This window comes from Salvelinus sp. IW2-2015, linkage group LG13, assembly GCF_002910315.2.
Source record: "Salvelinus sp. IW2-2015 linkage group LG13, ASM291031v2, whole genome shotgun sequence".
NCBI lineage: Eukaryota > Metazoa > Chordata > Actinopteri > Salmoniformes > Salmonidae > Salvelinus > Salvelinus sp. IW2-2015.
Window position 1 is genome coordinate 26,737,966 of NC_036853.1, and position 144,179 is coordinate 26,882,144.

The 144,179-nt window shown below is 42.3% G+C and overlaps 3 protein-coding genes across 12 annotated transcripts in view; 2 read left to right on the forward strand and 1 right to left on the reverse strand.

The window, feature by feature from the left end:
- Positions 1-16,944: 16,944 nt before the first annotated feature.
- On the forward strand, positions 16,945-107,437 carry pbx1b (pre-B-cell leukemia homeobox 1b). 5 transcript variants are annotated; one of them, XM_023999413.3, is made up of 10 exons: positions 16,945-17,639; positions 18,976-19,049; positions 92,708-92,955; positions 94,648-94,710; positions 96,654-96,844; positions 98,040-98,175; positions 99,361-99,520; positions 100,375-100,487; positions 100,936-101,025; positions 103,891-107,437. In XM_023999413.3, the coding sequence occupies exons 1-10, from the start codon at positions 17,455-17,457 to the stop codon at positions 103,981-103,983; spliced, it is 1,353 nt and encodes a 450-aa protein (XP_023855181.1). In that variant the 5' UTR covers positions 16,945-17,454; the 3' UTR covers positions 103,984-107,437. The 5 variants fall into 5 exon arrangements, with proteins under 5 accessions (XP_023855181.1, XP_023855183.1, XP_023855182.1 ...); XM_023999415.3 differs by lacking the exon at positions 100,375-100,487 and having other exon boundaries at positions 103,891-103,981; XM_023999414.3 differs by lacking the exon at positions 94,648-94,710 and having other exon boundaries at positions 16,946-17,639.
- Positions 107,438-114,617: 7,180 nt separating this feature from the next.
- Positions 114,618-117,564, reverse strand: med8 (mediator complex subunit 8). Its single transcript, XM_023999425.3, has 7 exons — positions 117,230-117,564; positions 116,895-117,016; positions 116,416-116,560; positions 116,098-116,238; positions 115,476-115,563; positions 115,079-115,315; positions 114,618-114,812 (listed from the first exon to the last, which is right to left on the reverse strand). Exons 1-7 carry the CDS (start codon positions 117,233-117,235, stop codon positions 114,745-114,747), a joined length of 807 nt encoding a protein of 268 aa, XP_023855193.1. The 5' UTR covers positions 117,236-117,564; the 3' UTR covers positions 114,618-114,744.
- Positions 117,565-117,607: 43 nt separating this feature from the next.
- Positions 117,608-144,179, forward strand: part of szt2 (SZT2 subunit of KICSTOR complex) — a 114,128-nt gene continuing 87,556 nt past the window's right edge. For all 6 annotated transcript variants that reach the window (XM_023999423.3, XM_024147406.2, XM_024147409.2 and 3 more), the window contains exons 1-19: positions 117,608-117,768; positions 118,417-118,542; positions 118,846-119,019; positions 123,011-123,181; positions 123,418-123,561; positions 124,551-124,716; positions 124,970-125,076; positions 130,065-130,275; positions 137,276-137,446; positions 138,017-138,248; positions 138,821-138,950; positions 139,233-139,378; positions 139,622-139,774; positions 140,002-140,116; positions 140,420-140,625; positions 140,806-141,042; positions 141,227-141,305; positions 141,575-141,663; positions 141,902-142,070. In XM_023999423.3, coding sequence (XP_023855191.1) covers positions 117,745-117,768; positions 118,417-118,542; positions 118,846-119,019; positions 123,011-123,181; positions 123,418-123,561; positions 124,551-124,716; positions 124,970-125,076; positions 130,065-130,275; positions 137,276-137,446; positions 138,017-138,248; positions 138,821-138,950; positions 139,233-139,378; positions 139,622-139,774; positions 140,002-140,116; positions 140,420-140,625; positions 140,806-141,042; positions 141,227-141,305; positions 141,575-141,663; positions 141,902-142,070 — 2,850 coding nt within the window. In that variant the 5' untranslated portion in view covers positions 117,608-117,744. The remainder of the gene's footprint in view (positions 117,769-118,416; positions 118,543-118,845; positions 119,020-123,010; positions 123,182-123,417; positions 123,562-124,550; positions 124,717-124,969; positions 125,077-130,064; positions 130,276-137,275; positions 137,447-138,016; positions 138,249-138,820; positions 138,951-139,232; positions 139,379-139,621; positions 139,775-140,001; positions 140,117-140,419; positions 140,626-140,805; positions 141,043-141,226; positions 141,306-141,574; positions 141,664-141,901; positions 142,071-144,179) is intronic.

The following is a 144,179-nucleotide window of genomic DNA, read 5'->3' on the forward strand; positions in this document are numbered from 1 at the left end:
GAGGAGAGGGATCGCCCAGGGATTGTGTGAGCCGGATAAAACACATTCCGACAAGGAACAGCCTCTTCATTAATGCAAATGAGACCAGAAAAATGCTGGCTACTCCAGCTCCTGCAACAGTTACTTGGCTGCACACTCCTGGATCCGTCTCTGTTATTTTGGGTGGGTATGGAGAGTGGCTCTGGGTATGTAAGGGCCTAGAGCTGTGACACTCAAACACTCTGCAGCTGTGACACTCAAACACAGAAATGGACATCAGGACAAACTTCTGGATCTCTTACTTCACTTTTACTAGTCCTTTCCAGGTAGGCTAGTGTTATTTGCGTATTTAGGAAAATATGACACGAAAAACCTCTGTTCTTTCGTGAGATTTAAAAAAAAAATGAATATTAGAAAAAAGCTCACAGAGACATGCCAACTCCACAATATAACACCTAAGAGTATGCACACATTTTCTCATGTCTCCCCATTCTCCCTAACTGGATACAGACCCATTTCAATTGACGGGTTCCTCTTGATCCTTGTTTACACTGTGATTGAATATCATATATTGTGTAACATGTCAAGGGTTTTCATGTTGCTGTGACTGTGTCTCCATTTTAAAAAAGGGCAGGGGACTCAGAGGCTGTGGTTGCGTGGTGCCTCGCTGTAAAGGGCTGGATGAGCAGAGAGCAGGACGAGTTGTATTTTATTTTGCCGAGAGTCCTTTGACATTTATCTCTCTCCACCTGCTCTGTGACGCTGATTCCAAGTGACAGGCTCTCCTTTCTCACCCTCTCTGTCTTTCTCTCCATCCTCTCTGTCTCTCTGTCCTGCTGTCTCTCTTCCTCTCTGTTTCTCTCCATCCATCCTCTCTCTCGCCCTCTCTTACTGTCTTTCTCTCTATCATCTCTGTCTTTCATTCTCTCGCTCTCTTTTTCTCTCCATCCTCTGCTTGTCCTCCCTGTCTTCAGTATCTCTCATTGCCCCTCTTCCGCATCACTTTTTCTCTACCCCCCGCCCCCCATGGCTCAGGTAGTTTGTACTTCTCAACCCCCTCATGCCCCCTCCACTCCAACTAGCCACTCAAATCACAATAACATAAATATAACCCAGTGGGGATGTGGGAGGATAGTTAAAAATAAATAGCTGTCAATCAAATATCATGTGACAGGAGAAAGAGAAAGTCTGCATCCCGAACGGCATTCTATTCCCTATATAGTGCACTACTTTGGGTCAAAAGTAGTGCACTTTATAGGGAATAGGGTGTCATTTAGGACACATCCTCAGAGAAAGTTGGGGATGGTCATGGCGAAGACATGCGTGATGGGATTGCTTGCTCCTCTCCATTCCTAAGGTTTAAAGTGGGATAGCTTTTCCAATCCTTCAATTATCTAAATGGAGGAGATGGGGATAGAGCAGGCCTTGCCACTGTAGCTATCCTATAATGCTCAGATTGGTTAATTGGTTATCTGCTGAAACAAGGGCTGAGTCCCAAATGGCACCTTATTCCCTATATAGTGCACTACTTTTGACCAGAGAGCTTGGTCGAAAGTAGTGCACTACATATGGAATAGGGTGCCATTTGGGGCACAATCGAGGTAGCAGCAGTATTTCACTCAGAGGCCTCTCCTTGTCAATAACACAGACAGGAGGAGAGTGCAGGGGGCCTCTCAACACAATCTCTCTGTATCTCTGGGTGACCTGTATGTACAGTTGGTTTCATAAGTATTCACCACAATCTGATTTATTTTTACCTGTTGTTGCATTAAAAAGTGGGATTGAAATAGATTTAAAGGTTTTTGTTTTTTTGTCATTGATCTACACAAGATACTCCATAATGTCAGAGTGAAAATAAAATTATACACATTTTTACACATTAATACAAATGCAATAACTCAAATATAGTTGTTGCATAAGTATTCAACCATTTTGTTTAGGCAAGGAGTAAAATGTGGCTTAACAAATCACATAATAAGTTAGATGTAAAAGGGGTGACAATAATAGGGTTTGACATGATTTTTTAATAACTACCTCTTCCTTTGTCCCCCATACATACAACATCTGTAAGGTCCCTAAAGACCAGGGAGCTTTTCGAAAGCCTAATAAAGAAAAGCAGTGTGTCACGCCCTGACCTTAGAGAGCCTTTTTTATGTCTCTTTTTGGTTTGGTCAGGGTGTGATTTAGGTGGGCATTCTATGTCCTTTACTTCTATGATTTTGTGTTTCTATGTTTTGGCCGGGTATGGTTCTCAATCAGGGACAGCTGTCTATTGTTGTCTCTGATTGGGAACCATACTTAGGTAGCCCTTTTTCCCTCCTTTCGAGGTGGGTAGTTGTCTTTGTTTGTGGCACTATAGCCCTTAAGCTTCACGGTCGTTTTTGTATTGTTTTTGTTGGTGTCATACCAAAATAAAAGGAATATGTACGCTGACCACGCTGCACCTTGGTCCGCTTCTTACGYCGGCCGTGACACAGTGATTGGTAGTTGGGTTACAATAACAAATCAGACATTGAATATCTCTTTAAGCACGGTCACGTTAATTATGCTGCGGATTATGTATAAATTGAGGTTTTACGGTAATCAAAATCATGGACAATATCATGTCTGCTGGGGTTATTTTTTCTACAATGATTCACAGTGGGTATGTACAGTGGGTATCATAAGTGTTCACCCCCTTGGATTTCTTCACATTTTATTGTTACAAAGTGGGATTAAAAGTTATTTAATTGTCATTTTATGTCGACGATCTACACACAAAATATTCCAATGTCAAAGTGGAAGACACTAATATATCTTGATTAGATAATTATTCACCCCCTGAGTCAAAACACCTTTGGAAGCTATTACAGACGTGAGTCTTCTTGGGTCTCTACGAGCTTTGCACACCTGAATTGTACAATATTTGCGTATTATTATTTTCAAAATTCTTCAAGGTCTCTGAAAATGTGAAGTTATCATAGCTAGACAGCAATGTTCAAGTCTTGCCAAAGAAATTCAAGCAGATTTAAGTCAAAACTGAAACTTGGGCACTCAGGAACATTCACTATGTACTTGGTAAGCAACTCCAGTGTAGATTTGGCTTTGTAGGTTATTGTCCTGCTGAAAGGTGAATTCCTCTCCCAGTTTCTGATGTAAACCAGACTGAAGCAGGTTTTCCTCTAGGATTTGGCTGTGCTTAGCTCCATCCCATTTATTTTTATCCTAAAKACTTCTCAGTCTTTGCCAATGTCAATCATACCCATACCATGATGCAGCCACCACCATGCTTTAAAATGAGGCAGTTACTCAGTGATGTGTTTTGTTGGATTTGCCCCAGTTATTAGGTTTCGTATATAGGTGTATTTCTTTGCTGTCTTTTTTTGCAGTATTACTTTAGTGCCTTGTTGCATACAGATGCATGTTTTGGAAAATTTTTATTCTGTATATTTGTATTCTTGTTTTTACTATGTAATTTATTGTGTAATCACCACAATTTTGTCGATCCATCCTCAGTTTTCTCCATCACAGCCCTTGAATTTAAAATCACCAATGGCCTTATGGTGACATCCTTGAGCAGTTTCATTTCTTTCCCGCAGCTCCGTTCAGAAGGACGACTGTATCTTTGATGTGTCTGGGTGTCCCGCAAGATGATCAGGGTGAACGCGAAAGGAGATCTACTCCACCGTGAGTGACAGTGGGGCCTCTGTAACGGCAGCCTTCCTCCTCTTCGTCCGAAGAGGAGGTGTAGCAAGGATCGGACCAAGACGCAGCGTAGTTCGTGTTCAACATGTTTAATAAAAGATGATAAACGTGAACACTACACAAATACAAAATAACAAACGTGGCAAAACCGAAACAGTCCTATCTGGTGCAGAGAACACAAAGACAGAAGACAACCACCCACAAACCCCAACACAAAACAAGCTACCTAAATATGGTTCCCAATCAGAGACAATGACTAACACCTGCCTCTGATTGAGAACCATATCAGGCCATACATAGTAACGGACAAACTAGACACACAACATAGAATGCCCACCCAGCTCACGTCCTGACCAACACTAAAACAAAGAAAACACAAAAGAACTATGGTCAGAACGTGACAGCCTCTGACTTTGCTGCTAGCGCAGGCTGGCTTGACAAATTCCTAGAGCGCAATGGGTTTTCAGTATGATGGCACACTACTGTTAGAAATAGACACTGGCTCAAATTGAAGCCTGTTTCTAATAAGCGCCAGTTGTGTTCAGTGATCGAAGCAAATAAACGGCAGGCTATTAATTGAAGTTTTACGGTGTGTCAACATTTTGTTCAGATACCTTTTTCAATACAGCGGCCGTATGAACATCCTGTGCACACAGTACACCTAGGTTACATGCCAATGTCCAAAAATGTATCAACATGTGCAAATTATTAAAACACGTGAAATTAAACATATTTTCCAACAGGGTGTGTTTCACCCTGTGTTCATTGTGATTTGAACGTAGCTACCTTGAAGAGTCATCTTAATTGCAAAGGCTTCAACACTTGACCCTCCCCATCAGTTCATTAACCTGACAATAAAATAAGTTCTCATGCTCCCAAAACGGCATCCAGTCTGCCCATTCAAAAACCATCTAATACCCTCCTCCTCCTCCTTACACATTCCCCTATTGAGCAAATGACTCCACCGGCCACTTACTTCATCAATTGCCTTCATAATTTTAAAAGCCTTTTTTATGTTGTTGTTTTTCCTCTCGTATAGTAAATGGTGCCATAATTTAACATTTTTAACGCATGTTAATGTGTTGTTTAACCTTCTAGCAACAATCAGGCGTCTCTAAAAGGTTAACCTTGAACGTGAGCCAGTGCAGGCAGCGGTACAATAACGCGTCAATCTTTGAAAAACATCTCTGTCTAATGGATTGGTGGTTGATTGCCCGGCCCCATCTCGAGGTAGATGCCGTATATATTGGATAGGCATTAAAACCAGCATTTCTCAATTTTCTCCCTGCCACCCCTCAGGGTCAATGGATCGCTGGGGAGACGAAAGGCTGAGTCAGCTGTACTGTTCTGTTGCCTCTGAATTTATCTCCGGGTTAGATTAGAGCTTCATTTAAGGCTCCACCACTCTACTACCACCACAGGCGGGAAATGAAAGAAGATTTGTTTTTGAACCAAGAGACATTTTGCAATGTTTGGGATGCATGCAAGCAGCGTTAAGATGTGCGTCAAATGGAGCTCAAGTCGACATATTATTTCATTAAAGGTCTTTCTACAGGGAAAGGGAAAGGGGGATACCTAGTCAGTTGTACAACTGAATACATTCAACTGAAATGTGTCTTCCGCATTTAACCCAACCCCTTTGTGATATAGATTACTTTCTATTGCTTAAGTCAACAACAAAAATAGTAGCTACCATACAAGAAAATATATCCTTTGTGTCTATCAGCAACATGAATGCTATGTGTTGCTGGAAGCTACAGAATGTGAATGGACGCTATGTCACACACACTTTGTGCAAAGCCTTCTCTGCAACTGGGGAAACACTATCAACACTGCAAATAAACAACGTCATGATGTATGTCACAGGCAGCTTGTACAGACACCCTCAGACTTCAATGGCTAAACGAAAGAAAGTAAAGGCTCTCCCTGTGTATAACTGGTTTCTAATGGTACATAACAACACATACAGTATCTGACAGAGAATGTCGCTCAATGGTTAAGCTATTAGAAGTCACAATGATGCCCCATTTCAGCTACGTTAACAACCTTTAACCACCAAGCCACAGCATCAATCGTCCATCCCCAGGTTTCCTGGTGTGTTCCACAGCTCGTTCACTCATACAGTTGTCTGTCTTCATCCTAGACTATTTACTGAGACCCAAATGACACCATAAAGTGCACTTTATATAGAATAGGGTGCCATTTGGGACACAGGTTGTGTGTAACAGGGGCCTCTAAGCTGTGAAAGGTACATGTGAGATGCCTGTGATACACTACTGTGACAGTGGTTGAGCTGGTTGAGAAATGGGGCCTGTCGTGTTCTGGAGCCCCTGTCCAAATACAGTTCCCTTTTGTTCCATGATGTATCGATCCTTTCAGACCTCCCTTCCGCAATGTACTCCACACTCTGGTTCTCTCTCTCTCTCATTCTCTCACTCTGCTCCAATACCAGCTTCTGTCGTGTCTCCCATTTTCGACCTCCCTTATATACTCCTCTCGTTCTCGCTCATTCTCTCTCTGGTTCTCTCACTCCGTTCCAACCAGTTTTTAAATTCCTCCTTCATTTTCATTCACAGTTCACACCTCAGCAGCCTTCCCCACAAAACAGACCCCACGTGGCTTAACTTCCTCAACGGGAGATCCCCTGCTTCCTTTGTTTTTCTGCTCCACTATGTGACCGATGGGCTGTATGTCCCAAGACTCCTGGCAGTATGGTTGTGGAATGGTGGGTCTTTTTGCTTTTATCAAAAGCAATTAATGCACAGAAACTATTACATAACATAAAGGTGAATCTAGTTGTCCTGATGACTCATAGGCTACAGTTTTTATATTTGTTTTGTGTGATGTCCAATATTAGTCTCTGGTGACAGACTGTTAGATTTGTTTCTGGGTTCCAGTATTTGTCCGATATCTATAGTTCTATCTTGAACATACAGTAGTTTCAGTAGCTGCAGGGATATAGATCTGTCTCCCCGATACTGACTGTAGATGACACTGTTCCTATTTCTTGTTATCATTGATGGATGAATTACTCCATTATTTGCTCATCGATTGATAGGCTCAGCCCCATCCCTGTCTTGTAAAAGAATGTACCATGTACCAATGTATATATATCTGTTACTGCCTCAGGGGAGGGTTAGGGGAGGGCAGACATCAATGTGTTCACCTCGCCATCTTTTGTTTTGAGAAATAAGGACAGTATGTTATGTTTTTCTGTAGTCAACTCCAGACAAGAAAAGTCAAACGTCAGAAAGATGAAGAAGATGACTTTGAGAGTCAGCCGTCCGTCGTCTTAGTTAACATAGAAGCAGTGAATAGATGAGGCCTCATTCTCACACTGTGTCACACGGACTCTCTCTCTCCTATCCCATGTCAATAGAAGGACCGATCAGTCTGAAGAATTGTAAAGTGACTGTTCTGCAGTGCTGTCTGATAAAATGTTCTTCCATACTTTGGGGTAGATCTCAATCCTTTTATTTCCTTTTTCACCTTACAATATCCTACATGGCATGCCACAAGAATCAAAGACAAACATGAAAATGCAGGGAAGGGAAGTCCTAAAGCCTTTCGGAGTGAGACAGAGAGATGTATCTACATAACCTCATCACATGAGTTGACCTGAAGCCAAGAGTAGAGGGGAAAGAACAGCACTGTGTCTCAGCTACTATGCACTAGGCCAGGGTTTCCCAACTGGCGGTCCGTGGGTGGTTTTATTTGCCCCACGCATAATAGAGAGACAAATGATCATATACAAATGTAAGCAAGGTTTAAAATGATTATGTTTTAGTCAAATATTATTATTACGATCAATTTGTAGTCTATATAATATTTTGTAATTATGTTCTAGCCCCTCGACCATCTGCTCCAGAATCTAGTTGATGAGCCCTGCACTAGGCACTAGCTTGGGGACCTACACTACACTAGCTTTGGGAACTACACTACACTAGCTAGGGGAACTAGGGCAGCAGGTAGCATAGTGTTTAGGGCATTGGGCTAGTAACCGAAAGGTTGCTGGTTCGAATGCCCAAGCTGACAAAGTGAAAAATCTGTCGATGTTCTCTTGAGCAACCCTAATTTGTTCCAGGAGCACTTTACTACTATGGCTGACCCTGTTAAAAAAAACACATTTCACTGCATCTATACGTTATATGTGACAATAAAATGATTGAACTTACACTGCAGCACTGTGAGCTCCCATTTGCTTCAGCCATATCTGAGCCTAACAAACAGGGGTGAGCACGGCACACACACACAATATGTGGCTGATAATGGTAGAGAGTGTGTTTGCTGTTGCATTGTGTTGTCTCCCTGGCGTGATTAACATTGAGGCTCTTTCATAGACGAGAAACGTGATATAAGGCATGTCATGAATTATTGTCTACTGAAATGCAGCGATAGTACTGTTAAAGTCAATCTTTTTCAAATGCTACCTGTCAGGTGTCTCTCTTCATGTTTTATCAGAGAGAACTGATACCACATAATACCTCATTTGTTTCATTTTATTCATTTTATATAATTTCAGCCAGTAGTTTAAAAACTGGTGGTCACGAGCATAAATGGGTCCCTGTTTTTTTGTGTTCGAATTTCTTGTGCTTATTATCCCGAAGTGCATCTTTAAGTAATCTGAGAGTGATACACTATAGGTAATGGTACAAGTCAAATAAATCTACAGAATGCGAATTAATTTCATAGAGTCTTTGGATTACACTTTCTACATAGAAAATACATTCTGTTATGTTCTTCTAAACACAATCTAGAGATAAAAAGTAAACTCTCTTGCAAAAGAGATTAAAAAAATGTATGTTATCGACAGAAGAAGCAAAGCAAAGCCACTGAAGTTCTATATGTACTTGTGAGGGGCTAGGGTTGCTGCTCCCCCCATGCTGTTATATTTGACAGGACTGTTAGAAGCTGCTGCCGTCGTAACTTATAATAACTGGGATTATATTACAAAGAATCATATTAGCCAGGGCAATATTGTCTCATGTGAAATGAACAAATACATTGCAAAGACAATCCTTATTATACAACTGATCACTGCTGCAATTAATGTCGCCATTTTGGTTTATTAGCATTTTATTTCAATTGGTTTGTGCATGAATGATCACGTGTTCTTCCTTATGGTTTCGAGATTGTGGTTTTACCTATACTACCGTTCAAAAGTTTGGGGTCACTTAGAAATGTCCTTGTTTTTTAAAGATAAGCAAATTTTTTGGTCCATTAAATTAACATTACAACACCAGTTTTAACGTCAACAGTGAAGAGGCGACTCCGGGACGCTGGCCTTCCAGGCAGAGTTGCAAAGAAAAAGCCATATCTCAGACTGGCCAATAAAAATAAAAGATTAAGATGTGCAAAAGAACACAGACACTGGACAGAGGAACTCTGCCTAGAAGGCCAGCATCCCGGAGTTGCCTCTTCACTGTTGACGTTGAGCCTGGTGTTTTGCGGGTACTATTTAATGAAGCTGCCAGTTGAGGACTTGTGAGGCGCCTGTTTCAATCAATCTAGACACTCTAATGTACTTGTCCTCTTGCTCAGTTGTGCACCGGGGCCTCCCACTCCTCTTTCTATTCTGGTTAGAGCCTGTTTGCGCTGTTCTGTGAAGGGTGTAGTACACAGTGTTGTACGAGATCTTCAGTTTCTTGGCAATTTCTCGCATGGAATAGCCTTCATTTCTCAGAACAAGAATAGATGGCCGAGTTTCGGAAGAAAGGTCTTTGTTTCTGCCCATTTTGAGCCTGTAATCGAACCCACAAATGCTGATGCTCCAGATACTCAACTAGTCTAAAGAAGGCCAGTTATATTGCTTCTTTAATCAGAACTGTCACGACTTCCACCGAAGTCGGCTTCTCTCCTTGTTCGGGCGGCGTTCGGCGATCGACGTCACCGGCTTTCTAGCCACCGCCACTCCATTTTTCATCTTTACATTTGTTTTCTCTTGTTCCATACAAACCTGGTTTTCATTCCCTATTCATACTGAATGTATTTAGTCCTCTGTTCCCCTACTTGTCTTTGTGTGTAATTGTTTATTGTTAGATGGTGTTTTTGTCTGGCGCTATGCTTTATTATTGTTTCCGTGTTATTTGCCACGTTGATTTTTCATGTATGTCATTTGTGGAACGGAATTAAAGTGCGCCTATTTATTTCACTCTGCTCTCCTGCACCTGACTTTGCCTCCCTTATACACACCTAACAAGAACAATGGTTTTCAGCTGTGCTAACATAATTGCAAAATGATTTTCTAATGATCAATTATCCTTTTAAAATTATTAACTTGGATTAGCTAACACAACGTTCCATTGGAACACAGGAGTGATGGTTGCTGATAATGGGCCTTTGGTTTGGACAACAATGGAGGCCAAAATTGGGCAGAGAGTAAGAGGGGTGAGAACTAGAGGAGGGCGAGGAGGACGAGGAGGAGGACGAAGAGGTGAAGAAATAAGAGGAGGAAGAGGTGAAGTAGGACGGGGGAGAAGGAGAGGACGGGGAAGAGGAAGAGGAAGGCGAGTCAGGAACACAATAACTGATGAAATCAGAGCTACTGTGGTTGACCATGTTGTCAACCATGGGATGAGCATGAGGGAGGCTGGCCAACGGGTTCAACCAAATCTGAGCCGCTATACTGTTGCAGGTATCAACCGGATATTTCGAAATGAGAACTGGCAAGCAACTGTAAGTGCTGTAGTCTTACTGGTACAGTAATATGTACTGTACTTTCATAATGAGAAGGATCTATCACTAAAACCACTCAAATGTTTTTACAGAACTGCAAGAAAACCAGTATCTGGTGGAAGAGGTCYACTGTTCACCCCAGAGCAGGAGACCCACATTGTAAATATGGTCATTGCAAATCATTGCATCAGACTCAGAGACCTGCAGGCCCACGCAGATAACACCATGTTCCAAAACGTCAACAGAGTGAGTCTCTCTGCACTGTGTCGTCTACTGAAACGCAAAAGAATTAGGATGAAGCAGCTGTACAGATTCCCTTTCAAAAGAAACTCAGACTGTGTAAAACAACTGAGATATGAATATGTGCAGGTAAGCTATACTATCCTATCATTGGTACTGGATCTGGAAGTGTATGGTGCTACATCATATTGACTGATCCCTGTCTTTTCGTACTGTGTTACATTGTTTTGTCTTGTCTCTTTCAGAGAGTCATGGAGCTAGATGCAGATGCAGTGCATCATGAGCTAATATATGTGGACGAGGCAGGTTTCAACCCTGCAAAAACAGCAGAAATATCATCAGACACCGTGCCATCATCAACGTCCCGGGACAACACGGTGGCAACATAACAATGTATTAGTAAAAACGGCGTCCTTCACCATCATGCCATCCTAGACCCATACAACACTGCACACATGATCACATTTCTGGACACCCTCCACAACAGACTAATCCCTAATGACCAGGGGCCAGAGCAGCCCAGCTACGTTATCATCTGAGACAATGTTAGTTTCTACCGGGCTGCTGTGGTTCGCAATTGGTTCACAGGTCACCCACTTTTCATCGCACTCAATCTCCCCCATACTCTCTGTTCTTGAATCCTATTGAAGAATTCTTCTCTGCATGGCGTTGGAAGGTGTATGATCGCCAGCCCCAAGAACGCATGCCCCTTCTACAGGCAATGGAGGAGGCTTGTGGAGACATGGATCAGGGGTCATGCCAGGCCTGGATACGGCACTCCAGGCGATACTTCCCACGCTGCCTAGCTCAAGACAACATCGCATGTGATGTGGATGAAGTATTATGGACAGACCCACAAAGAAGAAGAGATGTAGCCTCATTTTTTTCTGTTCTATTTTTTCTAGTCAAATGTTTTTGTTTTCTTCTACTGCACTGTTGTTTGAGGAGTGTTAGAACATTTTGAGAGAAAAAATATCTAACTTTTTCCCCTTATTTGTATTGACAGGGTGTGACGTTCGGTATACACATCCGTACTTTACACATTCGGATACCTTTGTGTATGTGTGTTTACTACATGTATGACAAAACCTTATTGCAAACAGCCATTCCCTGCACACAGAAAAAGCAAAAGTCACAAGTTATTAATTTATACTATCAGTATGTAGTTGGTGCTTTGTGTGCTTATTCAAATTATGGTTTGTGTGTACTGTATTGACGCAACAACACCATTTATTTAAAGAGTTTGAAGAGTTTTTCAAGAATTTTTGCTTTTGCAAGAGATGTATAATGTTTTGCTGGTTTGAGTGTGTAGAGTTTTGTAAAAATAGCCTATAGTTTCAAAGATAGTGCCTAAGCACTCAGAAAAAACTGTAAATAAGAATGTATTATTGGTTAATGTGTCTTGTGGCCATGCATAGAACAGAATAGAATAACATCAGCATATGTTTAGCTAGCTAAATGTCTTGGCTGATAAGAGAGCTCGGCAGATGTTACTTAGTGTAAGGATGTCTGGTGCTGCAACAACATACACCCCCTCAGGTATTCTCATTTTTCTCTCACTTAGCAGATGGCAGGAAAACTTGCTACACTTACCCCTTCTACATCATACATATTCTGACTTCTATTTACATAGCCACTGACTCAGAGGCAGCTGAGGCGAGTAAGAGAGAGAGGAGATGAGAAAGAGTGGGTGTTGTTAGGTGTGGTTGTCCGGGTGTCGTGTGATGTGTGTTGTGATAGACATGTGCTGTGTGGCGCTGTGTGTGGTGGTGGGTGTGTTTGTGTGTGTGTTGTGGTGTGTGGTTGTTGTGTGTGTGTGTTGGTTGTTGTTGTGTGTTGTGTGTGCACACAGCAAAGACGAACCAAGCTCAAGGATACAACCTCACTCTGCGGCTTCACCTGGGACTGTGGGAGAAGAGAGTCTGACATGTCACTGTCAGTACAGCTCAAACTTGATATGCTAAACAGCTGTATTCCAATGGGCTCAGCTCATTTGTATATTTTTGATTGTACTGTATATGTTATTCTTGTTATAAAAACAACCCCCTGACCCGATGATAGTCAAGAAAAATATTTGACACAGCACATTCAGCTTAGAACACTGTTGGGTTCTAGGGAACATGTCGGATTTGATTGAAAAATGAAGTGGTTTGTTACTCTAGACAATTTTCGCCTACCTGAGTATTCTATTCCATTCTATTCAATTCCTAAAAATCTCCCTTTTTAACCTGAGTGCAAATCTAGCTTTCTGAATAGTACAGCATTGTTCATACTTTACTTCCACACTAGAGAGCTTTGGCTCTCCCCCTAGCATCCTCCCTTAGCTGTGTATGCCCACTACAGCAGCAGGAGGAGTGGTACTAAAGGACTGAGGGCTGTGCTGTGAGTTGCGTCCCAAATGCCCCCCATTCCCCATAGGGCTCTGGTCAAAAGTAGTGTACTATATAGGGAATAGGGTGTCATTTGGGACAAAGCCCTGTGCTGTGCAGCCTGGGCCTTAAGGGCACTTTTCAGCCGGGCCAGACGCACGCGGGCCTTACTGCTTGGCTGCGCACCATGGGTCACCGGCTTACATTAGGAGCACCCAGCCAAACCCAGCCATGCGGGGCCCTCCAACATACAGACAGCACTGTAGACCTACCTACCTGAAATACTAACAAACAATGTGAGAGCAGTGTGTAGTCTCAGTGCACCAAAATGCAAGTGTAAATTTGCACAGATACAAGCATGGTTATAGGCTATTCTAAATAAAATGTTACATTGTATCAAATTAAATACGAATAACATATGGTAATGTTGTTATTAAAATGTTGCCTCCAATGTATTTCAGTGTGATCATTCTACTTAGTAGGTGGATTCTTCTTCTCTGGTGTTAATCTTTAAATAAGTAGGCCTACCTTATCTATCTAATAATTTTCCTAAATGAAGGGGATTGTCAATTGTTTTGATTCATGTAGGCTACCTTGGCAACAGGCAGGGGAAATTAAATGGACTGGTGTGGAGAGAAAATGGGGACACGTCTGTGGTCAGAGGGGGAAAATACAGCAGACCTCTTGTGTCAACCACTATTATTTATTTGTAGTTCAGGTTCTATCCATCACATGGTTGCCACTCTGAACAGCCTAGTCTCATAGACTAGACGTAACATAGCAAAATTATATCCAGGACACTCGAATTAGCATGACATGTTACATTTGGTATGGTTACATAAGACAGAAGATTACTTAAGTCAAAAACTAAAGGAGGTTGGTTGGTCGGGTGTATAACGAGAAAGTCTAGTAACCGAAAGGTTGTGTGTTGGAATCTCATCACGGAGAACTTTAGCATTTTAGAAACTTCGTAACGACTTACTACTTTTTTAGCTACTTTGCAACTACATAGCATGTTAGCTAACCCTTCCCCTAACCTTAAACGTTTCACACGTGAGTCCAAATATCTCTAACGGTCACCCCAGCGTGAGTTGTTTTATGCACGTGAAGTAAGAATGCACTCACTGTCCAAAATGTGATTGTTACGCAACAGGACAGTTAACACGGGCTACCTATTAATTATCTATAGGCTGTGTTTCAACTTGTCAATTTACAATTATTTTCAAACAAGTTGTATTTTCTAACAGTTTGAATTGAGGTGTTTTCTGCCTCCTCATTAATTCACATAGAAGTATCCCATTTCAGTGTTGAGGACAATTTATGTTTGAGGCTTTACTGAGTCAGACAAACTTCCCTCTTCTAGAAGAGTCCTTTCCCATTTTTTCTGCACATCAAGTATGCAGACATTTGCGCAGTCTTGCATGAACTGGCACATTTTCTGGCTGACGCTCGCATTGTTGCATTGTTGTTTTCTTTACAAATAAAAGCTTTGGACATGTGTGCGTTCCTATCAAAATAAGTGCCTTATTTTCTGTATATCGTGTTGTCGTTTGTACTGTAGCATACAGTATGTATGTATGTATGTATGTATGTATGTATGTATGTATGTATGTATGTATGTATGTATGTATGTATGTATGTATGTATGTATGTATGTATGAATGTATGTATGGAGCATAATGTATTTATAGTTTTATTCACATTTTCAAGTACTGGTGACAAATAATGCATTCTGAATATTGCATAGATTGGAATGGACACCTATGATCTGTGTAAAATACTTTTGGGGTATTTTGTTGCACTGATTATAATGAGCTAATGCTAAGCTATTTGCCAGCTATGTGTAGCGCCATGTTTATTGACATGATACAATGCATTCTGGGTGTCACTTAAACATATGTCAGACCAAAGATGTTATAATGAGGTGAAGGAATGGTTCACTTATCTTTTGAGTAAACTTCCGGAAGTGAATGAAGGAAAGAGAAGTATTGTAGACGACACAACCCCCTTCAACATGCATACTGCAAACTGACCAAACTCATCTTGTCTCATCTTATTATCTTTGGTTGAAGCGGGAAAAAAACATGGCGGTGCGCACAAACTACCATTGTCAGATTACTTTTGATTTTTTAGAAAGTATTTATTTAGATCAATGTTGAGCTCACCCGTGATGTTATGAATTATAAATATGAATTGCTATTAGCTATTTCATATTGTGGTTTCTGTCAGACCAGGGTTCTCTAAATATGACCGCTTATGTTACGGCAATCTTTCTTCAGTTAGCGGTAGGCCTAATGTAGACTACATTTTCCAGTTTGGATGATTGTGTATGCTGTAGCTACTTCTGTGAATGTCTGAACATTCCCAGCTAGCACAGTGGATCTGGGGCAATTCCGGCTGAGAGTCGGGGCACTCGGCTGAGTGTCAGACTCGGCCGAAGTCATGTGGCCCGAGTCTGGGCCGCCTTAGGCAGTATTACTTATGGCTAGGATGTGGGGATTGAGTTCGGGCTGATTCCGGTGTGAGTTATCTGGCCCAAATGTATTCCTTGGGGCTCGGAACAATTCCAGAGTGAGTTATCTGGCCCAAATGTATTACTAGGGTCCCGGGCTGATTTGGGCTACTCTCTGGTAGATGATTACACGGACCGCTTTATATAACATTTCATTTCCCCCCCCCACATTTTCTCATTGTTTCTGTGATAAAAAAATACAATTAACATTTAAATTCAATTCTTTAAGAGTCCTGTTAAAGTAGTATTTTAGTATTTTGATACTTCGTACAAGGCAATTGATAAACATTCAAAACTTTGTGGATGGAGCCTCCCGAGTGGCGGAGCCGTCTAAGACACTGCATCGCGGTGCAAACTGCGTTGCTACAGATGCTAGTGTGATACCCATGTCGGCAGCGACCCGGGAGAACCATGAGGCGACGCACAATTGGCCCAGCGTCATCGAGTAAGGTCAAGGTTTGGCCGGCCGGGATGTCCTTGTCCCATCGCACTGTAGCAACTCCTGTGGCGGGCCAGGAGCATTCAGGCTGACACAGTCACCAGGTGTACAGTGTTTCCATTTTTTGGGGGGGTGGATGGGTATAATTTGTATGCATAAAATGTATAATAGCAATATTTACAATTTCTAAATCTGGTAATTTTGTATACATTTATTTACATTTGCATCGGGCTGCTTCTGGGGGGATTCTGGTAAGATGCTGGCAAAGTCGACTGAATTCCTGTAGACGGAAACGGCCCGATGTACTTGGGCCGATTCTGGGCAGTCATTCATTTTGATCCCGGGCCGAGTCTGACACCCAATTCCGGGGCCGATTCAATCAATTCCGGCCCCCTGGAATAGAGCTGCTTCTGGGCCGATTCCTCATTGCTAGCTGGGTTGCATCCAAAAATAAACTGGTCATATTCAGGACATAACTTTGTAAGGACTGTGATTGTGCAAAATGTTTCTGTGTGGCTAGCTCAAATGCTCACTGCTGCGTCAATCGAAACTGGACGTTCTAAATAAGCATTTTAATCATACCCGGTTTGAGCGTAAGCTGCAGGGACCACTGTAGAATGATCACACCCGTTTGTTGGTACATGTGAAAAGGTTAACCCTTTTAGCTAACCCTTCCCCTAACCTTAACCTTTTAACCTAACTCCTAACCTTAACCCTAATCCTTAACCATAACCCCTAGCTTAGCTAACATTAGCCGGCTAGCTAACGTGTTCCACCTAGCCACCTAGCTAATGTTAGACACAACACTTTGTAGGATTTGCAATGCGTAACAAATCATACGATTTACATATCTTGGTTTAACGTACATAATAATACGAAATGCTCTGAAACCAGGTTGCTCCCAGTGCTTGCATGTGGCAACATCTGTGGCAACATCTCCTGCATCCCTCCTTCACACAGCGCTATGATTGAAGTTTCACGAGAGGCACCTCAAGGTGGGGCTAAATGGTCTCTATTCCCAATAATTTCGCGTAGGCGGAGTCTCACTTTCATACTCTAGCTATGTGCTGCCTTTCAGTGACTACCGTGTCGTACTGTAGGCTACTCAGCAAAAGCAGGCGGATGGAATAAGTCGAAATAGCTTGCACTTCAGGTTTCCAAAACCCTCCTTCGATACCGCCCAGTCTCTCGGAGAAAAAGTGATTGTGTTTCGGGAAGACACAGGCTCTGACACATGAAAGGAAGACGCATACAGATTCCAATGTTGTAGTTGAAGACAGTTTATCTTTTCCACGCACAGTCTGATCTGCTAAAGGGAGTATTTCATATCAGATTTCACGTTCAGTTCTGACCAGCTGGGAGAGCAGAGAGAGGGAGAGAGAGGGCTTGTTTCTCTTCCCCTCCGACTCTGGGTCTTGGAACCCAGGAGCGCAGGAAAGCGAACCACGGCGTGGAACCCTAAACCTGTGTAGGCAAGATAAAACGTCCGTCGGAATTTGTTAAGGATTCTCTTTTGCGAGATTGACACATAGGTGAGAGCAAATAGATCGTAAGAGATGGACGAGCAGCCGCGGTTGATGCACTCTCATGCGGGAGTAGGGATGGCAGGGCATCCCGGCTTGTCTCAACATATGGAAGGCACCGGAGGGACGGACGGCGATGGGAGAAAACAGGACATAGGAGACATTTTACAGCAAATAATGACCATCACAGATCAAAGTCTGGACGAAGCTCAAGCTAGGTAAGGTGCTCGGGACCTACCTGGTCAAAATGCACAGCGAATCGTTATGGCAAACTACTCTATGCATTCAATAACGATGGATAATAAGACATTTCAAGAAAGTCAGATTTCTAGTGAAAAATATTATATTGATGAATTGAAAATAATTCGGTTTTCGCGCCCAACAGCCTACAATAATGATACGCGGGCAAGCGGGCATTTGGAAAAAGGATGACATCCAAAGTGCACCAGTTACTAAATGTACACTTTGAAGTTCTATTATTATTAATATTTAGAAAACAGATCATTTTTCTCCTGACTTTCCAGAAATTATACACAGTAAAATTGCAGCAGTTTAGTCTACAGGCTGCAACTATAGATTCAAAGTGTTTTCACACTACTGACAAATCAATAAAGACTCGCAAATTTGACATCTCAAGTTTGTGCATGCGATTTGTCATCAAAATAACAAGCATCACATTGATTGACAACATCATCATTTTGATGAACTTTTGTGCAAACACAGCTCTCTGTGTCACTCCAGGCAAAATATAACTGATAAGGCATAGCCTTAAATCTAATATAAATCGAGACTAAACTATTAGGTTATCATTTGTTATTTACATGGTAAAAAAAATGGGCTATTGATAGTAATTGCAGAAAATTATTTGCATTCTGTTATTACATATTTTGTTGACTCAGACGCTAAAGAGAAGTGCTCAGACGGGCACGGTGCGCGTGTTTAGCCTACATCGTCGAGAACGAGGAGCAGAGAGGAATCTGTTAAAATGCTATTAAACTCTTTGGACAACCTTTTCCGCTGTCGCCTGTTTCACTGCAATATACATGACTGTAATTTATACAAAGTCAACAACAAACAAGACATATAATAATTGTTGATAAAACTTTACCTTTCTAAACAACAAAAATACATCTTCAAAGCTGTTGTATAAATTGTCGTTGGTATTGTTGCTCAATCAGTCCATAACTCAGCATGATTTTTTTTGCATGATATTTTTAGGCAGTAACAAGTAGCCATATATTCTAGTTTACTTTCTTTACTTGCGTCCAGTAATAATAATAATAGCATTATTAATAATAATAGGCCTATACATATTAACTTGTCATTTTTAAATAGTACATATGCTATTTTACTTTTGAAATTAAGCATGCATATAAAAAACACATCAGGCTATCAAAAAAAGGTTGATGCGATGCGCAATTGTATCACACAATTGCCAGTCTCCATAATTTGCGGCCCATGCTTCAATAAACCCGTTATAGCATACATATGTTTTTAAGATATAACACTTTTGTGATTTACGATCATTTTTTAATTGACTTTGTTTTGTTTTAGGAAACACGCCTTGAATTGCCACAGGATGAAGCCTGCTCTCTTCAACGTCTTGTGTGAAATCAAAGAAAAGACAGGTAGGCCCAATGCGTTTAATAAAGTTATCTACTGGTAAGATATTGATTGCACATCAAATATAGACCTAGCCTGCACAATTTGAAGGGAAACTATTTATACTATTGGCTACAGAAGCCCACGTAAAGGGGATATATTGTATGCGCTCTGATGCGCGCATAGGACTCAGAAATGTCTTCACCGAAAGCGCGTTTTTCAATTCACAGCCATTCCTATCCACAAACTTGTTGCAGGACATGCATGATCGTTTTTCGATGTGCTTTGAATTACATATGAGGTGTACAAATGGTTTATTATACTTGTGTTTTTGCCTTGTGTTGTCGTGTAATCCATTTTATGCTGTTACACACTATGTAGGCCTACAGTCAGTGCTACTACATTGGAAATCCTTATCAATTATTGTGTCAAACATCTGAGCACTAAATTACCATCTGCATCATCATTTTCCCCCCTTGTGTGTTAGCTGTCAAGTCTCTCTGCTGAGTGTGTCTCATTTAATTCACTTGTGTCTGTTTTTTCATTTGTCTGTGCTGTTGTGAGAGACCTTGTCGCTAGAATAATTTCACCAAGAGCAGATGCAGTGACATTAGGCTTAGGGAGAGGCATAACATACGTCCTCTTTCCAGAATACAATCCCCTTTTCCCTTGACATTTCTGAAATTGGCACAGATAGAATTCGGCGTTGTTTAGTGTGTATATAAAGTACGGTGCCTATAGAAAGTATACACCCTCTTGAACTTTTTTCACATTTTGTTGTGTTACAAAGTGGGATTGAAATATATTTAATTGTACATCTTTGTCATTGATCTGCACAAAATACTCCATAATGTCGAAGTGAAAATAAAATTCCACAAATGTTCACACACTTATAAACATGTAATGACTAAAATATAGTTGTTGCATAAGTATTCACCCCCTGTGTTTAGGCAAGCTGAAATTAGTTCAAAAGTCAAATTTGGCTTAACAAATTACATAATAAGGTAGATGGACTCACTCTGTGTGAAATAATAAGGGTTGACATCGGTGGCAGTCAGTGCCGTTTTAGATTAGGAGGCCAATTTTTTTACGAGCATAGTCTTATTTCTATTACATCATATTGGATCACTGTCATTCATATTCCATTCACCCAGCTCAATGTAACACCGATAGGTTTAGGTTACTATATGATACTCGAATTTGCCCTATACCCATCATGTGGTTGCTACAACCTAGCCTACAAATGGAAGTTTATAACGTAGGTGCAGAGGTCCCAAACCAAATTGGATGAGTCAAGGTGACTGACAATGGGGCCTTCTGAGTGGCGCAGCGGTCTAAGGCAATGCATCGCAGTGCTTGAGGAGACCCATGAGGCGGTGCACAATCTGCCCAGCGTCGTCCGGGTTAGGGGAGGGTTTGCCCGGAAGAGATGGCCTTGTCCCATCACGCTCTACCGACTCCTGTGGCGGGCCGTGCGCATGCACGCTGACACAGCCGCCAGTTGTACGGTGTTTCCTCCGACACATTGGTGCGGCTGGCTTCCGAGTTAAGCGAGCAGTGTGTCAAGAAGCAGTGCAACTTGGCAGGGTCGTGTTTCGGAGAACGCATGGCTCTCGACCTTCGCTTCTCCCGAGTCCGTATGGGAGTTGCAGCGATGGGACAAGACTGTACTACCAATTGGGGTGAAAAAGGGGTAAAAAAAAAAACTGCACTGACTATTTGTGATGTAAATTGAGTATATAGTATGCTTATTGGTCATAGTATGGATATAGTTTGTATGCCAAAAATTCCCGGATGTCATACATACTACATTCTCCAAAATACGAAGTATACCAACTATGGACACTATTTCAGTGCTTTTAGGGCCCATAATGCAATTCTTCAGACAATGGGCGTGGCTTCACATCGTTTTCAAATTTGAAGAAAATGGCAGAAAATATGCAGCCGAAGTATGAGTGCGGATACAAATTAATTGCTTTAACTAATTATGACAAATGTTAAGAAAATGTTGAGCAATGTAATAAAGTAATGACTTTTCAAATAAGTTACCTTACACGTTATGTTGGCTAACAATTTGTTTGCTACTCTGTCCTTACGAACCACATAATATATCATTACAGCAGTATGTACCGATATGTTAGCTAGCTACCTAACGTTATTTAGCTACTAATACATCAACTTACCAGCATATTAACTATATGCTATCTAACTACCCAATGTTTATTGACGTGATTATTCCCGTCATTCTTAGCTTAGCTGTGTGGTATAGTCGTTGTGTGTTCTCAATGGACATTCGGGTGCTTTCGTATATTCACTCTGGCTATCTACTCTGATTTCAGAGCACTCTCATTCATCTGAGTGTACCAGGGCGCAGAATAACTGATGATGACTTTACAAGCGCTCAACACCCGTTGAACATGCCCGGTGTCAGTAAACGTCGGCAAAAAAGCGTAATTAAATTGTTGCCAGCAGCACAGTTACAGTCACCAACACTCTGGATCAGTGGTGTAAAGCACTTAAGAAAAATACTTTAAAGTACTACTTATTTCGTTTTTTGGGGTATCTGTACTTTACTATTTATATTTTTGGCAACTTTTACTTTTACTCCACTACATTCCTAAAGAAAAGAATGTACTTTTTACTCCACACATTTTCCCTGACACCCAAAAGTACTAGTTACAATTTGACAGGAAAATGGTCCAATTCACACACTTATCAAGAGAACATCCCTGGTCATCCCTACTGCCTCTGATCTGGCAGACTCACTAAACACAAATGCTTCGTTTGTAAATTATGTCTGAGTGTTGGAGTGTGCCCCTGTCTATCCATCAATTTAAAAGAAACAATTAGAAAATTGTGCCGTATGGTTTGCTTTATATAAGGAATTGGAAATGATTTATACTTTTACGTTAACTTTTGATAAGTACATTTTAGCAAATTAATTTACTTTTGATACTTAAGTATATTTACAACCAAATACTTAGACTTTTACTCAAGTAGGATTTTACTGCATGACTTTCACTTTTACTTGAGTCATTTTCTATTAAGATATATTTACTTTTACTCAAGTATGACAATTTAGTACTTTTTCTACCACTGATCTGGATAACATGAAAACTGCCTTACCAGCTCTGCTAGGGCGAGTAAAATGGTCAGAGTGAGGTCATTTGTGTCTGGAAGTAGCTAGAAAGCTAGCCAACGTTAGCTTGGGTGCTTGACTGCCATTGTAAGGCCAGAATGCTCGAATCAACCCTACTGCTAGGCCCGAGCATCTAGTGTGCGCTCCGAGAGCGCACTGCTAGTGTGTTTTAATCAGTTATTTGGTGACGTGAATATATTTTGTATAGTTTTATCTAAAAAGGATAACTTTTTAAATGTTTCACTATTTATATTTTTATAAAATTCACTGAGTAGGATGGTCCCCCACTTCCTCCTCTGAGGAGCCACCCCTGGTTGATCTGATTTTTGAATGACTACCCCTTCCTCTGTTCCCAATACATATAGCATCTGTAAGGTCCCTCAGTCAAGTATTGAAATTCAAACACAGAGACAACTACAAAGACCAGGGAGCTTTTCAAAAGCCTTAAAGAAGGGCTGTGATTGGTAGATGGGTAACAATAACAAATCAGACATTGAATATATATTTAAGCATGGTCAAGTTAATTATTATGCTGTGGATGATGTATTAAACCACCAAGACACATCAAAGATGCAGTCGTACTTCTGAACTGAGCTGCAGGACAGGAAGGAAACTGCTTAGGGATGTCACCATGAGGCCATTGGTGATTTTAAAACAGCTACAGAGTTCAATGGCTGTAATGGAAGAAAAATGACGTTGTAGTGTCTCCACAATAATGACCTAAATGACAGAGGGAAAATAAGAATAAAAATATACAGAATATTCCAAAAAATGCTTATACTGGATGTATGCAACAAGGCACTAAAGTAATACTGCAAAAAACATGGCAAAATAGTGCACTTTTTGGCCTATATGCAAAGGCTTATCTTTGGGGCAAACTCAACACAACACATCACTGAGTAACTGCCTCCTTATGGTGAATGAAGCATGGTGGTGGCTGCATCATGTTATGTGTATGGTTGACATCAGCAAAGACTGGGGAGTTTTTTGGGATGAAAAGAAACAGAATGGAGCTAAGCGCAGGCAAAATCCTGGAGGAAACCCTGCTTCAGTCTGCTCTACACCAGACACTGGGAGAGGATTTGACCTTTCAGCAGGACAATAACCTACAACACAAAGCCAGACCTACACTGGAGTTGCTTACCAAGAAGACAGTGAAAGTTTCTGAGTGACCAAGTTAAAGTTTTGACTTAAATCTGCTTGACAATCTAAGGCAAGACTTGAAAATTGCTGTCTAGCCATGATCCCCAACACCTTGACAGAGCTTGAAGAATTCTGAAAAGAATAATGGGCAAATATTGCACATTCCAGGTGTGCAAGGCTCGTATGAGACTTACCCCAGAAGATTCACAGCTGTAATCGCTGCCAGAGGTGTTTCTAGCATGTACTATATTGGGGTTATATTTTTCATTAATCGTACCAACAAAAAGAAAATCACTTTGACATTACATTTTGTGTAAATCGTTGACAAAAAATTGCAATTAAATCCATTTGAATCCCACTTTGTAACACAATACAATGTTAATGAATACAAGGGGCCTTGTAGACTTTCTATAGGCACTGTGTCTTGTCCAATGTTTTCCCTTTCTAAGACATGGCGTGGAATAGGGACTCATTTCAATTTGCACTTAGATTTATTGAGATTCTATCGCTGTGTGCGTTTAATATGGAAGCATGTCCACTGTGTTTCATTGTCATTAGTGCATTAAATAAAATTGGATAGATAGATAGATAGATAGGTAGATAGATAGAGGCCACCACCTTCCACCTCCACCCTCCCACCAACCCAGTCCTTCTGCCCCATGTAGCTCACTCTCAATCTGGCCAGTGTCTCAGGAGAGCAGGGGGGCTTTTGAGGCCTGCTGGCTCTCTCTCCTTTCTCTGTTCTCTCGGTAGGGTTTTGGAGGGGGAGTGAGTGGCACAAGTTATGCATAGTGTTTTACTCCCTGGCGTTTCTCTGAGTTCATCCAAAGTTCGTCTCTGCATGGAGCACAAAGTAACTTGGATCTGGTCCTGGCTGGGAGTGCTGTGCACCCTGTGCTTATTTTCTCTCAGTCTCGCTCTAAGCCGGCTACGACCCCAACAACCCAATAGCCCAGGTTTCTGTTTCTCCTCTCAGAGGAGGTTTAGTTACACATACCCACTGTGGGTGGAGAACATTAGGGTTCATTACATCAAGTGAATATAGATATATGGATGTACAAGATAGATGGTTTTGTACATCTCTACTCTTTTATATACTGTGTGAGATACTGTGTTATATACTGTGTGCTGTATAAGGTGTTAGAATTAAATTGTCACCAGTAGTTTTGATAATATTTTGGGGAAATGTCTTCTGCTGAAACCTGGAGTATATCTCTGTCGAGTAAACCTCGACTGGGTCCTCTTGGCTGGGTGCCAAAGTATTAAAAACGTTATGATGATTCTCCATGTAAAAAGAGCCTACCTGTTTTTAAAAACATTATTACGACTCTACCTGCCACAGTACAGACTACAGACTAGCCCTAGTGAGGCTGTGTAGGGTTGAGCCGGTTTGTCGGTGAGCACGGTTACTGTTAGGTCTTAAAGTAAATAAAGCTCAGCGCAGGACCTACTGACTGCACAGACCTCTGCTGCTGCAGCTCTGGAATCTGTCTTGTTTTTAACCATTAAATATGTATGAATGCACCAGATGCATTAGAAAGGCTATTTTGTAGTCTGGTTTTTACACCACATGATTTTCACTTAGGATAACTGTGTTGTTAATATCTTATTGTAACATTTATTTATTTGTATAATTTTGTCATAGCAAAATTTGAGTGCTAAGAATTGATATAAGTGCATATAGCACATTACATTATATTTGTTTTTATTAAATGAAAAGTGGCCTAGTTTTTAGTCAGAACCTTCATTCACAGTTTTTTGATTTTGTGAATATATCAATATTCGTGGAATTTAGTTTCAGCAAATGGAAATCTTTCCCCTCAATGTCCACTACGCGTTTTACGTCTCTGACTGTCCCCAGTACAAGAGCAACTCACCTGCAGGAGTCAGGACAGGATATAATGCCATGCTCAGGGAGGCAGGACAGGCAGGCAGCGCTGATTAAGCCAGTGCCTGAACTCCTGACCGACTCTGTGTATTTGTACTTGGATATTGCGGTGTGGTGTGGTTAGCGAACGGTGCCTAGCAGAATGACTGCTCACTATAAACAAGCACAATCCTGTGCTCAGCTCACACCCCACAGGAAAGGAGAAGAAGATCGAACAGTTGATTTTTTTCCCCCCTGCCAGGCATTTTTCTTTTTCTTTTTTAAAATTCTCACAGACACTGGTTTATTTTTTCCCTCCTTGACTGCATGTTTTGGTTGTCTTTCTCTACTGAAAGGAATGCTGCTGTTCACTAAAAGGCCTACCGTGTGTGCATGTGTGGGTCTGTGTGTGTGTGTGTCTCTGTCTGTAATACGTTATAAAAAGAGACAAGAAAATGTCTAATTTACTTCCATAGATTCTTAGAACTAAACATTGTTTGACCACTTACCCCCAAGGTCACTTTGAAGTACAGTCAGACTAAGGAAGATAAGTTAAAATTAGTCTTAGGGTCTTGTCTATGACAGTAGGCTACATGTCCCAGCAATACCCACCCAGAACCATGTAATAAGAGGTTTTGGCACAGGGTACTTTCCACAAATATACCCAAACAATTTGACTCCAATGCTATTGTGCCATGAAACCTTAACCTTCTGCAAACTCAACGCATTATAACATATACAAATGTAACACAACTCAATCTAACATCAGGGTTTTTAAAAGAAATAACATATTTTAAGTGTCATTCATTTCCTATCTTAAACACAAAATTAATGAATCACAAAACCTGAATGTAGAAGATTGCAAAAATATATGTTTCAATCATGTTTGAAAAACATTTCCACAGTTTGTTTTTAGAATGATCTAAAGAACTGTCCTTCTCTTTTTGATAAGCAAACAGTTGACATCGAAAATTGTACTTTAGAACATTTTAGAAAACTAATTGACTTCTGTAAACACCTCAGCAACGTCATAAATCTCCACCAGTGTCAAACAACCTCTCTGTGACTGAGATGCTCGCTCAGTAAATCTAGTGTGTGTCCCAAATGGCACGCCCAACATTTGTTCCCGACTACTAAAAGTAGTGCACTATATATGGAGTAGGGTGCCATTTGAGACTCATCCCTACTGCTCTGACTGGCTGTTTAGTTTTTTTCCCTCTCAACCTCAACAAAAGGCTAGTTTTCTGGTGGCCCGTGTTTGAATAGTGTAAGGTTTCACGCCTGGGGGATGCTCCATTTATAAAAATGTCTAGTGGAATGATGTAATGTTATTTTTTGAAGGGTGAAAATGGGGTGTTTTACAGAGGGCAGCGGAGTAATATTTGACGTGGGTGAAATGAGCCAGAGATCTGATTATAGATAGGTGTATTGTACAGTACATTACATTGAGTTGTCAGTCCATTCAGATGGCTTGGCATCTGCCTATTTTTACTAGAGAATGTAGAGTCCATTCAGAACCCTACACACTATAGCACACCATCGTCATATAAACAATTTATGTCAGCCGTCATGATCCACAGAAGAAAATATCATATTTATTTTACCTTCGAAAACCAATGTGGTATAGAAACTCATAGGAATTAACAATTTGACTGTATATACAGTATTTTGTGTTTTTTTTAAGATTAGCACAATGGTGTATTTTGAGTCTGTATCTAAGTGTATTGCCAATGCCAAACTGATGGTAGTCGAAAGATTAATGTTGACATATCAGTTCGCTCTCTATCTAAATCCCCCTGGTGTCACTTTGGTATGGTGGTTCCTTCTATAGTGCACTACTTGACCAGGGCCCCAGCATTTGGGATGCTGACATAGGCTAAGCTGGGGCCTGTTCAGAGTTAATGTTAACTAGCAGCCTGTAACAGTTTATTTTCCTTCCTATCAATGCAGGAGGATGTAAATGTCTACTCAGAGTGTTGTGTCACGGTGATATGCATCCCCCTCCCATCACTAGCTGGGATTGTTGCTAATACAGCAGCTTTTGTCGTTCCTTTTATCCAGCCTACTCTTCTATGCTGATGCTGCAGCATTCCGTGTGTGTGTGTGTGTGTGCTTGCAGCACTCACAGGAGAAACAGAAACACAAAGCTGTACTCTCCTCCACAGCTGTTTCCCTCCTATCCCTCTGTTTAATCATCCATCCAGCTGAAGCTCTACTTCTACTGCTCACAGAGTCACAGAAACACAGGCAGTGGCAAAGTAGGAAAATGTGACATTGTGCGTTCTTTGAGAAGCCTTCAAAAAGCTTTGCTCTTCACCTCTTTTTGTTAGTAGCGTTATTATGAACACAGTATGAAGGGATTCGTCGTATTATTGAGTCCCATGCTATGTTAGGTTTGTGTTTTTTTCCTCCAATCTTACAGGATCATTTAGTTACCTTATCAATTATGGAAATGACCAGAGGCCTAACTGATACATGTTAATCACATTAAGGGGCTTAATCATAGAATTATTAGTGTGATGTGATTGGGTCATTAACAATGGCATCACAATGGTGGTGACTGTGAAATTGATCTTGCTGTTTCGCGTTGATCTGTTGTTTTTCCCCTCGTTGTTTTTTTGTGATATTATCCCAGTGATGATAACAGGGAGCAACCTTCTATGTTGTGTGTGAACGTGAGTAGCGAAGACAGAAAGACAGAGAGGCCTGAGAAAAAATAAACACAAGTGGAATGACTAACATAAGTCGAACTCCTATTTCATAGGCTGGTGACCTAGCTACTAAAAGCACTGTAATTTGTTCCTATTATAGCATCAGCGGCAATGCTAAATGCTATTCATTAAAAATGCAGATTATGTGCTTGTGATCTCCAAAATAAAGCATATTCCAGTCGGGGTGGTGAATGAAATTGATCAAATGGATAGCTGTTTGGTTGGATTTAGCCCTCATGCCTCACCAGACTGAATTAACAGACCACAGTATCCACTGCTTTTAAGATGGGGATATGGTAGCTTAAATCTGACTCTGCTTGCTTTTAAAAGAGCTCTGTTTGCAATAAGGTTTGGTCTGCCATAGCTTCCTCTAATATGTTCTGAATTTAATCAAATCTGCAAATTTGTTATGTACATTAAATTGAACATGCAATGGCACTTTCGAATGCGGTTGCCATACCAACCCCCCAGGAGTTCATTTTTCTTAATGCAGGGCTCGGAATCTCATTTCATACACTCTCCCCTGCTGCTAGGAGCTGCTCCGAGCAGGCGCTAGCTCAAGGCTTCCACGGTACCACTGACAGAGCCTCGTCTAACTATCACAGCTTACAAACACTGGAGCTGTATATGAGGAGTGGTGAGAGGGGGGGGGGAGAAAGGGGGGGTGAGAGAGGGAGAGAGATAGAGAGCAAGAGCGAGGGAGAGGGAGAGCAGAGAGAGAGAGTGACAGAGCAAAGAGAGCGAGAGAGAGAGGAAGATGTCTCTCTCACGTAGTGGAAATGACACAAATTAATATACACTACTAAACCAGACTAAGATTAATGGTTGCCTTTCGCGGCAGCTTAGTCCCACTGTCAGTTGCAGAGTGTCGTTGGACAAATCAACACTAATCAACATTTATTCCACTTTTGCCCTGGGCCTCAGGAGTCTTGCAGGCGGCAGGACTGTGTTACTCCTCTCCCCCCTCGCTTCCCCCGTCCGTCTTGCTACGCTTTTCACCTCCAATCCAGCTCCTTCATACATCACCTGCTCCCTCCCTCTTCCCGCCCGCGCCTGGCTCCTCGCAGGGGAGATCGCCCTCCATCAGGACACATTACAGTCATGATAGATTTTCTCTTTTCATTTGCCTCTGATCTTTAACACTTTAAAGCAGTTGCTCTGGCACTTTACATTGCAGGAGGTGTGTGTGTGTGTGTGTGTGTGTGTGTGTGTGTGTGTGTGTGTGTGTGTGTGTGTGTGTGTGTGTGTGTGTGTGTGTGTGTGTGTGTGTGGGTTGGGTGTGTGTGTGTGTGTGTGTGTGTGTGTGTGTGTGTGTGTGTGTGTGCATCTGAGTATATTTTGTAATCAGAGTGATCTGTGACATTATCTGTCCTCAATCTCACATTGAATTATCACTAGCAAGATGTGTGTTGTGTTGTGTGTATGCATTATGTACATATTTGAGTGGGTTTTTCTGAAAGTAACAAACATTATGTATGTGTATGGCCCATGACTAGGAAACTGAGCACCTCTTTCTCTCCCAATAGGGCTTGTATTTCCTTCAGAGTGAAAGACAAGGCAATCTCCCGTGTATATTTGTGTCCTCATTTCAAAGAAACATAATATCCATTTCTGTGAAGTCATCAGATTGCCTTGCTGTCTTTCATTCTAGTGTTGCCCCCAATTTTGTTGTACTACATATTATATACACTATGCAGACCTAGACCAACTATCTATCCGTGTTTGACTAAAATTGAATTATTGTAAGGATATGGATTTTTTTTCAGCATTCATTAGATTAAACAGACTACCTTTCACATCACTTGTGACATTGATCATTGTACAGATAACATTGCTACTGTTTCATCTGTGTTCATGCAGAGTAGGGATGTGACAAATTGAACATTTTCTTCATGTTTTAAAGTTTTTGGGTTTTCCGTTAAAACGATACAAAATATTGATAAAATTCCATGTGAATTCACAATGCATAAAAAAGTCCTATTGCGCAATCACAGATATATACCGCAGTTCTATATAGTCATAGATAGATACATTAGGCTTTCTGTAATCAGCGCTGTGATTTTCTTACGCCGTCTCTTATTGCACATAGCCTACAATGCATCATCTAAAAAGTAACATATGCCTACACATAGTGGCTCCATTTTTTTTATCCTAAAACACCAAACTAGGCCTACATTATTATAAATTAGGCCATCATCACTTCCAAACGTGAATGATAATTCTTCACGTTTTATGTGTGAAACGTTCATGCATCGGCATGCCAACCATTTGATCCCAATCAGTTTCATGGGAATATGCATTTTGATCTTATTCTGCTTGAATGATGTAAGTAGCCTAACTATTGTATAATCAACGTTTAAAGCAGAGGGAGTTAAGAAGTTACACTTCCACCTGTATTTTGTTTCAATCAAATCATAGGGTACTAGGGGGTATCTAGCCCCCCCCCCCTAAGGACTAGTTGTCTAATTGCTGACACAAAAAAGCTACATTTGGGAAAAAATTGGTATGTGGATGAAGGTCATGCTTAGGTGAATAATCTATAAAGGGAAATAAATGGTTACAGTTTACACTTTTTTAGTTATTTCATTAAATGTTGTTTTTAGAAAAGGGGAGTTTTTTTTTACCCCCGGGGGTGCCAGTTACCCCAGTAGAATATATATATATTTTTTTATTTCACCTTTATTTAACCAGGTAGGCCAGTTGAAAACAACTTCTCATTTACAACTGCGACCTGGCCAAGATAAAGCAAAGCAGTGCAACAAAAACAACAACACAGAGTAACATATGGGATAAACAATTTGCTGAGTAGAGTGTTGGAGGCTATTTTGTAAATGACACCGCCGAAGTCAAGGATCGGTAGGATAGTCAGTTTTACGAGGGTATGTTTGGCAGAAAGAGTGAAGGAGGTTTAGTTGCAAAATAGGAAGCCGATTCTGGATTTAACTTTGAATTGGAGATGCTTAATGTGAGTCTGGAAGGAGAGTTTAAAGTCTAGCCAGACACCTAGGTATTTATAGTTGTCCACATATTCTAAGTCAGAACCATCCAGAGTAGTGATACTAGTCGGGCGGGCGGGTGCAGGAAGCGATCGGTTGAAGAGCATGCATTTAGTTTTACTAGCATTTAAGAGCAGTTGGAGGCCACGGAAGGAGTGTTGTATGGCGTTGAAGCTCGTTTGGAGGTTTGTTAACACGGTGTCCAAAGAAGGGCCAGATGTATACAGAATGGTGTCGTCTGCGTAGAGGTGGATCAAAGAATCACCATCAGCAAGAGTGACATCAGTGATATATACAGAAAAAAGAGTCGGCCCGAGAATTGAACCCTGTGGCAACCCCATAGAGACTGCCAGAGGTCCGGACAACAGGCCATCCGATTTGACACACTGAACTCTATCTGAGAAGTAGTTAGTGAACCAGGCGAGGCAGTCATTAGAGAAAGCAAGGCTGTTGAGTCTGCCGGTAAAAATACGGTGATTGTCAGAGTCGAATACCTTGGCCAGTTCGATGAAGACGGCTGCACAGTACTGTCTTTTATCGATGGCGGTTATGATATCGTTTAGGACCTTGAGCGTGGCTGAGGTGCACCCGTGACCAGCTCAGAAACCAGATTGCATAGCGGAGAAGGTACGGTGGGATTCGAAATGGTCGGTGATCTGTTTGTTCACTTGGCGTTCGAAGACTTTAGAAAGGCAGGGCAGAATGGATATAGGTCTGTAACAGTTTCGGTCTAGAGTGTCTCCCCCTTTGAAGAGGGGGGTGACTGCGGTCACTTTCCAATCTTTGGGAATCTCAGACGATACGAAAGAGAGGTTGAACAGATTAGTAATAGGGGTTGCAACAATGGCGGCAGATAATTTTAGGAAGAGAGGGTCCAGATTGTCTTGCCCAGCTGATTCGTAGGGATCCAGAATTTGCAGCTCTTTCAGAACATCAGCTGTCTGGAATTGGATGAAGGAGAAGAGGGAGGCGCTTGGGCCAGTTGCTGCGGGCGGTGCAGAGCTGTTGACCGGGGTAGGGATAGCCAGGTGGAAAGCATGGCCAGCCGTAGAGAAATGCTTATTGAAATTCTCGATTATCGTCGATTTATCAGTGGTGACAGTGTTTCCTACTCTCAGTGCAGTGGGCAGCTGGGAGGAGGTGCTCTTATTCTCCATGGACTTTACAGTGTCCCAAAACCTTTTGGAATTAGTGCTGCAGGATGCAATTTTCTGTTTGAAAAAGCTAACCTTTGCTTTCTAACTGACTCTGTGTATTGGTTCCTGACTTCCCTGAAAAGTTGCATTCGCGGGGACTAATCGATGCTCGTGCAGTACGCCACAGGGTGTTTTTGTGCTGAAAGGGGCATGCTTATTGAAGATGGTGAGGAAAGCACTTTCAAAGAACAACCAGGCATCCTCTACTGACGGGATGAGGTCAATATCCTTCCAGGATACCTGGGCCAGGTCGATGCTCGCAGAAGTGTTTTTGTGGGCGTTTGACAGTGATGAGGAGTGGTCGTTTGACCGCGGACCCATAACGGACGCGGTCAGGATGATATCTATGAGAGTGCCCATGTTTACGGATTTGGGGTTGTACCTGGTAGGTTCCTTGATAATTTGTGGGAGATTGAGGGCATCTAGCTTAGATTGTAGGACGGCCGCGGTGTTAAGCATATCCCAGTTTACGTCACCTAACAGTACGAACTCTGAAAATAGATGGGGGGGAAATCAATTCACATATGGTGTCCAGGGCACAGCTGGGAGCTGAGGGGGGTCTATAACAAGCGGCAACAGTGAGGGACTTATTTCTGGAGAGATGGATCTTTAAAAGTAGAAGCTCAAACTGTTTGGGCATAGACCTGGATAGTATGACAGAACTCTGCAGGTTATCTCTACAGTAGATTGCAATTCCGCCCCCTTTAGCAATTCTGTCTTGACCAAAAATGTTGTAATTGGGGATGGAAATGTCTGAATTTTTGGTGGCCTGCCTAAGCCAGGATTCAGACACGGCTAGGACATCAGGGTTGGCGTAGTGTGCTAAAGCAGTGAATAAAGCAAATTTAGGGAGGAGGCTTCTGATGTTAACATGCATGAACCCAAGGCTTTTACAGTTGCAGAAGTCAACAAATGAGAGTGCCTTGGGACACACAGGGCCTCTACATCACCAGAGAAATAGAGGAGGAGTAGGATGAGGCTACGGCTAAAGGCTATAAGAACTGGTCGTCTAGTGCTTTGGGAACAGAGAATAAAAGGAGCAGATTTCTGGGCGTGGTAGGATAGATTCAGGGCATAGTATACAGACAAGGGTATGGTAGGGTGCAAGTACAGTGGGGGTAAACCTAGGCATTGAGTGACGATGAGAGAGGTTGCATCTCTGTTAAGCTAGCTGCAGTCTCCGCATGTGTGGGGGAGGTACAAGCGGGCTTTCTGAGGCATGTTGAGCAGGACTAAGGGCTCCGCAGTAAAATAAAACAATGAGAGCTGCCCTTAACAACAGTATTCAAGGCATATTGACATTAGAGAGAGGCATAAAGCAATCACAGGTGTTGATTGGGAGAGCTAAGACAACATTGGGTGAGACAGCAACGGGTAAACAGCTAGGACAACAACAACAGGTAAATGGCGATGAATGGGCAGAGAGGGTCAGTTTGCTACACACAGGGCCTGAGTTTGAGGCTGGGGCCGACAGATAAACACAATTAATTACTGTGTTAATGAACAGTCCAGCATGCATCAGCTGTGTAGCCGAGTGAGCATAGGGTCCAATGAGCAGCAATAGATGAAACAGGGAGCCGTTCGGTAGTCGATTACTATGATAGGCGAGCGGGAGACACGGCGTTCAGGAAGCTAGCAGGCCGGGGCTAGCAGATGGATCATCACCAACATCCACGATGCAGAGGCCGGTTGAGAGCACATCGGACGAATTATGTCAGCAGACCAGCAGGCCAGTCGTGATGGATCGGCGAGGCATTTCACACAAGTGTGTTAAAATCCATTTAATCGGTTTTATTTAGAAATTCTTTAGTAACTAATACTTAAAAGCTAAGTCTAGTTGTCTTATTTTAATTATTTAAATAAAATATGGGGGGAAATGGTGTTGCACATATCACCATTAATATCCGCACTATGAGGAGATTTGATCTAAAGTCCCGCTTTTTAACTCACCTGCACATTAATTTTATTTGTTCTTTCTTTGTTGTTCTTTTCCATATAATACATTATGTTCAATTGCACTCAATATCTTTTGAAAAATGCAACATTTTAAATCCCAGCAGTCTTTAAAATGACATTCAGGAGCAAAATGTTTTCAATAGTTTTGGTTTTGGATGACTGGCTGCGAATGCTTATTGAATTGTTTTATTTCTGCCTTTTCTATTCCAGACATTCTGAAATTCACTAAAGCATCCCATGTATGTAACTTTAGTCTTTCACTTTTCAATGTTTCTTTAAACATTTAAAACATATTAATTGGAATATATATTGGAATGGAATATAACTAATAACATTAAATAACATTGAAATATAACATTTAATAACAACAACTTAACTAATTAATTCAGTGTAACATTGATGTGGTAACTCTCTTAAGCGCTGATATTGTATGATTCTAATTTGTACATAGGTTACAAATAAAGCTATCCCCAGTACAATTGGAGCACAACTCTTGAGCCCACCTCCAGCACTGCTCGCACCTAATCCAGTCCCCACCTGTGACTGAAAACAGAGGGAGGGATGCCAATTGAAAAGCTCTCTCTTAAAAACGTAGCCAGCTATTGAGCTATATGACATAAAATGCTGTGTAAAATAGCTAAAAGGCTATAAAGTAACATTAACTGTAACGCTATCAGTCACTAGTAGAAACATTTACAACTGCATTTAAGTTACGTAAACTTTTTAAAATGTATTTTACCTCAGACGATCTGATAGTAAGGTTGCTAGCTAGCACTCCTAGCAGCTTATGCTAACTAGATAGCTAGCTAGCATTTACTGCTAGTGAAGTTGCTAGCTAGCAAGTTAGTATAATAAACTAGCACTAACTGGGCTAGTCATTGTCTTAATGGCAGGAAGAAACACATTCATAACCATAAAGGTAAACTAGCCCCCAGGGGCCAGTTACCCCCTAAACACACTCATCCAACATATTACTACTTTTCTCAAAAACTATATAACATTTTCTCTCTAAACAAGTGGATTTTTTTTAATCTTAAGGCTTTCCTACTTGTATATCTAAAAAACAATTATAGATCTAACTTCATTTAAATATATCTTCAACTTTTTCTGAATTTAACATAGTTACCCCCTACAGTATTTAGCCTAGTGGCTGTTGAGTTATGGCCACATGAGAAATAAAATGTCATAAGTAGCCTAATTGTGTGGTGTTTTTTGTTTAACAATAGAGCCTAACATTGTACTAGGTTATTTATTCTATTTGGTTTGTTATGTAGAATACTGATAAATCATTAAGTGATCTTGTAAGACATTAAACAAGCACCATTCTGAGAAGTGGCGGGGACAGAATCGGTTTGGGTCTCACGTTACGTCCTTTCAGATGGTTTTTGCATTGCGCCTGTACTACCATTACTGTACCTCAATTCCACCTCACAAAGTTTGCATTTCACCACCTTCTCATTTAACTTCTCAAAGTGTTGTCATACAGGACTTCACTGCTATTGCTTGCCTTTCCATTTCTCCAACTGTTAACGACGATAACGTGTGGAGTGCTCTATATCCGTGGCAAATAATATGAAAGATACATACAGTGTACTAACGTTAATGCATTGTTGCGTTAGGTATTTGTTTATTTAAAAATGTTCCATTTACGATGATGATCGGGACCTGTTAGTGGTAGTTTTGTGATAACTGCACTGTGGGTTAAATTTTGTGGGAAAAAACATGTTTTTCAGTCAGGGATTTTTTCTTAACGTTAACACTACCAATTTAGTATAAACGTTTAAACGTTCACACCCCTAATGCAGAGCAAAGATGAAGAGATTCCTCTGTTTCACAGAACAGCCTAAATATCCTTGGTAGAAACCACCCGTCTAACGTTATGCAAATCTTTTATAATTAGACAGTCTAATGCATGGCAGTAATCAGCTGCTGGTGCTCATTATATCTTCCTGTCTCCCCACTGTGTCACTGGGAAACATGCTCTGGAGGAACATTTTATCTCTACCTTTAAGTCTCTAAATATGCTGGATTCCCAATACAACAGAAATGAATCAAAATCATTTAAGGCTAATAGTACACCAGAGTTCCATTTTATTTTCCTACACATCCTTTGATTACAAAATAAGTTTAACAAAACAATTATATCTGCGCCGCTGAGCACAGATACCCGTGCTGGTATCTATCCTTTACATAATGTATTCCACCCACCATACACCCCACGCCCTCTCACCAAACTATCTTTATAGGATTGAATAGTCATTGTTGTGCCACCAACTGGCATCCTCGAAGCGACACCAACCAAGAGCTTTGTCAGCTCTCTATGACTGACGTCACAAATGGCAACCCTATTTGCTATATAGTGCATTACTTTTGACCAGCACCTTATGTGCCCTGGTCAGAAGTAGTGCACTACTGTATATAGGGAATAGGGTACCAATTGGGACAGGCACTATCTCAGGTGCCAATCGGAATAGATCAGCCAGCTTCATGGCATGGCCGCTTGGCAGGGGAGTGTGTGTGTCTGTGTCTGTGTGTGTGTAAATGTAGAAGGAGCGTGTTGGGCCTCGTGCCCCCTGAAAGGAAACAAATGTTCCGTAGCAGAAACGCAGCTCTGCGGTGGTTTTGGACAGTTTCCTGGTACACAGACACAAGAGACATTTCGGGTAACTTTTAGCACGGGAAGAAGGGGGGGGGGAAAGGGAGGGGGGGGGAGGAAAGGAGGGGGGGATGCTGCTGTATCAGTGGAGGACAGGGTAGTGTGGTAAAGGAGGTTGGTGAGTTAGGAGTGTGTTATGATATGTAGCTAATGTAACAATAATGTAATCAAAAGCTCACTGATGAGTGGAAGTGTTTTGGGTATTTCAGATGGCTTCACAATTTTATTTTGAATAACTTATGCATGTCATGGAAATATATACCAACACACAGAATTGTACTAAATATAAATTCTGCGTATGGATTTTATCCTAAAACCTTTTAAAATACTCTTACATTAGCTACATTACAACCCATCCAATGCTTTGTTTACTGTACCTTTCTACAGAATATTTCTCCCAGTGCTGAGAAGTAATGATTGCTTCCTAAACCGATATTGCATTTTATGTCAGAATCCCCATACATTTAATGACAAAACAAACAACAGCAAAGCAATTTTCTGCAATATAGAATTTCTCAATTTTACTTAGGGCTATGATTAGGGTTGGTGTAAACTCTGCTTAGTGTAGAAAAGCTTTTGTCGTGTTGCATTTTTCTGAGCATGAGATGTTATTATAAGCCAACCTTGGCCTTGTTAGATTAATTGACAGGTCTTTGTTATCCATAGAGGGCCTTGTACAGTAGTAGTTATTCTTACTGAAGTCCAGTTTGTGTTCTATAAATGGCTATCGTTTCCATTCTGTGATGCTGTGCAGTAATACACACCAGCACCTTTGGCTTGGAAGGAGAAAGCAAAAAAGTGGATGTATGATTCAATTGATGACTGAAGTCACATTCAGTGTTTTTCTCTATAGGCCTTGGATAAAAATAGTGCAATATAGGGAATAGGGTGCCATTTGGGAAACACGCTAGGACTTTCTTGTGGGAAGAGTTGGGATGGTGTGACTGTGACGATAGACGGGTTTATATACAGACAATTGGCACATCTCCAAATTGCGACCTTCTCGGCCTCACCTCTTTTCCCCGGGCATGTGCCCTTGAGCGTGTGATTCCTGTTAGAACTCAGTCTGCATCCCAAATAGAACATTATTCCCTATGGGCCCTGTTCATACGTAGTGCACTATATAGGGAATAGGTTGCAATTTGGGATCTATTCTCACTCCTGTGGCCCTCGCTCCTTTGTTCCAGAGCTATAGCTGGCATGGCATTTTTATGACTGGTACTGTGGTGCTGCCTGAACTAAAGGTGGAAGTGCAGGCAGAGGATCTACTCTGAAATGGAGGAAGTGTACGCTATAGCTATAACTATGCCACATGCAATGGCAGAAGGTCTAATCACACACACAATGGAAAATACTGCTCTCTGTCCTTGGGGACAGTGTGGACTGTCTAAATACTGTACTGTATGCAACTGCTGCAGAACATATGACAGAATGGGAAGTGTGTACACTAAACATTTCGTTTTACATACATGTGAACTAGAGTAGGTCAAGAATGTAGATTTGGTGTTGGTGAGTGATGTTTTTATAGGTTTTGTATGTAAGATGTTGCGGATTTTGCTGTTAGAGGTAGGATCCTTGGAATTTGATTGTATGTAAGATGTTGCGGATTTTGCTGTTAGAGGTAGGATCCTTGGAATTTGATTGTATGATACAATCACCCCTGTCCTGTTTGTATCAATGTTGTTTCACTCAATTGTATGCAAGTGTCCATTGATAACATTGTCATTGGTCGCTTGCTCCTCTGAAATTCACATCACCGCTCCAGTGTTTTCTTATTTCCCTCTGCCATGAAGAGATTGCGTTGATAGCTTTATATTCTGTCAACAGAGGCAAGATAAAGAGGGGTTTAGGAGTTTGGAGGATAGGATAACCTTGATAAAACGTTCATCTCAATGACACTGATTTTCTCCATCTATCTTCATCCATTATGAAATATGCAAATGGAACTGTGGGATGGGAACGGATGGGAGTACAATACAGTGCTGTTAAATGGGCCATTTCAAATGTTCTGTGTACCATGCTGACTTCCAAATTTACCACCATCCAATTCAGTGCATGCTCAAGTGTTTTTTTTTCTCTCTCTCTCTCTCTCTCTCTCTCTCTCTCTCTCTCTCTCTCTCTCTCTCTCTCTCTCTCTCTCTTCTCTCTTCTCTCTCCTCTCCTCTCTGCTCTCTCCTCTCTCTCTCTCTCTCTCTCTCTCTCTCTCTCTCTCTCTCTCTCTCTCTCTCTTTATCATTTATGTCCCCGCTCTCTCTCTCTCCTCCATCATCATCTCTCTATGATATTGGTCATGCTTTCTTTCCCCTTTTTTTTTCTCCCTCCTCCCCCACTCTGTCTTTCTCTTCCCTTGCTCCCTTTCTTTTTCTATCCTGCCTTGCCTTACACATTACAGATATACTGCACAGTGTCAGAGTGGCTACTTATAAAATATTAACAGCATGTAGAGAATTTTACATCGACACATTGCTTTTCATTTTTAACTACAGTACCAGTCAAAAGTTTGGACACACCTACTCATTCAAGGMTTTTTCTTTATTTTTACTATTTTCTACATTGTTGAATAATAGTGAAGACATCAAAACTATGAAATAACACATATGGAATCATGTAGTAACCCAAAAAGTGTTAAACAAATCAAAATATATTTTAGATTTTAGATTCTTCAAAGTAGCCACCCTTTGCCTTGATGATAGCTTTGCACACTCTTGGCATTCTCTCAACCAGCTTCATGAGGAATGCTTTTCAGTCTTGAAGGAGTTCGCACACATGCTGAGCACTTGTGTCATGCATAAAGTAGATGTCCTAACCGACTTGCCAAAACTATAGTTTGTTCACAAGAAATTTGTGGAGTGGTTGAAAAACGAGTTTTAATGACTCCAACCTAAGTGTATGTAAACTTCCGACTTCAACTATAGTACTGTAGTGTTTTTTTCCCCATTAAAAAAAATATATACAGTATGTAAACAAAAAAATCCAGTTTGACGTTACAGAGTATTTTGTGTATTAAATCCATTTGAATCCCACTTTGTAACACAACAAAATCTGGGAAAAAGTCAAGGGGTGTGAATACTTTCTGAAGGCACTCTAAAGGCATCTTTTTCTACATAGTATCTGCTCAGTGGTAAGACGTTGCATATTATGTATCCTTTTGTGATTTAGGATAGGTGTTTATTGGGACTTTTATCATCTCAGTTTTGAAGTTTTTATGAGAGAGGACCAGACCCTTTTAGAAACACCACTGCTCACATTTGGGATAGTGTTTAACAGATGGTATTTGACAGATTATTAATATACACATAACTTTTAATAGCCAAGATAAACAAATATATAGGCCCAATTAAAATTTGAGCGTGCGCGATAGGCAACAAGCTTATAACGAGGATCACAAAATAAAGGATGGTGGTGGTGCTCAATGCTTGTGGATTAAGAATTGTATTGTACTAAGCGTCAGTTTAAACTGAGTGTGCGTCCCAAATGACACCCTATTCCCAGACACCCTATTTATACAGTGCACTACTTCTGACTAGAGACCCTTATGGGCCCTCTGGGCCCAAATAGGGAATAGGGTGTAATTTTGTATAGGGAATATGGTGCCATTTTGGACGCACAATAGGATTTGGGAAGCCCATCATTTGATTGACAGCTCCCTCTTTATAGGAGGCCATCATCCAACAAAACAGTAGACACCAAAGGCCATCCCCTAAACCCGCCCACAGGGCCCAAAGTGCTCTGGGAGGCCAGTTGTGAACCAGAGAGATAAAATAGAGGCACTGAATCAATCATCAGCATGAGCAGATACTGTAAATCTACAAAAGTCCAACCTCCCTCACAGACACTCAGGATACATCCCAAATGGCACCCTATTCCCTATATAGTTCGCTAATTTTGACCAGGGCCTGTAGTGCACTTTGTCGGGAATAGGGTGCCATTTGGGACTCTGCCCTAAAGAGGAGCGTTGGTTTGTTCTGAGGCTGTTCTGCTATTAGAGCAGGGACTGGAACAGAACAATGACTTTTGTTGCCACAAGTGCATATCTGTATCTGTCTGCTGGCCTGGCTATATGGCCAAACCAGAGGTTGCCATCCTAATCCCATGAATGTATAATTTCAATTTGAATATACATAATATCACAAAGACAGGCACAAAGGTTGAGAGATACAGTTCTATGGATGAAGGTGATATAGTGATGCAGTTTCAGTCAGTACTGCCATCCATTTGGTTTTTCATTGATGCGTTTTGACAGAGGAAAAGGAATGATGTTTTGTTTTTAGCAAAGGTGTGGTTAAAAATTCATAATAACGCTCGATGCTTGGTAATCCACAAGTTGTGTTTGTGCCGTAAAATGGCATGAATTATGTAGCCACTCCTAGTGAATTGGATGCCTGTTAACACTTGAATGGATTGCATGGAGGACATTTGATTATGGCACACAGTATTGCAATGGGAATACACTTCTTCAGAAGTAGTGCACAATATCGGGAATATGTTTGGGTGGCGTAGAGATATCGGCAGCGCGGTGCAGAGGGGAGGCGCTGCCACTTGTCTTACTCTCTGACCGGCCACACAGAGTCACAGGAAGATGACAAAGTGGCCCAGTTTTCCTTTTAATTAATCCTAGCTTGCTGACAGCTACCTGTGCTACACATCATCATTAGCAGACAGGAGAGAGAGGAAGACCCGTCCACACATTAACGATAAGAGAGGAGGATACACCTCGTTAACTCATTTTTCTTCCTCCGTTTATTGGCTTTATTTATTGTTTTACAGCAACACAGTCATCCCACATACAATATTTCCTTGGAACACTCTGACGCTGTTGCCTTCTCCCAGACATAGAATCGGCACCCTATTTTCTACATAGTGCACTACACCTCTATGGGTCCTGGTCAAAAATAGTGCACTAAATAGGGAATTGGGTGCAATTAGGGACACATACAGAGACTGCCAGTGGAGATCAGCACTGTGGGAAAGGGCCAACAAATGACACCGGAGGCTCAGGAGGCAGTAATAGCAAAGACAGTACAGTATGAAGATATGCAGAAACTGCTTCTCCTATAGAAATCCCCGATCACGCTTGCAGGCGATGTCATGGCGACGTTGGCTAGCTATGCTCATTCACAGAAAACATAAATCGGGTCTGACGGTCATCTCGCACCGATCTTCGCTTGTGCAGACCGTCAAATCAAAGGCACTCCTTCAATATAAAGTTGTTTTTTGACGAAAATGAAAACGTGTCAGTTTGTCACTTTCACGAGGTTGTAGTAATAACATGTTCAACTACTTAAGACATTGTTTTGAATGTAGGTTGTGCCTTTAGATTTCTAGAAAATGAACAGCTAAGGAAGAATTGTTCTCTTCTCTCATTGATTTCTCAAACCCCAAACCACGGCCTGGTCTGCTTGGTCTGCTTTGCAAGCATTCCCGGAAGTCTCGCAATGTTGCGCCTCTGGGTTTAGAAATTCATCGGTAATAGATTGCAGAATCTGACAAACTCCTAGACCTAGTGCTTAGATGTAGATTATTTTATTTATTTACTTTGCCTGTGACCTGCCTTTTTGCGAGGAAGGGAAAAAACACCCCAAAAAGGGTCCAGCATTTTAGAGGCAATTTCATCCACATCTTCCTGCTGTTCCACCTGCCAGTACCTGACAAATTTATTCAAAGAAGTGACATGAAATACTGGAAGCCAAAACGACTAATGCTATTCCCCTCCTCCACCCATTTCTCACAAACTGCGTCCCAAATTGCCCCCTATTCCATATATAGCGCATCATTTACCAGAGCTATGGGATCTGGTCAAAAGTAGTACACTGTATGGGAAAAGGGTGCCATTTAGGACGCAGCCTCACATCTCCTTATTTTGTGGCTAGCTGTCCCATTACCTCTCCACGTATTATTTTTGTAGTCATTTGAATTGATCTGCGGTGAAGCCAGACAAAGATTGCTACATATTTAATGCCTTTCACCAGGTAGGCACGTTGAGGCTGTCGGTTGAATAGGAATGCTGTGACATTAATCATTTAATTGCAGCTGTGTATCTGAATGCTACTGCACTGTTAAAATGAAGTGCTTTGCAACACCAAAACTAGTGGCAACTGAGCTGCCACCAACTTGAAGGAGACAAAACCTAAACTTTTCTGGAGTATTGAAACACATCATCCTGAGATGTTTTGAAACATTACATGGTGTGTTGTAACACCACTTAATCAAGTGTTGTGCAATACCTTGCACTATCGAAAATGGTTGAAAACACTATTTTGGTGTTCCGAGTTCCGTTTATTGCAGAATTAGATACCTTCTCTTTTGGTGTCATTTCCTCTCTCTATAGCATGGGTGTCAAACTCTGGCCCGCGGGCCAAATTTGGCCCGCAGGGTAATTATATTTGGCCCGCGAGACAATACCAAATTACTACTAGAGCTGGCCCGCCGGTATTATACAGCGCATTCACCGCTAATACTACGAATCCCATAATGCTCTGCTGTTGTTTTCGCGCGCCAATCAGGACAGGACCCAGAAACGCCCTCTCCTCTGTGACAGTAGTCATAGCAACATAGACGCTACAACTGTCAGCGCGCTATCCCTTCCCAAAAATGGCGAAAAGAAAGGCAGAAAACAGGAGCTTTCTGAACAAGTGGGAGGCAGAATATCTGTTTACATATGTAAAAGACAAACCTGTTTGTCTTGTTTGTGGAGTCAACGTGGCTGTAAGTAAGGAGTACAACATTAGACGACCACTATGAAACGAAAACACCATTGACAAATACAAGGACCTGGACATGACTCAAAGGAGCCAGAAAGTAGAGGAGATGAAAAGAAGTTTGGTTTCACAACAGAATATGTTCAAAAAAGCCACATCACAAAGTGCTGGCTTGGCACATCAGATTAGATCAGTGTGCAATAATTAACGTTTTCTTTGTGCACTTTTTCTTGCTACAAGGCATGGGCTTGAATGGTTGATTGATTTATTATCATTTTATTGTAAAATTATTAGCCAGTGGAAAAAGTTTATTTTGGTATTTAAATCAGAAGGCTGCAAATAGAAAAGAGGCATACGATTTTTATTTACATTTTATTTATTTAATAAATAAATGCCATTGATGTGTTTTTTCATTTGAAATTCGATTTTGCATGTCTCCACTATTAAATTATATATTGTATGGTAATAAGCGATGCTTGTTCCATATTCAATGTTAAAGCAAAACTTGTTTGGGTCCATATTAAAAGGTTAATTTGTTCAATGTTGGCCCGCGACTTTGTTCAGGTTTTACATTTTGGCCCACTGGGTATTTGAGTTTGACACCCCTGCTCTATAGTGTCAAAACACTATTATGGTGTTTCAAATCCTGTCTATTGCAGAATTAGATCACTTCTTCTGGAGTATTTTAATGTTTAACATAGATTTATCTATATGATCATTTGCCAGTTTAACCCATTTTGGCAGACATTGTTGAGCACAGTGCTCAATCTACCAGCAGTAACTAGAGATTTTACAGCAAGCATTGCAGGATACTGAACTTGGAAATGTACATCATTGAACGTAATTTTGCCTAAAGTTTTGATATCCGTTCATCATGATCCATTACACAACAAGCTGATTAATACTAAAATAAATTTACTTTTCTTTCTTTAAACATGCATACAACATTGTGTATAAGAAAGTCACAATTTTTTGATTTACCCACAATCCTCTAAAAACAGAGCCATGTGGCAAAATAGGAAGTGCAAGGAGATTAAAGCCAGTTGTCCAATGGGTTCTGTCACGATCGTTATAAGGAGTGGACCAAGATGCAGCGTGGTATGTTTCCATCCTCTTTATTAGGAAAAGAAACTCAATGAAAAAACAATAAAGCGTTAACCGAACCGTGAAGCTCAATGTAGTGCTCGCAGGCAACTAATCCTAGACAAGATCCCACAAAGCACAATGGGGAAAATGGCTGACTAAATATGATCCCCAATCAGAGACAATGATAAACAGCTGCCTCTGATTGGGGACCATACCAGGCCAACATAGATCATTAATCACCTAGATAACCCACCCTAGTCACTGTGACAAGTTCAATCACTCAATCTTCTCTATCTTTGGTTATCCTCATAAAAGATACTTACATTTTGAGAAACATAATAAATTAGATTTTCTTCTTAAATGTTTTGGTAAAATGAAATAATAATAATTGAAATGACTTGCATTCATTTATATTTTTTAATCAGTTTCAATTTGCCCTCTATTATCCCCTTCTGTTTTTCTAATCTGTATAAATAAATAATTGAAAAAAGTGTGATTCCACCAAAAATATTCTCCATAGGCCCTTATCATCAATCAATATTTAGGCTATAAACCATTTCCATTTCTAAACCACTGATTGCATGAGAGATACAGTCTGCAAATAGTTTTTTGTATGTGTGTTTTGATGCTGCCTTTTACATGCACTGAAACGCCCAAAAGTTTTTTCTCTTAAAAACACCAATATTCAGATGGAAGAACCACTTTGGGTGTTTCAGAGTACTTCTATTCTGTTTTAAAACACTTTCTATGTATCAGAACACTTACGTACGTTGGGTTTACATTCAAACACCCTCCAGATCTCAGGCTCGGTGCACTACTTTTCATGGTTTCATTATACAACGTGGTGTTTTTAGTCTTTCTATTTTTACAGTGTGGAGTTCAAAGTGATATTTTTTGATGATGTAAATGAAGAGTGAAGGCTAGGTGGATCAACGACCGCGTGTCAACACAAACACACATGCATGCACACACAAACAAATATAAACTCAGCAAAAAAAGAAACGTCCTCTCACTGTCAACTTCGTTTATTTTCAGCAAACATAACATGTGGAAATATTTGTATGAACATAACAAGATTCAAAAACTGAGACATAAACTGAACAAGTTCCACAGACATGTGACTAACAGAAATGGAATAATGTGTCCCTGAAAAAGGGGGGGGGGTTCAAAATCAAAAGTAACAGTAACAGTCTCTGGTGTGGACACCAGCTGCATTAAGTACTGCAGTGCATCTCCTCCTCATGGACTGCACCAGATTTGCCAGTTCTTGCTGTGAGATGTTACCCCACTCTTCCACCAAGGCACCTGCAATTTCCCTGACATTTCTGGGGGGAATGGCCCTAGCCCTCACCCTCCAATCCAACAGGTCCAACAGCTCAATGGGATTTTGATCCGGGCTCCTCGCTGGCCATGGCAGAACACTGACATTCCTGTCTTGCAGGAAATCATGCACAAAACGAGTAGTATGGCTGGTGGCATTGACATGCTGGAGGGTCATGTCAGGATGAGCCTGCAGGAAGGGTACTACATGAGGGAGGAGGATGTGTTCTCTGTAACGCACAGCAAGCTCAGTCCGATGATGCTGTGACACACCGCCCCAGACCACGAAGGACCCTCCACCTCCAAAGCGATCCCGCTCCAGAGTACAGGCCTCGGTGTAATGCTCATTCCTTCCACCATAAACGCAAATCCGACAACACCGTGACTCGTCAGTGAAGAGCACTTTTTGCCAGTCCTGTCTGGTCCAGCGACGGTGGGTTTGTGCCCATTGGCGACGTTGTTGCCGGTGATGTCTGGTGAGGACCTGCCTTTTAACAGGCCTACAACCCCTCAGTCCAGCCTCTCTCAGCCTATTGCGGACAGTCTGAGCACTGATGGAGGGATTGTGCGTTCCTGGTGTAACTCGGGCAGTTGTTGTTGCCATCCTGTACCTGTCCCGCAGGTGTGATGTTCGGATGTACCGATTCTGTGCAGGTGTTGTTACACTTGGTCTGCCACTGCGAGGACGATCAGCTGTCCGCCCTGTCTCCCTGTAGCGCTGTCTTAGGCGTCTCACAGTGTACAGACATTGCAATGTATTGCCCTGGCCACATCTGRAGTCCTCATGCCTCCTTGCAGCATGCCTAAGGCACGTTCACGCAGATGAGCAGGGACCCTGGGCATCTTTCTTTTTGGTGTTTTTCAGAGTCAGTAGAAAGGCCTCTTTAGGGTCCTAAGTTTTCATAACTGTGACCTTAATTGCCTACCGTCTCTAAGCTGTTAGTGTCTTAATGACCGTTCCACAGGTGCATGTTCATTAATTGTTTATGGTTCATTGAACAAGCATGGGAAACAGTGTTTAAACCCTTTACAATGAAGATCTGTGAAGTCATTTGGATTTTTACGAATGATCTTTGAAAGACAGGGTCCTCTAAAAGGGCCGTTTCTTTTTTTGCTGAGTTTACATAAAGTGATCTCTCCAGTGATGTTAGATCGGGTCAAGTTCGATCTCTGGCTGGGCCACTCAAGAACGTTCAGAGACTTGTCCCGAAGCCACTCCTGCGTTGTCTTGGCTGTGTGCTTATGGGTTGTGGTCCTGTTGGAAGGTGAACCTTCGCCCCAGTCTGAGGTCCTGAGCGCTCTGGAGCAGGTTTTCATCAAGGATCTCTCTGTACTTTGCTCCATTCATCTTTCCCTCGATCCTGACAAGTCTCCCAGATCCTGCCTCTGAAAAACTTCCCTGTATTATGATCTTGCCACCACCATGCTTCACCGTAGGGATTGTGTCAGTTTTCCTCCAGATGTGAACCTTGGCATTCATGCCAAAGAGTTCAATCTTGGTTTAATCAGACCAGAGAATCTTGATTCTCATGGTCTGAGAGTCCTTTAGGTGCCTTTTGGCAAACTCCAAGTGGGCTGTCGTGCTTTTTACTGAGTAGATTCCGTCTGGCCACTCTACCATAAAAGCCTGATTGGTGGAGTGCTGCAGAGATGGTGGTCCTTCTGGAATGTTCTCCCATCTCCCCAGAGGAACTCTGGATCTCTGTCAGAGTGACCATCGGGTTCTTGGTCACCTCTCTTTTTTGGTACCCTTCCCCAGATCTTTGCCTCATCACAATCCTGTCTTGGAGCTCTACGGACAATTCCTTCGACCTCATGGCTTTGTTTTCTCTGACATGCACTGTCAATTGTGGGACCTTATATAGGCAGGCGTGTGCCTTACAAATCATGTCCAATCAATTGAATCCTCCTCAAGGAGGATCAATGGAAATAGAATGCACCTGAGCTCAGTTTTGAATCTCATAGCACAGGGTCTGAATACTTACAGTTGATGTCGGAAGTTTACATAAACTTATCTTGGAGTCATTAAAACAAAATGATCAACCACTCCACAAATTTCTGGTTAACAAACTATAGTTTAGGCAAGATGTTTATCTTCTTACCACAGGTACTTTTTCCAACAATTGTTTACAGACAGATTATTTCACTTACAATTCACTGTATCACAATTCCAGTGGGTAAGAAGTTTACATACACTAAGTTGACTGTGCCTTTAAACAGCTTGGAAAATTCCAGAAAATGATGTCATGGCTTTAGAGACTTCTGATAGGCTGATTGACATCATTTGAGTCAGTTGGAGGTGTACCTGTGGATGTATTTCAAGGCCTACCTTCAAACTCAGTGCCTTTTTGCTTGACATCATGGGGAAATCAAAATAAATCTTATTGTGCTCCAAAACCACCATAAAAAAGCCAGACTACGGTTTGCAACTGCACATGGGGAAAAAGATCGTACTTTTTTGGAGAAATGTCCTCTGGTCTGATGAAACAGAAATAGAACTGTTTGGCCATAATGACCATCGTTCTGTTTGGAGGAAAAAGGGGGAGGCTTGCAAGCCAAAGAACACCATCCCAACCGTGTAGCACGGGGGTAGCAGCATCATGTTGTTGGGGTGCTTTTGCTGCAGGAGGGACTGGTGCCCTTCACAAAATAGATGGCATCATGAGGCTGGAAAATGATGTGGATTTATTGAAGTAACATCTCAAGACATCAGTCAGGAAGTTAAAGCTTGGTCGCAAATGGACAATGATCCCAGCATACTTCTAAAGTTGTGGCAAAATGGCTTAAGGACAACAAAGTCAAGGTATTGGAGTGGCCATCACAAAGCCCTGACCTCAATCCTATAGAGAATTTGTGGGCAGAACTGCAAAAGCGTGTGCGAGCAAGGAGGCTTACAAACCTGACTCAGTTACACCAGCTCTGTCAGGAGGAATGGGGCAAAAGTTACCCAACTTATTGTGGGAAGATTGTGGAAGGCTACCCGGAACGTTTGACCCAAGTTAAACAATTTAAAGGCAATGCTACCAAATACTAATTGAGTGTATGTGAACTTCTGACCCACTGGGAATGTGATGAAAGAAATACAAGCTGAAATAAATCATTCTCTCTACTATTATTCTGACATTTCACATTCTTAAAACAAAGTGGTGATCCTAACTGACCTAAGACAGGGAATTTTTACTACGATTAAATGTCAGGAATTGTGAAAAACTGAGTTGAAATGTATTTGGCTAAGGTGTATGTAAACTTCCGACTTCAACTGTATGTAAATAATATACGTATATATATATATATATATATACATTTGTAAAAAACTATTAAAATGCAGTTTTTGCTTTGTCATTATGGGGTAGATTGATGAGGGAAAAAAAATATTTAATCGATTTTAGAATAAGACTGTAATGTAACAAAATGTGGAGAAAGGGAAGGGGTCTGAATACTTTCCGAGTGCACTGTACATGCATAAATGCAAACACACACACACACACACACACATGCCATCATCTCACACACACCACCACTATCTGTACCTCTTGAACATTAGGTGAATTTTTTTATTTCCAACTAAATAGATTTCCACCCATAAGTCATTATTTTTCATGAGATGGCTATCTCAATAATTGGAAATGCTGCATGGTTTTAGAAAGGTCCTGAACTCACCTTTCTGGTAAAAAAATACTCATAAATTACTGAGATGTACTCACGTTTGAGGACACAAGATCAAGTACATATTACAAATATAAAGATTTATATTTAGTTATATTTAGTGGGCCAATGGGGCTTGAAATGATTGAAATGCTTTCTAAATATAGTAACAATTCAATTATAAATGACTTACTTTAAGATTCTACCGTCCTAAAACTGTAAAATAAATACAATCATACTTAGTGACAGTACAATATTGGCACCATCTCATATAATTGACAACAGAGACTTCACTGCCAAGCGTCCTCTGAGCTATGCAGAAACACCATTCAAATGTGTACAGACTCGTTACAACTTCAGCTTTAAGCTATGTGACCAAGATAAAGTTTAGGTCTGGGAATTGCTAGGTAACTCACGATACGATATTATCACAATACTTAGGTGCCGATACGATATGTATTGAGATTCTCAGGATTCTATATGTATTGCGATTAGATACTGCTATTTTATTGAGATTTTGATGTTCCAAACATATTGCTCAGCTATGTCTGCTGTAGAAAGACAAGAGAGAGCATGAGAAAACGAGTTTTGATCAGTCATGGAAATAAAAGTGCTAAAAACATGTTGGCTCACTATTTAAAAAGAAGATGGATAACAAGCTATAGGATGAAAAATGCAGGAGTTTTGGTGCTGGTATTGCTGTGAAGCGCTAGCTAACGCGATCTAGATATTTCTAAATATTTTACAAATCGATACTTGGAGTCAAAGAATGAATATAAAATTGTCCCAAATTTCCCCCCCGTCACTAATTTTTAAGGGCCTAAGAAGATAAAAATCCACCAAGAATGTGTTGTTTCGGTCCTAATGCTGTTTGCTTTGATCTTTGGGACCTAAGGTCTGAAGGTCTTCGGCCCAAATGACTCTGTCCCCTTAGCTGCTGCTGTCAGGGACTGACAGACCTCATGTTTATTTCATCCTGCGTCTTCCTGGGCTGTCTCATTTCCATATTTTCCCATGTCATTAACGTGGGGAGCGAGGAGGAGCGGTGGGAGGGGGAGTGAAGAGGAGCGGTGGGGGAGTGAGGAGGAGCAGGTACCCTGTAGTGGCTGCTCCTAATGAATTCCACTGTGGCTGCTCCCCTCCACCATCCCGCCAGCTTGTTACACAGGCTCAAGGTGATAAATTAAAACAGCATGAGAGAGAGAGAGAGAGAGAGAGAGAGAGAGAGAGAGAGAGAGAGAGAGAAGAGAGAGAGAGAGAGAGAGAGAGAGAGAGAGAGAGAGAGAGAGAGAGAGAGAGAGAGAGAGAGAGAGAGAGAGAGAGAGAGAGAGAAGAGAGAGAGAGAGAGAGAGAGAGAGAGAGAGAGAGAGAGAGAGAGAGAGAGAGAGAGAGAGAGAGAGAGAGTGTGTGAGTTCACATGTGTATGTTAGCATGTGTATACACCCACATTTGTTGAACCAACTCGTGTCCAGGGGTTAGGATTTGGACTAATGAATGAATGGTTGAAGCCTGAGAGATTCAAATATACTGTATGTGTACAGTGGTCAGGAAGACAGCTGAAATGAAAGATTATAGCTGTGTACTTAGACCAAGACAAAAAATCTCACAGCAGAAGTTGAACGACGTGAGTGAATTCATCTACATCAATGAAAGCACGCGTCTGTTGTCAGAGGCTCCTGCCATAGCATACGGTTCAGATATTGACTTTCGGGTTGAACTTTCCCTTCATTTCTCCCTCTGTGCTCACCATCAGTTATATGATGATGAAAGCAGGGAGTTGCACACAACAGTTGTGTCTCTCGGATAACCCCGTATATGAAATCGTCAGCATCGAGAGCGTCTTGGTGATCTGCTAATTGTGCTCATTTAAGTTGTCAATGTTATAAGGGTAACGAGAGTAGACGGGCTATTGAGCTGCGAGGTGCCTGGGACAGGCATAGCGATAGCATTGCTTCTCTGACTGCGACTGACTACAGAACAGGGTTACATACTGGAAGGTTGCAAGTGCTTTCGGGCAGTACATGAGGGTAGTCTGTTTGGGAGAGGGCTAGCTATTGTTACAATACCAGGTAGCGCTTGCTAGTCACGATATCAGTAGTGTTCGGCGTGCACCAGGCTTGTGCTACTCTATAAACATATCTGGTAGCTAAGTGAGGCTAGCTCTGTGACGTCTACTTATGTGCATTTCCCAGTGGACTGAGTAACCATCAGAAATGACCGCTACTGGGCCATCTGAGGAGGAGGAGGCATCCCTATGTGTCTCTCTCTCGCTGACAGCGTCAGCAGATGGAAAATTGTGTCTATCAATTCACCATAGCAGCGTGTCTCTGTTTCTACTGGGACTGGGACTGGGACTGGGACTGGGACTGGGACTGGGAGGAGAGCTGGGGGCGTGGTGAAGATAACGTATCTGTGCTGTGTGGAGATGGTCATAGGAGGTGCCGATGGAGACTGCCTGGTCTGCATGGGAGAGACCATGGGAAAGACCACCCCAAATATCACCTCAAAGACCAATCCATCATCTAAGACTGATGATAAATGTGGGACTGGGGAAATAACTGTTTCCCCATGTAAGTGATAATGATTTAGAGTAAGGCTCTCCAACCCTGTTTCTGGAGAGACACCCTCCTGCAGGTTTTCGCTCCAACCTCCGTTGTAACTAACCTGACTCAGCTTATCAACCAGCTAATTATTAGAATCAGGTGCGCTAGATTAGGGTTGGAGTGAAAACCGACAGGAGGGTAGCTCTCCAGGAACAGGGTGGGAGAGCCCAGATTTAGAGTGATTCATTGCGTTGTTGTGACTGTGATCATCACTGTTGTGACTTCACCAGTTGTATCTGATCTGAAGATGGGTCGGCCATGTCTTTGAGGGGAAGATAAAACACAGAGCTTAGATGACATGACCATTATATTGTCCTCCCCCTATGTGAGTAGGTCCCGCCCCTGTCCTCAATGAGGTACCCCTCTGCACTGCAACACTTGATACTCAAGAAGCACAGTCAGTAGCACTGACCCACAGAAGCCATTGGCTACACACCTGCTGAGCTTTCCAGAATGATGCTCCAGTATAGGTGGGAGTGATTTTGAAAGTCCAGTGTCTCTGACTCTGACGGCGATCCCCTCCCCATATTACCCAGAGTACATTGGTGCCATGGTGGATCACCTTGGCCCTCCCATCAGCTTGTTAGACTGAAAGAATGCGCAGCTTTAATTAAAGATATGTAAATATCCTTCAATGAGCTGCATTTGCACATTAAGAGAGATTTGCGGAATCAGCGGCATAATACATTTTAATTAAGGATTAATTAAAAAATAATGGGGATTTCAGTTTGCCTGGCTGGCGTACTGGGCCGGGTGTGTAGAGCAGTAGATGGGATGCTGCCTAGCGTCTGCTGTGAGATCATCAGAGACATTTTGAGCACCGTGGGTTTCTGCTTGATGCATGCTGCTTCGCTTTGACAGGAGCTGGGGGAGCATCTCAAGGTCTCCCTAAATACAAAAGCTCTCCCAGTCCCTCTCTCCCACTCCGATCGGGGAAAAAAGAGACAGTGTTACGGGTGGTGGGAGGGTCTCTCCCCTTGCTTTGGCTTAATTAAATTTTCTCTCCCCCTCCTCCCCCCATCCTCCCTCTCTCCTCATCCCCCCCTTCCCTCTCTCCACATTCTCGTTCGCCTGGTGGAGCAGCAGAGTGGCTCTGAGACACGGAACACTAGTTGTGCTGGCAATTATGTTAATGGGTTGCTATTAGGCCATGATTCCGTGTGAGCGATCGGGGAGAGGAAGAGCCCCGGCGGCAGAAAGCGATAACAGAGCGTGCGCCTCGTTGATACCGCTCCAGCAGCACCATTTGCATAATGAACCCTCCCCACTAACGAGGGGTGTGGCTTTAGCGGCAGCAGCAGCAACAAGCTCGTCAGGAAACTCAGGAGTCTCGTAGCAGCGTGAGGCGAGGATAGTAGAGGAACTGAGGAAGCACAACGTGACAAACAAGATGCATCGTGAAGCATCAAATCTTCATTACAACTGTATAATTATTCAGTTGGTACCTCCACACATCTCATTTGTGTTTGGGATATACAGGACACATTTGTGAAGTATCCAGCCATAGGTTCTGACACCTCTCACTCACACTTGCGTTGGGGTCTCCTATGTTAAAGTCTTCTCAACGAGAGAGAGTCAGACAGAGAGAGAGTCAGACAGAGAGAGAGTCAGACAGAGAGAGAGTCAGACAGAGAGAGAGTCAGACAGAGAGAGTCAGACAGAGAGAGAGTCAGACAGAAAGAGAGTCAGACAGAGAGAGAGTCAGAGAGCGAGACAGAGGGAGGAGAAAGAGAGAGAGACAGAAAGAGGGTAAGAGAAACAGAGAAAGAGAGTAGCGAGAGAGCGAGAGAGAGAAACAGAGGGAGAGACATAAATACACACATGCATATTAATAACTATAGCTCCCATGGTGCTGCAGTGATGTTCCTCTTCAATCCCACCTCTGAATTCCAGGTATATATCTGATCCAGCTGATACATCCACAAAGCATTGTGCATCTGACTGGTATCACCCTGGGACTATGAGGCCCCATGTGGATGCCTGCCTGGCAGAAGTAAAAGGGAGATGAGCAGGGAATGCTCTAATTCACGCTGCTATGTTTATTTTTGATATATTTGGAGGAGCTCCTTTTCTCCCATCATATTAATACTCTCCAAGGCTATGTGCTGATGTTATTGATCCCAACCTTCACAATTCATTACTAATCTGCTGGAGCCGAACTACATCTTTGTTTATGCATCGTCTACTGTCTCTCCTTCTCTCACTTTCTCTCCGTCTCTCCCTCTCTCTGTTTTGATGTATTATTTGTGCATAGCTGTGTGTCCATGGCCAAAATGTGTGTGTGTGTGTGTGTGTCTGTGTTTGTGGTATGTGTGTCAGCAGCGCTCTGTGTGCGTTTGTGTTTCTGCGGTTCGTAAGGCCTGTCATCTTTAGACCCAGCCTCAGGCTTTGATCAGAACGATCCTGGCTTTGTGCGTGCGGGCATTAGTGCGTGCGTGCGTACGTGTGTGTGTGCGTGTGTCTGTGTGCGTGCCTGTGTGTGTGGAGCTGGATCCCTAGTGCTCCCTCCTCTCCCTTCGCTCGGACGTGACTGCTATGCGGATGAAGGCGCGGAATCAATAATTTAGGCCCGAGCCTTAATGGTGGGGTGAGGAAAACCGATACATCTGAGTCAGAGATTACATTTGAAAGGCACAGCCTGGCAGCCAAGATCAAGTGAAACACTAACAGGAGGCTGAAAGGATAGTTAACTGCAAAAGTAAGCGTCTTACTTTGTTTTCCCTTAAATGTGCCGGGCACGTTTAGTGTTTTCTGGAACTCCTATCACAGTAAATGCTGAGTCGGTATCTATATACACTGCTCTTTCCATGACATAGACTGACCAGGTGAATCCAGGTGAACGCTATGATCCCTTATTGATGTCACTTGTTAAATCCACTTCAAAATCAGTGTCGATGAAGGGGAGGAGACAGGTTAAAGAAGGACTTTTTTGAGACATTTGAGACAATTGTGTATGTGTGCCATTCAGAGGGTGAATGGGCAACACAATAGGTTGAGATGCCGTTGAACGGGGTATGGTAGTAGGTGCAATGCTGCTGGGTTTTTCACGCTCAACAGTTTCCCAGGTGTATCACGAAGGGTCCACCACTCAAAGGACATCCAGCCAACTTGACACAACTGTGGGAAGAATTGGAGTCAGCATGGGCCAGCATCCCTGTGGAATGCTTTCGACACCTTGTAGATGTCCATGCCCCCACGATTGAAAGCTGTTCTGAGGGCAAAAAGGGGTGCAACTCAATATTATGCAGGTGTTCCTAATGTTTTGTATAGCCTGTGTATGTTCTTGTTTACCTATTCTCTTTCTATGGCCTGCACTCAGTAGATTGCGTGAGGCCATGCCAGTCTTGGAAGTCACTCTGAATAAGACCATCATGCAGCCAAATGATTTGCATTAGAAGTAAATCTAATTGACTATGGGAAAAGTAATATTGACTATCTGTAGACGATCACAATCATGGCTAACTCAAGCGCACTCTGTAGTAGAATAATGGTCCACAGAGCCTTTTTCAGGTCATCTTCCTTTAGAGAGCCTTAGCTCTGAGCGTTGTGCAGCCCTCCACACGTCCCCCCAGGGAAACATCCATGCATCTATTAAAGGTTTCCTCCACATTGCATCAACAAGGCCTAAGCAGAGAACCTTGCTCTCCTCTCTGCAGCAGTCACTCCCTCAATTATTAAAGAAAGCCTGGGTTCTGACACTCTGTTTTAACGTTGCCCTGAATTAGAGGGCAGAGGAGAAAGGAGACACATGCATAGGACAGTATCCCCAGCCAAGCCTCAGTTTTATCCCCCTCTCCCCAGAACCTGAGAGAAAAGACAAAGAGACATGGTGACAGTTTTACTTTCACTCAGTTTCTGTCTATTAGGAAATGATATTTTTGTTGGAAACTTGGAGCGGGTTGTGCAACATTCATAGGGATTTCATATTTCAGACGTTTCCCTCTTCAAACAGAATTATGTATTGTGGGTTGCGTTGCAATTTTCCATCACTGCATGCAGTGTCACTGTCAATGACAAAAGGGCTGTATGCAAACAATTATAGCAGGAACACATTTGGTCAGGACTTGTTCTGTGATTGATGTGTGAGGGCTGTGGTTTTAACCCTAATGAAGTCCAAATGGTCGAGATAACAACGTTTGTTATTGACTTCTCTCTGACAAACACAAATAACAGACCTCATTGTACCCTCAGTACAAACGGCACCCTATTCCCTCTTGGGGCTCAGGTTAAAGTAGTGCACTATATAGGGAATATGAGTCATTTAGGATACAGACTATGGTAGTGAGAGAAATGAGAAAAATGAACAATGAACAAACAGAACATGAGACACGATTCCACATTATTCCAGTCATCATTTGTAATATGAGGAGGATTCAGTTATTTCTTGGCTGTGTTAGAGTCTTGATGTGATCGTTTACTTTTTCATTCAAGTATTGAAGTAGACCTGATGGAAAAGTCTTCTGGCTTTAGGCAACAACATTATTTTATATAAACTCCATCCATTGTCTGTCTGAATTGTTGCTGTCTCAAAACTACAATTAAATATTGATATCCATGTAAACACACGTCCCATATTCAGCAGTTTATTCAGTCACAGCCATCAGACTCCCAAATGGCACCCTATTCCCTATAGTGCACTCCTTTTGACCAGTGCTCAGGGTTAGCCCATAGGGTTCTGGTCAAAAGTAGTGCACTATAGGGAATGGACTACATTTAGGACGCATCCTGAGCTGGAGTCAGAAAGGAATAAGCGGCTATTAGCTTGAATAATAGTCCCATCGTTTTCTCTTGACTTGTCATTTACGGTGACAAACCAAAGTGTTCAAACGCCAAATTGAAATTCATGTTCCTTCGTTGTCCCACCAAGCTGTCAATAAATTTGAATCCTTCTGTAAGTAAGAGCGAACATGCATGTGGATGTTTGGAGACGCATATAGGAATCAATTGTTCAGTGCCGTGAAAGTGGGAGTAATTTCCTCGTCCCAACAGACATAAATAATATTCCCCTCGTTCAGACAAAAGACAGACACAGGATTAGCAGTGGATAATTGATTCACAGACACAGTTAGATTTATTCAGCTTCATCCACAATCAATCAACACAGGACTCTGAAGAGGTTTTGTTGTTTGAAAGAAACATATGTCTTTGATTGTCATACATTGTCCACATTGGTGTCATCCAAAATAATATGTTCTAGATTCTGATTCCACAGTTCTGGAATTCTGCTATAAGATTCTATGTGCTGTCTGTGAGTCCAGTATTCTTTATCTGTCTTGCCTCCATCAGTTTTATGAGAATGGCTATTCTCTTTGTTGAATGTATTGTTGTTGCATAGGCCTCGGCTTGTGAGATCCCTCAAGAATGCATGAACATCTGCCACATGGAGCATTGACAGTCAGTAGCTGCATGCTAAAATAGATGAAGGAATTTCGGAGGAAATTCTTTGCTCAAAAGGAGAGGCGTCAATTTTTTTCTTCTCTCTTTCGCCTCTCTCTCTCTCTCTCTCTCACTCTCTCTGCTTCTCTCTGAATTATATATCTCCCACCGGCAGCCAGGGTTGTTTTTTAAAAATGTTCCTCCATCTTAGCGTGATATCTCAGGGTCGACTCGATGGCTTTGTGGAATAGAAACATTATAGACTCTTACTGTCAGAGTGTTAACTGTGATCTATAGAACAACCGAGGGGGAGGGGAGGTGTGTGTGTGTTTCTATGTGTTTCTGTGTGTGTGTGTGTGTGTGTGTGTGTGCCTGCCCACCTGCGTGTATTTGTGCGTGTGTGTACCATGAGCCGTGTCTTGAAGCTTCCATAACAGCCTCTGTCCTGGGAGAGGGGGAGCCATCCACATATACAAAATGAATGAGGTAATGTGCAGGGAGGTAATGTGAAGGGAGGTAATGGGTTTATGCAACATACTGGAACAGAGGAGCTCATTAGATACCGCGGATACCCCTAAGGGCCCTGGTCAAAATTAGTGCACTATGTAGGGCATAGGGTACCATTTGGCACGCAGCCATAGACTGGGATGACTGTGGTCCTCTGTGGCCCAGTTGGTAAGTGTGTGGTGCAACACCAACGGTTGTAGGTTCAGTTCCTCCAGGGGTCACATTCACTGTACTGCTTCCGAATATAAGGCATGGGATTTAGGATGGAGTAGATGGGAAGTCAGTGTATTCAATGTGTGTCGGATAAGTACATTAAAGTACAGGTGTGTAGTTCATGTCAGACCAATTATAGTTACCAGTATATCTGCACTGTACATGTTTTATACATTCATGGGGAAATATAATCAATATGAAAACATTAAATGATTAGTGTATGTTGTGCCAGTGACCAAGTTGTCATATTACATATTTGCAATAAGAATAGTGTGTAGTTATTACTCCACATGCAACATGTCTGTGTTTACCCCTGTGTATAGAGCCCACAGTGCTAGCTGCTGCGTTACTATGATTCCTGTGACTCTCTCCCTGTACCTGTCTTGGTTTGCCAAGGGCACTAGAAAGGTCACTGCCTACGCACAACTTATAGGAATGAGGTGGTGTGTACATGAGGGAGGCATGGGTGAGTGACAGTACTGTTGATATGTATGTGTAGGAGTCAGTGTGTGTTATACATACAGTATATCTATGAATCCTGTGAGCCCCAATGTAATCTGGTCGCATATGTGAGAGTAGACTGAACCCTCTAAATGTATAGATTTTACTGAGTGGAAAAGCCTGGAATGGGCATTTTGCCATGCACTGTGCTCTCACATAGCTGGCCACTAAGCTTAATATAGTTGGCCTACAGTCTCACTCGATGTAACCATGCACAAATATAGTATAGTACTGTAGATGAGGTGATATTTACACTATATAAGTATGATACACTATGTTATGATAGCATTTTGTTCACGTGATGTCTATTGGCTTAGTATCTCTCTATTATCCCTTTGTGAGAGGGAGGCAGGCAGGCAGGCAGACAGACAGACAGACAGACAGACAGACAGACAGACAGACAACAGACCAGGACACAGACAGACAGGCAGGCAGGCAGCAGGCAGACAGACAGACAGACAGACAGACAGACAGACAGACAGACAAGACAGACAGACAGACAGACAGACAGACAGACAGACAGACAGACAGACAGACAGGCAGGGAGGGAGGGAGGCAGGCAGGGAGGGAGGCAGGCAGGCAGGGAGGGAGCAGACAGACAGGGAGGGAGGGAGGGAGGAGGGAGGGAGGGAGGGGAGAGAGGGATTTAGTCTAGTTGTTGCTGGATTGGTTTCTAGGCTGAGGAGGCAGTGGGGAGGCTGGCAGAGTTTCTGGTCTATTTCCAGCTCTGCTTCTCATTCTAGGTGACTGGGGGGACAGTGTGTCATTAAAGGGCCGTCCTCTGCCTCTACCCAAGTGTGAAATGCAGCGCCTTAGAGATGCTGGTCTGCTTTTGTTTGTTCCATCAGAGTGTTGCAACATGGAAATCCTGGACAGAGGGATAGTGCTGCTTTTTAGGGTCAAGGATAACCATGGCGGAATGTTTTTTGTCATGCTTTGTTCATATTAAACCAGCCTTTTCTTGACTGCACCTGACTGAACCCTAGTCTACATTTTTCATTGATCATAAATCAATAACCTTTCTTTAAGGTATTGCTTGGTAAATGTCTGAAACATCAGCTTTATCCGAAATCTATGTTATAATGATAAATTGTGCTCCCAGTTCCCACAGTGTGGATTGCAGTGTAGATTCTGAGGAAAAAGTGTAGAACAGTAATATATCACAATGTATCTTATTTAGATAGTGACACTACATCTTTGGCGTTTCCTCGAAGGTAAATGTCAGAATGTCAGACTGAGCCAGATCGGAGCATAGAGAACAGTCTCCTGAGACCTATAATGATAACAGTAAAACAGCCCCAATTATTCCTTAGTCGACCGTTTTCAAACAATTTCATAGTTGATTCAAAGATATAAAACTTTATTGGGTAAAAGGAGGAGGGACAGGTGACAGTGTGCAGTGTGGTTTTCCAGGCGCAGATTTACACTGTCTATGTTACAACCCCTCTGTGACATTTAAAACTTTATTGGACAATACTTTGAAATCTGGAGGAAGTATATGAAGTGAGGAATTTATTTGATTTTGTTCCCTGTATGTGTAGACTGCATGGTGATTGAAAGATTGTGTTGTAGACGCAACCAGCTGAACTCAGCATGCGTCCCAAATGGTACCCTATTCCCTACATAGTACACTAGTTTTGACCAAGACCCATAGGGTAGTGCACTAAATGTGGAAAATGGTGCCATTTGTGTTGCAGCCACAGTCTGTGTGTCTATCTAATGTTCTAATGAGTAATTCATTCAGAACTACAGGCAGTAAATATAAATAGTATTTCCCAGACAGCTGCTGAAACAAACCAACCATGTTATAGTGTAAAAAACATTAAGAACACCTGCTCTTTCCATGACATAGATTGAACAGGTGAATCCAGGTGAAAGCTATGATCCCTTATTGATGTCACTTGTGTACATGGGACTATTAAACACTAAATCTCTGAGTCTCTGAATATGAAATCCACTTCAATCAGTGTAGATGAAGCGGAGGAGACAGGTTAAAGAATGATTTTTAAGTCTTGGGACACTTGAGACATGGATTGTGTATGTGTGCCATTCAGAGGATGAATGGGCAAGGCAATAGATTGAAGTGCCTTTGCACGGGGTATGGTAGTAGGTGCCAGGCGCACTGGTTTGTGTCAAGAACTGCAACGCTGCTGGGGTTTCCACCCTCAGTTCAATATTAGGAAGGTGTTCTTAATGTTTTGTACACTGAGTTTATAAATATTTAGCACCACAGATTTTGCTTGGTTTTTACAATGCCAATAATCTCCCGATCGACCCCTCTAAGTAGCAAACAGAGTGATATCTTCCAGTTAATTACCAACAACACAATAAACAAACAGTGAATATCAAGATGTCTGATTATAACTCTTCTAATTGGTCAGCCTCTTTAGTTTTTAAAATGTCCTGTGTGATTTACTGTAATGGAACATTTCTTATACTGTAGTATTCAACATTGTTGAAATAAAATCTACTTCATTTCATCTTTTGGGTGATCTAATGATACATACCATACAGTGCATCCGGAAAGTATTCAGACCCATTGACTTTTTCCACATTTTGTTACATTACAGCTTTAACAGCTTTTTACAGCTTTGGGCTCCCGAGTGGTGCAGCGGTCTAAGGCTCAGTGCAAGAGGTGTAACTACAGTCCCTGGTTAGAATCCAGGCTGTATCACATCCGGCCGTGATTGGGAGTCCCATAGGGCGGCGCACAGTTGGTCCACCGTCTACCTCGGCCCAGGTTTGGCCGGGGTAGACCATCAATGTAAATAAGAATTTGTTCTTAACTGACTTGCCTAGTTAAATAAAGGTTACATTTTTTTTATCCCTACACACAATTCCCCCATAATGACAAAGCGAAAAACAGGTTTTTCGAAATGTTTGCAAATGTCTTAAAAATAACAAACTGAAATACCTTATTTACATTAGTATCCAGACCCTTTGCTATGAGACTCGAAATTGGGCTCAGGTGCATCCTGTTTCCATTGATCATCTTTGAGGTGGACTTGATTGGAATCCACCTGTGGTAAATTCAATTGATTAGACATGATTTGGAAAGGCACACACCTCTGTATATAAGATCCCACAGTTGACAGCGCATGTCAGAGCAAAAATCAAGCCATGAGGTTGAAGGAATTGTCCATAGAGCTCCGAGACAGGATTGTGTCGAGGCACAGATCTGGGGAAGGGTACCAAAACAATTCTGCAGTATTGAAGGTCCCCAACAACACTGTGGACTCCATCATTCTTAAATGGAAGAATTTTGGAACCACCAAGACTCTTCCTAGAGCTGTCCACCTGGCAAAACTGAGCAATCTGGGGAGAAGGGCCTTGGTCAGGGTGGTGACCAAGACCCTGATGGTCACTCTGACAGAGCTCCAGGGTTCCTCTGTGGAGATGGGATAACCTTCCAGAAGGACAACCATATCTGCAGCACTCCACCAATCAGGCCTTTATGGCAAAGTGGCCAGACGCAAGCCACTCCTCAGTAAAAGGCACATGACAGCCCGCTTGGAGTTTGCCAAAAGGCACCTCAGACCAGACTCTCAGACCATGAAAAACAAGATTCTCAGGCAGCTGGGAGGAGCAGGTATAGAATCCCTTTGCTAAGACGGCTGTGTGATCGTGAGGCATGTGTGCATCTGCCTCAGCCGCGGTCGAGAGGAGAATTTCAAAAGAGCTTGGTATATAGGTAGATAGGCTGAGGCTCTGTGGGGAAAGCAAGGTAGGAGGAAGTCAATAAGGTGAGAGAGAGAGAGAGAGACAGAGGCCTGCTGATTACAGGTATATAAGGAGATTGGGAGAGGGCCTATATCTACCTCAGATTTACCTCAGGACTCATTAACGTACCAGTCCCTTTCTACTGCCGAGCTCGTCTTGAGTCTGTGTGAATTTCAGATGAATTTTCATACCTTTCTGAGGGTTCGCAAAAATATAAATCAGGCAGGTATGTTGAAGTGCAACCAAACGTCTCATTAAACACGTGACTTATGTGGACTATGACACATAACGTAGGATCGTTATTTTACGTTTTTAGAAACCAGAATGATAATGCTTAAACTTGACTGTCTCACTGTCAAAGTATATTACATTTGTGTGCAGCTGACCTCTAGTCTTGTGTGTAATGTGCTGCTCTCAGGTAAAGTCTGTTTTCCCCCAATATCATTCATCTTTGGGAAGAGGCTTTTATTACAGGATCCTATTGAAGCCCAGAGCCTACACCAGGCCATGAATCTAGTGCAGGGCAGTTGCAACCACAGCTACACTCACCTCCGGTTCTGTCAAAGAAATCTTTGATCAAGGTTTTTTTGTTTTTTTTAAAGTCAAAACTCCACAGTGTTTTCACAGGCTCGGAAATAGGTTTTCGACAACATGCAGTATGTGTGTTTTTTCACTGATGCATCTCCCAGATGTGAATTACAGATTCATTTTCTCCAAATCATTTCACAGATGTTTGGTATTTTGCAGACCTTACATGAATGAATACTGTACATCTTGACAACATAGTTTTTGTGCCTCTTTGCTATGTTCACCCTTGGGAGTGTTGTCAAGTCACCCGCTATGCTACGCAGACATTGTTTATGCATGCAAGAGTCTGAACCTGTTCACTTTATGGGAGCCCTGTACCTCTCTACCTGTCTACCTCTCACTTCAGCAAGATTTTTAATGCGTCTGTCTCAGAATCTCAAAGTCGTTTTTGTTTTGAGAGTGTGTCTGGGAGTGTGTCTGAGTTACTGTTGTTTACCCAGCCTGGCTCTGCGGACGTTAGAGTTGGTATTGATTAGCGAGACAGAGAGCGCGTCTGAGAGAGAATCCTAGCCGTTGTTGTCGGTGAAGTGAGGCATCTGAGTAAGAGGCATCTGTCTAGACGCAGCTCTGCTAACAGCCAAACATCTCCCGTCACATCATCGCCTGATGTAAGCCATGCCTACTCACAGTGGCCTCCCCATCTAATTGACCATGCAGATAACAAAACAAACAGACAGACATGAAACTGACACCAGATGAAATGCAGACAAGAACTAAAGAACCCATGGTACTATAATTGGTGCCAGGAGGAGGTGTAACGTTGAAGTGGTTCTGCTCTGCTCAGTCATGATATCTAGGAGGAGCAGGTGGAGGACAGCTGAAAGGTGAGCATTGTGAGCCTGGGCTGGTTTGAACCAGGGCTGCATTTCCTCTCTCTTTTGGGGGGTGTTTTTCTTTCTTTTTTTTACCCAGGATGCTCTGCTCTGGTGGCTCTTGTTGCAATTAAAAGGAAGTGTCCGCCAGAGGCTATCTGTGCTGTGCTGTGTGTGTGGGTGTGTGTGTGTGTCCGTCAGAGGGCTATCTGTGCTCTGTGTGGCCCATATGTTTGGCTGCTGATAGAGCGTGGATTACTGTGTTAGGGCCTGAGATAACAGGCTGTTTATAACCTTGGCAGAGTCTGGGGCTTAATCTGGCAGCAGCATATTTCCCCTCAGCTCCCCGATAAAGGCCTGTTAGCAGCTTTATCACACGGCCAGATAAAGGCAGAGCCAGAGCGAGACGAGCAGGGCAGAGTACAATACAGAGCCCCAATCTGGCACCGCACACATACTCACTCACGCATGCACACACACACGCACGTATGCACACGCGGTTCTGCTGCACGGTTATTTTTAGAAGCCCTGTCCCCCTTAGACACACTGCCGGAAAGAGCAATCAATTTCTACATCTGCCTTTAGAGGCAACATGGACACCAGCAGACTAAATTAAAAGGACCATGTCCTCATTCGTCATTGGGGCTTTTGTTTACAAGTTGGTAAATAATGAATGGTGGGAGTGCAGCAGTACAGGTTTGTCTGAAACTAAAGACTAGGAAGTTTGAGGTTATATAAGACCGGCAGTGAAGAACAATGAAATGGTTACTGTGCCATATTTAAAGGCCCAGTGCAGTCAAAATAAAAATGTTCCTGTGTTTTGTATCATATTGTACAACAGCTGATGAAACTAACACTGTAAAAGTGTGAAAAGATGTGTTCATTGTTATTTCCTGATAGTTTCTTCTTGAAAATACGATCTACACAGGACCTTCTATTCAGCAGGTTTGCATGGGATGGAGTTTCGGCTTTCCATGGTGACATAACAAATTGGTTAATAGACTAATAACAAAGAGAGTTCCAAACCTCTCTGCCAAATACAGCTAGTTTTCAGTTGTCCCCTCCCCACTCAGACCACTCCCAGTCAGCCCTAGCAAAATTCTTGCCTGAGAAATATTTTTTGTTGTTGCTAAAAAGCAATTGTTGCCCATTTTTAAATGAAATCTATCACAGTAAAGTACAGTACCTAATTGTTCCCCAATTTTGGGGGGATATTGATATAAAAACATCTGCATTAGGCCTTTAAGTATGCTTTTAAGCAATGTGACGTATTACTACTTACTGGGCGATACAAAACTATTGAGTTAGCATATCTCATATCCCAAAGCCAACACCTCCTTTGGCCGCATTTCCTTCCAGTTATCTGCTGCCAATGACTGGAACGAATTGCAAAAATCGCTGAAGCTGGAGACTTATATTTCCCTCACTAACTTTAAACATCGGCTATCTGAGCAACTGATCGCTGCAGCTGTACATAGCCCATCTGTAAATAGCCCACCCAATCTACCTACAGTGAGGGAAAAAAGTATTTGATCCCCTGCTGATTTTGTACGTTTGCCCACTGACAAAGAAATGATCAGTCTATAATTTTAATGGTAGGTTTATTTGAACAGTGAGAGACAGAATAACAACAAAAATATCCAGAAAAACGCATGTCAAAAATGTTATAAATTGATTTGCATTTTAATGAGGGAAATAAGTATTTGACCCCCTCTCAATCAGAAAGATTTCTGGCTCCCAGGTGTCTTTCATACAGGTAACGAGCTGAGATTAGGAGCACACTCTTAAAGGGAGTGCTCCTAATCTCAGTTTCTTACCTGTATAAAATACACCTGTCCACAGAAGCAATCAATCAATCAGATTCCAAACTCTCCACCATGGCCAAGACCAAAGAGCTCTCCAAGGATGTCAGGGACAAGATTGTAGATCTACACAAGGCTGGAATGGGCTACAAACCATTGCCAAGCAGCTTGGTGAGAAGGTGACAACAGTTGGTGCGATTATTCGCAAATGGAAAAACACAAAAGAACTGTCAATCTCCCTTGGCCTAGGGCTCCATGCAAGATCTCACCTCGTGGAGTTGCAATGATCATGAGAATGGTGAGGAATCAGCCCAGACTACACAGGAGGATCTTGTCAATGATATCAAGGCAGCTGGGACCATAGTCACCAAGAAAACAATTGGTAACACACTCCGCCGTGAAGGACTGAAATCCTGCAGCGCCCGCAAGGTCCCCCTGCTCAAGAAAGCACTATACATGCCCGTCTGAAGTTTGCCAATGAACATCTGAATGATTCAGAGGACAACTGGGTGAACGTGTTGTGGTCAGATGAGACCAAAATGGGTTCTTTGGCATCAACTCAACTTGTCGTGTTTGGAGGAGAAGGAATGCTGCCTATGACCCCAAGAAACCATCCCCACCGTCAAACATGGAGGTGGAAACATTATGCTTTGGGGGTGTTTTTCTGCTAAGGGGACAGGACAACTTCACCGCATCAAAGGGACGTGGACGGGGCCATGTACCGTCAAATCTTGGGTGAAACCTCCTTCCCTCAGCCAGGGTATTGAAATGGGTCGTGGATGGGTATTCCAGCATGACAATGACCCAAAACACACGGCCAAGGCAACAAAGGAGTGGCTCAGAAAAAGCACATTAAGGTCCTGGAGTGGCCTAGCCAGTCTCCAGACCTTAATCCCATAGAAAATCTGTGGAGGGAGCTGAAGGTTCGAGTTGCCAAACGTCAGCCTCGAAACCTTAATGACTTGAAGAAGATCTGCAAAGAGGAGTGGGACAAATCCCTCCTGAGATGTGTGCAAACCTGGTGGCCAACAACAAGAAACATCTGACCTCTGTGATTGCCAACAAGGGTTTTGCCACCAAGTACTAAGTCATGTTTTGCAGAGGGGTCAAATACTTATTTCCCTCATTAAAATGCAAATCAATTTATAAAATTTTTGACATGCGTTTTTCTGGATTTTTTTGTTGATATTCTGTCTCTCACTGTTCAAATAAACCTACCATTACAATTACAGACTGATCATTTCAATGTCAGTGGGCAAACGAACAAAATCAGCAGGGGATCAAATACTTTTTTCCCTCACTGTACCTCATCCCAAAATAGTTTTTATTTACTTTTCTGCTCTTTTGCATACCAGTATTTCTACTTGCACATCACTATCTGCTCATCTATTTCACTCCAGTGTTAATTTGCTAAATTGTAATTACTTCGCTACTATAGCCTATTTATTGCCTTACCTCCTCATGCCATTTGCACACACTGTATATAGACTTTCTTTTTTTTCTATTGTGTAAACTTGTTTATTCCATGTGTAACTCTGTGTTGTTGTTTGTGTCCCCACTGCTTTGCTTTATCTTGGCCAGGTCGCAGTTGTAAATGAGAACTTGTTCTCAACTATCTTACCAGTTTAAATAAAGGTGAAATAAAATAAAATAAAAAACAATTGAGATGCAGTGGAGATTCATTTCCTTGGTTAACTTTAACAGAGAGTAGAGATTATTTTCCTTGGTTAATTTACTATCCTTACTATACTATCAATTTCATGTGAGTCTTTGTGTTTGTATTTCTTCTGAGGCTGCTAGACATTATGGGTAAAGTGTATCTGCCTGGTATACTAGTCCCCTCCACCCAAAACCCAACTCTACCCCCATCCCCGTCATGGCGGCTCTGCCTCAGCACAATTATAAAGCCCTCCTTTCAGAGGCAGGGAAGGAAAATTGTCATCCTCTATAAATTGCCTGTACTTTTCCTGTAGCTTAAAGAAGACCTTTCGTTCGTTCCGCTCTCGTTCAATCGCTCTTTCCTGCCTGCTCTCTCTCTCCGCTTTCCCTCTTTCAGGAAAATTGCTTTCCCGCAATCAACAGAGTTTTTTCTGCACTTAGGGGTAAATACAGGTAGCCTGAAGCATTAGCATACCATTATTCAGGTAAGTGTCAAGCCTTTAGCAGTTCCCTCTGCGTCAGAGCACAGTGTGAGCTAGCAGGGTTATCAGGAGTGGGAGGACAAGGGGGATAAAGACTGGGCCTTCAGTCAAGACTAGGAAGTTGGTGAAGAGTTTGAATTGCCTAAAAATGCTGAACTGCTAAACATATGCGCCTGTCATTTATATTTTTGATTTTTTTACATCTAGCATGTGATTTTTCACTTAAAGTCCATTGAAATAAACAATTAGGTGCCTCATTCCTCAGAAATATATGAATAATTCAAGATGATTCCAACTATTGGTAAGGGCACATGACAACAGCTGCTCCTTTTGCAGGGTGAAGTCATTCTCAGCTAGATGTGGTGTCCAAGACAGGCCTGTGTAGTGCAGCGTAGAAGAGAGGATGACAAAGAGGAGTAGAGAGGAGACGAGAGAGAGGAGACGAGAGAGAAAGGAGCGGAGAGAGAAAGGAGCGGAGAGAGAAAGGAGCGGAGAGAGAGAGGAGCGGAGAGAGAGAGGAGCCAAGAGGGAGGAGCCGAGAGAGAGAAGGAGCCGAGAGAGAGAGGAGCCGAGAGAGAGAGGAGCCGAGAGAGAGGAAGCCGAGAGAGAGGAGCCGAGAGAGAGAGGAGCCGAGAGAGAGAGAGGAGCCGAGAGAGAGAGGAGCCGAGAGAGAGGAGCCGAGGAGAGAGGAGCTGGATGCAGGCAGGAGGGTATGTGCATGGTCAGATTACTGCTTTTATCATCCAGCCAGCACACTACAGTATGCCGAGGAGAGGAAAGGACTCAACAAACCAAAAGTGAAGCAAACTTGATTGTGAAAACAGTATGATAAAGCATATCTCAAAATACCAGCATTAGCTGGACGTTATTCTGAACCATGTTAGATTCTGAGAGCTTAGGGTCACAGAGAGTAAACAAAATGTCTCCTCTTAAAACCCATCAGGGTCTGTTATATATGTTTACCCAATATTAGCCAATATTACTGAAAATATAAAATCCTAGTTTTAAACACTTACTATAAATAATATAATTAAAACAAATATTTTCACTCACTAAAGGGTAATGGAAGTCAAAGCCCCACAAAGCATGAGTCACATGCTGTGTTAGGGACGGTTCACCAGTTGAATGAGGAAGCCTATCACTACCCTCCTAACCCAACTCTCACTCTGCTTTCATTTAATATTCTTTTGTACCACCTCTCCTCTGGGGGAGGACGGCTGTGATGTGCAGCAGGCCTGATCTCTCACCCTTTCCAGGGAGTCTCTTTCTTTCTCACTCTCTTTTCTCCCTCCTCGGACCCCCCTCCCTCCCTCCCCCGCTATCTAACTTTCTCCACCCCCCTCACCCCTCTGCTACTCTCTCTTCCACTCCGTTCTTTTTTGTCTCTTGATTGACACAGGGGTTCGTCTAGACCTAAATTTGCATCCGCTCCGTGACCCAGATTTGGGCTCTCCTGTCCTCGTCTCCTTAGCCCTTCCTTACCCTCCCTCCTCTCCTTTTTCTACCCTCTCTGTAATGAGCCAGTCCACTCAGTCACTCACAGTAAATCTTCACTACTTGTGGTTCATCTTATAATACAGGTGGGTCTGGTGTCTTAGAGCTGGATAGTACTAGTGTCACCAAGTGTACAAAACCCTATAACTTTAATCATTAAACCCTCACTGAACTCTCTCTCTCTCTCTCTCTCTCTCTCTCTCTCTCTCTCTCTCTCTCTCTCTCTCTCTCTCTCTTCTCTCTCTCTCTCTCTCTCTCTCTCTCTCTCTCTCTCCTCTCTCTCTCTCTCTCTCTCTCTCTCTCTCTCTCCTCTCTCTCTCTCTCTCTCTCTCTCTCTCTCTCTCTCTCCTCTTCTCTCATCTCTCTCTCTCTTCTCCTCCATGGGAATTTAAAACAAATGCAGACAGACAATCGGTGCACTGCAAATGGCTAACCTCTCCGCCTTTATTACAAGCTTTAAACTAATAATACACTGTAACACTGCAAATAATTGCTTTTAACACTGCCACATTCTCCTTGAAATTATTGTTTATTTTCATTCATCCATTTTCTAGTCCACTCCATTTCATACGATATGTTCCTATCTGCTATGAACCGTCAGCTGGGGAGCATTTTCCAGCGGCTATACTGAATGCGCTTTCATTTTCCCAGGCTGAATGGGCCTGCAATCATAATGACATTGTCTGCATTCCACATGGCTCCTTATTCCCTCTATACTGCACTGGGCTCTGGTCAAAAGTAGTGCACTATATAAGGAATAGAGTGCCATTTGGGATGCAGGCCATGTCATGAACAGTCCCCTGCAGTGGACTGTATTGGATCCATTACAGTTTACAGTATATATTGTACTATATTCACTGTGATGTAAAGTACCACAAAACCTATTATTTCTCTGGCTAAAGAACAGGTAGGATTCCCAGCGGCACTGCAATGTTTAAACGAGAGACGGAGAAAGAGAGAGAAGAGAGAGAGCTGTCTGGAAGGCCCTGATGCCGCGACGATGTGATGCTCAACACTGACTTCTCTCTCTGCTGCGTTTCCTTAAACTGCCAAGTAAGAGCGCCATTAATAATGCAGCTCATTAAAGTGTGTAATTAATCCGTGGCCATGTAAGAGGGAGAGACTGGGGCACACCAGGGAAGAAACAGGGAGGGAGGCTCACCAGGGGACAGGGAGCTAGGGAGGGAGCTGGAGTTGTGCTCTCCAGGGGAGCAGGAGAGGGAGGAAGAGGAGGAGGGGGGAACAGGAGGAGGACGGGGGAGCTGTGTAACCACTATGGTATAAAATAACATTATCTACTCACGTTCGCATATGCCAATTCATGGACCGTCTATAACCAGGTTGCATCCGGTTTACACGGCACAACTTCACATGCGCTTTAGCACTCAGTGCGCACAGGAAGCAACGTGAGCAGTGTCGACGTCATCACGTCTTCCAAAAACATGGCAGACATTGGGCGAATATAAAATGTTCATATCTTCGGCTGTGAGTGATGAAAAACAAAATTGGGCCTCAGTGACAATTATTTGAATAATTCAGTGGACATTTTGTGCACAAATGTGATGAGTAAAGTGTCTTATTAGGAATTTTCTAATCTGACTTCTCTATGTGGCCGTCTATGGCACTTGTCTTTCTGGGCCGGGCGTCAGTTAAATTGCAGTACCGAGCAAAACTGTAGGAGCAGTCGAAACCATGCTTCTAGACCAGAACCCTGGCCCCTTGTGTGTAACAGGGATAGACTGGGGCGCACCATAAGGGGAGTAGGAGGAGAGGAAATGGGGGAGAGAAATACAACACCCCCCACTATGAGGGAGCCAGCCTCCACAGCAACACGACCATGCCTGATGCATCATTAATGTCTCAATGGAAGAATATAAATAGATAGGATGAGAGAGAGAGAGTGTGTGTGTGTGTGTGTGTGTGAGCGAGAAACAGAGGGAGAGAAACAGAGGGAGAGACAAATACACACACATGCATATTAATAACTATAGCTCCCATGTTGTTATTTTGGGGACATTGGGGACACAGAGACATCAGAGACATCTTCAGGCATCAAAGACAATCAAGAATGCAGCATGTGTACTAGAGTGCAGAGGGTGAGGGGTGTGTTTAAAAGTCTATGTGTGTGAATGCATGCTTGTGCACAGGTGTGTGTGTGTGTTTGTGCTTGTCCTTGTTCAATAATGAATGTGGGGAACATGCTTTGATGTGTCTGTTTGTAATACATGCTGAGGTCAGTATATCTCGGATAATATTTATATTGTGGATATGGATTTAACGTGGAAGTGACAGCATTTAACTACTTTGCAGATATGAAACAAACAGAAAATCATATCAGTCAAAAATATCAAATTCCCAGTTTATGCTACAAAATCAACTTTATAAGAGGTTTTAAAAATAGGTTATATTTGACTTAACATTCCATGATGTACAATAAGGCATTATTAGCAGAATAGATGGATGCAGTACAATGCATGATTGATATATAGCTTCCCTTCGGGATGCACTGTTTCAGTTTCAATTACTCAATATTTTGGACAAAACGAACGAATGTAACTAAGTCTGGGAATGTCAATACAATCAAACTAGCAAGGGCAATGATCATGAGTCAGTAATAATGTGGATAATATGCTAGCGTATCTATTTATGTTGCAAGCTACAAACAGAGCCTAACGTTAGCTAGCTAGCTGCTAGGAGGGCGTCATGTCATTGGAGGACTGGGTGAGTGACTGACTTTTTCCCCTCATATTGTTTTTCGGTGGCTACACAGCTAGAGATGAACGTGTAATTTGGTTAGCTAGCAAGACATTTGAATCGCTTTGCCAGCTATGTTAAATTACTGTTATCCAGTTAGCATATCTCTTGCCTTTGCAAACTAACTATTGCTAGCTATCACACTCGTACTCTTGTCCGAGTGTGCCAGAGCGCAGAATAACTGATGAATTTACCAACGCGCAAAATAGTTGGTCACGAACGCTCTACATGTTACATGCAAACAGCCTAACCTGCTCTACTAGGGTGAGTAAAATTGTCAGTGAGGTGTTCTCTCATTTGTGTCTGGAAGTAGCTAGCTAGCAAGATAGCCAACTTTACCCAGTTAGCGTGTTTGGGACGTATGCATTGGCAGGCAAGCCTCAGAAGGGCGAGCAGGATATTAGCAGTGCAATTTTGACAGCCAACTAGCTGATAAAGTTTGAGAGGGTTTATCTGATGTTCCTTCATTAGATTTTAGTTCATCTTGCTTTGGCTAGTCTTAGTTGTTGATCTTGTTGTTGTTGATGTGCATATAGGAAAAGATAGCCAACTGTTGTATGGTTGTTTGATCAATAGAACTGTAAAGTTCCCAAATGTAAGAGGACTCCCGTGGTATTTAGCTACATATTTGCAGAAATCCAAAATCCTAGTGTATTTTATGGCTTTTCCCGATGCGTTCTAGTGATCTAAAGTTGCGCTATTGCAACTGCCTGTAAATACACAGTCCAGTTCAAAGTGAATGATGACAGGCCCTTGTGGCAAATGGCTTGTTTGCATATAGGCCTACTGTAACTCTGATTGGATTGGCTATGGCGCACCGGTCTGCGCAGACTCCGGTCCTGGACGAGACAGGTGTTTTTATTAGGTTTTATTTACTGCAGTTTCTATTAATTGTCCAAACACTCGGCCACTTTACCACTATATTGCTATAGAATTAGTATAAGTATATAGTATACGTAAAACGTGAAAAAACTCTCACTTGTCAGAAAATGTTAAAAAGTGTCATTCTTCCTGGGGCTGTATATTAACAGATACGATTTTACGTTGCTAAAATGCTGTCAGTTCCACTTTAAAAGAAGGTTTTACTTGTTGGGTAAGGTTGAGAAAAGATGACAATCTCTGGAGTGTTCTCACTTTTGAATCTCTAGAGATATGCTCTCTTAGCATACAATTTTATCATGTGATGTATGTACAGCCTTAATATAGCTAGCAAGAGGAGGAGATGACCTAATGCCAAAGCAATGTGTGATCTGTTTGTGTTTGAACATATAGCTTAAAGGACTTTTCTCCAGCTAAGTGAGTAAAGACATTACACCCCCCATTTACAGTAAAAAAAACATTATATGCACACAACTCTGCACAGTAGTGCGTCCAAACACAGCAACACTTCCAGTACAAGTTAGGCTTCAGTTCAGTAAAGGCTGCAGGCTAGCCGAACTCAGACACTATCCCAGCCTCTACTCTCTCAGTCTACTTCAATCACAGGCCCTCATCTGCTCCAGATGTGGACTAATTTACTGCGACTTGGCTAATCATGGTGATTAAGGATTAATTACTGTTAATCACTTTTACATAAGCTGGTTGGCAGTAGGAGAGCTGTGCTGAATGAGAAATAACCCCCCAAGTTAAAACAGTTAGATAGATTGGGGGATGGAGTGGAAAGGGAGGAACAGAGGCAGCCGTGCTCTCCATTCTGCTGGGGTTTACAGAGAGTCAGCTTGGGATATCGTCTATCACCTTGACCAATGAGCACTCCTCTCACACTCCAGTGACATCTAAAAGACCCTACCCTACACTCGCTCCACACAATACCATTGTAAACTTCATAAGAACACCCCCCCCCCCCCCCCCCCCCCCTTACTTTATGCAGTAGCACCGTTAGTCTGTAAAATATTGGTTATTAATTCTGAAGCATGAATTGCCTTTAATCCATCTATGGTGTCCTTCCTATTCAGGGAGGTTGGTAGCCTAGCAGTTAGAACGTTGGGCAAGTTACCGAAAGTTGGTTTGAATAACTGAGCTGACAAAATGAAAAATCTGTCGATATGCCCTTGAGCAAGGCACTTAACCCTTGTTTTCTCCAGGGGTGCAGTACTACTATGGCTGACTCTGTAAAATAACACATTTCACTGCACCTATCAGGTGTACGTAACAATATATATGCTGATCTCATAAGCATATTTGTCTCTGCCCTTCAGTCTGTCATTCTGGGCGGCCCATGGTGGGCGCGTACAGTGAGAGGTTGTTTGACCGTCCACTCACCCTTCAGAAGGACAGAGAGGACAAAGAACCACTTGAACGCCATTAACTCACACTGACAAGAGAATCACAGAGATCTGGTAGTGACCAAACATTGGCTGAGTGAGTGCTCATCTCTGCTTGGTCTCGGTGCTCATGATTGCAGTGTGCACAGTCACCTTTAGCTCTCTGGCCTGGTTTGAGGCATCGGTGACATGTTCATCTGATCTCCTGAAGGAATGGCTTTAATAAGGGGAGGAGGAGTGGGAGGCCAATGTTAATGACATGGCCCAGTCCCAGTCAACACACCCCCTCAGGCACTTAGATCAGGACAGGCACCCCAGTCTGGTGCCTGCTGCCTTGATGCTAACTTAGACAACACTACAGTTGAGTGACTGTCTCCTCTATTGTTTTTTATATGTTTTTATTTAACCTTTATTTAACTATTGACTGGCAACTGGGTTATGTTCACATATAGAAGAGATTTGCAGCAATTGTATCATATCAGCAGTCATCGTCGTCATAGTTCGGCTCACCAACAGTCAATATCAGCTCTAGTGACTAATGAAAGATATTTTCCTTGATGTTTTAAACAGCCCTTATTAAAGTCTACTGATCAGACTTTATTTTTTACTCATTCAAAATCTGTCAATCGGATGGGTGGAATAGAGTTGCTATTCCGTTGTTTCCTGGAAAACATTGTCACTCTTTAACATTGCTTCATAGATGTTAATATAGCACGACTTTCCATGAAGCCTCAGGCTTCTTTTTATTGCATTAATGGTATCCTACACCATGACCTCAAATGTGATCAGATCAAGCATCTCAAATTACATATTTAAAGCGTCTTCATAAAAGAAAGAGGAGTTTGACAGAAGAAATGTATTTGAGAAAATGTATTTGACCCGAGGCCCAATATATTGTCTCTCCCTTGAATAATGAACAGAATCTTTCTTATGAATACCTTTCACTTAAGATCCCAGCTCGTAGGAGTGGTGGGACGGGTGTCTCTCCACTGCAGCAGGGACTGCATCATAACTACCCGCCCCTAGGCCTGGCTACGGCTTGTACTGATTATAATTGCCATTGTTAGAGGTGGCTGCAGTGAAAGAGGGTGAGAGGACACAGCAAACAAAAAATGTAGTCCTTCGTCCCAAATGGCACCCTATTCCCTATATAGTGCCTGACTTTTGTCCAGAGCCCTCTGGTGCCATTTGGGACGCACGCCAAAGGGTAGCTAGCACTCGCTGCGATCTGCTCACTTTGGAACTGCTGGTCACAAACTGGTGGGACCGCGTAAACGACAAGAAGCCACCAAAGCAAGCTAATGTTTAATGCAACGTATGTCAGCTCCTCTCCCGCCCCCTGTCACCTTCTGAAGAGCACGGGGGATTATTCTCTTAATTGACATTTTATCTTATTGTTAATATCTCCTTTAGCTTAATAGCCTTCATCTATTGTACCTTTCGTGTGTCTGCTCTAGTATCTTCCTCGATGTGACTAATGGGCATTTAAATGGTATGAGTAGGCTCCCTCTCTCACTGCTGTTACACTTGGCCTACTCTACAGTATTTACATTTTTAAAAAATGATAGGCCTTTATCAATTTGAAATCTTCCTTACGAAATAAAATATTGGACCAGTAAAAACAAAATGCTATTGACTGTAAACATAATTGATCACGATCATAAATGTTTTATATGTCTGTACATTTATATTCTGTCTTAATTATATGTTTTATAGATTATTTTCAACATTACCCATGAGCTGCAGCTTCACCTCTGATAACAGGCTCAGTATACATTTTATAAAGGCACAGAGAGGGAACAGACAACACTACTAAAGGACTGACCTGGCCTGGTTTTAACAATTTGATGCCTGTCGTTATCCTCCCGGTGTGTGTTGGTTCCCTTTCCGTTCCACTACCCTCGTGACTGTATAATGAATTATGCCGATGTTGAATTAGCATGTAGCTGTCGCTTCGGCTCTGCTGCCTGCCTTGTGACAGGACCACCGCGGCACACGCTCCTCACTGGCGTTGGGAGAGAGGGGGCCGCTGTGATTTATTAACTTCTAAAGCCACAATGAAGTGTGCCCACTGAATCACCAATGCAAACAAATAGGGCCAGTGCTGTCACTATAAATTAATCTAGACAAGCCCACCACAACCCCCCCAACCAGAAAGGGTTAATTATGCAAAGGACTTTGGCTCAGCCACACACACACCACAATGTTCCCAGCAAGCACATTTGGTTTCTTGGAAGTTGTGGGAATGTACGTTTTTGTTTTCCCATTGGTTCTGGGAATAAAGTCATAAGTTTCTTTTTGTGTTCTGAGAACAGAAGTGAACTTTCCCCTGTTCTGGGAACTTTAGTTTAAAGGTTGCAGGGAGGTTCTGAGAACGTTTTACTATGGTTCCCTGAATGTTTTCTTGGAAGGTTTATTAACGTTCTGAGAACGGAAATGTTGGTAATTAAATAATGTTCTGAGAACATGGTCCAATAAGACTTAATAACACTGCTAGCTTAGGTTAACTGTTTTGAACTCCAAGCTCAGATAGAACTGTCACGTGTGCTTCCTCTCTGGCCTCTAGGTCACCAGGCTGCTCGTTAGGGCGCACACCTGTCACCAGCATTACGCGCATAATGACACTCACCTGGACTTCATCACCTCCTTGATTACCTGCCCTATATGTCACTCCCTTTGGTTTCTTCTCCAGTCGTCATTATTCCTGTTCCATGACGGTGTGTTGTTCGTGTTTCTTATTATGTTGCGTTTATTTATTAAAACACTCACTCCCTGAACTTGCTTCCCGACTCTCAGTGCATATCGTTATAGAATGACGCTTCACCAAAGGGAAGCATCAGGGGGGGATTTTACATTTTTTTTGTGTTGGAGGTGATGATGGGTCCGGGTGGCCTCAACCGGTTCGTCGGGTTTTCCTGCCTCAGCTGACTCGACGGGTTTCCATACCTCAACGGGATCGATAGGCTCCCTTGCCTCAGCTGGTGAACAGCTTCCCATGCCTCGACCGGGGTAACTGGGGAGGTCTCACCCAGCTCATCAGGCTCTCACGCCTCAGCCGGTTCGTCAGGTTTCTGCGCCTTAGCGGAGGCGACCGGTCCACTCCTGATCCCTGGGATCGTCCCTTTGGTTGGCATCCTGCGGCTGGAGCCGAATGCACCGGGGAGGGGTTACCGTCACGTATGCTCTCTCTCTGGCTCTCTAGGTTGCCATGCTCCCGTGTCTCAGCCGGATTGACAGGTCTCCCACACCTCAGCAGAGGTGACCGGTCCACTCCTGATCCCCGGGATAGTCATTTTGGTCTGCATCCTGCGGCTGGAGCCGCGTGTCGGGGAGGGGGTACTGTCACATGTGCTCCCTCTCCGGCTTCTAGGTCACCAGGCTGCTCGTTATGGTCCACACCTGTCACCATCATGACACACACCTGCGTGTCATCAGACTCACATGGACTCCATCACCTCCTTGATTACCTGCCCTATACTGTATATGTCACTCCATTTGGTTCCTTCCCCAGGCGTCATTGTTTCTGTGTCATGTCTGTGCGATGTTCGTGTTTCTTGTTTTGTATTATGTTACACTCACTCCCTGAATTTGCTTCCCGACTCTCAGCGCACATTGTTATAAGAACACATGGAAATTAATTTGCTTCGGCGTTAATCATGCAAAAACATTTTGTTTTATTGTGGCATGGCATCAGTGAGATTTGATCATACTGTATGATTCTCTTTCCATGGAATTAGTCCACTGCGCCGCCAGGATGGAGCTAGCGTGCCATGATTTTTTTAGCTCACATTGTTCATTTTTGTTTATTCAAACAGACCCCATTTCAAAGGAAACAAGCACTCATTAAGAGCAGGTGTGGCCAATTAGTGGGCACGGCCAACACACCTGAACACACTAACAAGATGGAGGCTAGAGAATTTTGTTGATTCTGAGAATGGAATGTATATGTTGTCATTCCAGAATGTTCTTAGAATGTTCTCTGAACATTACTACAGTTTTCTTGTAGTTTTTATGAAAAGTTTTCTTAACGTTCACGGAACAATTTGAGAACATGAATTGAAATAGAACTATGGAAACCTGTAAGGAAACATTATGCTGAAGTGCTGAAATTCCCACAAGAATGTTGTTTCTTAACGTTCTCTGAACTATTTGATAACATTCCCAATGTCAAACCAGTTGGAGAACATTCCTAAAATATTAACAAAATTGAAATGAAATGTAACCATCTTCGAACTTTAAGGAAACGTTCTGTTATTAAAGTAATGAAATAAAGTTCCTTAATTGTGTTGAGGATGTTTCAAAGTCAAGCAACTATCCTGCATCATTCCAGAATGTTGTTGGAAGGTTGTATGCAAAATAACAATAGGACAACTACGCTTTCACCAAGCTCTAAGAAACGTATGGTTCTCAGAACTTGTGCTAGCTGGGTTGATGTTGGTTCTTTATAGTTGAGTTTTCTTCAGCTGGGAGAACAACATTAGAAACCATATACATTATGCCTTTCAATAGAGTTATTTGAATTCTAAAATGTTTTCATCTGTTCCTGCATATGTTTCTTTCTAAATTACGCAGAGATATTTAATATTTTTGATCTTCTCTTTTTCCACTTAAAAAAATATTTACTCAATCACTTTGTGTATTACTCTAGTGAGCATGACCACCATCCCTTTTCCCTAACTGCTAGTTTAACACAACTAACCTCACCCTGTTTTCATAATGCTACCCTTAGCACTACAGTACGTATGCCAACTATAATGCCAGACGCTGTGCCCTACTCAGTCCTAATCAATATTCAGACCAGACTAGTGTGTGTGTCCTGTGCATGGTGTCTAGTAGGGGACTCGCCCGGCCCTGCTGACCCTGACGTAACACAGCAGATCACGTTACAGCATCGCTATGCAAAATGGAGAGGCTCCAAAGGTGTCTGTTGTCTGTCTGTCAGCCCACGCAGTTTGAGACCGCAGCACAGTGACCCGTCATCTCTGTCAGAGGCACCCTCGGCTGTCACATGCACATGCACACACGCGTGCGCACACACGCACACACACATGCGCGCGCACGCACACACACACACACACACACACACACACACACACACACACACACACACACACACACACACACACACACACACACACACACCGGTGTACAGTGGTTCCTCCTTTAAAAGTTGCGTCATACTGCGGCACACCTTGCGGGCTGCTGCAGCATTCTGTGGCACGTTATTTATTTGTCAGACATTTCTTCTGTTAATGCAAGTTATTGCTAGTTTGACCACCAGAGGGCATCTTTGAGAAGCGATTTCATATTGGCATTCAACAGAGAATTTAAAACCTTGTTTGTAATAACATAGTATATGGGATTGATTTTAAGAAATGTGGCTTAATTAATTTTATTAATATTATGGTGTTTCTATTCAGAGAAAAACGAAGGGGGGGGGGGGGGGTCACACCTAGCTCGGCTATTAGACAATTCTTTAGTAAAGGTTGAATAGTCTATTGTTCAGCTAATAGCCCATCCTGCTAAGCTTGTGAAAAACTAATAATAATACATTTTCCCCTTTCCACGTTAAAGATTCCAAATGATAAAGTGTTTTTAGCCACAATCGGCCCCAACACCAATTAAAACATTTGGGCACAGTCGATAGCATGCTGGACTTCGGGCTAGAATGTTGAGGGTTCGAAACCTGCTCCCTGCTTGTTTCATTACATTATTATGCCGGTCTCAGAGCAAATAGCCTGGATTGTTATTCCCATCTCGTTCCTCGCTCTCTTCCATGCTTCATTCTCCGCCCGAGGGGCTCGCTTGTGGGCGTGCTGGCAGGATGTACTGTTTTTTATTCTGTATATATGAATTACAAATCAGCCTTTACTTAAATCACGTTTCTAGTCTATTGCATAATTACAATGTGTAATCATTGATGTCCCAGGAGCAGGAGTGGTAAACACTGTTGAAGTTTCTAATTGTAATACATCATTCAAGGAATGGAGTTTGATACACCTGGTATTGGATATGACTGGAAAAAAACTTGCTAAATAGCGATTTTCGTAAATTAACTTTATGACAAAAAAATATGCACAATCGTTTGTCTCTACGTTAACTAACATATTCCTCTCAATTGCACATTTTTTGCTTGACTCGTTATGACGTTATAATTACTTCAATTTGCTTCCACCATAATGTTTTGTCAGCCATCTTTGCTGAAGAAAGTCACCAGAGACATGTGGCTCGCGTCAAATTCGCCATTGGAACCACTCAATATGATTGGTCCTATAAAAACCTTGGTACCCAAATGCATAATGAGTGCTCTAACGCCCCCTTGCGGGGGTCTGGAGCAATGAAGCCGTGACGCTGGGTACCTCTAAGTCCCGCGGTGTAAACTCACAACTTTTAAAGGAGGAACCACTGTACGCATCCCAGACATTACAATGAGCCCTTCCTCCTATAGCTCCTACCACCAGCCTCCCCTGACACACACAGACACACACATACACCTTGACCATACATGTCTCTAACTGTGACAGAACGACCGAACATCATTAATTAAACATCAGGGTTTCCCCTATCATCAGACAGTCATGGCGAGCTTCCACAGAAATTCCCTGTCGACATGTCAGAGAAATCTAGTTTGGGATTACATTTTGTAATAGCTTTTGACAGCCCCGTTCGTTGTCGTTGGTGTTGGTTCGCCTCCCTCCCCTAATCCTATAGGATAAGATATCTGGACCGCGGACTGCGGTGGGTACGGGGTGTACTGTGCTGTAACTATCAGGGCCTGATATTGTTATGCCATTTAAATTACCTGTCCAGTGAAAATCTCACTTTAAAAGGTTAATATTCTGTTAAATCATACCCAGATAATGTTGTTGACTCATCCTATACACATGTTTGTGGCCAAAGCATAAATTTGAGAAAAAACATTTAAAAAACCCAACCTCAAACTTGAATCTCATACAGACCATTTAAAAAATGCTTGCTATTTTTGAGGATGAGCTTGCCAATCATTGGTCTACTCGTGTTAATATTTTTAATGACTGGTATATACCCACACCATTCTGTTGTTGGGGTACGCCCACACCATTTCAACACATAACATTTTATACTTAGTTTTCCTTCCAAAAAATTTAAATTATTTAACTTCTTACGGCTGAGATCGGCTGAGATCCCGTTAATGGGATCAACTTGTCAACAGCCAGTGAATGTGCAGGGCGCCAAATTCAAACAACAGAAATCTCATAATTAAAATTCCTCAAACATACAAGTATTTTACACCATTTTAAAGATAAACTTGTTGTTAATCCCACCACAGTGTTTGATTTCAAAAAGGCTTTACGACGAAAGCACACCATCTGATTATGTTAGGTCAGTACCTAGTCACAGAAAAACACAGCCATTTTTCCAGCCAAAACATGTCAAACGAAGTATAGAATCAATCTTCAGGATGTTTTTATCATAAATCTTCAATAATGTTTCAACCGGAGAATTCCTTTGTCTGTAGAAATGCAATGGAACGCAGCTAACTCTCACGGGAGCGCGTGAGACTGAGCTCGTGGCACTCTGCCAGACCTCTGACTCAAACAGCTCTCATTCCCCCCTCCTCCACAGCAGAAGTATCAAACAAGGTTCTAAAGACTGTTGACATCTAGTGGAAGCCTTAGGAAGTGCAATATGACCCCATAGACACTGTATATTCGATAGGCAATGACTTGAAAAACTACAAACCTCAGATTTCCCACTTCCTGGTTGGATTTTTTCTCCGGTTTTTGCCTGCCATATGAGTTCTGTTATACTCACAGACATCATTCAAACAGTTTTAGAAACTTCAGAGTGTTTTCTATCCAAATCTACTAATAATATGCATATATTAGCTTCTGGGCCTGAGTAGCAGGCAGTTTACTCTGGGCACCTTATTCATCCAAGCTACTCAATACTGTCCCCAGCCATAAGAAGTTTAACTCATATTGTAATTAATTATAGGTCATATTTGATTGAAATCTTGAAACACTGGACAGTTACTTTAAAAATAGCTGAATCACTTGGATAAGGCACACAGGCAGGCAGACAGGCGGGCAGGCAGTGTCCTGGAAGAGAGCTAGCTATAGCTGAATCCCCCTTCCCCAAGGCTTTGAACAGAATGGCACCGGAGGGGATGGCTACCGTTTTACGTTTTACGTGCATCGGCAAGACAGAACAGCTACCTCCGGTAAGACGATGAGTGGTGGTCTGTGTCTATTTGTCAATAACAGCTGGTGCGTGTATTCTAATATTAAAGAAGTCTCAAGGTTTTGCTTGCCTGAGGTAGAGTACCACATGATAAACTGTAGACCACACTATTTACCAAGATAGTTTTCATCTGTATTTATTGTAGCTGTCTTTTTACCACCACAAACTAATACAGGCACTACGGCCGTACTCAACGAGCTGTATAAGGCCATAAGCAAACAAGAAAATGCTTATCCAGAGGCGGCGCTCCTAGTGGCTGGGGACTTTGATGCAGGAAATCTTAAATCCATTTTACCAAATTTCGACCAGCATGTCACATGCAACCAGAGGAAAAACAACTCTAGACCACCTTCACTCCACACACAGAGACGTGTACAAAGCTCTCCCTCGCCCTTCATTTGGCAAATCTGACCATAATTCTGTCCTCCTCATTCCTGCTTACAAGCAAAAACTAAAGCAGGAAGAACCAGTGACTAGCTCAATACGGAAGTGGTCAGATGACGCAGATACTAAGCTACAGAACTGTTTTGCTAGCACAGACTGGAATATGTTCTGGGATTCATCTGATGGCATTTAGGAGTATACCACATCAGTCATCGGCTTCATCAACAAGTGCATCGATGACGTCGCCCCCACAGTGACCGTACTTACATACCCCAACCAGAAGCCATGGATTACAGGCAACATCCACACTGAGCTAAAGGGTAGAGCTGCTGCTTTCAAGGAGAGGGACACTAACACTGATAAGAAATCCCGCTATGCCCTTCGACGAACCATCAAACAGGCAAAGTGTCAATACAGGACAAAGATTGAATCCTACTACGCTAGCTCTGATGCTCGTCGGATGTGGCAGAGCTTGCAAACTATTATGGACTACAAAGGGAAACCCAGCCACGAGCTGCCCAATGACACAAGCCTACCAGGCAAGCTAAATGACTTCTATATGCGCTTCGAGGCAAGCAACACTGAAGCATGCATGACAGCACCAGATGTTCCGGACGACTGTGTGATCACGCTCTCCATAGCTGATGTGAGTAAGACCTTTAAATAGGTCAACATTTACAAGGCCCCAGGGCCATATGGATTACCAGGACATGTACTCAGAGCATGCGCTGACCAACTGGCACGTGTCTTCAGCATTTTCAACCTGTTCCTGACTGAGTCTGTAATATCAACATGTTTCAAGCAGATCACCATAGTCCCTGTGCCCAAAAATGGCAAGGCAACCTGCCTAAATGACCACCGACCCATAGCGCTTCCTTCTGTAGCCATGAAGTGCTTTGAAAGCATGGTCATGGCTCACATCAACACCATCATCCCAGAAACCCTAGACCCACTCCAATTTTCATACCGCCCCAACAGATCCACAGATGCAATCTCTATTGCACTCCACACTGCCCTTTCCCACCTGAACAAAAGGAACAGCTACATGAGAATGCTGTTCATTGACTACAGCTCATCGTTCAACACCATAGTGCCTTCAAATCTCATCACTAAGCTAAGGACCCTGGGACTAAACACCTACCTCTGTAATTAGAACCTGGACTTCCTGACGTGCCGCCCCAGGTGGTAAGGGTAGGCAACAACACATCACATAGGGTTGCATGCTTAGTCCCCTCCTTTACTCCCTCTTCATCCACGACTGTGTGGCCAAGCACAACTCCTACACTATCATTAAGTTTGCTGATGACACAACGTTAGTAGGCCTGATCACAGACTATGATGAGACAGCAATTAGGGAGGAGATCAGAGACCTGGCAGTGTGGTGCCAGGACAACAACCTCTCCCTCAACAATCGTGGACTACATGAAAAGGAGGGCCGATCACGCCCCTATTCACATCGACTGGGCTGTAGTGGAGCAGGTCGAGAGCTTCAAGTTCCTTGGTGTCCACATCACCAACAAACTATCATGGTCCAAAATCACCAAGACAGTTGTGAAGAGGGCACGACAACGCTTTTTCCCCCCCAGGAGACTGAAAAGATTTGGCAAGGGTCCTCAGATCCTCAAAAAGTTCTAAAGGTTCACCATTGCGAGCATCCTGACTGGTTGAATCACCACCTGGTATGGCAACTGCTCATCATCCGACCGCAAGGCGCTACAAAGAGTACTGCGGCCCAGTACTTCACTGGGGCCAAGCTTCCTGCCATCCAGGGCCTTCATACCAGGCGGTGTCAGAGAAAGGCCCTACAAAATTGTCAAAAATTCCAGCCACCCTAGTTATAGACTGTTCTCTCTTCTACTGCACAGCAAGCGGTACCAGAGCACCAAGTCTAGGTCCAAAAGGCTCCTTAACAGCTTCTACCCCAAGCCATAAGACTGCTGAACAGTTAATCAAATGTCTACATGGACAATTTGCATTGACCCCCCCCTACCTCCTCGCCGTCTTTTTTACGCTGCTGCTACTTGCTGTTTATTATCTATGCACAGTCACTTTACCCCTACCTAAATGTACATATTACCTCAATTACCTCGACTAAACTGTACCCCCGCATATTGACTCGGGTACTGGTACACCCTGTATATAGCCTCGTTATTGTTATTATATTGGTTAAGGGCTTGTAAGTAAACATTTCACGGTAATGTTTACACCTGTTGTATTCGGCGCATGTGACAAATACAATTTGTTTTGATATACTTCCAAATATTGTCACTGCTGTCCAAACACTGACATACAGACACAAAGCTGGTATATTTTGGGAGGGTGGGAGATAGATCCTCTTATGCTGTTGTATTGTTTATTATATTTCTCCAGTTTGTTTATGTTTTTCAATAAAACAGTGTGGTATTCCAGTGCCTGTGGAGGATATTCCTTTATTTTGTCAATTACTACCGTGGTCTATAGAGTCAAGTGAATATTTCCCTTCCTATACTAGCTGGTTATAACCTGCCTCTGTCTGCATATGGTGTCTCCCATAGCCGATCCCCTCCTCTCCTCTTCTCCTCCTCTCTGACAGGCTTCAGTCTGTCTCAGAGAGAGGAGTGAGATTTGTCCCTTGACCTTGTTCAATTAAGGCTCGCTCCAAACTCAGGGTTAAGCTGAAATGATCTACCGCTCGGTTCTAGCAGTTCAATTCATATTTCAACATCCAATGATGTTCCCCCCCACAGAGAGCCACGAGCCTGTAGCTGGGTGATTGGTAAATGGAAAATACAGGGAGATGGAGAGAGTGTTACACATCCTGAGAGAGAGAGAGAGCTCTCCAAATAGAGGTGTAAATCATCACCATGCCTAATATTCCCAGTTTATCCTCAAAGAACACGGCTGTTTCCTGAGCGGCTTCTTGGAAAGGAAATACATATTCTCCTATAAACGACCAGACAGTCAGAAATTCAGCTATCCAAAAGCCATGTGCCCCCAGGTTTTTTATTTTATTTAATATAGATTTGATTTGTAAAAGGCCAGAGTTGAATTAATGTCATGGTCTCCCATTGGTTTAGTTTAAATTTATTTTCAGTGGTTGACATTTTTCCTGGATGCCTGGACTGTGTGTTTGCAGTGACGACGAAACTGACCAATGGTTGTCATCCGTCTGTCCTTTGTTGCTCGATCCAGTGACCCTCCACTGCGAACAGTATGCATCCATCCACACTGATGCCTGCCTGCTCACTGTCTATATAGGCAAACAAAGAGACTAGCTGCCAAGAGGGAGTCGATTAGACCTAAACAATGCTCTCATTGTTTTCAAAGACACTTTTCTATCTCCAGAAAGAGAGCGAGAGAGATGCTGGGGGGTAACAATAAATGTATCAGCCTGCTATGGCACAATAATATACAGTATTGTGCAGGAATAAAGTTTGGCTTCGCGCCTATACCTAGTGGGAATAACATGTCAGGGACGCCTGGGGAGTTGAAGAATAAGGCATTACGCACACACACACATACACACAGACACAGACAGACAACAAGCCATCAATGAAAGGGAAAGGGAGTCCATTAGAGACTTACGGCAAACGGGATATTCTCTGGTGAGGGGAGAGATGGAGGAGAAGGGGGAGATAGGAGGGAGGGGAGAAAGGAGGAGGAGGAAGGGAGATGGGAGATAGGAGGGGAAGGAGTTAAAATCCCACACGGATAATTGTTTATCCCTGGGAGAACCCTCAATGTTTGTCTGAGGGTGGCTAAGTAAATTCAGCAGCACTATTGGACAGGGAGAGCAGAGCAGAGCAGACCTGGGTTCAAACGCTAGTTGAAGTCTGTCAAATACTTTAAGTGTTTGCTTTAGCCTGCCTGGAGTGCCAGATGGGCAGAGTTTTGTGACTATTCTATTGGTCCATTGCGACAGGCAAGCTCAATCAAGCCCAGCTAAAGTATTTGAAATAATTTCAAATAGTGTTTGAACCCAGGTCTGGAGCAACACAACACAAACCCAAGGCTGGGAAACATTAGGATGAATCAATTAGCCTGCCATTAGCCACTAAAGTGGCCCTCAATGACTCGTGTAATTATGACCCACAGCAAAGATCGTTTTACCGAGGCACATTGTTCCCCCCTTTCTTTCTTTTCTTTATTTATTGTATTTGTTTAAGATAATCCGTTCTGTGGTTTTAATTATGTGCTTTAGGTTCAGGGCGGAATAAATAAATCACAATTTGCCTCCATCAGGGCAGCATCCTCTTCAGACCAGACAGATGCAGTCAGACACAAGGCACGTCCCAGCTCCCTGGTTCTGCCTGCTGCTCCTATGGGCTTCCTGTCTATGGAAACCAAATACCCAAATAACTCCAATATTTTACATATCAATTATATTATACAATATACATACCTAAATAATATACTCCAATATCCTTGGAGGCAAACACACACTGCAGCAGGTTCTTTGGTTCTGTCTCTCATACGACCTGATAATGCTCCTTTCGGGGTCTCGTCTGTCTCATACGACCTGATAATTCTCCTCTGGGGGTCCTGTCTGTCTCTCATAAGACCTGATAATTCTCCTCTGGGGGTCCCATCTGTGTAAACCAAATGCCCAAATAACTCCAGGGTGAAACCAGGATACAGGGAGGATGAAGGGATTGAACAGTGACAGTTTCTTGTAGCTATTGTATTGCTCCAAAAACAATTATGTCTTTGTAGCTAAAGGAATGTTCAGATTATGCTAACTAAATTTCACATTTTGTATTTATTCATACAAAAATAGTATTATTCATGTCTCCCTAGCCTATAACCTTCCACAAATAAATACTTTCTACTACAGTATCAACTGCATCTTACATTTCTCTGGTGTGTTTTGTTGCCAGACCGTTTTCCTTAGTTCACTCTCTAAATGTGGATCAAGTATTTCCCCTCTATCTTTTTTTCTACGAACAAGATCTTAGAAGCTCTGACCTGCAGTGAAACGGTCGCTATCTTATAAGACTGATGGGGGAGGTACTTCAGGCCAAGTAAAATAAACACTTTGTGAATGTTAAAGACATACTCCAGCAATTTCTTTCCTTTTCTTTTTTCCTCTTCCAAGACTTGGCAGACGAGAATCGAATCATTGCATGAATGCAGGAGGGTTTTTTGGGAGCATCCCAAATGGCGTCCTATTCCGTATCTAGTACACAGCTTTTGCACTACAAAAGTACTGCATTATAAAGGGAATAGACTGCCATTTGGGACATACCCTTTATGTTCCGTTTTCATTTGACAGTCTAGACATTTTATGACTTTGGGAAGAAATCTGTGAGCCTCAGTTTTCAGCTGCAAACAGCTGTGAAGAGGAGAAGAGCGTCCTCCCTAGCTTTCGTGTGCTCTTTGAGTCCCAAAATTCTGTTAACTGTGCGACTTAGTTGGAAGTCTTTATCCCTGCCCTTTAACCAATGGACAGGAAAGATCGTGTGAACTTGCAGTAAACAATAGACTTGGTTTAGTCATCCAGGTTTACTCAAAGTCCAAAATGTAGTATAACTTGCATACAGTATCAGTAAGTATTTCATTCCCACTATTCTAGAAATGTATTCCTGTGGTATTATCCTATGAGGAATTAAAGGTGATAACAATATTGTTCAACACATTTTTACACAGGGTTATACTACTTTCGAATCAAAGTTTATTGGCCGGGCACACAGATTTGCAGATGTTATCGCAGATGCAGCGAAGTGCTTGTGTTTCTAGCTCCAACATTACAGTATAAGACCTAGCAATTAAAATAACAATACACACATAATATAGTATGAGCCATGACTAGAGTACAATATATAGTAAGTCCCATTAAGGGTCCCAATATGCCTGGCAAAAACCAAACACTGCATTCCACATTAAGAACCTCATACCAACAGTTAAGCACGTGGTGGTTGTGTGATAGTTTGGGGATGCTTTGCCGCCTCATGACCTGGATGACTTGCCAAAAGGAACCATGAATTCTGCTCTGTATCAGAGAATTCTACAGGAGAATGTCAGGCCATCTGTCTGTGAGCTGCGGCTGGAGCGCAGCTGGGTCATGCAGCAAGACAATGATCCAAAACACACAATCAAGTCTACATGAAAAGTTTTGGAATGGCCTCGTCAAAGTCCAGACCGAATCCAAATGTAGATGTTTTTGCGAACTTGAAACGAGCAGTTCATACTTGAAAACCCACAAATGGCGCTGAGTTAAAGCAGCTCTGCATGGAATAGTGGGCCAAAATTCCTCCACGGCGACGTGAGTCAAGCGTTTCGTTGGAGTCTTTGCAACTAAAGGTGGGGCAATGCATTTTTCACACAGGGGCATTGGGTGTTGCAGAACTGTTGTGTTATTTGTTCACTCAGGTTCCCTTTATCTAATATTAGGTTTTGGTTGAAGATCTGATAGCATTTAGTATCAAAAATGTGCAAAAGTAAAGAAAATCTTTTTTCACAGCACTGTATATGTTGTACTGTTTACAACATCCCGCTAAACCCCCACCCAGCTAAACCCCCACCCAGCCCAGACACCCCCACCCTAACCACCTCAGCCATCCCATCCTATGGCTGGGGCAGCGATCTAATCTGGGTCTAATGCTACAAACTACTCCCATTGTCTCTGGATTAATGAAGTATTCCCTGCCTGTTCCATTTTGTTCTGAGACAATGAGACATGTGAGGAGGGTTAATGTTTTAAATAGCAATTCTCAAACATTGGCTTTAAAGTCAGTAAGTCATACGGTGCCTTCGGAAAGTATTCAGACTCCTTGACTTTTTCCACATGTTGTTACGTTACAGCCTTATTCTAAAATTGATTTAAAAAAAAATGATAATTCTCAGCCATCTATACACAATACTTCATAAGTAAAAAGCAAAAACTGATTTTTAGAAATGTTTGCAAATTTATTATAAAAAAAACTGAAATACCTTATTTACATAAGTATTCAGACCCTTTGCTATGAGACTCGAAATTAAGCTCAGGTGCATCCTATTTCCATTGATCATCCTTGAGATGTTTCTACAACTTGATTGGAGGCCAACTGTGGTAAATTAAATTTATTTGACATGATTTGGAAAGGCATACACCTGTCTATATAAGGTCCTGCAGTTGACAGTGCATGTCAGAGCAAAAACCAAGTCATGAGGTTGAAGGAATTGTCTGTAGATCTCAGAGATAGGATTGTGTCAAGGCACAGATCTGGGGAAGGGCACCAAAACATTTCTGCAGCATTGAAGGTCCCCAAGAACACAGTGGCCTCCATCATTCTTCAATGGAAGACGTTTGGAACCACCAAGACTCTTCCTAGAGCTGGCCTCCCTGCCAAACTGAGCAATCGGGGGAGAAGGGCCTTGGTCAGCGAGGTGACCAATAACCTGATGGTCACTGACAGAGCTATAGAGTTCCTCTGTGGAGATGGGAGAATCTTCCAGAATGACTACCATCTCTGCAGCACTCCACCAATTAGGCCTTTATGGTAGAGTGGCCAGACGGAAGCCACTCCTCAGTAAAAGGCACATGACAGCCCGCTTGGAGTTTGCCAAAAGGGACCTGAAGACTCTCAGACCACAAGATTCTCTGGTCTGATGAAACCAAGATTGAACTCTTTGGCCTGAATGCGAAGCGTCACATCTGGAGGAAACCTGGCACCATCCCTACGTTGAAGCATGGTGGTGGCAGCATCATGCTGTGGGGATGTTTTTCAGATGCAGGGACTGGGAGACTAGTTAGGATCGAGGGAAAGATGAATGGAACCAAGTACAGAGATCCTTGATGAAAACCTGCTCAAGAGCGCTCAGACTGAACTGAAGGTTCACCTTCCAACAGGACAACGACCATAAGCACACAGCCAAGACAACGCAGGAGTGGCTTTTTGGGACAAGTCTCTGAATGTCCTTGAGTGGCCCAGCCAGAGCCCGGACTTGAACCCGATCAAACATCTCTGGAGAGACCTGAAAATAGCTGTGCAGCAACGCTCCCCATCCAACCTGACAGAGCTTGAGAGAAACTGCAGAGAAGAATGGAAGAAACTCCCCAAATACAGGTGTGGCAAGCTTGTAGCGTCATATCCAAGAAGACTCAATGCTGTAATCACTGCCAAAGGTGCTTCAACAAAGTACTGAGTAAAGGGTCTGAATTCTTATGTAAATATGATATTTCAGTTGATTTTATTTTATAAATTAGCAATCATTTCTAAAAACCATTTTTTTTTGTCATTAAGGGGTATTGTGTGTAGATTGATGAGAAAAAAATAATTATTTAATCCATTTTAGAATAAGGCTGTAACATAACAAAATGTGGAAAAAGTCAAGGGGTCTGAATACTTTCCAAAGGCACCGTATATAGACACTGCATATTTTACATTTTAAATTGAACCTTTATTTAACTAGGCAAGACAGTTAAGAACAAATTCTTATTTACAATGACGGCCTACCCCGGCCAAATCCGAGCGACGCTGGGCCAATTGTGCTTCGCCCTATGGGACTCCCAATCACGGCAGGATGTGATGCAGCCTGGATAAGTGGCTGTAGCCTTTAAAGTAATGACATTGTGTATGCTACATTTGATGCACTTGCCTTCCCTGTTATCAGTTTGAATTCATAGACAGTGGGAGAAGGTGTTTGTAATTGGAATGGATAGTGTGAGTGTGTGTTATTTCAGAAAGTGGAAGGTCGGCCTTGTCTACCCTAATGAACAGCGAGGGAGACCTCTAGAGGAAGGAAAGGGAACAGCATGAATACCTTCGCTCTGCCACTCCACACGCACTGCCAAGTCCAGTGCTTGGCCTCACAATGTGCACTATCGCTCAATGACAGACTTCAGTTGTCGCCCAGATCCTTACGCTTTAAGAACCAGCACTGTTAGGGCATTGTAAGAATAGTAACCAAGCACCACGGTAAGAGCATCAATCAGTGTGTTTTCTGTGTGAATGCATGGAGGTCACATTTACACACTGAACTGGTAATCAGTGAAGTACAAAACCACCATTATCCACAGTTCAATGTGTCCCAATACTAATATAAGGCACCTAAGACACCAGTGATGTCACCGACGTGATGTCCCCACATGGCACCCTATTCCCTGTATAGTGCACTACTTTTGACCAAAACCCTGTGGGCACTTGTCAAAAGTAGTGCACTATAAAGTGAATAGGGTGCCATTTGGGAAGCCATAACTGACTCCTCAGAGACGATGCCTCATTCATTATCAGAGCGTAAACCCCATTTATAGTATTTGTTTATTTATTCCTCCAATATCATAAATTGCTTTATGACATATGTATTGAATACCAAACAGTCCTGGCCAATGCTCTGGTAGTTATTATTGAAGTTGCATTTTAAGTTAATGAAATTATATAAATTGAGTTTTATTATAGTGTAGTCTTGCCAGAGTCTAGCGCCGTAGCCTTTATTCTGGCACAGAGATGAACCATAAAGAGGCAGGTGATTTATCAACTGGATGAACCCTGTCCAGACAGGGATGTCCTACTGCCAGCTACACTACACTATGTACTTCTACTGCCATTTACACTACACACTGTACTCGAGTAGTCTGAGTCTCAGTCTGAGCCTGCTGGCTTTTACAGTCCACATGGATGCACCACCAAGCGTTACCGCTGTGAAAAGAAAACAATTCTGCCGCGCCGTTGCTCTCCAGACCAGAGGAGGAGGATGTGTCAGGCATGGTGTGTGTGTGTTCTGTGTGTCAGGCAGGGTGTGTGTGTGTTCTGTGTGTCAGGCAGGGTGTGTGTGTGTTCTGTGTGTCAGGCAGGGTGTGCAGCGCTGCCTACAGCCGACAGCTTGTTATGGTGTCACAGCGCTGTGTGTGAGTGACCTATGGCGTCACGACGCTGTGATTGGTGACCTGTGTGACTGACCTCTAACCTTTGACCCTTCCTGTCGTTTGCAGTGCTGAGTATCCGTGGCGCCCAGGAGGAGGAGCCTCCAGATGCCCAGCTCATGCGATTGGACAACATGTTGCTGGCGGAGGGCGTGTCTGGACCTGAGAAAGGGGGCGGTTCTGCAGCGGCCGCGGCTGCAGCTGCAGCCTCAGGAGGCGGGGCAGGAGCAGATAACTCAGCGGAACACTCGGACTACAGAGCCAAGCTCTCTCAGATCAGACAGATCTACCACACAGAGCTGGAGAAATACGAACAGGTAAGGATGGACGGGATACACTCACCCCTCAGAGAACTACTGTCTTAGGTGTCTTTTCCCATAATCACATACTCTAACCCTGTAACCCAAACGCACCAGCTCCACCCATCACCATTCCCATCACAGTGATTATTTGTTAACCTATGACTACCTGAAGAATGATGAGTGATAAAGTTAGAGACGCACAAATATCATACCACCAAAGACATGTTAAACCTCTCACCATTTGGAGGAGAATTACAATAACAGGGGAGGTCAGCATTTTCGGGGGGTAGGATGTTTGTGCGCCTGTAACTTTCTCACTCATCATTTTTCACGATTTATTCAGAATTGATCTGTAATCATGATAGCATCCACATTCATGTATAAGTGTTCAGAAACATATTCTATTCTTATTTACAATAAAAGGGACTCCAAAATGACACAATACATTATTTACCATTTAATTTCTATTGGGCTCAAAATAATCTGAAACAACCAAGACAAACAACAAAAGCATCCAACAAATTTGTAGAGTCACAAGCTTGATGTAATCATTGTGTGCTAGGAATATGGGACCAAATACATAACTTTTGACTACTTTAATACACATATAAGTGAATTTGTCCCAATACTTTTGGTCCTCTAAAATGGGGGGTCTATGTACAAAAATGGCTCTTATTTCCCAACGGTTCACCCGATATGGATGAAAATACCCTCAAATTAAAGCTGACAGTCTGGATTTGAAATTATACAATGACTATGAGGTCAAAGTGCAAAGTGCTGGAATACAGAGCCAAAAACAATAATAAAGTGTCACTGTCACAATACTTTTGGAGCTCACTGTATACGCCATTTAGCAGATGTTTTTATCCAAAGCAACTTACAGTCATGTATGCATACAATTTACATATGGGTGGTCCCGGGAATCAAACCCACGATCCTGGCATGCAAGCATCATGCTCTACCAACTGAGCCATTCATCTTTTTATATTTACATCCCAATTTAAGGAGACTTTCTACATTTATGGCATCCATCTAAAGATGTGACAGATTTTCTCTCATCTCCATTGCATCCCTATGTAATGTGCAGTTTCCTTCTCTTCTCCTCCATGTCATTATCCACCATGCCAATAAATCAGAGTGGATTTTACTGCATAACGTTGTCTACTTCCTAACCAATATACACACAGTCAAATGTTAAGCCCCTGACTGGCTGGAATGAATGCATGCCCTGTTTGATGAAATGCAAATGTATTTTCCGTATAGTCCCAGACACTGCTTATATTTATATAAAAAAGGAAAGTCAGTGTTGTGATGTTAATCTAGTCTATAGACAGGGTTTAGTGTTGTGATGTTAGTCTAGTCTGTAAACAGGATTCAGTGTTGTGATGTTAGTCTAGTCTGTAGACAGGGTTGCCATCCTGAAACACACATACAGTGGAGTAGGGTAAAGTTGCCTCTAGACGCTGATCTTGGATCGGTTTTGCATTGTCCCCACTAATGGTTAAGTTTAGGATTGGAGAAGGGGAAGCTGATCCTAGATCTGTACCTAGGGGGAACTTCACCCCGGAGCCACATACAATAGGCAGGACTGTAGCAGTCGGAAGTAGTGTGGAAAACAGTCCTGCGACTATGCCACCATTACATGCTGACAATGTGCTATATAATTATATATAATATGTAATATATCTGTAATATACTGTATTTAAGATGGTATCCCAGTGCGGATGGAGGGGGGAGAGTTACACAGGGAGTCATGGCAACGGAAACAAGGTACTCCTCCACTGCAGACCACTGCCCAACCATACACTATATAGAGAGATAATATATTTTATAGATAATATCATTAGTTAATAACATTATTTTACTTTGGTTAGGTTGTTTACCAAATAGACACCCTTCGGGAGGAGTTGAATCAAGTACATTTTTCCACATCTGACTAGTATTTATAAAGCTGGGTTAGTAACTAAATCTATTTGCGAATCCAATGTGAACTTGGCTCCAGTGTTTTTATTTACAACCCAGAGCTTTCTAAACCCAGCATTTTATACCACGCTTCCCTCCCTTACAATCTCAGTGATAGGGAACAGACCTTCACTGTCAGGATCACGATTAGGAACTGGATGGCAACCCAGTCTTTTAAAGCCGTAGTGTTGCTTACGGAGAAAAAAAATACTATAACTCACTTATCATTTATCACCACAATTTATTCGTGGTTTAACAGTTTTTTTTTTCTTTATTATTTTTCTATATATGTATTTATTTCTATACGTTTATTTGTAATTGATGCTATGTCTGCTTGCTTTGGATGCTTCCAGTAGCATCATAATCAGTACATTGCACTATACCATGTTTGCATGTATTTTGTTTCAGACAAGGCCCACATACACATGAACCAGGATATACATTTCTCTGTGTGTGTGTGTGTGTGTGTGTGTGTGTGTGTGTGTGTGTGTGTGTGTGTGTGTGTGTGTGTGTGTGTGTGTGTGTGTGTGTGTGTGTNTGTGTGTGTGTGTGTGTGTGTGTGTGTGTGTGTGTGTGTGTGTGTGTGTGTGTGTGTGTGTGTGTGTGTGTGTGTGTGTGTGTGTTAACCAATGTTGTTATGATGACATTATGTCTATAGTCTATCTGGGGCTGTGCCAGATGGCTTCACTGTCATCCACATGCATCACTGTATGACACCAACCGCATGACTACTCTACACCTTACCTCTCATATCATCACCACCTATTCACTGTCATTTACATCCGTTGTACAGACATTTTTGTATTGTTGTACTTTGTCTTGTTACTGTCTCTCTTCATTCACATCCTTCTGCTTTGATAACTATTGCTTTCATGTCAATAAAGGCCCTTTGAGATGAGTGTGAATATGACAGACATATTGTAGAGTGACGGAGAGAGAGAGAGAGAGAGAGAAAGTGAGGGGAGAATTAGAAGGAGAAAGAGAACAAGACACGACAGGGAAAGAGGGAGAGGGAGAACAAGAAAGAGTTATAGAGAAAGAGAAAAAGACAGGGAGAGAGACAGAGAGGGAGAGAGACAGAGAGGGAGAGAGACAGAGAGAGAGAGACAGAGGCATACTGTAATATCATGTCAGGCTCACGCCTAGTGCCACACAGGAGGGTGAGTGTATCATCATGGCATGTTAATCTCTCAACCCGCTCAGCTGCGACTCGACTGCGGTAAGAAGAGAAGGTTTGCTGCTCGTCAGCAGGGACCAGCAGCTGTCATTTCTCCATGTCTCCTTTCTGAAAAACGAGACTTACAGTTGCCATTGCCACTTCTGTTTAATATGAAAAATATCACCACTTATATTCCCTCTTGGCTTCACAACATGGAAACATTCCCCAGAACTACATACATTAAACACCTCTTAATTTGCATCAAATTTTTCCTTTCTGTCTTTGTGCATGACCTTGACTGATGTAGAATACCATACAGTATATTTTTGCACTGTATGCAAACACTGCATTAATCCAATGCTAGAGGACACCACCCAGCCCGTCAATAGCCATATAGTATATCACCATCATCATGGTGAGTGAGGCTATGAAAACTCTCACCAACAACATTTCTTTTGACAGTCTAGATAGAAGAAACTGATGTCACCCGGGACAAGAGTGTCTGCTAAATGACTCAAATGTAAATGTAACAAACCCGATTGCTCTATCTATCTGATCACCTCTCTCTTTGTCTCTTTCCCCCCCTCTGCAGGCTTGTAACGAGTTTACTACCCATGTGATGAACCTGCTGAGGGAGCAGAGTCGCACACGGCCCATCTCTCCCAAGGAGATAGAGCGCATGGTGGGGATCATCCACCGCAAGTTCAGCTCCATCCAGATGCAGCTCAAACAGAGCACCTGCGAAGCCGTCATGATCCTGCGCTCACGCTTCCTCGACGCCAGGTGTGTGTCTGTGTGTGTGCCTACAGCTGTACAAATTACCGTGTGCAAAGTCACTGTACCACTGCAATGTTTTTGTTGACTTGCATAGCTAGCTACAGTATTTCCATACATGTAACTGCATTATTCACATCAGGTGCTTTTACAGTCATGTTGACAGCATGTTATTCTAGTTTTGAGCCTACCTACGGCACATCTATTGGTGCCATTTCAACCAGCACATACAGCCTTGCTGCTTGGCCACTGACAATTATCTCCTCTCTCCAGGCTCCATAACGCTAAATATTTCCCTTTTTTTAATATAATCCCTTGTTCCTTTTGATGCATGTTTTGGATTTGCATACATTTCTCTGAGGATAAATCTCACTCTGAGTCGGAGTCGGAAGCATAACATTTAAATTAGGCTTGGGCTCGTCTTACAAAGCTCCCCCCCTATTCTTCTGCAAATGATTGTGGCCGTGGTGCAGGGAGGGAGGCAGGGGAAGAAGGGAAGGGCTTTCAGTTAGAGAGTGAGTGAGAGAGAGAGTCACTGCCTCCCTACCATTCTCATCTTTACTGATTAATCTGCAGCCTGCCCTAGCACCATGCTGTGCACATTTACATATTCTCAAGCAGGCTTTTGGAGTGCGGGACGAAGATTTCAGCACAAATCTCTTTCACCAGTCAATCGATGCGATGCATGGAGGCACGCATTTTACAGGGTTCCCGACCTAGCTTATGTAAAGCCCTCTCATGAGATGTGGCACATGCAGACATAACCTGATAGAGGGTGGAGATGGAGAAGGAGGAAGAGATGGAGGGGTCAGTGAACTGAACCGGCATCAGCGCGTGCTTACGGCACGTTTTCTAGCCTTTAATAAGGAAGGCCAGTGTTCTGTTGTTTGTCAGGATTTGCAGGCGTTGTTCATTTCTATTAGTGAACCTCCGCAAAGAAAACATATTTCGTACCAGCTTAGGCAGCTGTATTGAAATGGGGTGGCAGTTGTATGGAAGGTATTGGATCGAATTGGGTGGTAGTTGTGTTGATACTGTATGAGGTGCCCCAGTTTGGCCTGTTTTACCACAAGTGGCTTTGACACATTTCCTCTATGTAGGCTTCAGATTTGTATATGCTTTGACGGGGCGGTATTAACTGTATCTATTTTACATAGTGTTTATTCCGGTCCTAACTAACCAATTTCTATCATTCTCCTTGTAGACGGAAAAGACGGAACTTCAACAAACAGGCGACAGAGATCCTGAATGAGTACTTCTACTCGCACCTGTCTAACCCCTACCCTAGTGAAGAGGCCAAGGAAGAGCTGGCCAAGAAGTGCTCCATCACAGTTTCACAGGTACAGTACAGTGCCACCTGTCTTCAGGAAGGCCACAGTACACGTAGAACAGGACTAGAGGCAGTAGTGGATCATGTGGAAGGCCATTATAATCATTTTCACAATTTCACAGTATTATTCCAACCTCATTGTGTGGAAATATACATACAAAACTGAAAAATCTGTTTTTTGACTGCACTGGGCCTTTAAGATGTGAGCATTACATTATTTTCTTAATTCATAGGCTTCATCACAGGGACTAAATTGATAGTGTAATATGATGATTGATAATGTAATTAAGAATGCACCAACAATACCAAGGTGAACAGCAGTTATGTTATGTGTTTCTCATCCATCATCTCCTCAAACGGTTTCATTAAGTTTATGCAGAATTATTTTGAGGATGCATCTGGGCGTTGTTTGATGAAAACAACGTGCTTCAGGGTCTGAATGATTAGTTGAGCATCTGTCTGTGCCCCAAATGGCACCCTTTTCCTTATGTAGTCCACTACTTTTGACCAGAGCCCTTTTTTACCAGGTCCCATAGAGAATAGAGTTCCATTTGGGACTCGACCTCTGTGTTCCTGGGTCTATGATAAAATAATATGTTTACCTACCTTCTCTCTGCATTCGTTCAAACTCAGCAACAGGATTGATTTCGTTTTTGATTTTAATGTTGTTTATCATTAGCGCTACCTGGCTTATCCTGGTAGCTTCATCGGGGAGTCCATTAGCTGTAATGGGTGTTAGATAGTGGATGTTGACTGATTGGTGCTAGCGTGAGCTCTGATGATAGCTGCAGTCATACTGACATAATGAGACTGTTACTGGCAATCATTCCCTTCTGCCACTAATGTGGATTCACAGTACTGGTCTACGTAGCGAGTGGTAGTACTCACTACTACCTCAAAAGTCTGTGTTCCAAGTGGCACCCTATTCCCTATATACTGCACTACCTTTGACCAGGGCCTATAGGGCTCCGGTTAAAAGTAGTGCACTATAAAGGGTATAGGATGCCATTTGGGACTTAAAAAAAGTCTTTCTTCAGTGTCGGATAGGATATGCCAGACAGTGGAGGGCCATGCATGCAGTGCTCATTCTGATTCTGATTTCACACTCAGAATTTGCTCAGTAAAAAAGTGGGACATTTATTTGTGTAACATTAACATTGTCTAAGCATTTACAAGTTGCACGTTGTTTGTACAGGTTTCCAACTGGTTCGGAAATAAAAGAATCAGATACAAGAAAAACATTGGAAAGTTCCAGGAAGAAGCCAACATGTACGCTGCCAAAACTGCTGTGAACGCGACCAACGTATCCTCACACGGGAGCCAGGCTAACTCGCCCTCCACTCCAAATTCTGCAGGTGAGACTAAAGAATAATACCAATGGGTTATTTGGAAGGCTCTGAATGCACTCTATATCAGTCAAGGGCATTTTTCTATGCTCAAGTCAAAAGAAAAAAAGGGAAAATGGCTTTGTCCAAGAGTAGGATACCAGGGCCCCATGTCAAGTGTCCATATACTTTCTTAGCTGTTGTCTTCTTTTCAATTAACACACCTTTTATTGTACTTTATCTCAATACAGAACATTTACATTTTCTTGTACCAATTGAATTTACTGAATTCATTTAATCTTGTTGACCATGAATAACAGTTTTACAGAAACACATAACATATCATTCATGATACTTTGACTCTAGAGTCCTACTACCATTCTACTTTCTTGTTGACAAATAGTCACAACAACAACACATCTGACGACTGTATTCGACTCACCGTTCCCTCAGCTCTATGCTGCCACTCTCTAATCTGTCTGCTCGCTCTGGCCCTAACCCTAACACTAGCTCTATTTCTAACTTTTTCTCTCGCAGGGGTGGGCAACTCCAGTCCTCGAGGGCCTGATTGGTGTCACACTTTCCCTCCATTCCTAGCAAACACAGCTGATTTAATCAAATTGCATTCTAAACTGAAGCTCATGATTAGGTGATTATTGGAGTCAGGTGTGTTAGCTGGGGCTAGGGGCAAAACTGTCAGGCCCTTGAGGACTGGAATTGCCCACCCCTGCGTCCAGCGCTAACTGCATTTGTTTGCCTGCTGACACTTTGCATGGTGCTTCTCCGGGTCTAACCCTGGACGGGGCCAAGTGGCTGAATTCTGCTCTGCTTGCTCCTCTTTCTCGCTGCTCTGTGATTCCAGTGCTCCCTCTCTCCTCTTCCAGGTTCTGCTGGATCTTTTAACATGTCAAACTCCGGTGACTTGTTCATGAGCGTGCAGTCTCTCAATGGGGACTCGTACCAAGGGGCTCAGGTGGGAGCCAACGTGCAGTCACAGGTAGGGCCCTATAACTAAGCAGTGCAGAAGATACTACTATAGGAACAGATCCACCTCCCTAAGAATAGGCCTTGAAAGCTATCCTAAACGCACCACAGGCATCTCAGTACTCCTCCAGTGTCTACATCACTATGGGCTTCTAATAGCGCCACACCATAGGGTTTTCAAGGTATCTTCTTTTACCATACTAAAACATTACAGCGAGTGTAACAGTGAAAATAATTCAGTGCTCTCTGCAGCTCTCACTAATTTCATCCTTTCGACAGTCTTCTGAACACATTTTTGGGTTATCTTGCTTCATATTGTCCATGGCTGGATGTATTTCCTGTGTGTTGTCTCTGCCTGTACTGTGTATCACACTTCTTCTTGTCTTTGTCTTACAGTGTTAGTCTTGTTTATCTTCTGTGCTCTGACCTTGCTTTGTTTGTGTTCCTCTGTTGTGTTTCAGGTGGATACCCTTCGCCATGTTATCAGTCAGACAGGCGGATACAGTGAGGGCCTCACAGCCAGCCAGATGTACAGTCCGCAGGGCATCAATGTAAGGAGAAAAAAAAACACACGTTTTTTCCCCGCTTTCTCTTCCCCCTACCAATTATTTTAAAGCCATAGGGCTCAGAATGCCACTTAGTAGGACTTGTCTCAGCTCCACCACAGTCACCTAGTTGATTGCTTCTGTATCGGTCACGCCACGGGCAGAACGCCAGAACGGCGTGGGGCCGGCCACACACACACACACTCGGAGCGGCCGCCTGAGCCTGTCACGTCCAATCAGCTCTCCCGTAGCACCTGCAGCCAATCGCGGCCGTGCAGGAATGGCACAAACAGGTGACACATCCTTTGACGCGTGGATCGGACGCCCCCCAACGCCCTCACCGACCACCTGATCCTAATCATCACTGCGGATCCAGAGGCCCCGTTAAAACCCTATCAGAACAACCCCAGAGTAGAGTCACACTAAAAATAAAACTATCCAAACTGCTAGCCCCTCGACAGAGCACTGAGGGGCATAACATGGGGGCGTATTTCCACCATGTTATATTTTTTTCTTATTTTTTAGGGGATGGGGGGGTTTGGGTTTTGGGGAGTGTGTGTGTGTTTTGGGTGAGGGCAGAGGAGAGGAGGGGAGGAAGGGGGGAGGTTAGCTGGCGGCTGCAAACAGCAGGGAAATTCACAGCGACAAGCCGTGTCGTAAAAGGGAAAATCAATAAGACAGACACAAGGAGACCGGAGTGTGGACTTGGGACAGCAATCCAAGCGCATTGCTCAGATCATGCTCCCGCCACACTAATGGCCCTGACAGCGAGCCGCGGCAGTGTGGGTCGGTGAGAGCTACGACGAGAGAGAGGACGGTCACAGGCACACACAGCCACGCGGCTAGGCTTCTGGCTTCCTCTCCCGTCGTGCCTCAATGGCCATATGATAATGAGATGAAATGCCTCCTGTAAAACAAAAGTGGGGTATGTAGTGTGTATTCAAATCCCCCCTCCTTTCCTGGCTTGCTCTCCACTCTACGCTCATCTCCCTCCCACAGAACAGGCTGTGATAACCCTGAGAGAGCACTACTAATGTGTTCAAGCCTTGTTCTCAGACATCACTCTGACCTCATGGATATCGTTATCCTTGGACCCCTGCTTGCTGTACCATGTCCTAAAATGCCACAATATTCTATTTTTTCCACACACTTTCATAGCTTTTAAAGAACACTCTTACTGCGTAATACGAGAAGGATATCGTGTTATCTGATTTTTGAAATAAAAATGTAACAGCAGACTAGGCCTACGTTGTTATCCTTTCATTTTTTTCGAACAAAAATATCACATACAAATATGGTTCCCCATTTTTAATGTAGGATTTGGGGAGATATAATAACTGTAATCATATCTTACAGAAATGATTTATACATTTTCGAATTCTAGAGTGGGGTTGACTAGTTTTATTTCCTTGCCTCTCTGCAGCATTTTACTAAAATAGTATTTGTGTCAAAGGGAAATTTCACAATTAGCTTATGTTCATCATCTCCAGCACCACCCCAACATCAACATATGTGAAAATGACGCGTTTCTATGTTTTGTAGTAAAAGAGAGAGGAAGATAAGTGTTTCCAATGATATCATCAACCAATTGGTAGGCAATGCCTACTCATAATTGTCTAAAATCACACGATGCACACCGATGATGTCATTGGAAACACTTATCTTCCACTATCTTTTTTAATACAAAACTTAGAAACGTGCCATTTTCACATATGTTGATGTTGGGGTGGTGCTGGAGATGAATAGATGAATATGAAGTTGAAAATTACACATTTACCTCAGTATCGAACCTAGAAACAGTGTATCAAACTTTATGCTCGTCCAGCTTTACAGATGGATAAGGAGAGAGAGAGAGAGAGAGAGAGAGAGAGAGGAGAGAGAGAGATCGGCAGTATGTTCTATCTGTGAACGGAGAAAAGACTCCCCTCTCTCTGTGTTGATAATGACTGAGCAGTTACATAATGGGTTTTGTGGTAGACAAGAACAGTAATTACAGTTTGGAAATAGACAGAGAGAGTGTCACCAAAGTCAGACATTTGAAGACATTTCTTTTTCCTCCATTTTTGATTACAGACTTTCTTCTGGCTAAAATAACAGGCTTTGAAATGAAAGGCTGTCAAGGACCATTTCCAGTTTTTCTGATGGCATGAAATTTGCTATTAATATCTCAATGCTCTTTAGCAGGCCTGTCTCCGGGATTGGAAATGGCTTACGCGTCCCTCATTGTGTTTTCATTCAATGTCACAATTGGCGACCATTGATTCCTCTTAAGACTGTTTTGTGACTTTTGTTTTAAGGTCCTTTTCAGACATTGTCACTGTTATTATTATGTGTGTCGTTGAATGTAACAGGCATTTATCTCAACCCCAGTGATACAAGAATGCAGTATTGGTTTTGAAGTGAAGACAAAATTGTCTTCATTATAGAAATTTGAGCACACTGCATGTGATCTGAGAGGTACATATATGTGATTTACATAATTTTCAGTTGCTTTAAACAAGTACAATTTTTGTGACAATTCTGTTCTGAAATATGAGGTCTAGGTTACTGTAATTTGAGTGAATCAGATCTTCGTCCAATACAGATTTGGCTTGAGGCTTTAGTGGAATGTTGGTTGTTGTTGTTTTGAGGTCGTTCTAGCATTAGTAAAGCTCATACCGTACCTACTACACGTGTCCCCAGGACTTCACAGATATGGCATTCAGTACTGCAGATAAGATGATATTATAAACTAATTGAACTGTATAATGAATATGTACTCTGAAAGAGAAGAGAAAAAATAAGAAGCAAAGACATAGGGTATAATTAGTGTCTTTTATGCCTGGGCTCATACTTCCTCCCTCCATTCTGTCTCTCCTGTCTCTCTCTCAGGCAAACGGAGGCTGGCAGGATGCTACCACCCCCTCATCAGTGACATCACCCACAGAAGGACCCGGAAGTGTTCACTCGGACACGTCCAACTGAACCCTCCACCCTTCTCCTCCACCACCGTCCAGACAGCCCTAACCTCCACCCTCGATCATCCAGCCAGCTTCCCAGCCAGCTTCCCAGCCAGCCCCCCCCCCCCCCCCCCCCCCCACCCCCCCCACCCCCCCCCCGCCCCCCCCTCCCCCCCCCCCCCCCCCCCCCCCCCCCCCCATCAGGACTGGAGGTGACACACTAGACTCGTCACAGGGCAGGAGACCTCTCTCTACGGGGGGGACTACAGAATGAAACACCATCACCACCACCAGACAGTTCTTTACAACCAACCATGACCACAGTCAGTCAGTAGCCTGAGTAGGGCTCTTTTCCTCCACCTATCTACAACCCCCTCACTGTCTGTTTGTACAGTTTTCTTCGCCATTTATCCATGTTGCCTCATTGTGTGATCATCTGACTTATAACACAGTAGGCAAACAGTTACAACACGTATATACAGTATGGCCCGTATCTTGTAGATTTAAATGCTTTTCACACTACCTCTATTGAAAATAACAAGAAAACAACAACAACAATGGGACATCTTCTAAATAAGCTGGTATCGACAGTAGCTCTCAGTCTCCTCTTGTCCTGTCTCAAGGCTTGTTTTTAAGGACAGTTTTGCCTTTGTGACAAGTTTCACCCTACATAATTACTTAATTCACAACATAAAATAAATTCTATTAAAATTGTCCAGTGCCAAAGTTCAACACAGGAGATGAATTTGTATAATATGAATTGTGCTTGTAAATAAAACATCCCTCTGACATTTCATATCGAAAAAGGGTTCATCACTGTATTTAATTACATTTCATGTTAGCAGAGTATCAACAGGGTGCTTTGAAAAGGAGATTCAACCTTTCCTCCTCATTTTAAGCATTCCGTTTCAGAGCTTCTACATTGGCCAATAAGACGTTAAACATTTTTACTGCAAGAATGGTAGCCTATGTTTTCTGCTCATACTGAATGCAGCATAGCATGAGTGATAACCAATGCATAAGCAAACATTATGAGAGTAACAGTGTGCTCCAGAATAAATGGAAGAGACAGTCTGGAAGGTCAGAAGGGAATGGATCGTGGGGATTCTAGCTACTGGAATTCTAATAAATTCACCGCTCTTGAAATATTGTTTGTAGTGTGCACTGCATCCAGAGACCATTGACCTGCAGTTTAAAATCTACCCAGAACACTTAATCAATGAGTACATTAGCATCAATTATAATAAGCCAATATGTCTTTAAGCACAGTGACTTACAGTGATTACCCTGGGTAACACTTATATTTGTCAAAGAGAAGAACACAGTACAGAGAACACACATGAATGATAGTTGTACTCTATTCTATACAGTCTACATATACGGAACATATGGTGTGTATACATACTGTACACAAACATACACTACCATTATCACCATCACTGTGCATCAGTGTTATCGTAATAGCCAAATACTGCTGGTAACCAAAATCACTTGTTTAAGTGCAAAAAAAGGCATTTTAATGTAGATTTTAATTCTGATTTTGTGGTATAATGTTGTAGTAATTGAAGACACGACTACACATGATGAAATATCTCTCAAAATTACAGTCTTTGTTTGGTGTTTTTGGTGCTAGTTAGCTCTTTTATTTCCTATTTCTCAGTAGTATATTTCTGTCCATTTATTATTGTCACCCAGTTTGAATTTCTCCATTCAACCTCATCACTCATATCATCCTGTTTTTACATTTTGGTTATCAAGGTTGGTCTCTATTCACTCTTATGTTTCAGCATCCTCCTAGCATATGGCGTCAGTCTAAATTACGCAAATAAAAAATAAATAATTTGAAATTAGATGTATAATTTTGTTGTATTAGATTTTAGCTACAGTATTTATGTACACACAAATACACATTGCTTTCTTGGGCATTTCAACATATCCACCATACTATTACGTAGATACCAAAAAATAACTGCAGAAACTTCAGCTCTATACATTGGGATCAGCTTGACCAACTTGACTTTGTTTGTTTTGTAAAATTGTGTATTAACTGAAGTACTCCACGAACATCTCATAGGAATGTTCAGGTACTCTTTCTGTACTCAACACCAAAATGCAGTCCGAACACGGTAGTGTTTGTTAATAGGAATGAAATGGAAAAGACTAACCCTGATGGCACACAGACAGATACAGATGTTTGGATATATTTTTATGTCCTCATGTTGTGAATAAATACATTTGGCTACTGTTTTACTTTTCTTTTGCTTGGTTACAGGACTTACAGTACGTTCTATTTTATTTTCTTGCTAGCATAATGTGAATTAGCCCAAGAATACTCTATGTATGTAGATGTACACCTTTATTCTTGTTTAGCGTTTTTTGGGGAATTGGACAGTATCCATTTTAAAACAAAGCAGCTACAGTAAATGTTTGACCGAGACAGACAGACAGTAGGACAGAGTTCCTTTCACATTACGGATATAATCCACTCACTGGTTCACTTTGTACTTTCTAAAGCATCGACACAAAGGCTTGCTTCTAAAATGGGTACTGTCTTGTTAATTAAAGGTGATGTGAAAAGTTTGTATGAACACTGTCTCACGACAGTGTTTTTAGCCCAACTAAATCCATGGTAATAGATATACATTATATAGTATTTAAAATCATAACCAACATCTGTATAGATAACTACAGTACCACACAGCTGAATCCACCATAGACTGCATATCACAGAACTAAGCTCTTCTTTCACAAACTACATTTTATATTTGATGTACTTTTTGGAGACGTGGAAGTGTACTATGATGAGTGAAGCAAAATCTTGTTATTTTTTTGATAACTACAAATGGCTTAATTTGCTCCCACATCTGACAGTCCAGTTGACGGAAAACACATAGGTACACTATGAGTGGAGTATGTTTGAGTGGTGTCCTGGCCTTTCGATACAGATTTTAGCCATGTGGCAAGCAGAACAATAGCTTTTGTGATGCGTTGGCCGTAAAATAAGTAAAAGTTACTCTACTTTTCACATTGACTTTCCAGTATCATCATTATTATTGAAAGCTTCATGTAATGATGCTTTTAGTTTTTGGATATAAAAGGGAGAGAAAAAATAACTATAAAAAAGAAAGAAGAAACTGAACAATTTGTAAAACATCAAATGTTTTCTTTGTGGCATGTCTTTTGTTCTTTAATAAAATACCGTACTGCAGTGTTTTTGAATGTTACTTATTTTTTATAAAGATTTCAGAGTGAAATCATGGATCCTTTTCTTGACAGGTTTGACATTTTAAGATCTCTCTGCATATGTAAAAAAAAAAAAAAAAAGTATAACATTGGAAACCGCAAAACTATTGTCTTTTTAATTCCGATTTAAAACCTGTTTTCTGTGGAGAAAAAAATAGCTAACAAGGTGTAGGTTTTATGGTCTCTTTCTTTGTACTGGTAATGCATATTCCAAATAAATTGTTTCTTTTGTTGCATACTTTTGTATTGTCCTCATTGGTTTTCCTTGTCACACACATACTATGGAGATTTCCATACATTAAATTAATTTATTCAGCCCCGTCCCTTAGCTTTATAACAAAACCAAGTAGTGGGGATGCAGTTGACTGAAAAACAAATCAAAGATTGTGAATTTAAGACATAAGACTTCAGTAACAGGGTCAGGGTCATAAGTTACTGTAGGACACAAGTTTACACGTCTCAGACTTGTCAGTCCTTCACCTCTGGATAGGATCGCACATCACACTTCAAAAACATGCTTAAGCATTGGGGGCATTTTCTCACTGTTGACATAACGTCAGAGCTGGGGTGAGCTGGAGAGGGTGTGAAGGGGACATTTTCTCAGTTTTCTAAGTGAGTGAAAGCTGTGTGCTTACAGCAAGCAGACAGACGCCCCCGGTTCCCCCTCCTACCTCCTACCTCCCACACATAGCAGAGGGGAGGAGGGGGGGATAAGGAACAAGGAAGGGTTTCCAAAACGATCAGAGAGCAGCCAAATCACAGAGCGTGACAGAGACTGTGGGAGTGACATATGCAAACATGATCAAATATAATTACATGGGGATGTCTCCTTGTTTCTATCAAAGGGTTTCTTCTAGGCTCTGTTAGGAGGATGAAAGAGAGGAACTGTTGGATGTGTACTGTATGCTTTAATATATTCACCATGGCTTTACAAACCAAAAAGGTATTGTGAGTTTAATTACTGTACGCTGCTCTCTTGAAAAGGCATAAATCCCATACTGAGTAGAAAATCAGTTGCACTTACTATTCAAGTGCTTTAATCATCAGCAAAACAACCTGGTTAATGAGTTTCGCCTGTACCTTGCTGCCCATTCAAACACTTGTTGTGAATTCACTGTACTGTAAGCTATCCTACTGAATGCACAGAGCAATTGGGGATGCACAGCACTCTACACAGTGTATGTAACAATATTATATATTCTGTGGTAATGGGTTATATTTTTCTTATAAATATGCAATAAGCATAATCCCTTTAACATGCTTTGGTTTTTAGGTGGTATTTAGTATGTCAATATTGATCTACAAGGGGAAGCCGCTTGTTCTATGTCTTGTAGTTGGGCAAATTAAAGGGACATATATTTTAAAAAGCTCTGGCATTTCTCTAGTTCTATCAATACATACTCCTTTTTCCAGCTGCACTTCATGAATAAATGACTTCTCAAACATAAATTGTTTTTGTCATATTGGCTGTTTTAGAAGTGTCTTTTTGAAAGGTCAGCAGCCAGGGACCGGTGTCTGAGAAACAAATTAAGTTAGGAAGAAGACCGATGCCAACCAAAGTGGTGGTGTTTATCGCTGGCCACTATTTGTAGTCCCTCACAATCCATATTTTTCATTTGTGCTTGATTTTGTGTTTGTTTTCTGCTATAGTATCCAATAACACACATGTGTTGAGCATAAACTGTCTCAGTACTAATACATAGCTTATGTCATATCTATACTTTCAACCTAATGCATGTTGCACACAAATCCCTTGCCAATGCCCACACCATATCAATGGCAACACAATGCACAATGTACACCCCCCCATATCAAGTTTAGTGTTATTCAGTGTTCATAAAGAAAACCAATACCTGCCAGCACAATACACATACACTGTAGGAATACAATAACCATCATACACCGTATAAAGGGCTGCAATGCAAGCCCGAGGGAATGGCTATGGAAGCAGAGACATGGCAGGGTCTGAGGGGCTGTGGTCTGATTGCAGGGGCAGAAGGGTTGTGGTCCTGGGGGGCAGGAGATTATGGAGGTCCCTCATTCCCTCATTCGAAGAGATCGCTAAGGGAAGGACCTCTCTCTGGGTCCTACTGGGCAGGGAATGATGATGGGCAGTTGGAGATGGAGGATCGACACCTCATGGTGAGGGAGATACTGCAGTCTCGACTGAGGGAGGGTTGGGGTCAATGCCACTTCAATTCAGGAAGTAAAGTGAAATTCAAATGTTTACCTCTTGAATAGACTGGACTGAAATGGATGGAACTCTGGTCTAAGTGTGTGTCTATTTGTATTGGTTTTCAGTGTGGCAAAGTCACTTGAGCAAAATGTTGTTGGAAGGAATGCTTGCGTTTCTTCTTACCTTTGCATTGCCACCCACAGATCTGTAATGAATTCTTCTGATCCTCTGGTGCTGGAAGTTTCATAAAGGAGACATGTTCGAAACGATTTTACAAATCAGTGTGTCATCATGGTCTTTCATGTCTTAAACCGTGTAATAATTTTACATTTGGGAGATATGGTCCATTTTCTAGTGTGGGAGTTTGATGTTGTAGGCTAAAATGTTGCTTTATAATGTTAGCCTAAAGCTTTCTTAATGAGCCAGATATGGACCTTATCATCTTCTTCCAAAAAATGTAGCCTAAATTTCCCTCAAAAACTGTGCCCAAAGACATTCTTTCAAGAGAATTCAAAGCCAAAGACAACCCATCTTGGAATATAAACCCAAAACAAACTGAGAAATGCTAAACATTATCCTCTCTAGATGATCAGGGACATATATATACTGGTATTACAATCACTTTGCATTCAAAGCCAGAACCAAGACTATCGTGCTTGGCTACACACAGTGCCTTGCAAAAGTATTCACCCCCTGGGCATTTTTCCTATTTTGTTGCATTACAACCTGTAATTTAAATAGATTTTATTTGGATTTCATGCAATGGACATACACAAAATAGTCCAAATTGGTGAAGTGAAATGAAAAAAATTACTTGTTTAAAAGAATTCAAAAAAATAAAAAACGGAAAAGAGGTGCGTGCATATGTATTCACCCCCTTTGCTATGAATCCCCTAAATAAGACCTGGTGCAACCAATTACCTTCAGAAGTCACATCATTAGTTGAATAAAGTCCACCTGTGTGCAATCTAAGTGTCACATGAACTCAGTATATATACTCCTGTTCTGAAAGGCCCCAGAGTCTGCAACACCACTAAGCAAGGGGCATCACCAAGAATGCGACACCTTGAACACCAAGGAGCTCTCCGAACAGGTCAGGGACAAAGTTGTGGAGAAGTACTGATCAGGGTTGGGTTATAAAAATATCTGAAACTTTGAACATCCCACGGAGCACCATTAAATCCATTATTAAAAAATGGAAAGAATATGGCACCACAACAAACCTGTCAATAGAGGGCCGCCCACCAAAACTCATGGACCAGGCAAGGAGGGCATTAATCAGAGAGGCAACAAAGAGACCAAAGATAACCCTGAAGGATCTTCATAGTCCACAGCGGAGATTGGAGTAACTGTCTATGGAACCACTTTAAGCCGTACACTCCACAGAGCTTGGCTTTACGGAAAAGTGGCCAGAAAAAAGCCACTGCTTAAAGAAAAAAATAAGCAAACACGTTTGATGTTTGCCAAAAGGCATGTGTGAGACTCCCCAAATATATGGAAGATGGTACTCTGGTCAGATGAGACTAAAATTGAGCTTTTTGGCCATCAAGGAAAATGCTATGTCTGGCGTAAACCCAACACCTCTCATCACCCTGAGAACACCATCCCGACAGTGAAGCACGGTGGTGGCAGCATCATGCTGTGGGTATGTTTTTCAACGGCAGGGACTGGGAAACTGGTTAGAATTGAAGGAATGATGGATGGCGCTAAATACAGGGAAATTCTTGAGGGAAACCTGTTTCAGTCTTTCAGAGATTTTAGACCGGGACGGAGGTTCACCTTCCAGCAGGACAATGACCCTAAGCATACTGCTAAAGCAACACTTGAGTGGTTTAAGGGAAACATTTAAATGTCTTGGAATGGCCTAGTCAAAGCCCAGACCTCAATCCAATTGAGAATCTGTGGTATTACTTAAAGATTGCTGTACACCAGCGGAACCCATCCAACTTGAAGGAGCTGGAGCAGTTTTGCCTTGAAGAATGGGCAAAAATCCCAGTGGCTGGATGTGCCAATCTTATAGAGACATACCCCAAAAGACTTGCAGCTGTAATTGCTCTCAAAGGTGGCACTACAAAGTATTGACTTTGGGGGGGATGAAAAGTTATGCACTCTCAAGTTTTCTGTTTTTTTTTTGGTCTTATTTCTAGTTTGTTTCACAATAAAAAATAGGTAGGCATGTTGTGTAAATCAAATGATACAAACCCCCAAAAATCTATTTTAATTCCAGGTTGTAAGGCAACAAAAATGCCTTCGTATCTACAAAGGTGTTTTCGGGGGAAACTGATTTTTAGAGAGGAACTTGGATGGGTAGGAAGCTGTCACATTGAGTTTCCCTGCCGTCCCAAGTATCATACCACAGAATGTCTCCTACCCCTCATTGACTCTGTAGGAGAGATGCTCTATTTGTGTCTGTATGTATTTATGCACAAAACTCAGTGAGAAAAAATATGTAATTATCACCTAAGTAAAATATGTAAGTGTCATGATAATTGTCAGAGAAAAGGCAACACGAACTCTAAAATATCTCTATCAGAAAGTGTACATCTGGACCATGAACTTGCACCCTAAAGACTGAAGGAGCTACTGTAGGTTGTAGAACGTTGCCCGATTCTGTTGTGAAACACCGCTGACCCCTTATGGTCAGTTAGGGCAGACTAATCCAAAGGGATACGGCCTGACTGATTTACATAAACTCTACAGTACTAGAGAGAACAGGCTACTGTTAAGTGGCATTCAGTGATGTCCTGAAGCTCATTGTATCCTAGAAAAGGTAAAACACTTAAACAGAAATTCCAGATCTCACCTTATCATTTTAGATAAGCTGTAAAACGTGTTCTGATGATGAACCTGAATCACATGGAGTATGTGAATGAGAGGAAACATAATGGATCCCCAAACAATTAATAGGAGAATGATAAGAACAATGCAGCCTCTCTCTAAATTCACCACAAGACCAGTTCACTGCTTATTTATCAAATTAAGGCACTTCTGGTACACCTTGCAATTCGTCTCGTGACAAATTTTCTGTACACATTATTAATTAAATATTTAGTAGGACAATTAATCTATTCACATAATATTATCTTCCAGTAAGTGCTAATTTAATGTGCATAGAGGTCAGTCCAACCCCCAACCTGCTTCATTATCACCACCCTTCCCAAGGATTAAAAAAGCGGGGAGGGATAAAGAAAATAAGAGAAAGTGCAACATACAGTGCCTTCAGAAAGTATTCATACCTTTGTCAAGTTGGTTGTTGTACAATGCTATAAAGCCATTTTTAAGTCATGCCATAGATTTTCAAGCTGATTTAACTCAAAACGGTAACTAGGCCAATCAGGAACATTCAACGTCGCCTTGGTAAGCAACTTTAGTGTATATTTGGCCTTGTGTTTTGGGTTATTGTCCTGTTGAAAAGTGAATTTGTCTCCCAGTGTCTGTTGGAAAGCAGACTGAACCATGTTTTCCTCTAGGATTTTGTCTGTGCTTAGCTTTATTCAGTTACTTTTTTACCCTAAAAGACTCCCTAGTCCTTGCCAATGACAGGCATACCCATAGTCATCATTAGCCTCATGGTGAAATCTCTGAGTGGTTTCCTTCCTCTCCAGCAACTGAGTTAGGAAGGATGCCTGCATATTTGTAGTGACTGGGTGTATTGATACACCACCCAGTGTAATTAATAACTTCACCATGCTCAAAGGGATATTCAATGTCTGTTATTTTTAAAATGTTAACCATCTACCAATAGGTGCACTTCTTTCCGAGGCTTTGCAAAACCTCACTGTTCTTTGTGGTTGAATCTGTGTTTGAAATTCACTGCTTGACTGAGGGAGCTTAAATATAATTGTATGTGTAGGGCAGAGATGAGGTAGTTATTCAAAAATCATGTTAAACAATTATTGCACACAGAGAGTCCATGCAACATATGTGACTTGTTAATCACATTTTTTTACTCATGAACTTACGTAAGCTTGCCATAACAAAGGTGTTGAATATTTATTGACTCAAGAAATTTCAGCTTTTCATTTTTATTAATTTGTAAACATTTCTAAAAACATAATTCCACTTTGACATTTTGGGATATTGTGTGTAGGCCAGTGACACATTTCAATTTAATCAATCTTAAACTCAAGCTGTAACACAAATTCTGGGAAAAAGTCAAGGGGTGTGAATACTTTCTGAAGGCACTGTATGTCATTTTACAAGGGCCTCACGTCAACCGAAAACACTTTCTTTATTGAATCAAGAGTTGCAGCCCTAATTTTTCTTAATATAAAAAGGAAGCTGCAGTAGCAAAATAAGCCTGTTCAGAGGTCTTTCTCAGAGGTAGGTCAATAGGACATAGGCAGATGGACATTCTACTGGCTATGAAGTCGATTGTTTTTTAAGACATCTATAGACAGTCTGAACCTGTGCATCTTCTAGCTGTCTCAGCAGACTCTCCTCTCATAACAGGGCATGAAGGCTGACCCAGCGAGACGTCGGCCCGGCAGAGGACAGAAGGCGCGTGTGTGTGTAGGACAGAGGGTGTATGTGTGTGTATGTCACTGTGTGTTTGTATGTAGGTCACCCAGCGACCTGTGTCGTATCTGGTGACAGCCACAGCGGTCATTGTGCCTGTGCCGTGGTGTTCGCCCGCCCAGCGGGAGGTGGGATAGGGATTAGAGTGGACAGACCACAGTGGGGCAGAGGCCTCCCCCACACGTCAGCGTCAACTTTCTCATCTCCTCCCTTAACGACTTTGACGTTATCAGGCCAGGCAGTGCAATGTCCAGCTGCATTACTCTCACCGGTCCTACATTATTCATAGCGGCCACAATGTAGGCAGAGTGTAGGGAGGGATAGGAAGCGGTGTGAGGGTTCAAAAGACTGGACAGACAACATGGTGAAGCAGTTCAAATATAAGGTCGGAAATATAATGCCTGTTCTCTGACACTAAACTCCACACTTGTGTTATATATTTTGAAAGACATAGCTCAACATGTCTGTGATAACACATTTTCTTTGTGTGATAAATTAACATATTGTGGGTTATCTGGATAAAGGTACATCGAAAAATAAAGCGCTAATATTCCCTTCATTCAATATTAATATCAAATCTCATTTAGATTCTCCTGCAGCAATTACCAAGTTCTCAAAATGTCTTGTCCCTCGAATATAAATGGGAAGACCGTGCCATCTAGTGTTCACAAATTGAAGCACATATATCCGTTTCACTACATTCACCGACACTGTATGACACCTCCTTTTCAAATGGATTTATTTAATCAAAAGATAAAAGATAACACAGCATATATGAATATTTTCATTGCTTTACATCACTCTCTCAGCATTCTGAACACTTTCTCAGTATGGGATAGAGAGAGAATCTTATCGGTTGTAAGGATGCATTGAGGAGGCAGCCTTGATGTTTGTCTTGATGTTGCTTGGCATTTTCCCTGAAAATCCAAAAAATGTAATAATAATAAAAAGGTCAGTTACAGAGCAGTCCTTTGATCAATACCTTTAGGGCCGGGTCCCCAGATACACATTAAGCCAAGTTCTCTATTTAGTTATTTTTAGTCCAGGACTCGGTATAATCTGTGTCTGAGCAACCAACTGCCTTTATTATACAAGTCTATAGAACCTTGATTTAGGGCCTTCAAATAAATACAAGACTTCAAAGTATAGCAAAGCCAGATAATGATATTCAGGCGCATCATACCTGGCTGTCCCTGTTGCTGAGGAGCACCAGGCCCCATGCCTTGCTGCTGGCCTGAACCCCCACCAATGGTAACTTGCTGTAAGGTGGGACCTCCACTCATCATGGGTCCTTGTCCTGGGTGACCAGGGGCAACTGGCCCAGGGGGCCTGCACTTCGAAAGCCCCTTGCCAAAGCCCACCGCTGCCACCAGTGCATTGGTGTCAGCGGTGTTGAATGATGGTTTGTTCTGCCGTATAGCTGAAACAGAGTGCATAAGTATCAACTCCATAACATGGATCTTAGGTTAGACAGTGTGTACATTGAGTAAATAAGCATCAATAGCAACTCCATAACGCAGTTCTTAGGTTAGCTTGTTTAAATGTTCAGGTAAAAAACATTATTGGTTCAATCAGTGTACCTGTACTTTCTGCATCCCTATCATCGCGAGGATTGTTCAGTTTCTCCAGTAGATTTGAGCAAAGCTTATTCAGTGTCTGGATTTGTTTCTGTTGTGGGAAAAACAAGGGATTCTTTTGTTACTCATTGCTTCCAAATATAGTTGTGGGATAAAAAGACTTCAATGTGCGTTACATGACAAGTACCATTTGACTTAGAATTGTGTCTTCCCACCACACACCATGGTCATGTTAATTATGTAATAAAGGTATTGTACTGTAAGCTTACTCCACAGCTTGAAATGTATCCACTCGCTTCGCCAAATTGGTGCCTTTTCAGTGGCACAACTGGCTAACGGCGTTGTCAAGCGGGCAGACGACTCTGGTATGAGCTGTTGTACAGCACTGTACCGAGACCGGGAGGAAGTGAAGCTGCTAAGCAAGCATATTGAGGTCCGTCACACTTGCTTGAAGTGGCCTCAATATTTTCTTGTCGTATTGTCCTTTCCAACAAATGGTGGATGTACAACTTCACTCAGTACTATGAAAAGGATACAGGTTGCCTTATGTGAACCAGGGACCTACTCTCCTCACACACCTACCATAAAGGACTTGTATGTTTAGATAAAGACCATGTCTGTTTACCTGTGCCACCTCAGGTCCTATCCGGGCAGCTTCTGCACTCAACTGTTTCTCCTGCTCCTCCACCTCAGGATCAGGCTTGGTGCGCAGGTGATCTGGCACAATCTCATGGCTGAACACAGGCACACGCTGCTCTGTCAGTTTCTGGAGAGTGGGCGCAGTATGTATGGATGTAAGCAAAGACTAGGGTAATGGTATCTGTAAATCCATCCTCCTCTAGCCTGGTTAAATCGGAATCAAAGCTATTCTCACCATTGTTTCACTTAGTGAGCACAGTCTGGTTTAACCAGGCTAATCCATATCCACAGAAAATATACTTACAGCTAGTTCCTCATCCCTGTCTGGAGACAGCAGAAGGGGGATGATGACCTGCTGACGGAAAGATGGCGTCTTCTCATTCCTCAACAGTTTATTGATGGTATTCAACTGACCGGACAGGAGGGCAAAGTTGTCCAACACTGAGGGCCTGTTGTCCAAGTTGTTCAATTACAGAGACACAACAACTTCATTAGCTAGTAGAGTATATTCATTTTCAGACAATCATATGCATTTATCCAAATAGCTCGTTAGCTAGCCAAGTCTTACATATTGGTTTACGTGATGTTTTTCTAAAAGCAACACTAGGACCTTAGTTCGCTTTCTCCAAACTCAGAATTATACACGCCACGCTGTGGTAATTTGTTTGAATGAGAACCCAATGGCTGTACGGGCTTGGGTTCTCGAGAGTTGGCTAACTAACTCATCATTTCAAAGTGTTGCATGCGCAATGCTGTCTAAAGTTAGCTCGTCACTTAATGTACCATGTCAGTCGTTCATACTCGTTTTCCAACTTGTAGATGAAACTGTGAAGAGCGTTTTTGAGATGAGCCACGCGGGAAATAAGGGATTCCACGGAGGCGTCCAGTAGTTTTTCTTCCCGTTGCTTGATATAAACAATTAAAGAGACATTTGATTAGCTAAATAACGTTAGTTTTTTAGCTATCGTTGGTTAGCTAAAGTAGCAGAGTGACATGGGGTAATGTGTGCTGAATCAAACGAAATATTTAACCTGCGATGGTGATTTTTTTATTCAATGGATGGAATTTCAAACAACTGACTGCTTAGGAATTTAACATTTGTAGAAAACGCACCTTACCTGCATTTTTATCAGCCTCTCTTTATGGTAACTGGCTAGCTAGATAAAAAAAAAAAAAAATCTTAACCGGAAGTAAACAATGAGCGCAACAGTGCGCATGCCCCGTTGAGAATCATTTTGCTGTATGTTCCACATCTTTATACTGAAGTCGCCACATAATCGTGTCTTTGAGTCATCATTCCGTGAAATATTTAATAATATATGCTATATCGCTTATCTGCACGCATTATTTTTCAGAAAGCTGGTCATATCGGAATCAAAATAAATTAGAACTACAAAACCGTCCAAGCCTAGCTTTTTTTGTTGTTGTTGCGTTGTCTAAGCCTAGCTGTGTTGTTCCGGCGGAAAGACTAGGACGCGAGCATCCAGATCACGTGCTTCTTAACTAAATAAACAATACAACGATAGCCAGCAATCGTGCATGAAAACGAACTAAACAAATCGTTATATGTCAGCCAGGTCCGGAAAATATCCTCGGAGCTTTCACAGAACCTGCTAGTTATGCCATACAAGGCATGGCAGAGAGACAGGACAACGAGGTAATTTACTGAGGTTCATGTTTTTGTAGCCCTGACCTGTCACTAGCGCTAGCTATAGCTTGTTATGCTAGCTATAGCTAACTTCTCCAAGTAAAACAGCTAGCAGAGCAACGCTAACTTTAGTTGGTGTGTTGCAAAGCGCTCGCGCCTGAACTGAGCATACCAAAGATACTGTAACGTTACACATGCTGTAAAATACAGGGACAATTACAGTAGCTTGACAGGCCATATTTAGCTATAGCCAAGTTGTTTGGCCAGTGTCATGCCGTGCATCCCATGAGTCAAATTGGGATCAGATTGCTGCTCATTAAGCTTTGCAATGATGTCACAGCGTAATGGCATATGATACTATTTGGAAAACCTTACACCCAGAATATGCTAAATGTTTAATGTTGTCAATGTATTGTGGTAAAGCCTTCATACTGACATAAATAAAGTGTATCTTCTTCCTAAGACAATATTGAACAAAAGGTACAGTGTCAGGATAGTCCTTCCTTTGCAGATGCAGTCTGCGACCTCAGTACCCATTAGAAAAGTTCATCAAGGTGTCAAACTTCACCAAGATATTTGCAGAAACATGCATGGGTGATCAGGGTCTGTCATTCTTTTCAGGAGAATACTATATGTTTAGATATTCTCTTTCTTCAGGTGGAGGAGGCAGACCAGGTGTACCTGCTGATGAAGGAGGAGTACCGTATCTCACGGAATGTACGTCTGGCCTGGTTCCTGGGCAAGCTCAACCAGGTCATCTGGCCGGTCCCAAAGTCTGAACTGGTGGGTTAATTAGCTCTACTGGAGGAGATGTAGCATGCTCCTAGATCTGTGGTGCTGTCTCGTCGATGACAACGACCATAGGGGTTGGAAAAACAGCATAAATAGATCTGGGACCAGCCCAGAGGAGATGGTTCAATCACTATTTTTATGATTATGATGTACTGATGTTCCCGCATGGTCCATATATACTGAATTGATGTGTCACTTCAAGTTGCTTTGAATGAAACTTAGCGTCTGCTAAATGATCATATTTACGTTGGGTTGTTGTTGATGATGATTGTTGTGGTTCCACCTACTGTGCAGCTGAACTCTGAGAATGAGCTGGATCTGCTCAGCATCTTGCCGAAGGGATGGCAGCCAGACTTTTCCCCCTCCACCATACCCTACCTGCTGGTACCTTCCACTCGGGTCACCTTCCTGGCCCGCAGGTACCGCTTCATCATCGAGCTGGACCTCAGCCCCTCCACTGGGATCGTGGTGAGTAAAGAGGCTTCTTCAACAAGTTACAAACTAGGCTACTAAACACAATCTAGGCTACTTGGGTTAAAACAGATACCTAATGGAGCAGGTTTTCCATTAGCCCGCAATTGCCGGCTTTTGCACCCCCCCAAAAAAATGAAAAGCAGATTTATAAAACTGTGGTTGGCCAAAATGACCAGGAGAAAAAGCATCCCATTGTAAAATAATACTTTTTATTCATAGATGGAAATACCAGTTGACGGAAATACATCAATACCGTCATGACGGAAATACCGTCATGATTATCTGTCTGGGTTAATTTGCATAATATAGTGGAATTAAATAGCTGTGTGTGTATTTTCGTTAATCATCATGTAGCCTATCTTAATTATCCAACACAACTATCACAAACATACAACATACAGAGAGGGATTTCTCCTGCAGCTGGCTTTTGTAATAAGCCCATTCATTGCGCAACAATTCTACATGCAATCGTGTGTTAAAATCTGTTTGTGCACGATTTAAAAAAGCTAGGCCTACTATTTTTAGCCTAATTGAAGGGCGCCTCACATTCAAGTGCAGGCAACAGACTATCAGCGCGTCACCACCACTTTACAATATGAGCTGGAGGCAGTATGCATTTTGAAAACATAGACCTACTTAATTGTTTGAAACCTGAATGTTTTACACCATATTATGAGGCGTGTCTTACCTTGCTTCAAAGTAGCCTATAGACAAATCCAACCATGGAAACGTGGAGGCAATTATTTTATAAAGACTTCATAGGTGCGTGAGTTTCAAGTTTGTGGTAGCTTACAATTTATCCAACCATTTGTACCCATCTGTGTGCCAGTTATGATTTTCAAATGTGCATTTCCATGGAAGAGTTTTTAATTTTAATAAAAACATTTTTGTTTCTTAAAATCGTCACGTGGTTAATCATAAAAATAAAAATTGTATAGATCTAAAAGTTCAAATTCAACTATTGCGAGAGCACCAGCCTCTGCCATATGGACACATTGACACACCGTGATCCATTGGCGGCTAAAGAAATTAGCGCATGGAACTCATAGCCTATAGGCTAATGCAGCCGTAGGCATGTAACTTAATTGTCAATTAAGTCCAAATACATAAAGCTGACAAAAACAGAAAATATGATACATTCAGGTTCTTTCAATTGCAGTCCTCTACTCAGTCTGTCTGCCTCCCTTTCTGTAGGTGTTGAGCTACTCTATTTATCAATTCCCAATTACATATATTTACTGCTGGTGACATACAGTACCAGTCAAAAGTTTGGACACAGCTGCTCATTCCAGGGTTTGTCTTTATTTGTTTGTACTATTTTCTACATTTGTAGAATAATAGTTAATACAGTAAAACTATGAAATAACACATATGGAATTATGTAGTACACAAAAAGTGTTAAACAAATCAAAATATATTTTATATTTGAGATTTTTCAAAGTAGCCACTCTTTGCCTTGATGACAGCTTTGCACACTTGGCATTCTCTCAACCAGCTTCATCTGGAATGCTTTTCCAATTAACAGGTGTGCCTTGTTAAAAGTTAATATGTGGAATTTCTTTCCTTCTTAATGAGTTTGAGCCAATCAGTTGTGTTGTGACAAGGTAGTGGTGGTATACAGAAGAAAGCCCTATTTGGTAAAAGACCCAGTCCATATTATGGCAAGAACAGCTCAAATAAGCAAAGAGAAATGACAGTCCATCATTACTTTAAGACATGAAGGTCAGTCAATCTGAAAAATTTCGAGAACTTTGAAGGTTTCTTCAGGTGCAGTCTCAAAAACCATCAAGCGCTATGATGAAACTGGCTCTCATGAGGACAGCCACAGGAAAGGAAGACCCAGGTTTACCTCTGCTACAGAGGATAAGTTCATTAGAGTTACCTGCACCTCAGATTTCAGACCAAATAAATGCGTCACTGAGTTCAAGTAACAAACACATCTCAACATCAACTTTTCAGAGGAGACTGTGTGAATCAGGCCTACATGGTTAAATTGCTGCAAATAAACCACTCACTACTAAAGGACACCAATAACAAGAAGAGACTTGCTTGGGCCAAGAAACCCAAGCGATGGACATTAGACCGGTGGAAATCTGTCCTTTCGTCTGATGAGTCCAAATTGGAGATTTTTGGTTCCAACCGCTTTGTCTTTGTGAGACGCAGAGTAGGTGAACGGATGATCGCTGCATGTGTGGTTCCCACCGTGAAGCATGGAGGAGGAGGTGTGATAGTGTCACCAGAAAAGCAACCCCACAACGTCTGTGATTTATTTAGAATTCAAGGCACACTTAACCAGTATGACTACCACAGCGATACGCAATCCCATCTGACCCAAAACACACCTCCAGGCTGTGTAAGGGATATTTGACCATGAAGGAGCGTGATTGAGTGCTGCCTCAGATGACCTGGCATCTATAGCCAGCAGCATACCGCCCTGCATACCACTGCTGGCTTGCTTCTGAAGCTAAACAAGGTTGGTCCTGGTCAGTCCCTGGATGGGAGACCAGATGCTGCTGGAAGTGGTGTTGGAGGGCCAGTAGGAGGCACTCTTTCCTCTGAAAAATATCCCAATATCCCAGGACACTGCCCTGTGTAGGGTGCTGTCTTTCGGGTGGGGTGTTAAATGGGTGTCCTGACTCTCTGATGTCATTGAAGAGCCCATGGAACTTATCGTAGGAGTGTTAAACCCAGAGTCCTGGCTAACTTCCCAATCTGGCCCTCAAACCATCACGGTCACCTAATAATCCCCAGCTTACGATTAGTTCATTCACCCCCCTCCTCTCCCATGTAACTATTCCCCAGGCCGTTGCTGTAAATGAGAAGGTGTTCTCAGTCAAATTACCTGGTAAAATAACAGATAAATAAAACATTAAATAAAGCTACAATCACCCAACCTCAACCCGTTTGGGTTGAGTTGGACCGCAGAGTGAAGGAAAAGCCAACAAGTGCTCAGCATATGTGGGAACTCCTTCAAGACTGTTGGATAAGCATTCCAGGTGAAGCTGGTCGAAAGAATTCCAAGATTGTTCAAAGCTGTCATCAAGGCAAAGGGTGGCTACTTTGAAGAATCTCAAATAAAAAAAGATATATGTTTAGATTTGTTTAACACTTTTTTGCTCACTACATGATTCCATACATGTTATTTCATAGTTTTGACATCTTCACTATTATTCTACAATGTAGAAAATAGTCAAAATATAATAAAAACACTTGAATGAATAGGTGTGTCCAAACTTTTGACTGGTACTGTATGTAATGGGGAAATGATCAAAATGAACAATCAAAGGGCAAACAGTTCACAAAGTTAAACAATGAATGCTAAGAATTGGCGGGAGACGGCTGAGCCATTCTGGAGAGAGACTAGCCTATATATTTGCCACACACCCCTCCCCTTCTTCTTGTCTCAACATGTTATGTTATTCACAAGACACATTATGTTCACACACATTTGAATTACTTTTCACTGACAGCCGCGGGCCACGCACTCTGCCCAAATTGCGAATTTGAATGACCATAATCTAAATGTGATTTCTGAGCGTCGTAGGTGGATGCCCTAATGGGTTATGCAGCCAATGCATATGGTTTCGGTAAATTTCTCAAATGGCCAGTAAATTAAAATATTCCTGGTCATGTTGTCCGGCGCTACAATTTCCTAACGGAAAACCTATAATGGAGGTGGTTCTCTGAACCGCTGAGCTCCATTAGAAAACAAGCACGCCGTTATAAGCAATGGCATGCAGGAGACCTGGATTTGAACCCTACAATGTGTGCAATATGACTATTTTACAAGCATCTATGGGAATCTATGAAGGGATGCTTTTCTTTTTGACGGCAGGAGGAAGTTTACAATCCTTTATGAAAATCGTGCTACATATCACACTTTCATGCTATAGCTATTTTGGTCTACTGCCAAGAGCAGATCCTCCTCATGATGTGTTGTTTGGTGTGTTAGGTACATCATGTTAGTTTTGCCTTCTGTTCACAGGATGACAGCACGGGGGAGATGATATTTGATGAGGTATTCCATGCCTTGTCACGATGCTTAGCTGGACTGGTCCGACCCTTCAATGTTCCAGGCACAGATCTTGTTTTCCAGCCGGAAATCTTTGTCACTATCCTGGCTTATTCCTCCATTATTGGGCTCAATACACACCAGGTGATCATATTATTCATATCAAAATGATATACTACTTGGTGATTGAACGAGAGACAGATGAAATCATTATTTTGCTGGTGCAGGTAGATGTGCTATCCAAGGGGACGGGAACTATAGTAATACATTCTATTCATGTGAGCCAATGTAGCTGATTGTTAAGTGTATCCCTACTGAAAACTAGAAGCACTCTCCATCACACCTATAAGGAAACTGTGTTGTGTCTGCTTTGACTGTAGGTGTTGGTGCAGGGTTGTCAGCTGAATCGTACAGACCTGGTTCAGTTCCTACACCAGGTTTACCAGCAGCTGCGATCAGTGGAGAACAACATTGCAGAGGTCCTACAACAGCAGCACAGCCATCTTCAACAGCAGCACGACCAGGCAAGAGGACACATGGTTATTACAGTACTATATGGTTATTACAATACCTTTTAGGTCATCCGTCAATCTTTTTACTCTAGAACAGAACCATATAATTACATATGTATAATACAGTCAGGTCCAAAATTATTGGCACCCTTGATAAAGATGAGCAAAAAATTGTGTATAAAATAAATTATTCAAATACAGAGCTATATTGTATGCTCAAAAATAAATTATATTATTTTATATTATATTATATAATAAGAGAAAGAGATTTGTTAAAAAAATTCAAAAATTCTAAAAGATAGGGGTCAAAATGATTGCCAACCCTAAAGATTCTTATAAATATAAACAAACAAATTACATCTGCATTAAGATTCTACTTTTAATTTTTATTAGTCGTATTTTAAGGAATTGTATTATGGCCTTCCATGGCTTTCTGTTTCACTGTGGTATAAAAATTAGGTAATACACATGTAAAATCACGTTGTTATTCATCACCATGGGAAAAGGCAAAGAACTCACAATTGAAAGAGACAAATGGTCTCCATTGAAAGAACCCCATTGAAAACCTGTGGTTTGAATTTGAAGAGGGCAGTCCTTAAGTGCAGACGAAGGATATCAAGCATCTGGAAAGGTTCTGTATGGTGTAAGGTCCCTCCCAATGTGGTCTCCAACACATAAAACATTTTAGAAAAAGGCTCAGTGTCGTTATCATCACATTATTACTTGTTTAACAAAATATATTTCTCTGAGGAATTGTATTAGTACAAAATAATATAATTTCAAAATTTTTGGGAGCAAAAATTTACAGTAGTTCAGTATTTGCATTATTTATTTTATACAGTTCTTTTGCTAATCTTTATCATGGGTGCCAATAATTTTGTACCTGACTGTACAGTATATGGCTCTGGAGTAGAGTATGACTATGAAAATGTTGTTAGAAGATGTTTGATATAATTTCCAGGTTGATCTCAGTTGATTATTATTCAATTTGTCTCTGATAGTCTGATGGGCCAATCCCGTGCTCCGGGCTTGGCAGTGACATCACCATGGAGGAGGTGCCTGTGAGGAAACATGGCGTTTCCATGGTGACTGCAGACGTCGGGCTGGTCAGCATGGTGCGACAGGGCATCCTAGCTCTACAGCTGCTGCCCCCCAACTCCTCCGCAGGTTGGTTAAGTCTGTCAATACCTTCACTGTTAAAGTTGAGCTTCTCAAGGCTGGTTCCATAGGGAGAAATGACACTTGTTTGAGTCAGACTTATAAGGTCCTCCTTTATTACAGCCTATTGAGTGATCTAGCCAGGTCTGAAAGGGCACTATCGGAGTAATTGTCTAAAGGCACCATTCGAAGGGAGATCTGATTTATTTATATATGATTGATTATTTTAGACCTATGACACAGTTCCTGTCACCTCTCCCAGGTATAATCATCATCACAGATGGGGTGACCAGTGTGCCTGATGTGGCTGTGTGTGAGACCCTTCTGAACCAGCTCAGGAGTGGAACCATCGCTTGCTCCTTCGTCCAGGTACTGAAACATGCCACAACATATCCCAGTGGGTCAAACTGCTATTTGTATTCAGTCTACATTACAACATGACACACCATGAGAACTGCTGTCTGTCATCTACTGCATAGATTGTTGTATCTTCTCAACAGAGGCAGGCAACTAGCCTGGAATCCAAACTGAATCCATGCTCTGTTTAAATAAGTGAATCAAAGTGAAACGCAGCATGGATTCAGTTTGGATTCCAGACTAGCAGGCAACTGCCCTTTACAAAAGTCCATTTACTAATTACTGTCTAATATCTATCATTCAATGAAAGTACTTTTGTAATCAAAGTTCATTCTGAATATATTTTTATGTACAGTGGGTATCGTAAGTGGGTATCGTAAGTATTCACCCCCATTTTGTGTTATAAAGTGGGAATAAAATTTATTTAATTGAATTTTTGGTGTACACAAAATATTCTAATGTCAAAGGGGTTTTCCTTTCTAACATTTCTTAAAAAGTAATAAAAGTGTATGAAAACACGAATATACCTTGATTAGATAAGTATTTACCTCAGTCAATACATGTCAGAAAGAACTTTGGCAGTGATTATAGCTGTGAGTCTTCTTGGGTTAGTCTCTAAGAGCTTTGCACACCTGGATTGTGCAATGTTTGCCCATTATTCTTAAAACAAAATGTATGCTCTGTCAAGGAGTTGAGGGTCATGGCTACACAGCAATTTTCAAATCTTGCCATAGATAATCAAGCAGATTTAAGTCAAAACGGTAACTTGAAAATGCTCATCCAGAAGCGGCACACCTAGTGGCTGGGGACTTTAATGCAGGCCAACTGAAATCCGTTTTACCTCATTTTTACCAGCATGTCACGTGCAACCAGAGGAAAAAAACATTTGACCACATTTACTCCACACACAGAGACGCATACAAAGCTTTGGCAAATCTGGCCATAATTCTATCCTCCTGATTCCTGTTTACAAGCAACAACTAAAGCAGGAAGTACCAGTGACTCGCTCAATACGGAAGTGGTCAGATGACGCGGATGCTACACCACAGGACTGTTTTGTTAGCACAGACTGGAATATGTTCCGGGATTCTTCCAATGGCATTGAGGAGTACACCACATCAGTCACCGGCTTCATCAATAAGTGCATTGACGACGTCGTACCCACAATAACCGCATATACATATCCCGACCAGAAGCCGTGGATTACAGGCAACATCCGCACAGAGCTAAAACCTAAAACTGCCGCTTTCAAGGAGCGGGACACTAAACCGTACGCTTATAAGAAATCCAGCTATGCCCTCAGACGAACCATCAAACAGCTAAAGCGTCAATACAGGACTACGATTGAATCCTACTACTCCGGCTCTGATGCTCGTCAGATGTGACAGGGCTTGAAAACTATTATAGACTATAAAGGGAAACTGGATCCTGCAACTGGATCCTGGACTTCCTGACGGGCTGGCCCCAGGTGGTAAGGGTAGGCAACAACACATCTGCCTTGCTGATCCTCAACACTGGGGATCCTCAGGAGTGCGTGCTTAGTTCCCTCCTCTACTCACTGTTCACCCACGACTGCGTGGCCAAGCACGACTCCAACACCATCATTAAGTTGGCTGACGACTCGGTGGTAGGCCTGATCACTGACAACGATGAGGCAGCCTATGGGGAGGAGGTCAGAGACAAGACAACAACTTCAACCTCAATGTGAGCAAGACAAAGGATCTGATCATGGACTATAGGAAAAGGAGAGCTGAACTGGCCCCCATTTACATCGACGATGCTGAAGTGGAGCGGGTCGAGAGTTTCAAGTTCCTTGATGTCCACATCACCAACGAACTTTCATGATCCAATCACACCAAGACAGTTGTGAAGAGGGCACGACAACATCTTTTCCCCCTCAGGAGACTGAAAAGATTTTGCATGGGTTCCCAAATCCTCAAAAAGTGCTCCAGCTGCACCATCAAACATCCTGACCGGTTGCATCTTTGTCTGGTATGGCACCTGCTCGGCATCTGACCGTAAGGCGTTACAGAGGGTAGTGCATATGGCCCAGTACATCACTGGGGCCAAGCTTCCTGGCATCCAGGACCTTTATACTAGGCGGTGTCAGAGCAAGGCCCAAAACATTGTCTGAGACTCCAGTCCAGTCTTAGACTGTTTTCTCTGCTACCGAACGGCAAGCGGTACCGGAGCGCCAAGTCTAGGACCAAAAGGCTCTTTTAACAAAAGCTACCCCGAAGCCTTAAGACTACTAAACAATTAATCAAATGGACACCCGGACTATTTACATTGACACCCCACCACCCCTTTGTTTTTACACTGCTGCTACTCGCTCTTTATTATCTATGCATAGTTAGTTTACAAATTACCTTGACTAACCTGTACCCCCGCAAATTGATATTGGTACCGCTACCCCCTGTATATAGCCTCTTTATTGTTATGTAATTTTCTTGTAACTTTTATATTTTTATTTTTATTTATTTTTATTTAGTAAATATTTTCTTAATCAACAACGCAGTTCAAGAAATGGAGTTAAGGGCTTGTAAGTAAGCATTGCACGGTAAGGTGTTCTGTTTGGTGCATGTGACAAATAATTTGATTTGATTTTCCCACTCACTGTCTTCTTGGAAGCAACGCCAGTGTAGATTTGGCCTTGTGTTGTAAACTCAGCAAAAAAAGAAACGTCTCTTTTTCAGGACCCTGTCTTTCAAAGATAATTTGTAAAAATCCAAATAACTTCACAGATTTTCATTGTAAAGGGTTTAAACACTGTTTCCCATGCTTGTTCAAAGAACCATAAACTATTAATGAACACGCACCTGTGGAACGGTCGTTAAGACTAACAGCTTACAGACGGTAGGCAATTACGGTCACAGTTATGAAAACTTAGGACACTGAAGAGGCCTTTCTACTGACTCTGAAAATCACCAAAAGAAAGATGCCCAGTGTCCCTGCTCATCTGCGTGAACGTGCCTTAGGCATGCTGCAAGGATTCTTGAGGACTACAAATGTGGCCAGGGTAATAAATTGCAATGTCCGTACTGTGAGACAGGATGGACAGCTGATCGTCCTCGCAGTGGCAGACCACGTGTAACAACACCTGCACAGGATCGGTAAATCTGAATATCACACCTGCGGGACAGGTACAGGATGGCAACAACAACTGCCCAAGTTACACCAGGAATGCACAATCCCTCCATCAGTGCTCAGACTGTCCGCAATAGGCTGAGAGAGGCTGGACTGCGGGCTTGTAGGCCTGTTGAAAGGCAGATCCTCACCAGACATCACCGGAAACAACGTCGCCTATGGGCACAAACCCACCGTCGTACACAAACCCACCGTCGTAATCTGGAGCGGGATCGATTTGGAGGTGGAGTGTCCGTCATGGTTTGTGGCGGTGTGTCACAGCATCATCGGACTGAGCTTGTTGTCCTTGCAGGCAATCTCAACGCTGTGCGTTACAGGGAAGACATCCTCATCCCTCATGTGGTACCTTTCCTTCAGGCTCATCCTGACATGACCCTCCAGCATGATAATGCCACCAGCCATACTGCTCGTTCTGTGCGTGATTTCCTGCAAAACAGGAATGTCAGTGTTATGCCATGGCCAGCTATGAGCCCAGATCTCAATCCCATTGAGCACGTCTGGGACCTGTTGGATCGGAGGGCTAGGGCCATTCCCCCCAAAAATGTCCGGGAACTTGCAGGTGCCTTGGTGGAAGAGTGGGGTAACATCTCACAGCAAGAACTGGCAAATCTGGTGCAGTCCATGAGGAGGAGATGCACTGCAGTACTTAATGCAGCTGGTGGTCACACCAGAGACTGACTGTTACTTTTGATTTTGACCCCTCCCTTTGTTCAGAGACACATTATTCAATTTCTGTTAGTCACATGTCTTTGGAACTTGTTCAGTTTATGTCTCAGTTGTTGAATCTTGTTATGTTCATACAAATATTTACACACGTTAAGTTTGCTGAAAATAAATGCAGTTGACAGTGAGATGACGTTTCTTTTTTTGCCGAGTTTAGTTTAATGTCCTGCTAAAAGGTGAATTCCTCTCCCAGTGTCTGGTTGAAAGCCTGAAGCAGGTTTTCCTCTAGGATTTTGCCTGTGCTTATCTCCATCCCGTTTCTTGATGCAGCTACCACTACGCTTGAAAATAAGCAAGCACTTACTCAGTGATGTGTTTTGTTGGACGTATGTGATTTGGTAGCGCTTAACACTCGTAACCTAGCGTGGCTGACACGCGACCCACATGACTACACAGCAGGGATGTAGAGAGGCTAGTGTTAGCAAGACTATAACTCATACCTGTCCTACCCCACATTTTTCAGGAATATTCTTATGTTACTGAATGTATCCAGAGTATTTTCAGATTTCGTTATCAACAAGTATGGTAAATGTAACGTAAAATCAAAAGTGTAATGTTTGGATTCAGTTCTGTCAGGTGAACTGTTGTGTCCTCAACTTTGGTCTAATAATTGTCCCATATTCTCCAACGGTTCCCTTTCAATTGCTACCATGCTTATGCTTTTCATATTTATTCTGTCACAAATATTTAAATTTAGCCCTATCCATATTGGCCAATTCCCATGTGTAAACCCACATTTTAGTTTCAACTTCCTTGATGTCCACATCACCAACGAACTTTCATGGTCCATACACACGCAAGCCTAAATGACTCCTGAACTAGTTCAGGCTTGCGTCAACAAAGGGGGTGAATACTTATGCAACGACTATATTTTAGTTATTTAATTTATATTAACTTATAAATGTTTGTAGAATTTTCTTTTCGCTTTGACATCATGGAATATCTTCTGTAGATCAATGACAAATGTACAATTAAATGCATTTCAATCCCACTTTGTAACGCAACAAAATGCGAAAAAATATCCAAGTGGTATGAATACTTATGTACCCGCTGTAATTTACATATTGTGGAGAGTCTGTAGTTGTGATTTGTTTCATATTTTGTTGCTATTCTCTTTGTCTGTCTGTTAGGTGGGTGGGGCCTACTCCTACAATTGTAGTTTTGGGTACATCCCTAATGTTGAGTTGATGAAGTTTATCTCCCTGGCGACCTTTGGCTCATACCTGTCCAGCTGCCCTGAGCCTGATCTGGCCAGTCAGGATATGAACACCTACCACAAGGCCTTCCTCACATACTCCTTCCTCAAGACCAGCGAATCCATGAACCCTGAGTACTACTGTGGTAAGAAAGAGCATGGCATTCGTTAAGGGTTGGGCCGATTTATATGATTAAGTTGAATATTGTGATATTTGACATTGACAATGTTTCAAGTTTGAATGTGTATTCGCCACGAGCCTAGGATACAACAGGTGTAAAACAGTACAGTGAAATTCTTAACTTGAGAGCTCTTTCCAACAGTTCAGTGATGATGATGATAATAATAGAAAATAGAACAGTTTCTATCCCCAAGCCATAAGACTGCTAAATAGCTAACAAAATGGCTACACCCTTGTATTTTATTTATAGTTTCTAAGCACACTCACAGGACTTTACACACTCACGCACACTGACACTCCAAAACGCACTCACTCACTCACTCACTCACTCACTCACTCACTCACTCACTCACTCACTCACTCACTCACTCACTCACTCACTCACTCACCGACTCACTTTATTTGCTTACGCACACACAACATGCACACACATTTACACTGACTCCACACGCACGGACACACACTCACATACCATCATCATATACACTGCTGCTAAACGGTTTATAATATATCCTGACGTCTAGTCACCTTACCCCAAAATATACAGTACCAGTCAAAAGTTTGAACACACCTACTCATTCCAGGGTTTTTCTTTATTTGTACTATTTTCTACATTGTAGAATAATAGTGAACACATCAAAACTATGAAATAACACATATGGAATCATGTAGTAACCAAAAAAGTGTTAAACAAATCAAAATATATTTTATATTTGAGTTTCTTCAAAGTAGCCACCCTTTGCCTTGATGACAGCTTTGCACACTCGTGGCATTCTCAACCAGCTTCATCTGGAATGCTTTTCCAACAGTCTTGAAGGAGTTTGCACATATGCTGGGCATTTGCTGTTTTTCCTTCACTCTGCGGTCCAACTCGTGGTCCAACTCGTCCCAAACTCATATTGGGTTGAGGTCGGGTGATTGTGGAGGCCAGATCATCTGATGCAGCACTCCATCACTCTCCTTGGTCAAATAGCCCTTACACAGCCTGCAGCAGAGGTAACTCGGGGTCTTCCTTTCCTGTGGCGGTTCTCATGAGAGACAGTTTCATCATAGCGCTTGATGGTTTTTGAGACTGCACCTGAAGAAACCTTCAAAGTTCTTGAAATTTTCCAGATGGACTGACCTTCATGTCTTAAAGTAATGATGGACTGTCATTTCTCTTTGCTTATTTGAGCTGTTGTTGCCATAATATAGACTTTGTCATTTACCAAATAGGGCTTTCTACTGTATTCCACCCCTTCCTTGTCACAACACAACTGATTGACTCAAACTCATTAAGAAGGAAAGAAATTCCACAAATTAACTTTTAGCAAGGCACACCTGTTAATTGAAATACATTCATGAAGCTGGTTGAGAGAATGCCAAGAGTGTGCAAAGCTGTCAAAGGCAAAGGCTGGCTACTTTGTAGAATCTCAAATCTATTTTGATTTGTTTAATAAGTCCTCAACTGGCAGCTTCATTAAATAGTACCCGCAAACACCAGTCTCAATGCCAACAGTGAAGAGGCGACTCCAGTATGCTGTTTAATGAAGCTGCAATTTGAGGACTTGTGATGCGTCTGTTTCTCAAGTAGACACTCTAATGTACTTGTCCTCTTGCTCAGTTGTGCATCGGGGCCTCCCACTCCTTTCTTTTCTGGTTAGAGCCAGTTTGCGTTGTTCTGTGAAGGGAGTAGTACACAGCATTGTATGAGATCTTCAGTTTCTTGGCAATTTCTCACATGTAATACCCTTCATTTCTCAGAACAAGAATAGACTGACGAGTTTCAGAAAAAAGTTATTTGTTTCTGGCCATTTTGAGCCTGTAATTGAACCCACAAATGCTGATGCTCCAGATACTGTTTTATTGCTTCTTTAAAACCTGTTATGGCTGCAGGGGGCGTATTGGAAAAACTGGAAAATATGTGCCAATTTTCAAACGGCCTCTTAATCAATTTTTGCTCTTACAATATGCATATTATTATTAATATTGGATAGAAAACAATCTCTAGTTTCTAAAACCGTTCTAATTTTTTCTCTGAGTGGTACAGAAGTCATTTGGCAGCACTTTCCCTGACCAAGAAGTAGAATGTCATGAATCTATGCTCGCTTCAACGTTATGCCTATACATGGTCATTATACGTAAGACCCTACGTACACTCCATACGCCTTGCTCTGGGTGTCAAGAGGGTGTGAGAGAAGAAATTTTGTGATCATCTTGTTCAGAGGTTGAATAAGAGCTATTTCTTTGACGTGACCGACCACTTCCGGAAGTCTGAAGCGCGCGACTTGGGAGTGATATTGCGTTCTGTTTTGCTGCTGTTTTGGACGGGAACAATCTCCGGCTGGGTTTTTATTTGATAAATGAGACCATATCATCGTAATGTATGTTTTTTCAATATAGTTTAATCAGATTATTTGAATTTTTTTCGGGAGTTTTGCCGTGTTCCGTTCTCTGACTTTTTTTTACGTTGGACAAATCCGTGCCAGTCGACCAGTGCCAATGCTAAGTGAGAAGGGAAAGTTGCCATTCTGACTCCAAACAACGACTCATCTGGACAAAGGACACCCCTGTCTCTTATACACATCTAGATGTGTATAAGAGACAGACATTTAATAAATCGGAAATATTGTCTGGAATCACAAGAATCCTGTCTTTCAATTGCTGCACAGTATGTATTTCTCAGATATGTTTTATGATGAGTAATTAGTTATTTGACGTTGGTGTCTGTAAATGCTGTCTCTTATACACATCTAGATGTGTATAAGAGACAGGTATTTCTGATTGTAGCTGAAATGTAATTTATGATTTATACCATAAATATGCACATTTTTCAAAAAAAACATATGCTATACAATAAATATGTTATCAGACTGTCATCTTATGAAGTTGTTTCTTGGTTAGTGGCTATATATATCTTTATTTGGTCGAATTAGTGATAGCTAGTGACGGAGTAAAAAACTGATGCAGTTAGAAAAGTGCTGTCTTTTGCTGACGTGGTTAGCTAATAGATTTACATATTTTGTCTTCCCTGTAAAACATTTTAAAAATCGGACATGTTGGCTTGATTCACAAGATGTCTACCTTTCATATGCTGTATTGGACTTGTTAATGTGTGAAAGTTAAATATTTTAACAAACTAGATTTTGAATTTCGCGCCCTGCACTTGAGCTGGATGTTGTCATAAGTGTACCTGTGTCGGGATTGCAGCCCAAAGAGTTAATCAGAACAGCAGTTTTCAGCTGTACTAACAGCGAGTAGCAGCAGTGTACAAAACAAATGGGGGGGGGGGGTCAATGTAATAGTCCAGTGGCCATTTGATTAATTGTTCAGCAGTCTTATGGCTTGGGGGGTAGAAGCTGTTAAGGAGACTTCTTGTCCTAGACTTGACGCTCTGGTACCGCTTGCCGTGCGGTAGCAGAGAAAACAGTCTATGTCTTGGGTGACTGGAGTCTCTGCCAATTTTATGGCCTTTCCTCTGACACAGCCTATTATATAGGTCCTGGATGGGAGGAAGCTTGGCCCCAGTGATGTACTGGGCCGTACGCACTACCCTCTGTATAGCCTTACGGTCAGATGCCGAGCAGTTGCCATACCAGGCAGTGATGCAACCAGTCAGGATGCTTTCGATGGTGCAGCTGTAGAACTTTTTGAGCATCTGGGGACCCATGCCAAATGTTTTCAGTCTGCTGAGGGGGAAAAGGTGTGGTCGTGCTCTCTTCACGACTGTCTTGGTGTGTTCGGACCATGATAGTTCATTGGTGAACTTGAAACTTGAAACTCTCCACCCGCTCCACTACAGCCCCGTTGATGTTAATAGGGCCCTATTCGGCTTGCTTTTTCCTGTAGTCCACGATCAGCTCCTTTGTCTTGCTCACATTGAGGGAGAGGTTGTTGTCCTGGCACCACAATGCCAGTTCTCTGACCTTCTCCCTATTCAGACCCTTTACTCAGTACTTTGTTGAAGCACCTTTGGCTGCGACTTCAACCTCGAGTCTTCTTGGGTATGACGCTGCAAGCTTTGCACACCTGTATTTGGGAAGTTTCTCCCATTCTTCTCTGCAGATCCTCTCAACCTCTATCGGGTTGGATGGGGAGCGTCACTGCAAAGCTATTTTCAGGTCTCTCCAGAGATGTTTTATCAGGATCCCTGTCGCTGAAAATCATCCTCACAGCATGATGCTGCCACCACCATCCTTCGCCATAGGGATGTTGCCAGGTTTCCCCCAGACGCGATGCTTGGCATTCAGGCCAAAGAGTTCAATCTTGGTTTCATCAGACCAAAAACATCTTATTTCTCATGGTCTGAGAGTCCTTTAGGTGCTTTTGACAAACTCCAACCACACTGTCATATGCCTTTTACTGAAGAGTGGCTTCTGTCTGGCCACTCTACCATAAAGGACTGATTTGGTGGAGTGCTGCAGAGATGGCAATCAATAATCAATCGACAGCATATTAATGGAATAATACATCTAATCAATAATGATTTTAGCAGCAGCATATGTTGTCTGAGTGGGTGGATAGTCTGTGGGAGAGGTTGTGAGCCTTTCACAGTCTTATGGCCAGGGGATAGAAGCTGTTTAGGATTCTGTTTGTCAGTGATGCACTGGGCCGTCCTCACCACCCTCTGTAGGGCCTTCCCGTCGCGGGCAGTGCAGTTGCCATACCAGACGGTGATGCATCCAGTCAGGATGCTCTCAATGATGCAGCAGTAAAAGTTGCTTAGGATCTGAGGGGCCATGCCAAATCATTTCATCCTCCTGATGGAGAAGAGGCATTGCCGTGCCTTCTTCACAACAGCTCTGGTGTGAGAGGACCATGCTAAGTCCTCGGTGATGTGGACACTGAGGAACTTGATCATCTCTACCGCACTCGTTGATGTGAATGGGGGTGTGGACCCCCCCTGTTTCCTGTAGCCCACAATCAGCTCCTTGGTCTTGTGGAGGGATAGGTTTTTGTCCTGGTACCACACTGCCAGTTATCTGACCTGCAGGCTGTCTTATCACCGTTGGTGATCAGGCCTTCCACCGTCGTGTCATTACCAAACTTGATGATGGTGTCGTGCGTGTTGGTAAACAGGGAGTACATGATGGAGCTGAGCACACACCCCTGGGTGTCCCCGTGTTGAGTGTCACTGTGGCAGAGGTGTTGTTGCCTACTCTCACCACCTGGGGTCGGCCCGTCAGGAAGTCCAGGATCCAGTTGTAGAGGGAGGTGTTCAGTTCCAGGATCTCAAGCTTGGTGACGAGTTTGGAGGGCACTATGGTTTTGAATGCTGAGCTGTAGTCGATGAACAGCATCCTCACATAGGTAGTCCTTTTGTCCAGGTGGGAGAAGGCAGTGTGGAGTGCATCGCCTGAGGATCTGTTGGGGCGGTATGCAAATTGGAGTGGGTCTGGGATGATGGAGGTGATGTGTGCCATGACCAGCCTTTCAGAGTACTTCATGATTACAGATGTTAGTGCTGCGGGGCGGCATCCATTGTAGCAGGTAGCCTCCTAAAGCATGAAAGACACAGAGAATCTAACTGCCGATAGTCTTCCTATCGGTGCTTATCACAGTGGGAGGCTGTTCCTTCTCTTGTTAGAACAAAAGCGATACCTGCTGCTTGCTGACCCGGTAGCGACAAACCTACCGTTTCTACTTGTAGAATTGCACTGCTCGTCATTGGCCAACAACTTGGAGCCAATCAGAGAGCACGTTCGTGGGGGAGCCAACAGGAGTGACAACAAAATGCAATGTAGGCAATGGGATGGTAGCTAGCTAAGTGCACAGACACAATGCACACAACACTAAATACTTCTTCCAAGCTAGCTAACCACTGTAGCTAGTATTGACATTATAATTAAAGGTGAAATATATGCAGACTTTGTCTACCTTTTGTAATCCGTAATGGACTGTGTCCCCTTCCACATGCGTTGACCATCGGAGTCAGTGCAATAGCATTCCACCTGGTTTCTATATTGTCCTTTTGCCTGTTTGACGGCTCTGCGGCGGTCGCAGCGGGACGTCTTGTACATGTTAGTGTCCTCATCCATAGCCTCGGTGTTGGCTGCGATAGCCCTGTGTGCAGTATCTCTCTGCTTTAGTGTATACCTCAGTGTTAATCTAGGGCTTTTGTTGGGGAAGCAGCGAAACATCACTGTGGGGACAACGTCAGCGATGCATTTCCTGATGAAGCGCCATACAGGTGCAAGATGCCCGAGATGTGAAGTGCAAGACGATATATCATGATGTGAAAGACTATACTCTATTTGAACGTTACAAATCAAAACTGTACAGTTTTAGCACTTAGGCTGTATCAATATGTTGAAAATGAAGTTGTCTTTCTGCTGCTGTGTCCCCGATCCCATCAGAGTGCAATTTTGGCTGAAACAAGTTTGTTTTAAATATAGTGTTCTTGATTGTGCTCTCTGTGACAGCCCAAACACAGTGGCTTTTAAGCAAGCCTCTTGTCATTTCCAAACCCTGTCATTATCTGTGAATCGTGTTGGAGACACCCACAGTGATGGCTGCTCACTGAATAGAAGTCCGTTTTCATAGTGAGAGGTTTAGCATAAAGAGATGCCGATGAAAGTACAATGTTTAATGGCTGCGTCTGACTTCACTTAGACATAATGAAATGGGTTGTCTTTTTTCCCCTGCTGCTTTTTAGAGTATTTCCTTCCCAATATATCTCTTTACGTTAGATAGTATACCTACCGGTAAATTATTTTACTGGACGAGAGCTTGTCACAGTGGCGATATCAACAGAGGAAGTGAAAATGCATGATGTTGATAATCGTACTTTCATTTCATATATGCTTTTTTTTTCTCTCACATCCCTTCACTGCTTCTAAAATAAAGCATTGAGGTAGAGAAATGATCCAGTGCTGCCAGGCAGTTCAGCAGACATTATTTTGGTTAAAAGGCAGACGAATTGCCTAATTATACGCTGTTGTAAACGTTGAACATCTTGTTGGCATGTTCCAAATTCTGTTTTCCAGTGTCTCAGCACAAGCTGTTCAACGAGCACCTGGTGTCGGCCAGTGGGAACCCTGCGCTAGTGATGAGGAGGAAGAAGCACACAGAGAAGGAAGTGCACGCCCACCTGGTCAGTGTGGTGTCGGTCAGACTGAGAGAGGGATACACCATCAGGGAGATCAACCTCACTAAAGGTACCGGCTCACACCAGCCTCAAGCCTAACCTCGTCCCAGGCTAAATTGCTAACAAAGATAGAGGCTGGAAACACTTTGCAACAAAGTGGCAGTGAAAGGGGTGCGGGTTAAAATTGAGATGGGAGAGAAAGAGAGCCTATTACAGCTCTGTTAGATGGGACTTGCAGAAAATCACAACAAAAAAAGAAATGTTCTATCACAGCGACCATATTATTTGTTCCGATCCAGTTGCACTGCTCACACTTTGAAAGTCCACAATCTAGAGAGGAGGTTCTAAGGGTTGTGCTAGGTGGTGATTGGCTGAGAGATCAGCCAATTCGTCCGCTCCTGCCATAGACTTCCAGTCAAGTCCGCTCCGAAAGTAGACGTCTCGACAGAGAGAGAGCAGGAAGGTGGGATTAGACTCTGTGGACTTTCTACTGTCCACAGAAGACCCACGATATAGAACATCTGTTTTACTGCAAGTGCATCCACAAGGCCAACTTTCTTCCTCTTTTCCAGACTCTATACAGTGTTAAATAAATCAAACTACAAAAATGTTTCAATTTGTGTTTTGGTCCCTCCCGTAGGTGGCACCCAGCTGGAGGTGAAGCTGGTGTTGCTGTGGAAACACAACATGCGTATAGAGTACCTGGCAGTGGCCCAGTGGCCCCTGGATCCTGCCAAGAGGACCACCTGGGTAGAGGTCACCATGGAGGGAAGCTACGACATCCTCCATGATATCAGCTGTACCATGAGGAAACCCATCACCTCAACCTACCGTACCTCCGTCATCAGGCGATTCTGGAACACACTGCAGAGGTGACCTTTGACTCACCTGTATTTACCTGGCTAGGGAAACTGCTAGGGAAACACCGATACAGCTCATTGTCAAGGATACCTTTCTATTTAAAAATATATATACTCCTATAATGGATAATCATAGAACCTACTTTAAAATTGTTTTAAAGCAATTCTACACATTTTGCCTTGTCTTATGCCGTGTTCTTATGCTATCTGAGTGACTCAAACATATCAAAATCAATGGGGTCCACATACCATTTTTTTAAATGTTAGATTCTCTCTAACTGTCTAGTTTTTATTTTGGTGATTGTTAGTTCTCAACGATGATCTTATTTAAACATATATACTGTAGCTACATTATCAATTGTATATACTTTGTCTCTGGTTTTATTCATTTAAGTTTACACTGAAAACATTTTATTATACCGGAAATTATTAAAACAAATAATTATAATAATAATAATAATTTGGAGTGGCGTCAGTAAATATAGGGGAAACACTGAATTGAATTCGAAGTGCAAGATTTTGAACGTGTATACTGTGAATTTGTCCTGATCAGACACATGTTATTATGCTCTTTGTCTTCACAGTATAAACCAGACAGATCAGATGCTGGTCCACCTGCAATCCTTTAACTCTCTCCCAGAGAACTACACAATCCCTGAGAGCACCAAGAACGGAGTTCCTCTCTTCTACATCCCGCCTGGATCCACCACGCCTGTATGTACTTTGTCTGCTCTGGTGTCTCCTTTACACTTACTAACACTGATTTTTCAAATTCATTATTACATTGACCTATATTCATAAAGCTGATCTAGGATCAGGTCCCCACTTTATGTAGTTTGTATTCATGATGCTCTAGACAAAACTCATCTTATAATCACAAAGGAAAAACTGATCCTATATATCCTACTGTTCTGAGAGACACTTTATGAATATGGGCCATTGGTCCTAGTGACCTAAGGACAGGTAGTCACAGTGTTCCTCTGCTGTTTCCTTCAGGTTCTCTCCCTCCAGCACAGCGGCTCTAAGGACTCCTCCCAGTCCCAGTTTGCCTTCTACTGGAAGCCCATCCTGTCCATGGACGCCAACTTCTGGCAGAGATGGCTTCACATGCACCGCATTGCTATCATCCTGGAGCACGACATGTGAGAGATGGTTTATAGATACGACACCAACTTCTGGTGTCAATTTCTTAAATTACAATGTTGTGTCAATTCATATTGATTTCATTTCTCCTTTTAGATGTCATGTAAAGTGATGCATCACTGAGAGCAGTCATTTAGTATAATTAGTCAAATCTAAGTAGAATCTACAAGTGTGCAGGTTTCATTTTAAAAGTATTTTCCCAGTCATTGTAATGGTGATCTCCTGTCTTCTCTTCTCTGCAGGCCTGTGCCCAAGCACCTCCACACGGCTGGTAGTAACGGGCGTTTCAGCACCATCCAGTGTCGTATCTCCCACTCAGCCCTCACCTCTTTACTGAGGGACTGGAGCAGCTTTGTACTGGTGGAGGGATACTCATATGTCAAGCTCATATACAGGTAGAGGCAGAGAGACTCATGGGAAATGTTGTTCACATTGTGGAGTGAGATAGAACTGTGTTAAAATAATATTTGTTTTTTCTTTCAAGTGCTTAAGCTGTTATTCAATGAACCAATGGAATAGTCTCAAAATATACTAAAACACATACTATTTTAACCCAGGTCTGGATTGAGCTACAGTAAATGACTGGAGTAAGGTTTTAATGAATGTCCTGTTCTCTCCCCAGTGCCTCTGACCAGCCCCCCAACTCATTCTACCTGGTGCGTCTGATCTCCAAGGCTCCCTGCATGGTGCTGAGGCTGGGCTTCCCTATCGGCACCCTGGCCCACACCAGGAACAAGGTATTGGACATGGTCCACACCGAAAACACTTAACAATTTTTGAAAAAAATATATATTTTGAATCTCAAGAGCTGTGTCTATTTCTCCTCACTAAATGGATCTAACAAGCAGAAAGATGTCAGTCGCTAGGTGAAACATCACTTTTTTATACTCAGAATGTTGCAACCCTCTGTTGGTGTGACCTTTTGTTGCCGTTTATGTAAATCCTGAACAAGGCCGAAAAAGGCAAGTGAACTGAACTGTTTGTGAGGGAACCAACACATCCTATTCTTCAGCTTAACCTTTTCTCTGGCCCACTTCCAGATAGTGGATGAGCTGCGGGAGCAGATCCTGAGGCTTCGCTTCCCTCACCGCGTCCAGAACAAGGAGGCTACACCCAAGACCAAGAGGAAGATTCTGGGGCACGCATCCCCCTCCAAGTCTCCTCCTCTCCCTGCTCCCAAACCTGCGCTGTCTGACCGGCCATGTGTGGTGGTCCTCAACAAACCTCTGGAGAAACTACTCATCAGGTCAGTGGAATGTTGTCAGATTTGTGCCTTGGGCATGGCCGTTTTTTTCAGCTACGTGGCTTATTACTGTAGATTTACAATTATTGAGGTCATAACACAAAGTATCAGACCTAAGTTTGGATTATGAAGATATTTTACCCAATTATGAACACTCTAATGGTGTCCAATATCCTCCTGTAGGTACGAGAAGCTCCCGTCCGACTTCCGGACCCCGTTTATTCTGAACATGGAGAACTTCACCCAGCCCACCAACATGACCGTGCCCCTTAGCATGGCAGCCAATCGGACGGCCTCGTCCACGCTGGCGTCTCTGTCCCGCTACTTCCTCCACCAGCGCTGGGTGTGGACGGTGCAGAGCGGCCTGGGTGCTACCGTACCGCTGCAGGCTGTGGTTCATATACTGTCCATGCTGTCTGAGTGAGTCCCACTGGCATGTCTAATGTTACCTGACTCGTGCACTATGTATGTCATGTTTGTGAAGACTCTCCTTACGAATATAAATGAAGTCGTCATTATCATAGCAGAGAGTTGTTAGGGAGGTCTTAGGAGTGCTAACATCTTCTGACTTGTTGCCTGAAAATGTTTTTGAATGTTTCCCAAGGATTCGCCTCTCTGAGGGCTTTCATTTTGCTGCCAGTGGAGAGGGCATAGTCAACATGGTGACTGAACTGCCAATGAAGGTGAGAGTAGCATGCTGGGGCACTTAGGGACAGCAAATATTTACTAAACCCATATGAACTCAATAGAAAAACCCTCTCACTAAACCTTTGAGTACTAATGTAGCGTTGTCTACATTAACACTGAAAGGAAGATTAGGCTACACAATACACACATACATATGTTCTAATCTGGACATATTGAGGCCAGACAATTTATTGCTGTATAGTGTTTGCATTGAATTCCTATAAAAATCCCATTGTAATGATGCCTTGTGATGGTGTGCTCGTAGGGGATGCCAGAGGCGGTGGACAGAGAAAGTCACACCTGTATCGTCCAGTATATCCTGTTTCCACCTCACTCCACCTCTACCAAGGACAGGTGAGACTGAATTCCATTGAATATTTGGCCATTGTTTCTATTGCTTTAGTCCACCAGTTCTACACATTCTCCAACCGTATCTTCAAATATTATCAAATTATTTTATTTAGAGGAACAGTTACATTTCTAATTACTTTTTTAATTTTTTTAAATTTTTTTAACCTTTTGAACACTTTGGTATATGCATCTGCTTGTCTCCTCCTGTCCTGACCCCTTGTCTTCCATCATGGGTCTCCAGTTTCTCCACAGACGATGACAACGACACAGAGGTGGAGGCCATTGATGTGGACACAGAGCTCAACCTGGTGACAGAGTGTTGGGTAGAGCCTCAGAGTGGGACAGTATGGAGCCCTAGAGACCAACACAGACACTTCCAGGAGCTCACCTACCAGGAGATACCACAGGCGGTCAGTATCAATCGCTTCATCGCTTAATCAAATTGATCTTCTTACATTCTCAGCTGTTGTCAAAGGTACTGTCGCTATTCAGTAGTACAATCACCGATTAATCCAATTCACCAATTTGTATAGTATTACAATACTGATAGAGATGAAGTTGAAGCGTGTGTACATATGCAGCCAGAGGATGGACTAAGTCTGGATGGACTAAGTCTGGTTTCTTTAAGTCCGGTTCCTCTCTCTTCATTTGATTGATTGTAATAGTGAGTTTACTTGAATAACTGCCTATGGAAGCACTTCTCTCAGTGAGAAGTGTATTACATGTTTGCGTGAGCTACACACGCTACCTTTAGATTCTTGATCCTAATGATATATTCACCAATTTGTATAGTATTACAATACTGATAGAGATGAAGTTGAAGCGTGTGTACATATGCAGCCAGAGGATGGACTAAGTCTGGATGGACTAAGTCTGGTTTCTTTAAGTCCGGTTCCTCTCTCTTCATTTGATTGATTGTAATAGTGAGTTTACTTGAATAACTGCCTATGGAAGCACTTCTCTCAGTGAGAAGTGTATTACATGTTTGCGTGAGCTACACACGCTACCTTTAGATTCTTGATCCTAATGATATAGGCCTAAGTGTAAAACGGACGAGGTGATAGAGCAACAGCCCTGGAGTAAAAACCAAATGCGTGTGGTTGGAGAGAGGGTTGGTTTTACAGGTTTACTCGTTCTAGATTGTCAGTACTGCATGTCTTCTTTGCTGTCGTGCCATGGCTGTGTCAGAGTCGATTGTAAGTTAAACTTATGTATCCCTTCATGGGTAGTGTGATGCGTAAGACACATTTTTACAGACAATCATTAGCGGCTATTAAAATGCAAGTTCCTTTCTCTTTCTTTCTTCTTGTTGGAATATAACAGGATATAATAAGGAGTACATTAAATATGTCTCTCTGCCGATAGGCTGCGTGCATGTACTGGGCATAAAGAACTGGTCTTGTGATATTTCTAGGTATTTTTCTTTCTTTTTTCTAACAATTGGATCCAATGAACTGAGCAGGCTGGGCTGACATGCTTATAGCCTTTTCTAGGACTTTCTTAATATGAGCATGAATCTATATTAATAATCTATTGAGCTCACAAGTAACGAATTAATCTGTTATTATGGTGGGAGATTACAATATGATTATAAGTACCTCAATGGATCGTGAAGGAAATCACACTACAAACTATCACCTTCATGCACTTAAAGAGATCACAAATATCATGGATACATTAGAACTAGTTGATATATGGAGGCTGAAAATCTCTGACCTAGTGAGATATACATGGAGGAGGCTTAATCAAGCTAGCCGACTTGACTACTTCCTGGTCTCATTCTCATCAAACGATTAAAAAGTATTAATAGGAGACAGAATGTAATTGAACCTTCATCTAATTGGCCTCCACATAACTCACAGAATTTCCACGTGGATATTGGAAATGTGATCAAAGCCTACTGGATGACAATTTGTTCTTAACTAAGAGAAGATAATTCGTCATTAACTTTTTTTTGCACAACATAGGTACAGCAGATCCCCTTATTGTATGAGACACCTTTAGATGTACCTTTTAGAGGCCATTCAATACAATACTTGTCATTAAAACTAAAGCAGTTTCGGTCAAAAGAGATTAGACTAATAAAGGAAGTAACAGCGCAGGTAGATAGTAATGGAATCTGTATTATATATGCACAAAATAAGTTAGTGGAAAAACAAAAAGAATTGGAAGAACTTATTCAAGAACAATCAAGTGTAATTTATTACAAAAATAAAGCGAATTGGATGGAAAATTGCGAAAAATGCGCTAAGTTTTTCTTGAATCCAAAAATAATTTACAGAAACTTGTTAGAAATGACAGTCATCCATGATTCAGCAAATTATATTTTGAAAGAGGAAGAAAAATATTTGAAGCATGTTTTCTTTTCAGTCTCCTCCATCTCCACTGAATGATTTTAACTGTAAAGATTTATCTCCTAATAATAATATTTTTTTATAAAATGACAAATTTACAGAAATACCTGTGTAAAGGCCATATTACAGAGAAGGAACTTCTTGAGGCAATTCAATATTTTCAGT

Bases quoted from the DNA above. Each gene is read 5' to 3' on its own strand.
- pbx1b (XM_023999413.3), top strand. From the start codon at position 17,455: ATGGACGAGCAGCCGCGGTTGATGCACTCTCATGCGGGAGTAGGGATG. The intron at 94,711-96,653 runs GTACTCCTCCAC...CCCCCTCTGCAG, and splicing joins GTCATGGCAACGGAAACAAG to GCTTGTAACGAGTTTACTAC. The intron at 101,026-103,890 runs GTAAGGAGAAAA...TCTCTCTCTCAG, and splicing joins ACAGTCCGCAGGGCATCAAT to GCAAACGGAGGCTGGCAGGA.
- med8 (XM_023999425.3), bottom strand. The intron at 115,564-116,097 runs GTAAACAGACAT...TTCCCACAACAG, and splicing joins TAGGACCTGAGGTGGCACAG to AAACAAATCCAGACACTGAA. The intron at 115,316-115,475 runs GTACACTGATTG...ACTCTGTTTCAG, and splicing joins TAGGGATGCAGAAAGTACAG to CTATACGGCAGAACAAACCA.